Below are 120,875 nucleotides of genomic sequence, written 5' to 3'. Positions count from 1 at the left end.
TTACATACAAAATAATTTGCCTCCGAACAGAAAGTCCTGGTCTTCATGAGTGAATGTGGTCACTTTCAGAGGGGGCTGGTGGTCACAAACACCAGCCTGATAATTCTGGGGGACTGATAACCACTGCTTTAAATAATTTAATTTTCTCAGATACAGATACACTGGAATGATCTCATGTAACTATCTCTAATTTACACGGGTGTTATTTCAGTCATGTTTTATTAATTGCTGATACTTTCACAAATACCCATGCCCACAGAAACTAAGTTATACCAGGATGTGTTTCTCCCGTTCTCCCTTTCTTAAATTGTTTTTGTGACAGCAAAATGTATAATTATGTCTGACCAAAACGGCTTAAACACCAAACAGTCTCTCGGTGTGGTGGTATTTTTCCTTTTCGAGACATGGGATTAGAAGTTTACAGAGAGGCCTGAATGCAGCGTGTGACGTTGGTAGTTTCTGTGCGTTCACCGCCCTCATTTGAAACTGGAGGCGTGTACATGTAAAACAATGTGTTGAACTGATTTTGTTGCTCCTGAAAAAAAAAATCTATGCAAGAATAGATTATATTACGGTATAATTTATTCTCGCATTGATTCTTTTCAGCATAATCAAATAGTTAAATTTTAGTGCATATTTTTTGCATTGTGTATTAAACATCTTATTTGTCCATACTCATGAGTCATAATCACACACTGACAATGCTTTACTGACACGACATATATTAGTGTGATATAAGCTGAATTTGTACAAACATATTTGCACCTACCAAGATATAATATCATGCAAGAAAAGGTAACAAGGACTTCATCTTTCTGTTAAACTAAATATGACTCACTGCTGCTCTCTGTTGGTAACTTGATTTTTTGCAAGTCATAGCAGATTGTCTTACGTGCCTCACATTGTATAGCCTACAATCTCAGTAACAAATTTAGAAAACACCCCCAATCTAAATAATATAATGAAATATGATTGCAGTCTGTCCCAGGTACAGAGTAGAATTAGCCTAAAGCGCTGCCACCTGAGGGACGTAGTTTAAGAAACTATTGTTCTGAACTTCTGTGTCATGACTGAGATGACCCTGCTGTAATGTTAAAGACAAAAAAAAAGATTTTTGTGTGTTTGAAGAAATCCAATAAAAACTTCATGGGTTGTGATTTTCTCCTGACAGTGACAATATAATATACATAAAGAAATCATTGATTAGAACAAACATCACTTTATTCCATTGCTTGTGGCTGATTCGGTGATATAAACCATATGTAACATGACATAGGCTTGATGTAAAGCCACTGTGATCATTTATTGTGGGGAAGCAGCTACTGTAGTGCTAAATAGAGAAGATTAGAAAGCAGAAACAGCATATCAAGTAGAACATTAGGGAATATCAAAAGGACCTTCTTTAGTTGAAAAAGTTAAGGAAGGTAGGTAAGCAAGCTTTTTCATGTATCCTGTGTTTCAACCCCAGCATGAATTGGCTATATACTTTTTCAGGTCTTTTTAGTATTATGGATTCTGACATTCAGTGAACATTCCAGGCTTTTTGTTTTCTAACAATCTACAACACACCTTGCACGGGAGAGTCCCGGACCTTCCCATCACGCTGATACAGCTGGAAGCTGTTGTTCCCTCTACACTGTAATCAGGTGCAGATTAAAACTTGACTGTTATTAAACCTGGGCATGCATCAATTTGCTGTCAGGCAAAAAAAAAACAAAAAACCTCTAAGTCCCCACTACAGTGCTGTACAACAATTTGTTCTGCTTCTCCTCTTTTTCCTTGTTCCAACATGCTGGTTTTCCTCCTGGTTGGACTGAACCAATACATGTTATTAACAAGAGTCCTTTCTTTAGATTAAAGTTAAGTATATTTTCTTCACTTTGTCTCAGACAAGTAATTCTGGTGATGACTGACAGGTAAAATGCCTGAGGTATATTTTTTTTTATAGCGAATGTGCCACTAAGTTGTCAGAAACAAGAACTAAAGAATGAAAGAAATAAGTATAACTGTAATAAGCACAGTATAGGACAAGAAGACTGCAGATCAAATAAGTTTTACTGTTTATAAGTCAAAGGAAACATTCGAACACAGTTTTCTCACGTTTGGAGTTTGGGAGGAAACTATACAGTGCATTGCAGTCTTATGTGACTAATGGCTCTTGAAGCACTTTTAATCTCCTTCAACTCAAGATATACAGTACAGTGCTGTATGTTAGCACACACTGTTGCCAGGCATCACAAACATTTCTGACTGCAGCAAACAGGAGGGTGAGAGCCACGTTCAGTTCTCATGGGAGTGGGCTGGACTGTAGGGGATTTGGCCAGGGTGGAATTCAGGGGAGGTCCTCCCTGATAGGATTTAGAGAATCATAGGATTGTTGTCGAGGTGAGGGATGCCAAACTCAGTGTGCTTGAGTTGGGTTCACTTAAACAAACCAAGTATTTAGATGTTATGCTTTTTTCAGTGGTGAAATGTAACTAAGTACATTACTCTTGTACTTAAGTATCCCACAAATTAGAGGCACTTTACATAAGTGAGAATGAAAAATGCCTCTAAAACAAATTGTTTCAAACCGTCCAGTTATTGAAAGTAAAAAACAGACTCAGTTAGTCATTATTTAGATCTGGGCTGCCCAAATTAGGGCACCCGGATCAAAGTTGGCTCACCATAAGGTTTGATTCGGCAGATGTTTCTAGCTTTAATTAAGAATGAATATATAAATTTATGCTGTTTTATTTTTGTCTGTTGTCTCTTTCACCTTTCCAGTCTACCTTCACCTGTCCTATTCAATAGAGGCAAAAGCCCCTAAAATAATATAAAAGACTCTTTAAATAGGATCCTTTATTATTAATTAATTTTCATAAACTGAGCTGACAGAGCAACTTTTTGCACAGGAAGTTAATGGAACTTGGGATCTTAGTATCATTTTGTATCTATACAACACATCAGGTGTGTGCTTTTAGCCCATGGGACTTTTGATGTTTACTTGTTTCTTTGGTAAATAAAGTTATTATTAATGCTTGTTTATTAACTGGTCCCTAAAATATGAAAATAAAAGATTTACAAGTGAAAAAGAATTATAAAGAATAAAATAATAAAACAGAATGATAAAGAAATAAAATAAAGAAATAAAAAGGAATAAAATATTACTAAAATTTTAAAAATCTATAAAGAAACAAAGATTCCTCAAAACTTTGTTGTTTGATTTTCTGTTTCAGCATGGACCAAACAACTGACACCTGTCCAGAGATCTGTAATTAACTTTGTTGGCGAGTAGATTTACTCTTTCAATCTTGACTAAACTGAACCACTAAAACTTTCCCACAGATCCTGATTAGATTTGTTTCGGTGAAGAGGGTTTACTCGGGCCAAATTCTGAGATACTGAACTAAACAAACTGAGTTCGTTTTGCTGTTTATTGCTGAAGACTTGAAAAGTGTTTTTATGTTGAACTCTGAAGAGTTTCAGGGAATATTTATTTTGATTGAAAATGAATTTCTCTCTCTTTTCTACTGTCTCTCTGGTTAAATGTGTTTTTTCATCGTCCTGTCAATACACTGATTTATATTGAACTGACTTGTGCTGCATTGTCACCCTGATTATTTGTGTGCTGTTGTTCTGCTGGTTCATTTTTATGAACAGTGGGTTTATGATGGAGTGTATTCATGCATCCATGTGGAGGAATGACCTTTTAAATTTTAAAACAGGAAATTGTGAGATGAACTCTGGCTGGCACCATAAAAACAATGATGAAATATTTTGCTGACAATCAGTGCATCATAGTGATTTTGCAAAATGTTGAGCAACGGGAAGTAATGAATGACAACTACTCAGACTACCATGATCTAAACCTCTTTTCATAGATCAGACCTCATTCAAATATGCCTCCATTACTTGTCACAAATTTTAACCACTTTTGACAGATTATTGCAAAAATGTGTGTGTACATACAGATCATGACTGCTGGAAAAATAATTCCGCTAAAAATTATTGTATTGAGATTTACAGTAATAATATATTTACTGTAAAATTCTCATGTCAATTATAAATATACAGCAACTTACTGTATACACATTTTACAGTAAGGATTTCTTCATTTTACAGTAATAATGCTGTGAATATTACTGAAATTTGTTAAAGTGTAGCAACTTTTATGTCAGTTATCTAGGTAACAGATGTAAATGGTAGTCAAGTATGTTGAATTGAGCGTTTCCGATTTTCTAACCTGAGATATGATTCTTAAAGTTAATTTGGATTTGCTTCTGTAGTAACAGATGTTAGCCTTAATTTGATAGGGCAGCTGTAAATAGACAGGAAATGCAGGTAAAGAGTGGGAAGGGAGACAAGGAGCAAAGGGCTGCAAGCTGGAAATGGACCCACTACTGAGGATGGATAGTCTCTGTATATGGGGAGCACGCTTCAATCTTAGCCTCTTCCCATATTAACTTAGTAGAAAGTGGAAACTGGAACAATGGTATTGGCTATTCTTATTGTCTGAGGTTAGAACTTACAGAGAAAGTTAACACTTCCTCCTACAAAGGTCACTTTAGACAATCAAACTGACCACACATCAGATCACACCAACCTCTTTAACCACAGTAAAACAAAGACTTTGAAAAATAAACAAACTCTGCACGATCTACTTCGTGTTCGGAATCAACATTTATTTCAGCGTCAAAACACAGGAAGTCCAGGTTTGGCACTGTATATTATTCTGGGATGTACATTAAAAATTCAGTATGTTTTATAAACAAAGGCAGGCACATGAAACATTAGCACGGGAAGTTACCCACTTCACTATCTAAGATGACAGGATATGAAGGGTTAAAGATTTTGTTAATATGAATAAACCCACTTCCTGCCACTGACAGGTTTGCTCTATAAACACTAACTATAGGAGAGGAAATGTCACGTACCAAACACTCTGTGACACCGTCTCACGTCAAGTTTGTCACCATATACAGTATTCTGTGCCATATGTGTCAGTAGCATTGTGATTGTGTGGATGGCCTTATTGTATGTATCACACGTCTAACAGATCTGGATGCGATCACATGAGTATCAGCAAAGGTCCTTCAGGCAGCAGCTGTCCCTAAAGCAGCAACTTTGGACTCAGTGTTTCCAGGGAGAACTGTAAAATAAACAGTATAATTGAATTTGAATTATTATTACTTTTTTCTTTTACCATTGGAATCCCATTTCCACCTGTAAAGGAAAAAAATACCCCCCTGATAAGTCATAATTGTGAGACAAAAAGTTTAAATTATTATCTAACAAATATGACTTTTTATTGCAACTCATAATTTCAATTCAATGTAAAATGTTTTCTGCAGTGCAGAGTCAACTCTCAACCTCACTTCTCAATTCGAAGGTCAAGGAATACATATTGTTGGTGATGGAGCAGCATTAAAGACAGTGTATTCTTATGGTATTTAAAAACAACAGTTTTACAGCATCTTTACAGTGAAACATCAAAATAAAGACAGTTGTTTGTTGGGATTTTTACGGGGCGTTCTGTGGAGTTGCAGTGACGTTGGGCCTGGCGTTGAGGTACTCCAGAACGAAAACCTGCAGGATCTTGTTGAGGTTCTGAATGGTGGAGCGATCCAGGTTCTGCTCGTTGTCATCAAACGTGTGCCACACGGACGGGAAAGGGGAGGGGATGAGGTGGACGACGCGTACACCTGACAGACAGAGAAGCACGGGGCAACAATCACCAAACAGAGCTACACAATATACCGTAAATACTGTAATCATATTTGTGGTGTGTATACCTCGGTTTAGAAATGGTATATGATCATCTTCTATGCGTCCAACAGGATGGTTGGGCCAGAAATACTGAACGCTGGCATGATGGTCCACAAGCTGATTCATTGAGTGTAAACGCTTTTCTGAGGATATGGGAGGCAGGACAGAGAAAAAAAGTGTATCTGTTAGTTGAGTTCAGCCTCACTAGATGTCTCCTAGCAGGACACAAAATGGCAGCTGCCTGGTTACAATAAAGGGGACACCAAACTGTGTTTCTGAAAACATCTTGGGCAAGAAAAAAGCAATGCCATAACAAAATACTGATCCATATTTGATCAGCACTGCCTAGTGTGACAGTTTGATCTGGGTTTTGTGAGCAGTGTGAGCTCGGATTTCTTTTTTTCTAACTTTATTGCGTAAATGAAGCATGCATTTGTTTTGGTCTGAGTCCACTGTGACCTCTAGTGGCAATGTCTGAAATGAAAACCCACTTATGAATATTAAATTCCGTTCCTGCCACATTCTGAAACTGATCCACCCAAATGTTACACACTGGATCTTTTAAGTTTACAGATGTTATCTCCACAGTGCAGTCATAACAGTACAAGAGTTGCAAAGATATAAAAGATACGGCATGACAAACAAATTACGCGATTCTTTGACTGTCAGTATAGTTGGTCCATTAGCCTTCATATGATGATAACTGTCTGGAATATGACTAATCCACTAACGACTACTGATTAAAGTCACACATGTTATTTGTGGCACTCCTATACCAAAGTAAACCAAGCAACGTAGAGTTTACAATAATGTTAAAAGATGTGATTATTCACCAATGTTCTGCAGTCTGGAGAGCCAGTGCATCGTGTTGGTAAACTGGTTGCCAAAGCGTGGAGTAGGAGCCCCAATCAGGTCCATTAACACAAACAGATCCTGGAGGAGAAGAAACAGGGACGGGATGGGGGGTCTTATGATAAGCTCTCTAAGACAGAAGACCTTCAAGAAGCACATTCCTGTAACAATCACACCTCAGAAACCCTACTTTAAATGTGCTGTGGTGGTCCAACACACTGACATCAGTGCTCCCACTCTATCTCTGCAAGATGCACAAACCACACACACATGCGCGCGCACGCACACACACACACACACACACACACACACACACACACACACACACACACACACGCACACACACACACACTAAGTTCTTTAAGATATCATGCTCTATCTCTGTCAGTCCACACAGGAATGTCTACATTAGTTGATAAGCAGTTGTGTTACACTCTTAGAAATGAAGATGCTAACCAGAACCATAAAGGGTTCTTTTGTTTGTCCCCACAGGAGGACACTTTTTGGTTGGTAAAACCTTTTAGAAAGGTTGTGCCTTTAAAAGGGTTCTATAATTAACCATCAAGTTATAAAGTGTTATATCTAGAACCATCTGAGAGGTTCTACAGAGAACCCTTCTATGTAATGGTTCTACCCTGAACCTTCTCTGAGGTTGTATTCAGAAGCTTTCCACTATCTGGGCGCTAACAAGAACCCACCCCATAGGTTCTATCAAGACCCTCTTCTATCTAGAGCCCACCCAGGGGATTCTACCAAGAACCCTTTTATATTACTGTACAGAGGATCCTTGACAAAAGAGTTTGTCAATTTGAAAACAAAATCTTTCTGCTAAACAGAGTTCTTTTGATGGTAAGGGTTCTTAATGGAACCCTTAGTCTCACAACGAACCCTTGATAAACTCTTACTTCAATGAAGGGCTTCTTAGAAGCAAATGGTTCTGGTTAGAACCTCGGCCCTTCTGGAAGAAGCCTTTTTCTAAGAGAGCGTCTCTCCACAGCTAGGATACAGAAACATAAACCAATTAATGTGATTTCTCCTTATCACAGACTGTATAATAAATGATGTTTGATATCAAGACACCCACACTGCCCTCATGATAGAATGGGTGTCTTTGAGATTTCATTGCAGTACAAAACTATTTAAGACATGCACCTCCCTTGCTGAGGTGTGTGTGGGCTGTGTGTAAGATGAGATCAGGGTTCAGCAGATTGTACTGATGTGGGCAAACAAAGGGATGATCCGAGTGTGATTAAGTGATTATCCTGATCTCAGGTGATATGGTCAGAGAAGTGAGTAGAACTATGACGTACTATGCCGTGTAGCTGGTTGGTGTTTGTGGCTCCGGCTGGGTGTGGGGTGGTCGCCATCTTCTGGGCCAGGTGGCGAGAGCCATACAGAGAGTCTGAGGGGCTCCAGTGGAAAAGAGCCTCCTCCCCATCAAAGAAGAGCAACTGTAGGGTCAGGTCAGGACTGAAAACCTACATGGGAGGCCAAAAGAAGACAGTCATGAGCCACAGCACTTTGCATTCCAGGTGTGTTGCTGCCCCCTAGTGGTTTTAAAATGACAGTGACACAGAAACTACCTCAGATTTTCTTTCTCTTCTTTTAATTTTGCATTTTTCTTTTAATCCTCACCAACATATGCTCCTGCAATAGTAAGTTTACAATCTCTTCTGTGTCTTTTATCAACAGTAATAATGATTATGTGTCCATCTCCATGGCAGCTAATGTATTTGTATTCAATGTGATTGCTATTCCCACAGTGACCTTTGTGACAGACAGCTGAGTCTGATAAACATGTCCCTTGGCTGATCTCTCTCTGTCACAGGCCGTGTCACTGTCCGCCCAATAGACAGGGCTCTGAGCTCAACTGTGAAACAGGAAAAGGGCAGAGGAGCAAGCTGCATGAATACGAAGTGTTCTCCTCATGAATCACTTGTTTGTGGAGCAATTAAATATTGTTAGTGGGAAATGTGTTGATTCCTATAGAATGTTGTGTTGAGAGGAGGCTTGTTCATACATTCAAGTTAATGTGTGTCTATAAATTAGACCCAATAGGAAAGAAAAAAATTGAAATTTAGAGAATTGCTGTAGGTCTTTGCCTACAAATATTTTTCTAAATGTCAACAAATCACATGAAAACACCATGACACTCACACATTGAATATTATTAGTGCCATAGAGCTCCACTGCTGTCCAAGAAATGTCAGTAAGCTAAACTGGGTGACATGTTCCTCATATACGTGGCCACTGTAGTTTATTTTAAAGTCAGTCACACAGGTACTTTCAATGTCGTGTCATACATTGATAAGATGTCCTCTGAAATGAACGTTTTTATTACATCTTCTGAACGTCCAATGTTGATGCCCACAGTAGGATTAGTCTTAATTTTGCACATGAAGCTCTCTGAAATATGCTGTTAAAAATACATATACATATTATTTATTTGTTTAATCACAAATAAAAAATATTTTCTTAAAGTCACATCAATTTCCTGCACATGTCTAGCACACGTGTGCCAAAAATCTCCTGGCCAGACGTTCAAATACTGAACTGCAGGAAGGGTCAGAGTCAGATGTCCATATATTGATCTGATTTGCACGTCATGCAGACAGATATGATCCTGGACCAGCCAATGCAAATATAGACATGTTCTGCACATGTGACAGATTTCTCACATTTGCTTGGTAGTATTTATCCACAGCTGTAAAGATTCCTGAACAAATGCACTATTTAACATTTGTTAAAAAAAACTATATAGTGCCCAGCTGTGGAAAATGCTTCCCTTTCCTTACTTACTAAAAAAAAAAAATTTAAACTTAAATATTTTAAAAGAAGTACATCCTTAGAGTGTCACCAACAGGTAAGAAAGCTGGAAAGTACAGATACATGGAATGCATAATTTTGTTCTTTTTGTGGTATTTGGTCACAACTGGAAAAATTGAGATAACACCAACTTTATCCTTCAACTGGAAAACCACCACTTTTTATGTGGCTGTCCAATCAGTGTTGATGGTAATTGTAGTCAACTGAAGCAATAAATGCCTCAGTGTGTGCTGCATTGACCAAGAAAGCTGCTTGCGGAGCTGCGCACTGCCTACATGTACCAAGATGCATTGCGTATTAACTTCCGACACCAACACCTAAACCAAAAACATAGTAGTGTGGATGAAGCCTCCATCTATAACTCAGAGATCTCAAACTCAAATTGACTTGGGATCAGCAATGATCATCTCATAGGGGGCCACTTCAACGTTCAAGTTTCTATGCATCCTGTAATTGCCTGTAGTTCTTCCTTAACACCCACTAAATCACTGTGTTGTGACTGCATGCGGAACAACTTACTGCCACTGATGTCACTGTTGTATGACATACCTGTGATTCATGGCCACAACTCAACAACTCACTGCTGACAGCAACCACAAAAACTAATACACACCTGAGTGTCACTGAAAAGCCTGTTTAATCAGGCACAAGCAGAAAGATCTGTAGTGTATAATATAGTCTTTAACTTCTCGTCTGTTCTAGCAATAAATCTAAAAGTCACCACCTTTTGAGCATTCAGTTCGTCATTCAGAGCTCGTGCCAGCTCCAGCATCATGGCGCAAGGAACAGCAGAGTCAGTAGCTCCTTGGAACTCCCTCCCGTGCCATTGTGGTGGGTAGTACTTGGAGTCGTAGTGACAGGCCAGGACCAGGCGGCGCTTGGCTGATGGGTTGAGGGTGGCGATTAGATTAGTGAAGGGTAGGGGGCCATAGGGTGTTTGTGACACAAACTTATCCTCCGTCACCTCCCAGCCTGCTCCGAGGGAACTGAGGGTTGTTTTGATGTGCTGTGAACACACAAAAAGATGGCTTGTTAGTAATGAGCATTCACATACCTCACTTTGTCACCACATCACTAAACAGTGTTTTCCATTAAGTAATGAGAAAAGGATTTCACATTTTTCTACGTATTTATTACAAAACAGGTGTGTATCATGATGCAGTGCATGTTTCATGGGTGGTACACTGTAAAAAAGTTTTAAATCAAACTCAAACTCTTAAGTTTTGAAATAAACTACAAAACAACCTACAGTGTCTTGCTGGAATTATTTACTTTTATTCTTCAGATAAACTTGAATGTTTGAGTTTTAGAAACCCCCAAAATTGCATTAAAAAAAATCTAAAAAAAGTTCAAAAAGTCAAGTTTAAGTGTTTGAGTTCAAAACTCTTAAACGTTAACGTTTTCTCAACTTCATTTTATTTTTTTCATTTTTACAGTGTAGTGGTGAAGTTACAGTGGTGGAAGAAGTATTCAGATTGTTTACTAGAACTACAAAAAATCCTGCTTGTGTAAAAGTACACAAGTAATAAGCAAAATGTTGTTTCAGCGTTCAGGTAAAAGTATTAGTTCGTCTGCTCTGACTAATATATTACTATATATGACATCATTAGATAATTAATACGGAAGCATCAGTGTGTAAGCAGTTTTTGTACCTTTTCTCTTGTCTTTGATTTTTGGATAATTTGAACACTTTGAATTGAATTGTCACCATGTTTATGTGACCTTAATGATACTGCTTTTTGTAAGATGTCAGAAGCAAAAAAGGTTCCACTGGTTTTGTTCTTTAACAATGTGTTGTATTTTAAAACCATGCCAGAGTATTCATTGTGCAAATTCTCAATCTTAAACGTAACCAGTGACTAAAGCTGTCAAATAAACATAGTGGAAGAATAAAGTCGAATAAAATGGAAATACTCAAGCAAAGTACAAGTACCTCAGAATTGTACTTAAGTACAATACTTGGTAAATGCACTTAGTTACTTTCCACCACTGGCAAGTTATATGCTTGTCTGTACAAAAGTCGTCCAGCTGTGACATGGTATCCTGCAAATAAACTCACCTCCTGCACGGCCTGGCTGCCTGCAGAGCCTGGATACCTGGTAACCAGCAGCGGCCGCAGGTCCCTCAGCCACATCTGCTCCACGTCGGTGTGAGACAGCGCGCTGCGGACCTCATCTTGTGATAGAGTGAGAGCTCGGTGATGAAGCTGAACACAACCACAGGAAACAAACAAGGTAATACAAAATGAGAAATAGCACTGGATTCAATTAATATTGAGGGAGGGAAATAAGTGTGTTAAGAAAGCCTACTGAAAGGTGATCATACGGCTAGTAAACATCAGTACTCTTTACTGTCAAACACTGCTCTATTTTCAGTTAGTGTCTGTCATTGCACAGTCTCAGATCAGCAGCTTTTTGGGTTAAGAGTAAGGGAAGTCTTCCTATGATGCATTTAACTTGAGCAACAATGTGAATGACACAGCATTCAAAACCACAGATTTTAGTGTCACAACACTCACATATTACCGGAAACCATACAGCAGAATTTTTTTGCTTCATTTTTTAAGTTCCTAGGGACATCTGAAGAGGAACTCCATTATAACTATATATCTGTTTCATAGCAATGTCTAAAACGCTGTATGTTCACATAAACAAGCGACAATTAAATCTTGTGTTTAGATTGCATCAAACATTGTGTTTTAGATGAGCTGTGGACACCTCCTCAGAGAGAGATGCAAGAGCTACTTAGACCAGCGTGAATAGACTTTGATTGAATGCCTTCAAATACACACAAGAGCTACTTTGGACAAGCAGGAATCTATTGAGTAAAGCGGCAGAGAAGGGAAGAGTGCTTGTCAACATGCAGTTATTCTCTCTTGTCCCAGGAAATAGACGTGATTGTTAAAGAGCAGATCAAGCTTGTGCAACTTGAGCAACAACAATATGGATTAGGATTCTGGTTTCAAGCTATAAGGGTCGATTCATGGGTTAAAAAAAACATATTGATCCTCCGATCCCATGGCTCTTTTTCATTTGGTCTCAAAGTTCACCTGCTGAGAACCATGGTTGTCGTGGTAACAAACTAAACCCGAAGAGAAGGACAGAGAGCAGGAGGGATAGAGCTGATTGTGAATGTCAGAGCATAGTCAAAGCCTGTTTTACACTACTCCAGCCTCTCCAATAACAGACCTCGTGAAAAGTCCCTGATTGGCAATTTAATGGAAATTAGAAGAAGCACATTGGGGATATGAACCCTGCCCCTTTTGCTCTGTGTTCTCTCTCTCTCTCTCTCTCTCTCTCTCTCTTTACATAGGGTAACATTAGCTATCATATGTAAACAGCTAGCTAAGAATAAACTGTATGTCGCTACAGATTCCCCAGCAACATCCTTAACAATTTTCAAAATTTGGTTGGTCTTTTCTACATAGACAAGTCGAACACATAGTTTATCTCAGTAGCCTACGATAAAGGAGTAAAGTGACTAAGGCTCCAAAAGGAGCTGGACCTAGTGAGGGTATCAATTATTTTTATGATTTTCTCAATCAGTTAAACAAACTTGGTTCCTCGGTCAGCTTTCTCCTTTTCCTTTTCTTGTTATTGGAGCACAGAACAAAAAGGGGCAGGACTTAGGGAGGTTTAAATTCGTGGGTTGGTCTTTAAAATAGAATATCATCATCACATACTGCAGAAACTTCAGAGGAAATCACAGTAAACATTTCTTCCTCTGTCAATTTGGTTTCACTTCACTGTCTGAGACAATAGGGGAGGGTACGTTCCTTAACTCTGTTCTGTACAGCTGAGGCTTAAGCATTCACTTACAAAACCTGTTCACAGCGTGTGTTGGGCCAATACTGATGAATTCATACTTCAGCCCTGTAATTACAGAGTAGCAAAGGCTGCAATGCAAGAAGTATAATCATGTGGTCACATAAACTGAACATAGTCATCCAAAGAGCTGGGGCACACTGGCCTCACAGAGGGTTAAAAGGGGGTCCACTTAAGGTCTATAAATACCAAGACCTGCAATTGGAGGATCAATGATGATGACTGTGCTACCATAGCAACTAGGCAAAGAGGAGAGAAGAAGAACATAAATGAGGAGCATGAATGGCCAGGCATACCCAGGTGCATCTCAGGAGAATTACACAACAGTGCCAAGAAACACTGCAGACAGTGTTGGAATATCATGAATAATATATCATGTATATCAAAACTTAATTCAGAAACTGTCCTTTTCTCATAATCAATAGCCTAAGTGGCAATCTCCATGTTAAAAAGAAATGCATGCACGCACAGACACAATATAAACAGAACTGATATGTTTTTTCATAAAATTTCAGTTACTTTTCAAACAAAATAATTCAAGATATTGGTTCAGATGTTTTAACATTATTTTAAACACGTAAGTATAAATAAATAACATATTTGGAGTCCACCAGTAATTGCAAGCACTCATTTAGTCTTGTCAAAAGTAGGCTACATAACAGTAAAATTGTAAAAACACTATGTGGCGAGTTTGTAAAATGGTTTAACTTCTGGAGACGGTTTTCTGAGTATTTAAACAATTGCAACTGAATTTGAGCAGATCATCTTTATTAATTATAGTCTGACTTATTTACCTTTTCTTGTGTCCAGGGAATTCCTTTGGTGCTGCGGATGAATGACACCCAGAAGACTACAGTGTAAAATAAACGCATCATGGAGGGACTGTGACTGTGACTCCGCTCAGCCATCGCTGTTGACGCTCCTCTCCACATTCCTGTCTCTCCTCTGTGAGAGCTTACAGATCATGTGAAAAGCAGGAGGCAGGACCCGAGGCTCTACACCACTGCGCGTCACTACACTGCTGTGTGTGTGTGTGTGTGTGTGTGTGTGTGTATGCGCGCGCTCTATTGAACCACACGGGTGTTTGTGACTTCAATTATCCAATATCCTCCTTTGATATATGCTAATTTTCAGCAACAGACCAACACATTTACAGCAGACAGCCTGGAGGACATAGTCTAAAAGGACCGGTTATGTCTTCTAACTTAGTATTAAACGTTTAAACACGATATTTAACAAAAACAACAACAAAACAAACAAACAAAAAAGCAGGAATACATAGTTTAAAAAAATTATACAATTGTACACGACAGATTTTTTAAAATAACATTTTACCTTTTCTTTTACTTTTAGAGTAAATCCCAACATTAAATATCTATTTACGTATTTATTAATTCTTTCCTCCAAATTTGCATTTAATCAAAAGAAGGATACAAAAAACGAGGAACACAGTTTGTAATAACAAACAAACAAGGGGGAACAAAATCCAAAACAAAATAAAAAAAAACCAAATATTTATATAAAAAAAAGGTTTGTAAGGCATTATAAATGCTCCCTAGGGGCTCCCTTATTTGCCAGTCCTTTCAGTGGATTAGAATATAAGTTCATTCATTCATTCATTCATTCATTCATTCATTCTTGAATTAGTGAATATTCAGACCATTTGGATTTCTGGATATAAAACTTCACATATAAGTTAAAAATAAATAAATAAATATAAAAAACACGACTTCTATAATAAACATCTTTTTTTGTAAATTAAACCTAGTCCCACATAACATATGAAAAACATGTTCGACTTCAATCTCAAAAAATAACATAAATGCATCCGTACAATAAAGGTACAATTATTTAGTAATTTTTTCAATGAAGAGACCAGCGCTTTGTGCGTCACCAACCACGTGGTCGCATTGTCACATGGTCAGCCCGGAAGTTTGTGCCGTGTGCTTGATACGTTAACATGTTCCTGTCACAAAGTTACACTGAAGCTAACGGTGGATTGTAGCATCCTTTAGAGAAATATATATATATATGTTCTGTAATTGTACGTGTTTCCTGCTTTGTACCAGCCGCCATGACTGAAGAGTTGTGCCGCTTGAAGGCAGAGCTCCAGCAGAAAGAGAAAGAGCTTTCTGCTCTGAAGAATAAACTGGCACAACTGGAAAAGGTACGAAAGTTTTAATGGATGCTGAGCTTCATTGCTTGTTCAGATATGCAGGCTGTGTCTTTTATTTTCTTCATTTTTATGTAGCACTTTTGCATGTATGTTGCAGCTAACTTTAATATAATTATGGCATCCTTGTTGTCTAGTATAGTTTACAACGTTAGCAAACATTGTTCATAGTCTGCCATGGAACATAAGAGCACAGTTGACACCAATAGCGTTACTCCTGAAGATAATGTGTAGTTTAGGGAGGGAAATATTAAATATTATAACAGAGTAAGAAATGGTCCCAGTAATATTTAATTCAGTTTAGTTAATTACTCTTCTTAGAGGACAGTTTGTGCTGCAGCAAGTGTAAAAACACACAACAAACCAAACAAAAGCTCATAGACACAAAAACATATAGCAGTTAACATAAACCTGTGTGCAGGATGGCTTGCACCTTTGCACAGATGCAGCTAGAGGCATGCAGATTAACGAGTGTCCACCATAACCCTGCCTGTAATAATGTAGTGAGCATTAACATATTTAAATAAAAATGCAAAATACAAATGTGAACATTTCTTAAGAACTTTATCCTTATCAATGTAGTACACATCACCACTGAAAGGACATCACAGTCTCAATAATACTGGGCATTGGCACAGGTACCATGAAGGTTGATGCCGCAGTGTAGCATATACTGTCATCATCATCATTATCATCATCAACACAACAAGTATAATATATACTGTTACTGTCACCGTATCATCATCATCAGCATCGGCATCATCACCAATATGAAACAGAGAAGAGACACATGACACCTAAAATAACACAGAGCATATAGTCCATATCGATGGAGGTATTTATGCCAGTCATCAGGGGGCAAACACATATCCTCAGTTGCCGGTGCTGTAAAGATAAGCATCACATACTCATGTATACAAGAAAATATGTAAATAAGAAATGAGATAAGATAAAACTTAATTAATCCAATTTGCTGAAAAATTACAGTAACATAACAATAAAAACAATAGAGTTTTAAATATAAAGTATGTGAGGAGTGAATGTAAAACCCATGTACTAAATGAATGAAAGTAAGGTAAGTTAGGTTAAAAAAGTAAACTCAATAAAGTACAGTAGAAAAGTAGTATTGGCAATATATTGAAAGTAAAATTGCGCATGATATTAAATGTAATGTTGCACATGACTGAATGAATAAATGAATCAAATTTAATTGTAAGTATGTTTCAGGCAAATGCAGTGTGCTTTCCAGTAAAACATAACACATATAAACACATATACATACTTCACATAGATGCACATGATGTTAAGACAATATTGCACATTAAAGCAATCTAAGAATGCAGTGCTATATTCATAGATTCACATGCTTCTCAGTTAACAAATAAGTTAATAACAGTCAGTAACAAACAAGTAAAAACACATTCATGTCTTCTTATCACATAAGGGAAAAGAAAAGTATTAGAAAAATCGGCATTTGAAAACGTCCAAAATGAATGTGTATGTTTCAACAAAAATAGAGCCCACTTAGCCCATTATAGCGTAAATGCTACTTAAGCCACTTAAAACCCTCCTTATGAAGAGCTTTTCACATATAGCGCCTTATGTCAGACATATGGGCTGTAGACATGTAAAGAGAGATATAAATGCTCATTATATTATTGAGGCAGACTGTTGAAGGCTGTGATGCCACATGGCTCACAGCTCCTGTTTGAACTTGTTTCTTATATCTTGTGTAATAATTCCTCCCTCAGAGTCATACCTCAGCACTGGAGTTGCATGACGAAGTGACACCCTTAACCCCTCTGAAAGCCAAAGCAGCCCTCAGCAACGAGGAGATCATGCGGTACAGCAGACAGCTCCTCCTACCTGAGCTAGGTGTCCAAGGTGCGGATGGTTAAGACAGTGTTATTCTGATATATGGTACAGAAAGCAATCTGTCAAGTGAGATTTATGGCCTGAATGAACTGAACAGAGTGAATCTTAATTATCCACAGGTCAGCTAAACTTATCCAAGACTTCAGTGCTGGTTGTGGGCTGTGGAGGACTGGGCTGCCCCCTGGCACAGTATCTTGCAGCAGCAGGCATTGGTAGGTAATCTAACTGATTATCTTCACCACTTTGTGAAAACCTGTATTAGCAAATAATTTAAAAGTTTAAGAACAATGTTTCTCAACACACAATTGCACAGAATTGCATGTATTGCGTGCTTTGTTAACTTTGTACCCTGATTATACTTTAATCTTCCTGGCTGACCACCATTATCAGGTTTTCACATGTACTCTAAAGCCTCAGCAACCTGTTTGTCATTGTGTCTCTGCAGGACGCCTGGGCCTGCTGGACTATGATGAGGTAGAGCTCAGTAACCTGCACAGACAGGTGCTTCACGCGGAGGACGGCCAGGGCCAGGCCAAAGCTCTGTCTGCCGCCACTGCAGTTAGAAGGTACTGATTGACTGGCATAAAGTACTTTACACAGAGGTCGCAAGTATCTTAATATCATTTGATTATAGTGTCATCTAGTAGAAACAAAGTGTTTGATGGCATTTGAGAAATGAGTTCCTGCACAAACAGACCTGAAACAGAGCAGTCGGTGTTTTGATATTATTAGTAAATGTTCTCTAACTATGGTAATTGGAGTATTTCTATGCTTTTTTGTGACCCTCTGGTTGCTGTATAATGCATACTGGCGCTTTCCAGTCTCACCACAGGTTATATTTGGTTGTGTATTTCTACTCAGTCTGCAAATATTGTGTAAACATGTTATTTTAGCGATGGCTGTTTTTGGTGCCTTTATCCCTCACAGTGGGCCTACTGTGGTTAGCAAACACTGTGTAGCCATGACCACATGAGGGCGCCATTTGTATAGTGTTACAATTCTGAGCTACACATACAGTACACTGCCACCCTCTTATTTTAATCCCTAATTGTTCATTGATGATAATTTACTACAGATATAATACAATTTACAATACAGGAATCTTGAGTAATAATGTGTGTTTTTAAGATAATGTATTTATTTTTGATAGCTGAGACAGACGGCAACGATTAGGAAGGAGGGCAGTGACTGGGGGCATGTGACTAAGGTCCCATGTCAGATTCAAAACTCACATGTTGCTGTTTTTGCAGTTTGTTCTTGGTTCAACTGAACCACCAATAATGACCCTGATATTTGTTTTAAGACCCTAGCCCTCAATAATTTCTATTTAAGCTGCTAATTTGTGCCATTGGTACAAAATATCTTATAATTAATAGAGATGTGTAGAGAGAAGAGATGTTAAGCAAAATGTAAGACTGGTTCTACAGAATAAGCCTGAAGTAAAAAAAAACTGAACTGAATCACATATCAACACTGTTAGAAAGGTTCCTTCTTATCATTTAGGAAATATCTCAAGAGTTAGACCCGACTTCTCTTTGGAAGATACCAACAAGCTGACCTATGCCTTTCTTTTTCTTGCAGAGATTACTGTAATGCACTCTATACTGGATTACTTAAACAAACCACTGATAGGTTGCAACTTCAAAATGCATCTGGTCATTTAATGCTGGCTTACTCGATATACAAAACATGACTTGCAAAAATATGGTGAAGCAGGTTTCTGTTCTTACACGCCCATCATAAGACAAACAACTTCTGTTGATAGTTTTAGTAAACAGCTCAAAACGTACTTTTATATTCTTGCTTTTAATTTATTCCACCCTTTCTTTAAACATGATCTTAAAATGATTTTTTTATTAAACTATAATTGATTTCTCTTTTTACTAGTATTAATCTTTTTTTTTTTTTAAATCTCTTTAGGACTTTATTTCAACTTCTTGTTTTTAATACATTTGCTATTGACTTGTTTCTTTTGGGAAGCACATTTAGCTGCATTCTATGTTATGAAAAGTGCTATATAAATGAAGTTTATTATTATTATTATTATTATTGTTGTTGTTGTTGTTGTTATTATTATTATTATTATTATTATTATTATTATTATTATTATTATTATTATCATGGTGGGCCAACCCAGGCTTTTTTGAAAATGACTTGATGCATTTGAATGTGACTTTATGTCTGCAGGCTGAACTCAGCAGTTGAGTGTATTCCCTACCACCTGCAGCTCTCGCCGGAAAACGCCTTGCAACTCATTCAACAGTATCCTGCTGCGAAGCACTCAACCTACATGTGTTACACAGACCCGCTGCCACTGGCCAATTCTTTGTCATGAATCCATCTTACAGCTGCCAAGTCTCATTCAGGCCCATGACTGCTTATGTTGCATGAAGAGAGTTTTAGCTGTTCAGTTGGGAAATGTGCACATGTGACTAACCAATGGCATGAACTCATGTTGTGATGACACCTTGACTTCACTGACCTCATATATGACATTGTGGCTGATTGTTCAGACAATGTTCCCACTCGTTATCTGGTGAATGATGCCTGTGTGCTCAGCGGCAAGCCTCTGGTGTCAGCAAGTGCCCTTAGAATGGAGGGCCAGGTAAGGTAGAAATCTTGCATCAGTGTGGAAAAAGTCCATCAGCTCCTCTCGAATAGTAACATTACTTTATCTTTCTGTGTTTCTGTAGCTGACAGTATATAACTACCATGGAGGCCCCTGCTACAGATGTCTGTACCCAGTACCCCCACCGCCAGAGACAGTGACCAACTGTTCTGATGGAGGGGTGTTGGGAGTGGGTGAGTCTTTTCCCCTCAAAACCATTTCATTATCCACTAGCATGCTGGTAATTTTTCACAATTAATTGCTTAGTCTATAAAATGTCCAAAAATTGTAAAAAAAAAAAAAAAAAAGGGAAAAGGCCCAAAGTGATATCTTCAAATTGCTTCTTCTGTCCAATTGATAGTCCAAAACCTGAAGACTCTTCATTTTCTATCATGAATGATGAAGAAAAGCAGCAAATGTTTGACATTTTTGCTTGAAAAATTACTGAAAAGATTAATCGATTATCAAAATAATTGGCAGACAATAATAATAATGATAATAAAACAATAGATTATATTATTAGACATATGCAGCAAGGTATTAATTTAAGTAAAAGTAGATGAAAGTGGAAAAAAGCTAAGTAAAAATGTGTGTTTTCAAAGGAGGACAAAGATGTGGCTTGTCAGATCTCTAAATGATAGCTGTTGCTGGTAAAATAACCCACTTCTCTTTAAGTTCCGGGAATAATGGGCTGCTTCCAGGCTTTGGAAGTCCTCAAGGTTGCCTCTGGACAAGGCTGTATCCTTTGAACTCCCACACAACATACAGTACCTTCTTTGGCCATTTTGTTACCCTACATCAGAAACATCTTGCACAGTCATCTGGATGAATACACAAAGAACTGCTGCAGGGGTTTTTATTGTAATAAAATTAGAGATGAGAAGGTTGTTTTGTGCCTTTCTGATAAAGCAAAACTGGCATAAATTTTTTTGTCTGGACTCTGCTGACTTATCATTTGCTGTTCCTATGAGAGCTCTTATGAATCTGTTGTGGTTACAGTGTTCCCACTCTAATATTGAGACACATCAGAGACTAGACTTGTCCTGTCCTGCCTTCTGTGTTGTATTGTAACACTCATGCTGACACCTGGGCCTTCTGCGTCAGCCAGGGAAGTGTTGCACTGTTTTCCAACCAAAAACGGCTACATGTTGCTATGGTGTTCATACACAAATGAGGCATGCGCCAGCTGATTCTCTGAATCAAGCAGCACGGTGATGCTTTTCACAAAGTGGCCTTTTCCTTGACTGGGCGAGGCAGCATCCTGCGGGCAGCAGCTGGTGATGTTTGACGCTCAAGACGCCAGATTCAGGTCCATCAAGTTGCGGCCCAAGCAGGCTGGCTGTGCAGTGTGTGGAGAGAACCCCACTGTGACCCAGCTGGTGGACTACGAGGCTTTCTGTGGAGCCGCTGCCACAGATAAGGTTGGTCTTCCTGATTCAGAAAATCTGGGATGCTGTGTAAACCATCAATTAAAACAGAACACAATGATTTGCAAACCCATTTTGACTTATATTCAGTGGAATATAGTACAAAGACTACTCTTCAAACTGTTGTAAACTTATTCCGACTTTGATCCCTGTAAAATGTTCCAAAAACAGTGTGGACAAGGGCAACAAAAGACTAGGTTAACAGGTAAAAAGAAAGTTGAAAATCATTATTACATTTTACAGTCACATTTTACACAGTGTCCCAACTTTTTTGGAATTGGGGCTCTAAGAGACAAAGTTGACGCGGCTTCTCATATCACGGGTCATTTACATTTTTACAAGAAAGTTGCTTTTGGAAGTAGTAAGTGTTTGCTCATGAGCTGGGCTTTATTGCCATTTGATAAGACACAGTTATTCTCTAATCATGAGAAAAATCTCTCATTGCCTGACTTCCTGTGTGTTTCAGTGCCGCAAACTCAACCTGCTCTCCAGAGAACAGAGGATCACTGTACAGGTAGGGAACATACAGTATACTACAGAACAGCTGACCATTGCGTGACTCCCTGTATTTAGTGCTGTTTATTGTATGATTACTCACAATTTTCCCAGTTTTCATTTGCATTCATAAACTGATTACATCTCGGCGCTGACCCAGCCCCAAATGGGAAATGACTTAAAATGTGCCTGTAGTTTTTCTATGGGAAAGAATAATATGTTCTATTTGGCACTGAGAGCAGTGGTAGTGGACTGCATCTGTTTATGTTTCTTGCAGAATTGGCGCTTTTTAAACCCGCTGAGTCATTAAGCGCAGAGATGGGGATCATGATTGATTGGGCTGTAATGGAGATTGTGCAAGGGCCTCCGGTTAGAAACAGTTTTGTTTCCTGTGATTTGAGGAGAAGCAGTTAAAATGTTCATATTACTCCACTTATACAAATCCACGCAACATTTCAACATTTGCTGTGAGTAATTTTGGTTTCGGTGATTAACTGTGGATATAAATCAATGCGATTTTTCCAAAAGATAAAGCCACACCTCTATCTAATTATGTAGTTATCAGTATTTGTGCATTAATGAGTGTTTTACTGTAATTCCAGGATTATAAATCGATATTGGACAATGCAGAGCCCCATCTCTTGTTGGATGTGCGCCCTCTTGTGGAGGTGGATATATGCCACTTACCTTTCTCTCTCAGTATCCTTTAAGTGATGGAGCCACACTCACATTGTCGTAATTCTGTATTGTCTGCTTACGTTCATCCTGTTTGCCACTCCTGTGGAATTACTCTCCTTATATTGCTGCCAGACATTCCCCTCTCAAGTTTAGAGGAGAGGAAGAGCGAACATATCCGATTACTTCGGGAGAGAATCAGCCAATTGACACGGCAGATGGCAGGTGACTGCCGGCCTCCAGGTAACATGTCTAAACACTGTTTAGAGCTCTGTACTTGTTGTTTGAAATGAACAGGCACGCAGAGCCACTTGTGCATATTCACAGTCCACTTTGTAGTCTCATACTGCTGGGCCGGTTGGAGGCTTATTTTGGACGGCTAGTAGCAGGTTGTAATGGGGTTGCTAGGTGACCCCTTTTCCAAAACAAGCACGGTGGACCTGAGCAGCTGGCCTGCTTTAGAGAAATTAATATTCAAAATGTTATTTTGGTGATGTTCTGGATAGTCACTGTGTTGAGCTTTCCTTGTCAATGAGCTAAATTTAGCCTTGAGGACTGTTAGCTTAGCATTTAATAGTCTTATTGTTTATTATATTGTCAGTTTCTGCATAATCGAGTGTGATGTGTAATCTTAAACACTCTTGTTTGCAGGTTTCCCCAAAGAAATTCGTATGGCAGAAATTGCTACAAAATTACTGTAACATTGAATAAAAAACAACAGAGTATTGAATATGAAGTGAAATATGGAGTTTAGAAGAAATTAAATAAAAAAGTACAAATAAAATAAAATAAAAATTAATATTGGCAATGACATAGAAAGTAATATTGGCAGTGATATGGAAAAGTAATGAAATATAAAATTACACATGATGTCAAATATTGTACATGATAATAAACATACATTTACATCATCTATAACTCTTAATCCTCCTTATCGAGTACCCCCACCTTTTGTCCTTCACGGACTTCAACAGCAACACGAGTCTCCTCTCAGTGTTTTCTCTCTGCTGCTTCCTCCAGTGTATGTGATCTGTAAGCTGGGTAACGACTCTCAGAGGGCGGTGCAGGTTATGGAGGAGATGAGTGGATCAGAAGTGGACAGCGTCACAGTGAAAGACATCTGTGGAGGGCTGATGGCCTGGGCAAAAAGAATAGACCCCACATTCCCACAGTATTAGTGCATTTAAAATGGTTTTCTTTGTCAATAAATTCTGCATTCTGTTTGTCACCGTTGTTGATTTTTTCTTATTTCTATCAGAGCTGGGCAATATATTGATGCTTCATCAATATTGTGATATGAAACTGTTGTCTTAGATTTTAGTTTGCAATATATTGTGATACATTTGGTCTTTTCCAGGTTTTAAAGGCTGCATTACAGTAAAGACTGTTGTAGTTGTTGTATGATTCACCTTTATGCACTTAGTCTTTATGTCCACATTATTGATGATTATTTATCAAGAATCGCATTGTGTTTGTGAAAGCACCAATCGTCATCACTACATCTATCTGTACTCAGCATGTTGTTGAATGTCATTACTGAATTGCCAAAGCTCACATACCAAGTGTAACAATGGAGCAGTTCCTTAAATTGTGTTGTGTAATCTGGTGTGTATCAGTTCATCAAATACATGAGCTGGCAGTTAGATAACACGTAAGCATCCTTGCAAAATCAGGTTCCTCTTCCTGTTTTTCTTATGTCAGTGCTTGGAAGTTCAGCTGATTTATTCACACAGTCCAAAGTTACAGGGACTGTGTACATTAATAAGCATTTCAGTAAATGTACCACTTTAGCATATCTAAGAAATGAACATACACTTTCCATGTCAGGGTTCTCAAGCAGACACAATGGTCCACATACCCTTATTTTAAGCAGTTTCTAAACTTTATGATAATAATAATAAACTTTATAAATTTATTTTTCAACCAAAAGATACATGGTGCTTTACATGGTAGACCCAGAAGTAGGCTAAAACATTTCAAGTGCAGGGCAAGTAAAATAGACATAGACTAGCTATGGATGCCAAATCTAAAAAAAAAAAATAGAAAAAAGAAAATAACTCTAAGAGGTGTTGTGACTCCAGACAGATTTTTTTTTTTTACTTTTTTGGCCAAAAAAGGCCTTTTGATAGCAAAGCTTACAGACCCCTGGTCTATGATAATCATACAAAACACAATATTATGTTAATGGGCTGGCTAACAATACTACTGATTCAAAAAACAAAAACAAATTCCTGGTGCATCCATCAGAGCAACCGTTATGTTCATGCACACAGTGAAGGTTTGAAGTTTGAATATTAAAGTGAAAATTAACTCCAATAAAATCTTGTGAGTTTGCTGCCTTTTGAAGATTAAAAACCATAGAAGGATAAATATACCAGGCAGACATGTAGTATGATGTAAACAACAAAAGCTACGATAAATACAATTGATAATGTATGTGTTTACAGTACATGTGTGAATGATCAAGCATTAACAATAGAGGGGCCCCCATGTGAAATCCTGCTTAGGGCCCCATAAAGGCTTGGGCCGGCCCTGGCAGTTAAGACTGAAAGCTGGACAGAGAACTCAAACTTCTTCTCTCTTTGTTCATATTTATTGAATTAAAGTGACATCGATCCATTCCTCATTTTGCCGGTGACCCCTTCAAGGCCCCCTGGGAACCACAGGACCGCACTTTGGAAACTAGTGTCTTGTCTCGTGTAGAATAAAGTTTTTTCTTGGCATGACCAAGTTGAAATAACGGAAAAGAAAGGCACATGCGCATTGGTTGAGGTTCCATCGGAGGCGCCATTGCTTCACAGGGACTGTAGTTCACGTTTTCCTCCCCACACATGGAAAGTCAGTTATGCGGAGATAATAAAAAGACTCCAAGCCCCAGCGACGGTCGCTGCTCTTTTTCTCGTCTAGCGGGGGGAGTAGTCACAGCTGGAAGGATAATAAGATGCGCATGAATTTACAATCTGGAATAAAAGATAAGAGAAAATAAATGGACGGCTCGGTGAGTGTCAGCGCGGCTGTGCGTAAAACTTGTGTTTGTTTTATGTAGGCGACGACGCTTTGTTTTGCCGTGAGACTTCAGAAAGTGCAGAATTATAAAGTTGAGACAGCGCTTTCCTCAGTTGATGGAGTTACAAAGTTTCTTCAGACCGCTCACAATGGAAAGAAAAGCGCCCTTCGCTGACTGTGAAGGTAAAGTATCATTTCAGAAATATTTAAAGCGACGCTTGGTTTTGAACAGGCTTTACACGGAGGTTTAGTTTAACGGTAACAAAGTAACTCCTGAATGTGTAAATTCAGCTCTTGTATAACTTGTTTTGCTGGCATTCTCGACTCGGGTCGTGTTCTGCCAGCAAGCCAATCGAAAGTGGGAGGGGTGCAGATGTTCAGAAGCCTTGGTTCCAGATGTTTGTGGAGGTTAAGTCCTTGTAAACACAAAAATGATACGCTTTATCAACTTAAACGTGTCTTTTAGGCTGTTGTTTTAACGTCTGCGCACGACCTGATACGGCCGGTTGTAGTGATACGTTCAAGTTTGATCAAAACTCGCAAAAGGTCGATAGTGAAGTTAAAACTAATGGTATTAAGGACAGTTGTGGCTCCTTTAGCACAGTCCATTTACAGCAAGGCAGTATGAGCTAGCTTAAAGCTACTCTGGGAAGTACATACAACCAAAACAATACAAGGCAACAACAACAACAACAACAACACAAGTAACTATCTAAATCAGGGGTTCCTAAACTTTTTCAAGGACCCTGACAATAGATGCGCATTGGGCCACGGACCCCCAGTCTGAGAGGGTTTTGACTTAAAGGGATAGTTCACCCAAAAACGATCTATTCACCTTCATGCTGATTGAAAGGCAGGTTTAGTTTTTCAATCCACAACACACTGCTGGAGTTTCACAGGAAAACAGTTGAAGCCAGCCAAGTTGACTCCAAAAATGTTATTCACACCATGTTTTTAGCCTGCATCTTCAATGTAGATCCATAAGCCATGTTCATGTGCACATGTACACTGTCTGAACTGTGTGTTTGTGGTGTGACATTGTGCAAACAGCATGTTGGTTCTTTAGGAGACTTGGATTATGTCAGATGAGCAGTATAGAGGCATTTTATGTTTGTTTCAGTTGTTTTTGCATTTGAAAACTGGTCACCATTCACTTCCAATTGTTTGGGAGACTCTGCAACTCTGTTTTTCTGTGAAACTCCAGCATTGTTTTGTGGACTATCAAAATAAACCAGACCCTCAATTGCATCAGGGTGAGTAGATAATGACTGAAATTTCATTTTTGGGTGAACTATTCCTTTAAAGAATCCCCTCTGAGTATTTGTTTTAGGTTTGAAGTTAGTTAAGTCTTCACAGTCAATCAATCATCAAACTGGGATCACTATAAATTATCAGTCAAAATGGCCAACCCTGAATCTTACCATGTTAGTTTTCAGTCTGAATGCCGCCAATCTAAAGGATGAGGTCAGATTTCATTTTTCATTAAACAGAAGATTGCAGAATTGCAGAAGAAATTATTTTTTCTAAGTAGTGTTTTGTATGAGCAAGAATCTGCTGATTTGGTACATTTCAGAATACAGGGGTTACGTTTCCATTGACTGATCAGTACTGTAGGCAAGGTGATATATTGCTATTTTTTAAATCTAATTTTAGGAAAACTGTCATAGTATAAATAAAACACCACCATATGCATAAAATCTGAGTTTAAAAAGTTTACTTTTTATGCAATCAGAACAGCAAAGATAGATAAAAACATTGCCTAACTGAGCACAAAATGAATCACTGCCACAATCGACAGTATTCTCCCAAAACATAATGTCGTAGTACTCAAGTTTATCGACATTTTCTTGCACCCCTGTTTCTGAGTGTGTTAATTGAGAAAACAGATTGGCTGAGACATGTTTTTGTTAATGAATGGGACTTAAAAGTGTTCACAATGGGAATAAAAGTAGCTGTTTAATTCATACAGCTGGGCTGCACAACAGCACCGTTCCATTACTCTCTACTGTATTCAGGTGAATACTTTTTTCATTATAAAAATAGCACTATGTGTGTTTCTCTGTGTGTGTGTTTGTGGGGACAGGCTTCCTGTGGTCAGAGTGGATTACTGACCTCAGTGAGGAGAAGGAGCACCACTCCAGGATATGAAGTTTGTTGCAGTGATTTTACTGCAGAAGTCTGCGAGTCACTCAGAGACTACCTGCCCATCCAGTGAATGAGTGTGTGCTGCGTGAGCTCAGGTGGGCGGATCAGCTATTACCCTCTTAATTTATGAAAAACAATGTCACTTTGATAAAACATACAGTGCTGACTCACTACGGCTGATGAGGACCAAAGACTCCATCCACAGAGATCAAACTGTGCTTCTTTCTGCCAGCTGTCAGTAAAACCTCCACTATTCAGCGTCTCACGTTGCCATTGGAAGAAACCCAATGTCTGCCTCCTCTCCCCCATCCTTACCTCGAGCCTTCCTCCACTCTCTTCATCCGCACCACCCGTCCTCGCCGTCCACCCCGTCCCCGTCGCCGAGCCCGCCCGGACCGCTCTACACGCGGCTGTCCAACGGCAGCCACAGCGTCCCCAGCCCCACCAACTCCCGCGGCTCCTTCCATGGGGTATCCTTCCTGCTGCAGATAGGGCTGACCAGAGAGACGGTGAACCTGGAGGCCAATGACCTGTCGCTCTCCTCTGTCAAGGACCTGGTGTGCTCGATAGTGGACCAGAAGGTAAGGGTCTCATCTCATATCATTCACTCTCTGTTTTCAGTGAAACAGTTTTCAATTTTTCAAATGTCTTCTGACGTGAAAGCTTTTCCACAAACACATGCAAACCTATTACAATTAGCTTGTTTTCATACATATAGGGTTTAGCATTGAGAACCAATTTCCAAAGGAATTATTACTTCCAATTCTGCTTATTAATTCCTATACAAATTTGACTGGCATTAGTTTCTAATTAAACTGTGTATTGCAAACGTACTGTATATCGACTTGGCTATCTGTCTGTGCCTGTAGCAATGTGAACTGAATGCATGTGTGTCTTCTTGTCTCTTAATGCCTTTGTCTTATTAAATTGTGAGTCTAGCATTACTCTCAGTTAACCTCCTCAGCTGTTGCTAAGTTGCATGATTGGCAGGTGAATAGGACAAATTGTGTGTCTTGTAATAATCACCTCAATTTAGCAAACACTATTCTACAAAATTCTTGACCAGAATGTGTTGTGTGCCTCTATTGTTACAGTAAAGTAGCTTAAAGCCCCTTTTACATTAGACAGAAAGCCCACTAACATTTGCCTTTTGTCTGCAATGATAAAGGATATAAATGGCATTCACTTCTGGCTCCAGCTCTGATTGGCAGTGATGGAAACGTGACACCTAATTTACTCCACTTTTTCAGTGCAGGCAATGAAGGCTTGTTGCTTCCATTGGTGACATTTTGCACCTCTTTTGCTCTTTTTCCATACACTTGTGCAGCTTAGCTTGACTTGGTTTGGCTCAGTGCGTCAGCCCAACACAGTGGAGAATGCAGATGCTTTGAAGGGGTGTCTTTAACTGATGCATGCTCATTTTCAATCAAGCATCTGTAAAACAGTGAGTAAACATTTTAAGCAACATTTAAAAAAAATTGGTATAAAAGGGGTAAAAGTAAACCCCAAATTCAAGAAACCAGAAAAAAGACCACTTTCTTTACAGTTATCTAGCTTACATTAGCTTAGCTCAGTGTTTCAGCTGGTAACATTTCACACAACCCTGCTGTGAAGAATGCAGGAGGACACTCAAGGAATGGAAATTGAGAATCGTTAAGAACTGAAGTCAATCAGCAGAATCAGAATCATTAAAATTCAATGATACCAACCCTATTCAGTAGTAATACTGAAGGCACTAGAGGGCCAACATGATGCACCGGCATGTGTTTTGCCATCTTCTACCATATTCATCTGTTTAGGTTTTTATTTTCCAAAGCAGACATCTGGGCCTCGTGCCCCAAAATGAGTCAAACACCGCAGAAGCATGCACACAACAGCCCTGATGCTCCTCCAGTTACAGGACGCAGTCTAGTAGCACCACTTATTTACATTGTGGTATACTGTAGCTGGACTTACACGCATACAAGCTCATGTGCGCACACATACACAGAACTGCTTGTGGTTTTGCTCTCCCTGTGTGATGTTGGACCCACTTTATTTTCCATGACATTGGCAATGTGTTGTAATGACACTGGAGTGTAGCCTCAGCATACGAAGTGGCTTTGAACACAAGTACAGGCTGCATCATTCACCATCATTTGCCATTTCACATTTGGTCGTGTGAGAACATCCTAAGTGCAAATCAGCGGCGCCAGCTTTAATTTGCCTGTTCTTGTTCATTTGTGCTGAGAGTGGTTAGGCAGCCCTGATCATGGTTTGTGTCTACTAGTGTCTCTGTGTGTGTCTGCTTATAACATGCAAAGTAAGAATGAGGGTTAAACACTTTAATTTTTGTTTCTAATTTCAAGTGGCCCCATATAATAATAAGCATTGTAAAACAACAACACCGCAGATGTTATGCCTTTTATATGAAGTGGTTTTCTCTGCCGGGAAAATATGTGCATTGTACGACTACAGAAACCAAATAAGAATCAAAAAAGTATTTCACATGAACTGAAGCATTAAAGGAGCAATATATAAGCCATAGACAGTATATCAAACAGTTTGAATCCCCTTTTAAATATACAGTCAATACTCGAGGCTCAGGCAGGTTGCCTGCAGGCTGAAGGGACATTTAACTACATAAGTGCAAAACGACCACAACATTATATTTTGACAGTGACAGGCGATGACAAATCCTACACTGTTTCTGTTAGAACAGAAAGTTACGCCTGTTAATCTGACAACAAAAGCAGTTATTAACATCAGCTTATGCTAAAAGATAACTAATGATTTTGTATGACGCATAAACAGACACTTACTCATTCAGTGAACATTTGGCATTAATTTTAAATCTAATAAATGTGAAATGGGCAAACAAAAACAGACATCCTGCACTGGAATGGAAATTTCAAAGGAGAACATGGTGACTGTAGCCTTGTTAGAGAAACCAGTATTTCAACTAAACATGTTAACTTAATCTCTGATGACAAGTCATGGTCATTTTTGGATTTAATGCAGTAAATATATTAAAGATTTCTCCTTTAAACAAACAGTAAATTTTCACAGTAAGTTGTACAATAAATAGAGTTGCAACAATTAGTTGACTGATCAATTAGTTAAACGAAATAAAATTAGTTGCCAACTATTTTGATAGTTGATTGATGGTTTTAGTCATTTTTCAAGTAAAAACGCTTAACATTTTCTTCTTGAATTCAAGATTTGCTGCTTTTCTTTGTTGGTCTTGATAGTAAGTCTTTGGGTTTTGGACTGTTAGTAGGACAAAAACAATTTGAAGATGTCACTTTGGCACATTTTTTGGATATTTGAGAGACTAAATAAGTAATTGATTAATTGTAAAAATATTAATCTATAATGAAAATAATCATTAGTTGCAGCCCTAACCAAGTATTGCAAATTAAAATGTAGAGTTGATAACATCTATTATTATTCATTTACTAAATATACAGCATTTGTAAACATATTAAGGTTATCTAAACCTCTTACCCAGTAATTGTCTTCTTTGAGCCCATGGATGTGTACTTCATTGTTGCGTGGGGATTAATGATGTGCAAAGCCTGTTGAAATAATGAAATGGCTCCTGGGTGCATTCACACGTTGCTGTTTTTTTAACCTCTTGTGTATAATGATGATTACTCCGTTTGTGTCTGTAATTATCATTGGCTGAATAAAACAAGGGTGATTAAATGAAGCACTTTCATCAGCCATCGGGATCTGAACATTTAGGTCAGTCAGAGCTATATTTGTGCCCGAGGTGGTGATAATGGAAATAAGGGGGAAAAAATGAATGAGGAACAAACTCGTGTTGAACAACGAGTGGGAGACAGTGAAGGAGCTATCTCTATTGAGCCTGTGTCCTTGGTTTCATGTTGTCCAAGTTGACATTCCAGAGGAGCAGGGTAATGTTGTTGTTCTTTATGAGGTCTGCTGATTCTCACTAGCTAGTTATGAACAGTTCTGGTCCGCAGAGCAGAAAATCTCATCACTGCGCATATTTACATGGATCCTGTAACATATTGGCATAGTTGCAAGAATCTGTAACAGGAAAAGGGTGGGAAATATGATGCTTTGAAGACGATCCATAATGAAAATCAGTGCAGTGCATTCTCGGTGAGTGGGGGATGATAATCTGCCAAGATGAGATCTGGATCACCTATTTCTTATGTGCAATTTTATCACTGTGTATCACTTCATATCATATGCATTCATCTAAAGATGTCATGCACTGTAATAAGATATGGCAGGAAACGATCTAATTTATGGCCACCAGTCATGGGAACTTTGAAAAGGCTGTATATACAATAAACATCTGAACATACTGTACATGCTTTTCATAATAATATACTGTACATCATCACCACAGAACATATCCAGCCTGTTCATCCACGTTATTGTGCATTTCTTCTATTAAACGCTGCCAAATGCAGTGTACTGCCTCAACTATTTCATGAAATCCAGCCATATGGCTTTGATATCAATGGAAAATGTGACTGTAGGCCTTCTGCGCTCTCCAGTCCATCCCTGCCTCCTCGCTTCTTGTTCTAAAATATGCATGACAATGGTGAGCCTTTTACAAAATCCGCTCATCCTGGCCAACTTTTCCAGCTGAGGATCTCTGACCCCTCGCTTAGCTGTTGACAGTCGTCCCAGGATGTCTCCAGTCAGCAGAACCTCAGGTGTCTGTCAGCAGAGGTGAGACAGGAAAGAGCTCCAGACTTCATGTGGTAATATCTGCATGGCGATGGAATCTGGATGGATGTGTATTCCCCCCTTCGTGCTGATGTTTCCTCTGCTGAGAGCTGGCCTGCTTCACAACGTGACTCACCATTCAGCCATGCAACAAACAGGGATGCTTATCCCGACTTAAATCTGTCCATTCAGTGTGAACTTTTCTGCTGTGTCAGCTGTTGTGAACTTTCAGAGTGGGATTTAGTTGTTTATGTAAATCATGATATAAACCATGTTGACATCATGGTAGCCTTTAGCTGTGTGGCTGAGCAATTTGTCCATCTGCTTGTTGATTATCTGGGTCTAGGTCACTGTGCCAGCAGGGCAAGAACCCAGATGCACTTGTCTCAGTTGCAGTGGCATCCCAGTCTGATTTCAGGCATATTGGAAGACATACAGTAGTTTCCACCACCATCTTTGCTCTGTTTATTTCCCAGCACGCAGCTAAACTCCCACATTGACCTATTGGAACAGTACAGATGGATTTATAGTTGACTCAAGGGGTTGACAGATTAATCCTGTTATGGATATATAAGATATATCCAAACTACAATATAGCCAAGTGCAATATCCAAATTGCAGGAGCATCAAGTTTTGACTAAACTTAAAAGTGTGAAAATAAATGCAAGAAATGACAATGTCCTCTAAAATCGTGACTTGTATTGCAATCACAATATCTGTCAAAATAATCACAAAATGATTTTTTTCTGCAGTCCTGGTTTGCATTTAGCATTGAGCATCGGATTTCAATCATTGTAGACTGATTGTTCATCAGCCATATTAAAAAAAAAAGAATCTTAGGTATTTAGAGAAGGTAAGACTCCTGCTGTCCCTGCAAGAAAGCAGCCACGTTTTTACTGCAGTCAAACAGTATCTCCACCTCAGACAAGCTTGCTGGGGGTTTAGTCCAATCAAAAACTTAGGAGAAAACACAAGCAGCCCATGCAAATCAATCATAGTTCAAGTAGTTCTCATATGGCTGCCTTAGCCAAATGTGTAGTTTTTCAGGAGGTGAATATCAGGTATAGTGTAACGTCAAATCCTGTGCATGCATCCACTGTAAGTATGGCATAACCCCTTAATGCAAAAGTATAAAGGTAGAAACATTCATACTTTTCATTACAGGCAGGCGGCTCAGCTATTCTACTCAGAAACTTCATTCAGGCTGCTTGTATCTGCAATCTCATTCTTTCAGTATGTTCTCAAAGCTTGTGACCATAGCTCAAGGATAGAATGTTGTTTTTCTGGAGAAATGAGTGCTTTGCTTTGTAGCACTTTTGCTGTTTTGTACATTTTCACAGTTTTCCCCTGTGGAGCTTGTTCCAAACTATAAGATAGGTATGCGATATCTATAGATCTCTCTGACAAACTAGGTCATGACCAGCTTTCACTGAACCTTAATATTAAAGATGTAACTTGCAGAGAAATCATTTTACATGCCATAGATAAAAGCCTGTATGCTATGGCGGATGCACTCTGGACAGCTGTAAAATGACCAGATGTTTGCATGTGCTCTCTTTCACTGTGTATAATGTGTCACGGCCTCAAGGTTGACATTTCATATCTTTCCTGAACCCTTTAGTTTTGAATCAGTCTCATTGTTTGACAGGGAGCAGCCATGTAGCCTGTTATAATAGCTGTGTATTGTATAGATTTTGTATGGTTCATTTCTCTTCCTGCTAAAGACTCAACAGCATGACTTGGCCAGCATCCACAGTATAGATTTACTTTCTGTCTGTTCGCTGGGCTGATCTGATGTTGGTTTTGATAGTAGTGGTTTGGACCACATTCAACAGCTTTAGTGGTTAAGGTCAACCTTAGTCTGGGGCAACCTGATCTTGATAGGTTCAGTCTATTGCGGTTACTGCTCCTGCAATCTACTTTAAAATACGTCTGTTTTAGTGTCACCACTTGGCACAAGGGTATCAACTCTGAGCCAGGCTCCTTGAGGATTGTGAGAACGGATGAAGGGAGCCAGTCAGCGGGTGGTGGAGACCCTCCCAGTCGGGTACCATCGAGCCCAGATCTGACCCATGACTGCGCATTGATGGCCCCCCAGTAGCTACACACAACTCCAAGTCAAGACAGCCTTGTTTCACTGGTCGGGTTACGACTTCTCTGTCTGATTTTTGGGCTTGATGAATGGCGCGAGATAAACATCCATAGCTTCCACTTGTTGAGCCCTTCCTGTTTGGTGTCGCCCAAGTCCTCTTGTGCAGCCAGCAAGGGAGCAGTGGCAGGACAAAAGTTCACGACTCCCTGAGAATGACTCCCAGTTAGCCAGCTGGTCAGCCTGGACATGCAGCCAGCTACAGAACATTCCTCTTCACCCAGGCATTTTTGGAGGATGATGTGATGTTGCTGGAGATGGGTGGGATTAGACTGCTAGGAAACTGAAATATTTGAAGCTAAACACTTGCTTTGGTAGTGCTGAATATCTGACACAGCTTGATGGATGCTGTAATGGCAATCGCACAATCAACACTGTTTAGTTTTCAGTCTTTTACAGGAATTTATTTAATATCCTGCAAAGTTACAATTGAATTTTCTGGTGAATGTTGGCAGCATACATGTTTTATATAAATGGAGAATTTACAGTGCAGTTTGGCATCAGTTAAAGGCTTTTCTCGCTATCAAAGGACATGATAAAGCTTAGCAGGAGGAAAGAAATTTGAAGTTCTTTTGGCGTAGGTAATGGAAAAAAAACATTAAACCTTTGCCTCAAATGTTAGTTTTATGAATACTTTAATTTTAGCGCTTGTCCTTAGGATGTTGCTGCGTTTTCACTCCAGCTGGAAATGCTGTGAGAGGCAGCTGCCTCAGCCACAGGTTTCCCTACTGGTTTTGTCAGTGCTGTAACTCCCAGTCTCTGGTTGAGGGCTGTACAGCTGCCTCTGTAATTAGCGAGACAAAGGCCTTTTTGAGTCAGAAACAGGCTATGTTGGACAACGTACAGTAAAATAGCAGAGTATTATAAAAACAGAAGGATTTGGATTGTTCTAAACCTTTGAGTGATATCACTTGCATGATGCAAGGTAAGACTTGGCAAGGAAAACCAGATCGGCTCAACATTCCTTTTTCAAGATTAATTAGACTGAGTTGCAACATTTGAGACGGCTTTCTTTGGTCAGCATTTGTATGCTTTCATGATGGTTTTATATTTGCCTTGGTGCTATACATCAGATGTTATTGTGTCTAAGTGTTATCACAAGATTTAGCTTTATAAGACAGAATCAATGACAGTCATCTTCATGTGGCATTGAAATTTGTCATAAAGACGGTCCCAGCTTGGAAAAAGTACCTATAGAAAACAGCAAAAGATAAAAAAAAACAGTTCTATTGAGAAGAAAATGAGAAGAGAAAACAGCGAGAAAGAAGGGTGCAGATGGAAAATGGAGAGACTGCAGTTCACATCGACCAAAACTAACTGAAACACACGGGAAATAAATCACCGCCATCTCCCTCCCTCCGTCCTTCCCTCCCTCCCTTCGACAGTATAAGCCCACATCTGCATGTTCCTATGGAGCTGGCAGCCATATTTCACCCCAGAGGACGTCCCAACAGCACAGGGCTTTATGTGTGATATACATGAGGCCAGACGTTTCCTGGAAAGCACATTCAGCTCCTACTCAAGAAAAAACAGGTCACCCATGAGTCAAAATACTCACTGTTGCTATTGGTTGTGAATACACACTGTTATAGCCATAGCATTTTTCCAACTTTTAGATGGTTTTCAGAGTTCATTTGCAGGCAGACTGATATATTCCAAAGCCATGGAGGTGACTAAATTGATATCACAATTGGGATTGATGAAAAAAAAAAATCAAAAGTCTTCCGTGTACAACTCAAAAAGCCTACTTGCACAAGGAATCTATCAATTTCCCCGGTCTTGGAGTAATTTGTGGAAAAGGGAGAGAGAGAAGAAAAAGAGAAAAAAAAATCTCTGAAGTTAAGTGAGCTAAGTAATTTCTACCATCTGCAGTGCACATTTCTGCCGCCTCGCTCGCCTCTAAATGTAAAGTGGCAAGGCAGAACACAGGGCCCGGCCACAAGACTCAGAGAATGACAGAGTGGAGAAGAGTGGTCCTCTTGAGGCAAAGGGGGTAGGGGAGGATGGGACAGCCCCGCTGGCAGACCTTCCACGGGGCATAGAGGGGGGTTGCGGCCACCGTACGACTGATGTCCTGCCGTTCAGTTGGTGCCAGAACCACCAGTAGACCATAGGCCGCTCCTGCCACCAAGTGTGGCTTTGCTTTGGATTTTCTGCACTACTAGATTGCCCAAATGCCCTTCACCATACTTGACTTATGCCAGTGGTGAGAGATAATCTTGCATCACTCCAATCATGCTTAATGCTGGCTGAATGAGCTTTCGATTATGATTATATTGAAGAGGCAGGCAACAGTAATGTTTAATTTAATGCTCGGGAATCCTGGTGACTTCGTCCTTGTGTAGCCAGCCATGTGTAGTGATTTAGGAGCTCTTTCCTGGGAGACAGTTCACTGAAAGAGGATATCTCATTTCCCTCATTAATTTACTCATTAACAACTTGAATTTCTCTCCTCCTTAGCCTGGAGTTCCTCCTTCACTGCACTTGCTGACAACCTCAGCACACTTAGAGGACTTCAGCCATGACAAATGCTGAAGAGGAGGGGTCCAGTGACATGGAAAGTGCCCTCTTCAAGATATTAACCCTTGCTTACTAGACCTGGTTAATCCCTAATATCACTTTTCTGAACTGAAGAACCTCTCAACTCAGAAGGTTAGTACAGGACAGAAATTATATCATGGCCAAATGGCCGGTGCCATGGATGCCCTGGAGTAATACACCTTGTAGGGTGACTCACAAGATGCACACTTTGGGTATAAGCCAGTCACTTGTCTCAGGCAGCATCATGGCCTCCGCTGTCGGCATTTTCCAAATTCCTGGGAAACAATAACCTCAGAGTTAGCAGTCTACATGCTGAAAATGGCATACTGGCACTTGGTTTGCTAAATGTACGAATGTAAACAAGCTAGCATTTGCTTTTCCTTTTGTGGTTATTCAGACATTTTAATGCCAAGGCTTGCCTCCCCACATGCAAATGTTCAACCTAAACGAGTTCCCCCAGACGCTAATTTGCAGGGACACTGTTTTTGCATCTTAGTGTTCACTAAACCCAATATGAGATGTCAGAGCCAGAGTGGTTTTCAGCATAATCATGTGTGTAGCCAGACCTTTCTTCAGCGCAGAGCTTTGTGGAGGTGAATCTTAGGTCTATCAATGTGAAACTATACCCCTTCTAAAATTACCCAGCCACATGGCAAGTGGCATATCCTGTTTTGAAGCAGCTGTTGTGCCGTCAAAAGAAGGTTTCACATTTCCTTATTTTAAACTACATGCAACACAACAAATAACCAAACTGAAGTTTCACAGTGCCTCCATCATCACACTGGACAACAACAGTAGTGTGATACACCGGTTAGCAAACATTAGCTAACTATGAACGTTGTGTGACATGCACAAGTTAGCACAGTAAGTTAAGGCAACAAAATCCAAAATGTAGAGTTTTTGTGGAAATATAGTTTGTCTTTATGGATTATATTGATGTTGAATCGACAAGAAGACTGTTGACATAATATGCCTTTTATCTAAGTTGTGTTTTTGAATTATTAGTATATAACATTTCTTAAAATTTGGCGTAATATTTTACTAACTTTTGTTTGATTCAGATTGCTAATGCTATATGCAGGCTTGCATTGTTTTTTTTTTTACATTTTGTCACCAGTACAGAAATGCTAGGTAACTGTTAAAGTATGATACATTTGTTTGACCTTGACAGCCATTAGTTTTTGGTTGTATTGATTGCTGATAGTTACTGATCAGTCTAACTATCAGCTAATTGTACTAAAATAAATACATTTGTATCTATCAAAGGCCAAAGTGCCCTTCCCCAAAAATCACTTAATTCCAGGCCTGCTAGTACAAACAGATGTTATGATCATGATCTTAGCAGATGTGTTAACATGCCAAAAATGTCTCCAATGTCCTGCAATGAAGACCATATTGTCTCTGCTGTAGCTGCATAGTCATATCAGCATTGCATTATTGATCCAGACAATAAGAGCAGGTTGCAGAATGTCTTATTCTGTGTTGTTATCTCAGAACTGTTTGCCTTTCCTGTCTTTCAGCACTGTGAGTGATCTGTCAGACTTATAGGAAGGTAGCAGGGCAAGTGCAATTACATGTTGATACAACAAGAAAGCAACAAGAGGCCTACTGTGTCATGAGGGGAAAAAGGTCTTAAGAATTTAATACACAGCATTTGCCCTCATGAAAAGCACCACAGGCCAAGTGGAAAGTAAAGTCGTGGTATTACAATTCCACTTTTGTGTGATTGGTTTGTTTGAGGATTTTTAAACCCAAGGGAAACAGTCAGCCACTCAGCATGACTCCTTTTTGTGACTGTCTCTTTCTCCAGTCGTACTCGCTGTTCGGTTAGTTCCCCTCAGAGCCGCTCCCTGTTTCCATATTCTCCCTATTCCCGCTCTCCAATCTGCTGTGGTCGGCGGAGCAGCACAGCCTGTTCAGTCTGTGTGCCTGTGCTCAAGTGGCTTTTCTCTACACTGCACTTGCTATTATTCTTGTCTGTGTGTTTAAATGTTCAGAGAAATTGCCTTCGGTGTCTTATGTTTTGAAGAAGGTGACGGACTGAGTGTTGGAATTTGGCTCGACTGAATGTTTAGTCTTGTTAAGTTCTTTTGCATAGGTACAATTGTATTTCTGTTTAACTGCTAATTCAACAAAAGAATGTCTGTAAAAGTAAGGCCTCGCTATTAATCATAAAGAAAGAGAAAACCTCAAGCAGCCAGTGCCTGCCCACTTTCTGTAACACAGAACCCACAGCAATTATTGATGTTTCTGTTGAGCAACAGCAGCATGTTCCTACATCCTGCTATTACCGCACACCTTTTGACCTCCGGCTCCACCAGAACAAGAGAAAGTGCAGTCGCCATCAATCTCACGTAAATTCCCCTCAGCTTCACCTGTTTATTTGCCCCGTGTGGAGGTGAATCTGGCGGCTGTCCCCTGGTACTCTATGCCAGAGAGGGGAGATGGAGTGCGTACTGCAGTATATCTCTGAGGCGGAGGCGCTGGCGGAGGATCGCAGCGGGGCTATAACTCATCAGCAGTGTGCGGGGGCCTGGCCAAGCATGTCTTAGATCACACTGCTCTCTTCCTGAGAGGCCTTAGATCCTGTGACTCAGCCTTCCTCTTCTCTGCTCAGCCTCTGGACACTGTAATGCATGAAACACTCATGAACACACACAAATACTGTCATACTCACACACATGCATGCAAGCAAACACTCTCATATGTGCAGGAGATTGTCATTGAAGAGAGATGAGACAGTTTCTGTCACATTTGAAAAAAAAATGGTGTTATTAGGCCAAAAGCCACCTGGCTCTCATCTGGGACACAGTGGCTAGCAACCAAAAAGTGACCTCATCCCCATTATCTTCACTGCACTTCAGTCATTTTGCACTTAAGGCCAAATTGCCACAGAAGAGTATTGTTTCTCTGGCTTCACATAATCAAAAGCCTGGTGGAATAATTGTGGGATTTTCTTTGGAGACCACTAGGAAGAGATTTGGCTGGAAACCATGAGCTATTGTGGTTTATGTAAATTGGGCAAGCGGTATACCTTTGTTAGAGTCTCCTGATGATTGAAATAGGTCTAGGATGACAGGTGTAGAGTCTCCTACTACGCTGTGGTCTGGACACGGCCATGGACCTTAGCTCAGTGGTTAGACTTGCAATTCAACCTTGTCTGCACCAGAAATGTAGATACACACATACGGTCACATAGGCTTAAATCACACACGTACACAGCTCTCAGTTTACAGGGGGAAGGAAACCAGCAGTGAATTAATTGCATATGAACACTTGGCACTTTTTCAGAACCGTTGCACTCTCATCTTACAAGTCAGCTATGCCTCAGCCAGGCTGCAGTGTTCACACTTCTGTTAAAAGACAAGAAGTGAGAAGTGGCCTTTGGCCCTCAGATGTTGGTCAACCAACCCAGTTCCAAAAAGTGGGGACGCTGTATGAAACAGAGTGCAACGACTTCTTTTGAATTTCTCTTTGACCTATATTTAATTGAATGCAGCACAGAGAGAAGAAATTTCATTGTTTTTTGTAAATATACGCTCTCTCTGAATTTGATGCTTGCAACATGTTCCCGAAAAGTTTGGACAGTGACATTTATCACTGTGTTACATCACCTTTTATTTTAACAACACTCAGTAAGTGTTTGGGAACTGAGGACACTAATCTTGATGTTTTGAAAATGAATTCTTTTCTTATTCTTGCTTGATATATGACCTCAGTTGCTCCCTAGACCAGTGTCTCTGTTGTCATATTTTTTGCTTGTTAGTGCACCATACATTCAATGGGAGACAGGTCTGGACTGTGGACAGGCCAGTATAGTACCCAAATTCTTTTACTACAAACCCACACTGTTGTAACATGTGCAGAATGTGTCTTAGCGTCGTCCAAGCATGGATGTCCCTGAAAAAGATGTTGTCTGGATGGCAGCATATGTTGCTCCAAAGCCCATATGTGTCTTTCAGCATTAATGGCATTGTAGTGTATGTTGTGTGTCACAGTTTCGACAGAGTGCTGCTTCAGTGTAATGCACATTGAAATTGACTATAGCGCCAGATGTATTCTGCTTGGCTGAAACTTCAGACGTCATTCAGACTGGATCTGTTGTTCTTAAGAACGCACCGCTGTGTTTCGCGATGATACAGCCTCATAGAGTAAAAGCTGAATGAACCATGAACCATATTCTGTCACATGGAAGGAAACAAGTTAGTCAGCCCATAGAGTGAGAAAGTCATTGCTCCTCTTGTCACACTCCCACCAAATGAGTTTCCTTTCCGCTACATGTGGCAGCTTCAGTTGGTTCCCCTGAGTGGAGTCTTCCTTTTGCAGTGGAAAAGAAGCTGACTTGACTTGAGGAGGAGCTCATATTATAAATGTGTGTATGTTGTGGAGAGTGATGGGATGAGTTTGTGTGATCCTGCAAGTGTACAAAGATGCCTGCTTGAATATAAACCAGATGAGGGTAGTGCTTTGTCAGTCAGCTACACGGAACCCCCACCCCCTTTTTTTTTTTTGCTCTTTCTGCCTCCAGCTGTAGCGTGTTTTTCTTGGCCTGTGCCTGCAAACGGAGGAGCAAATAGTTTTATGTAATGTACCATTGAAATGAACCATGCATCTTGGCCTCTCTTTTCATGCACTGTCTGCAGAGCAGAAGGGAAGCATGCAGCAGTTACTGTACTTAACTGGACTGTGATCACTCAGTAGATCTGCAGTATATTGTAACACCCTGCAATATCATTTAAAATGACTTGCAGACTCAAACGAACAGGTGGTGGCATGGTTCATGCTCTCTAATATGAAGTGATTTTTATAAACTTTTCACCTGTTGCATTTGAATAAAGCTCTCAAGTTGTTAAATGCATTGAAAATCTACATCAATTCAAGCTGGCTGATAAGCAACAAAAAGTTGAGGTAAATGGCAAAAATTGGCTCCTCTAGACTTTCCAAATGCTTTTGTATTGAATCAAATCATTTTGCTGGAGTTGTGACACTCAAAAAAGTGTGGCAGATGCTTCTTTCACAATGTAAACTAATGTGAAAATGTATTTTTGGGCTTCAATACATCATGTGTTATTACACAGTTAGGCCACTTTGTGAAACTGGCTTCAAAGTGACTCTTCCTGGAGGTTTTTGTGCTGCAGTCGATTGTACTCCGAGCTCAGAAAAAAAATGGTCAGGATGGATTTTGGATATTTGTTAACATAAATATACCTGATGTCACAGTGATATGGCAGCACACATAGTAAGCAAAATTACTTAACATGCAGTAACAACTTTGTAGTTCCATTCAGTTGATTTGTGCTTGATAAAAGTCTATGCAGGCATGTGGTACAAGCCTACTTCTCACATCCCTTTCAAAGTGTGCAGATCCTCTAAATCAGCTGCTGTAGATGCTTGTCAAATCCAGAGGCTTGCCATACCAACACGTCCAATTAACGAGTCCATGCTTTGCCAGGAAGATGCACTGGATGCTGTTAGATTGTAAGTCGGCAACAGAGATTTGGAAGTCGACTTTTGACTTGCAGTGGATTGCAGCATTATGCTTGTAGCAGCTGATCCAGCCTCAACTATGCATTCTGTCAACATGCTACATGCATTCCAGTAAGTTTCTCTCTCTCTCTTTAATTCAAACAGCACAGTTATTTTGTGCCTCAGATGTGGAATTGAAGCTTTGATTTGCTTATTAGCAGGTCACAACAGGTCAAGTAGTAATGTGTTAGAATGTTGTGTAAGATTTTCTGCTCATTGCTGATTCCAGTCAACTCATTAGTCTCGGAACATTCCCTCTATTAAAAAGTAAGATAATTAATAATAAGACTAAGTAGAATGTATGTTTATATTGAGTTTGCTTCATGCCTGCGGTACAGTGAGGACATCTGCACCATCAAAGTAAATTATTTAGAAAATATTGCTGCCACATTATATGGAAACTGTTAATGGAGCACCAAAAACACTTCATGTTGAACAAGACAGTGGAAAACCAGAGTGTTTCCAGTGTGCCTTCTTTTGATGCCTCACTCCAAGTGACAAATGAATTATGTTGATGGCCACATCTTGTAATTGTACAATTCGCTGCGCATGTGTTTCTCGTCCCATGCTGTGTGGAAAACTTTTGGTTGGTCTTACATTAATAATATGTAATGAAAACAAATACAATCCCACTGTTGACTTTAATAGATTAACACAGTTTTCCACACTGTGTTTGATGTGACTTGAACAAAGTAATTACACAGTTTTCCCCCCAAGATTCGCGTGAGCACATAATTGGATTTTCCAGTGCATTCGTTTGACGGGTTATTGAAGTATATTTTCCTCTGTTGTGGTCATTAACGTACACCTCAAAGTCATACACTGGTTTACCCATTGTTTTTACTTTAAAAACTGTTTTCCTATTTGTGAAACTCTCACTACGGCTCAGTGGAACTTATGGTTTCATGACAGCACATGTTGCCTATTATGTCTGCTGTACATCAAAATTCATCAAGCTGCGCTTGGAGTTATTTACCAAGTTCAAGTACCATATATATATATATATATATATATATATATATATATATATATATATATATATATATATATATATATATATATATGTATATATATATATATATATATCCATTTGATCCAGCTCTCTTGTTATTTTTCTCCTTTTAAGGTGTTCTGAGGGACTCTCTTCAGATATAAAACAGAAACAAATCAACGTCTTGTGTGTTCTGGTGCTGGGCCTTTGGAGCTGTGTGGTCTGTGTCATGGAAATATTAAATAATTGCAGGGTTATCAGTCAATGGATTTATTTATCTGGTGAGAAAAAGCACTTTTCATCACACTGATCTTGTGACAATCTTTATCTTGCCACCTCAAGCTAAATTAATAACAGCCATCCACCTCCTGACTCGGGTTTAATGTTTCACAAGAACTCAGAACATATTTGATGAATATATTTAGGTTATGTCTTCTGTTGGGACATCAGATAATCCTTTACCCTCCACTGTCATAGGGATAAAGCCTATCCGTAACACAGTTACTGTCTTTTGCACATTGTGACCAGTACAAAAAATCTAAGTGTAAGGCTAAGTGTCTGCTCAAGGGCACCACAGAAGTAGTTGTGGAGTGATAGACTTACTCATTCACCTTCAACACAGTTTCTCAGCTGGGCTTAAGATTCAAATTGATGTCAGGATGGAAAACACATGTAATGCTTTCCATGCACTCCAGCATTATCAGGTTTATTTCTCCAGGTGCACTGTCCGATTGTGATGTCAAAACAATAGTAAAACATAAAAATTTTGTATAATGGGCATTTAAGTGTTGTATGTTTTTCAGTAATCTCACATAGCAAGACACCTGTCACACGTAGATCACAAAGGTCTGGAGAAAATTTAACTTGTGGAAGGTTGGAGGTCCTGGCCTGCCATTTAATTGGTTGACCATTTGGAGAAACGGGTCCCAAAAGTAAATTACTTGCATATGAAGAAAGTAAATTTATTACTTTGCTTCATGTCAGCTTACTGTCCTTGAGCTCTTCTCTAAACTAATGTTTGTGCTTGAATTTCGTCAGACCATTGTCAGGTTTTTACAATGTGAGTCTGGCAGTGTCAGATTAGTTATTTACAGAGTTATACTGAAGAATGGTCAAGGCCAGCAAGTCAAGATTTGTCAGCCACAAATCACATGACGATGTGATGCCAGAGATCACATGACAATCATACAGAATGATAAAACTGGCATTTTCAAATGCACCCACTCTGAAGAGTGTTTGTGAAAAGATCCATTGTTGGTGGTCTAAAACACTGTTAGTGTGGATGAAAGGCTGACTTTGAAAAACTACGAAGAAAAAAGTGCATTAGCGTAGAGACAAAATGATGAGTCAATGAATCAGTTAAATCAGTAAGCAACTATTCTGATAATCTATTAATTTTTAAAGTCATTTTTAAAGGAATACTGTAGTCCAGATAGCGACTTGGAGACACAGACTGTATACTAAATAAGTTTTAATTAGGTTTCCTGACATTTTGCTGGCATATACAATATTTTGGCGGTATTTTTGTAAAAGCTCAACTCTACTGTACCATATTACTCTCTTAACGTAGGCAGAGCTGATTGTCATAGCAATCTACACGCCATCACTTTACACATGCTGCCATACCAACAGTTTCACTGCTCATTTTGCTTTTTTTCTCAGCATTAACATTCACTGTCACTCTCTGCAACAATAATAGAGTAATTACTCTGCAGCTCCCTGTCTTGCGCTCGCTAAAGTCACAAACTCACTATGACAAGCTACTGTGACCCGTCAGTAGCCTGCAGTCTTACTCTTATCATCAGGACTTTTTTTTTTTTGTGCTAGTTAGTTGAGTAACTTTATCCCTCGCATGCCATGTTTCTCAGCTCAGTTGCGCTGCCTTTGAGAGAGACTGACCCCTCACAGGCATGTGCTGTACTCTAAATTACATCATCTCGATATTAGTTTAATATAAAGGGGAGTGACTGTATTATGATGGTGTTGAAAATCATACTGTCTAGAACACCTTGGCATACCGTAATACTTGTAATCCTGTTTAATATATAATCTATGGTTGCAGCAAGTTTGTTTCCTCCTGCCCCCCCATGGCAGAGACAGGCAGGCTGCAGGAGCTCCGCAGGAGTGCAAGATGTGCGCAACCTTGTAAATTGATTATTCTGATCCATAATGGAAAGTGGAACACTGCACCAGCAGTCATGTAAGTTTTCCCTCCACCCTCTCCTCCCCAGACTCGAAGGTCAGGTCAGTGGCCTTCATGCTGCTGGGGCACTGAACAGGAACACAAGACAAACAAAACATTGTACTTTGACAATGACAAGCGGCAACGCGTCCTGCACTCTAAATTGATCAGCTGTATATGTCTCTGTCAATCGTCTATTGTTGTAAAGCTAAGCCTGTTACCCTGGAAACAAAAAACACTGAAATACCTGAAAGAATTCACTCTGGAGTTGGAGTTCAGTGACTGCCAGCCTTACTGCTCGCCAGACTCCATTAACATATTGCTCACTTTAACTGTCACAGCTTGTCAACACTACACGCTACACACAGACATGAAAAAAATCAGGTGCAGGACAGTGTTTCTTTTTCTCTCTCTTTTCTCTTCCCCCTCCATCCATCCTCCCTCTATGAACGAGGGAGAAATCACTGATTGTGTTCAGAAAAAAAGAAAAGAAAACCTCTTTTTTTTTCTCTTCAAACTCCTCTGCAAACTCTACGTAGAAAGATAAGGCGTTCAGCAGTCGCCTCACAGCAGAAATTTAGCCTATGTGCCGTGTGAACAAGCTGTTATAAACATCTACTCCTTATAAAAGATTATCAGTGATTTCTTATTACTCATATATGGACACTTAGTCATTTGGCGAACATTCAGCATTAATTTTACCTCTAATAAAAATGAAACTGGCAAACAAAAACAATTGCTCCAGGCTGGCATGGTAATTCAAAGGATGATGGCTGTAGCACTGTTACTGGAGAAGCCAGTATTTTAACTCATCGTGTTTCCTTAATGTCTTATGACTTATCATGGTCATTTTATGATTTACTATAGCATTAAAAATATTAAAAAAGGTCTCTGCACACCTGAATGTATGACAGGTGCATCAGAGGAAGATTCAACTTGAAGAAAACCAGAAAGACTCCTGCACACTGTCTCGCTTTCTGCTGACTTATTAAATATCCAACGTTTCGGTCTGGACGACCTTCATCAGGTATATCATGCATACCTGATCAGATATACCTGATGAAGGTTGTCCAGACCGAAACGCCGGATGGTTTACTACAGTAAATATATTATACAATTCTCTTTTAAAGCAATCAAACTGGCTCCCAGATGATGCTGAAATGTGTTAGTTTGTTTTAAGGTCTAGCATGACTGTGGTGACAATAAAGGCATTTTAATTTTTTTAGTTGTTAAAGTGTATTTGTGATTTTTGTGTACATGTATCCGAAGAGCACCTCCCTCAAATAAACTTAATTTGAGTCCAGGATATTGATATTAATATTAAAATATAATACAATTCTTTATGAATAGGATTGTTTACTTGGCTACACATGTATGGAAAACCTTTAGCTCATGCAGACTGATCTTGAGCTGGAGGTTTTTCTGTAACTGTCCTCCACATCTGTCTGGCCTGCTGCCAGACTAATAAAGGTGTGAGGCAGCCTGAGGTCAAGCAGCATACTTTTCCTTACTGTAATCACATGGCCATCTGTCAGAGCCTGTGCACCGCTCTCAACACTACTTCCCCTTAGCCACCCACCTCTGCCACACATCATACACACACAGACACACTAACCACACAGTCATGTGAGCGCTATTCTACTGTATTTCTATGAAAACCTTTTTTGTCCTGTGTGACCGAGTGCCTTTGCACATTGGTTTTGTGTTATTTTACGGTGATGGAAAAGAAATTCAGCATTCAACACGAGCCACCATTTTTTTTTTCCAGCTTTCATGTCACATTCATCATTGATGTACACAGATAAGTTATGACTTATGAGCCATTTATTATTTTGAGCTTTACAATGCAACTGATAGCAATAGCCAGGCAAGAGAACGCATCAATATTCCTCAGTGCCAAATGGCACACTAGGTTATTCAAACCAGATCAGTTTTTCATGGCTGTCTTGAGATAATTTGTTTTTGGCTGCTAATGAAATAGGACCATATTTCAGATCTGTCCCGCTCCCTGGCCCTCTCCCACCATCATCTCCCTTCTCCTGCCTCTAACTCTCTTTCCTTATAACAGGATTTAGCATATCAATGGCGGATTAGTTCGTTTAACAAAAGCTTACTACTGCAAAGCCCCTTTCCACTCGTCTTTCCAGCCTGACTTGTGGACCTCACACACAGCTCCTCCACGCCGGGGTCTTTGGTGTGTGTGTGTGGTCGCGGCTGCTCGGCTGAATGGATTTGCGTTTGAAGATGACAAAAGACATGCTTAGTCACTATGGGCTTCGGAGATGTATGCACTAGCATGTGTGGGTGATGGTGTGTGAGGGTGCATATGTGTACAGCAGGTTTATTTTTACATGCATGTATGCTGGGACCTGAAAACGTGCGCAGATAGAGTGATTTCTGCTTTATGCATGTGTGCACCCACATGTTAGCTATTCATCATCGCTTTATCTGTTTGATCTGAACAACACACTGGTAAAATGTGTCCTAAACCTGCCAATCTATTGTTCTTGTACCTCTGGCTTCCTCTTGCTTTAATGGGGCATGGAAAAATGTTGTGTCCTCTGCCCTTGCAGCCGTTGCGTGCCGACCTGCAGATTCTCCTGCTCTGGAATGGGACCTGTTCCATGCAGTGGAAAGTGTTGCACAGGGTGCCAAGAGGGGTTGACTCCAGCTGGCTAGATTTGGGCATCAACTGCAATTTTTGTGTGTGTGCGTGCGGGTTCGAGAGTAGGTGAGAGGAGGAAAACCCCACTGTGACACTGTAGCCGGCTCAGGAAGGATGCCCCCACTGCCTGTGGTGGTGTTGGTTTGAGCTGCGTAGCATTAATCACCTCAGAGGGTGACAGGGTTTAGGATGTAGGTATGTCAGAGGGAGGGGGCGAGCTGGAAAAGTTCCATCATCCAGGCACGTGCCCTGGGTTACACTGAACTTTCTCCACGCAAACTGTTTCCGTATTAGCTATTGGCTTCTCATGTTTGTGTTTGAATAGATTTGGCGCAGTAGAAATCATCTTCACACATTGATTGTTTGATGGTGGACTCCTATGTAACATATGGAAGGATGATTTGGTCTTTATATATGATGAATTGTTGTCACAATATCCGACGCTCAAACAGACCACAGGCCGACAGTGTTTGTGAAGGCTTACCTCTAGTCACCACAGGATTATCAACTCATATCAAATCAGTATCATAGTGGTGACATATCTGTGTGTTATCATTGTTATCAGACCTTCGTATCTCAATTTATAACTTCATACATTTTACATTGAACATATCCCTTCTTTTTTTATGGTATAGAATTTGCCTTTGTAATGGGAAATAAATGAATGCAAAATACTGATATAGTGACTTAAAAATACTGTTTGGGAACCATTGCTCTTGAATGAATTTGGATCTTTTTGCTTTGAGGTGTTTGTATTAATCTATTTTAAGAAAAGCTTTAACCTCACACATCCTCAGTACCTCTGTTTGGGAATGACTATCCCAGCAATTATTGGGGTAATTTTGAATGATGCAGTAATTCAAGCCTCTCATTCACTGAAAATAGAATTTGCATTTTTATTTAAAATGTAACTTCACCCAAATCACATTAAATAAACATTTTTTTTTCAAATTACCCCCAGTAATATGTAGCAATGCTGCTAGTTTTAGTTTTGAGATATCTGCCAGTAAGTTATTTACCTCCAACCCAAAACACACATGAAAAGGTGAATTTAACATATTTGTTCAGTGTGTCTTTCCAGAAACAGTATCTTGATCCTACTATGCCTTACATTTCATCCTTTGCAATGCAACTGTTGCATAATATCTACACCGAGGAATATTGACACTTGAACAACATGTTGTTTATTCCTAGAGTGAAGCCATGGATAGTTAATGCGTTAAGAGAATGGTATTCTAAGCACCCAGTACTTTGTGGATTTTTTAATGGGAAAACCCCTTTGCTGCACAAGAAGAGATGTTTTGTGTTGTGATGCTGTTATTTATCCCTGAAGGGAAATTGTTCTACTGGGAGATCACAGTGCAGGCTTGGAGCAGGGGGACCAGGTTCTGTGTTGGAGTGTCTCACTATCCAACCACTAGTCCACTCTGCTGCCTGAAAGACAAGAGCCTCAGTAGTAGGCAATATGTTCAAATTTTCCCATTGACCATTGTAAGCCCAACAATTGACGATTGCAGATGTATTCATGCAGACATGTAGTTTCATCTGCAAGATGGGTGAGAGTGGTGAGTTTACAACGTTGGAAGCTTTTTTAATTGCCTTGTGAACTCATCGTAAAACACACGTCCTTCAAACTGAACCAAACACAAAATAAATCTCTCCCAAACCATCTTTGTTTGTCTCTCCACTGTCCCAACAATCACCAATTCTGGTTAAGTCAAAATAAACCCTTAATTCACTGAGTTAGATATGAAAATATTCTGGCTCTGCTTACTGTTTTTTTTCCTCTGCAGCCTGCTATTGCTGGCCTCTTTGTGCTACTGGGTTTACTCATTGAATGAGAGTCTGTCACTGAGCAGCAGCTCTTATTTTTATTCATTGGAGTCAGACCATTAAATACTGCCTAAAATGTGGCATTGGCAAGTTTGTGAGTCTGTGCACCAATCTGATCCCATGCAATGCATTAGCCCTGAAACACCAAATTTTGTGGTCAGTGGAGGAGTGAAATTTCAGCTTTACCTCTGCATCAGATGGCACTGATAAGTCTGCATTATTGTAGCCAGCTCGAGGTGAGCAGAACATCTTTGGAGGAGCAATAATTTGGTGGATTGGGTGTTTTCCAGTTGGAATTTCTGCAGGAGTTGCCAGTGTTTTAGTGGAGCTAAGACCAACGCTGCAAACCTGATTAAGTTAGCACCTGGCTGACTGACTGACTAATTATTGTGTACCCGGTGTATATATTGCTCATGATATCTGTTATTGAATTGTGAATAGAGATGCTGTTATTTTACTCCTTATGCTGATATGGTTTGTTTTTGTGAGGATCCATAGTAAAACCTGGAGCAGACTTTTTGAGTTGTCTTTGTTTTGTGACTGTGAACTGTATTGGACTGAACTGTCATGGGTTGTGGGGCAAGAAAAACAGAATCTTTAATGGATTGAACTTAAAACAAATAAAATCATATTAAAAAAATGCACTGGCATCAGATAGGTACTTGGTATCGGCTGATACGCAAAGTTCAGGTAGCAGAATCGGAAAGGGAAAAAATAGTTTTGGAGCATCTCTAAATTAGCAAAATAACCTTACAAAAATCATCCCAACAAACAACCAGTGACTTGTCAAATATTCGTCCAATCACTCAACCCTAGTGTCTAACCATTAGTCTGCTCTGCTTCATTAAAGACCAGAGCAGGCCTCGGTAGTCATTGGCGTCTGTGCCACATTACATTTTTGCCTCTTGATGGTTCATTCTTCTGGCTCTGTTGACACGAGTCATCTGATACACCCATGTTTTCCTGAGCACATCAATCTGTCTTGCTGTCTCTGGATCTGTGTTTCTTGGCAGTTGAGAGGCTCCAGGTGTCTTGTGTGTCCCCGTGCCCAGACGCTTTGCCAACCCTAGTGCTCCTGGGCTGTAGTGGCATTGTTCTATGTGGCCCATTGTGTGTGACCCGGGTTCAGGGGGAAACAGCTGGTGGATCCTCCAGTACCAGACGTACTTGGCACCAAGACTGGGCTCAAGTGTTGGTGCAAAATGTCTCAGTCCCTGTTTCCACTTTGATACAAACCATACAGGACAGCTCTGAACGTCCATCTACTGTTGATCGGCCCTGTCAGGTTTACAAAGTGATGTGACGCTGCCCAGACCATGAGAGCAGCCTTCCCCCTGATAAAAAACAGGAGTGCAAGCTTCAATTTTACATGTATGTGTATGTATATATACTTTTTATGCATGTGCTCATATAATTTGGTTATTGGTTTTTCCTCGTGTCAAGAACATCGCTCTCTACAAGGCGATGGGCTGCCCTCAGAGCAGGAAGTGACTCAGTATTGACTGGCGCTGCACTTCCTGTGAGCTGATTCTCCTCTACTCCTCTCAGGATGTTTACCTCCTCCTCCTCCTCCTGTCTCCCTCCCCAGCCCTCCTCCCCACCCTGTTCCTTCACGTGACTTTACGTCTGTGCATTCAGATGCAGGTCAGACCTGGCTTGTCTAGGTTTAGTTTGGCCCAGACGTAGTCTGTGACGGTGACTGCTGAGTCAGGGGTCTTGGCCATGTTTGCATCAAGATATTGCTGTATTCATAAAACAAAGAAATGAAACTAATGAAAGAAATAAAAAACTTTTGCTCATAAAACAGGCACAAAGGGCTTCATGACTTGGTGAAAATAAATATGGGACACTAATTTTGATTGCTGTAGGAATAAATGGGTGTCAGTCTTCACTGAGGGTTCCTTTTAATGGTATTTCCTCCAACTTTATAGTGCCTCCTGAAGCGAGGAAAGGTCTGAGCAGGAGCCTTCTTCCTGAGCCACTGGCTTCAGAGAACTGATGGTGATGTAAGCCACTGAAAATGATGTGTATTTACAGGAGGTATACTTTTGAAAAGCTTGGTAATACAAGTCAGAGTAATGGGGTCCATCTGTATTTCTTTCCCATTCTTAGTCTCCGAGTGAGATGTGGACCCACCGCAGTGCAGAAACCATAATGTCCAAACATTCCGCTTACATATGACCTCTATCATTATTTATCAGGCTTACAGCTTCACTAACAGCTTTACTTTGCCTCACTCATATCTTTACTTGTATCTCCACCTCTCTTCAGTTCCCAGAGTGCGGCTTCTTTGGCATGTATGACAAGATCCTGCTGTTCCGCCACGACTTGAACGATGAGAACATCCTGCAGAGGTTGACCTCGGCGGAAGACATCCATGAAGGAGACCTCATTGAGGTGGTACTCTCTGGTATGTAAGATGCTGTGAAACTATACATTGATGATTTTCACCTTGAACGAGTTGAATGATTTTTGGCACACTGTTTTTCTCTAGTGTCTTAGCTGTGTTTCCATCTAAAGTACCTGTAATTTTTAGTCCCAGTACTTTGAAGAAATTAAATGGTTTCTTCAGCTGATTGTTGTCTTTGTTTACACCACAGTCGTAAGAGACACAATGATTAGACAAATTACTTCACTGACTTATGAAAACGTGATGGCTGGTTTTACACAATATTTTTGGATGCACCTATACAACGACAATGATGTGTACTCCTTATCAACTCCATGTTGATGCACCAAAGCACTATGATCAAAAAACAAACTGGTTTGTGGCTGCAGATTTTTAAAAGTGGTGCCTAAAAATGCAGCTAGTAACTAACTACTACTTGATTGATGGTCTACTTGATTACTAGTAATCTTTATTGGTATCGGCACTGAAAAAAACGTATCGGTTGACCCCTAGTTCCTAATCCTGGGGGAAAATTCTTGTGGTTTATTGACTCAGCAGACCTTTGTGAACTGTTGCTCTTGGCAAATATAAAAGAACAGAATGAACCAGAAGTTTAATCATTCAGTCAGAGTTTATATCTGTGACTGTCTCAGAGTTTTTAAATTCAAATGAGATATTCAAATAACGTTTTGACTCTCATCGTGGAAGCTTATAGTCAGAGTCAGGAGAGGATATTGGCTGGAAAGCATCTGTTAACATGACAAATGCTATCGACAGGAGACTATTTGACCTGTATATAAAAACTGAGATGATATAAACTGATCGCTCTGAAACTTTTTTCATTCATCTTCTTTTGCTCATGACATTTTGAAATACCAGCAAAGATTGTATGAAAATGATTCAGAGAAACAGACATGAGCACTTGCTTCTTTAGACTTCCAAAGCAGGACAAGTCCACTGAGCAGTATAAACCAAGTGTTTTAAAGTCCAAACAATTCGAGTAAAACTAATAAACTGGAGGAAGCTTCATGTGATCCATTTTTTGTGCCTAGTCATACTTGACACCCCTTCCAGTAAACACAGTCTGTTGTGTCTATTTAAGAGCACTTAGATGCTTGCTATGAGCACCAACACATCGCTGCCCAAATGAATTATCATCCTTGTGTGCGCTTGTCATCATTTGAATCACTCGACACTCCGCTCGCTTGTGCACCTGCTTTTTATTTTGCGATAAATTTTGGCGTCTTTCTTCCTCATTGAAGTTCCCATCAGATTGTCCACCTCTCTAGCGGCCACACAGGTGTTTGGTTTTTCTTTGTCGTTTCCTGCAATGACTGAATCAGCTTCCTGTGCGGCGCTGAGACCAACAAACAGCTTAGAGTATCTGTTTGGCTCTAATCTGTTCTCCTGCTCCATCTGTCTCCACTGGGAAGCACCTGACACCACCTGCGCTGAATATCTCCCCGTCTCTCCTGGGCTGGGAGTATTGTTTGCGGAGATTTAGACGGGGGATGATTGTATAGGTTCAGGATCTGAGGATACTTCAGGCATCGGGGCTGAGGAATGTAGACTAAAGACTGGAGAACTTCCTTCTTTTTGTTTCTGACTGTCTGTGTTTGTCTTGCGCTCTCTTTTGTGTCAGTCTTTGTTGCTCTCTTTCCCTCCTCGCTTTCTCTCATTCTAATCCCTCCTACCTCAACAAATCCATCCGCAGGTGTAAGCTCCTGACAATTTATAGCCTGAGATATACCTGATGAAAACCGTCATAGAAGAGTCGGAACTCAGATTTGCTACACATGCGACACGCTGGTTTTTTTTTTTTTTTTTTAGTTCATCCAACACTCAATAAACCTGGCCTTCATCATGAGAGGGGCTTTGCATGTCAGACACTTGATCTTTGTTTGAGAAAAGCAAGCTGAGAGAGCCGCGTTCCCGAAGCCTTTCATTTGGTTCAGAGAAAATATGAACCTTTTTTCCGCCCCACAATTTGTCTCCTGTCATCTTCCGTTCAGTTTTCCGTAACCAACCTGTTGTTGGATTCTGTGGCTGTGGGAGATAGACGGTCTGAATCTGTCTCTCACTGCAAGAGGGAGGCAGAAGTGGCTTTTTCTTGGCTGCAGGCTCAAAGAAGAGGGCTTGTTTTTCCTGCAGTAAGTGATTGTAGTAGACCCGCGGAGTGTAAACACGCTCTGATGTGCGGGGCGGCCCTGGATGCAAGCGGACACTGCACAGGCCATCTTGGCCCTTGAGGCTTGAGGTTTTGGCCTGACCGATTGTCCCTTTGTTCTGTGTTTCACTCCCTTCAGTTCCCACCCACTTTCACAAGCTGCTTATTCACTACTCCTGCCAGTGCGAAATTGATATTTTACAATATCTTCTGTTTGTCATAAAGATGATGAGCTTGTTTTTGTCAGATGGAAACTTGTGGCCCCCAAAATGGAAACTCAAAGCAAACAGATAGTGCATTCAGATGAGATTCTTCGCTCGTGAGAAGTGTTGTGAAAAACAACGCGTCGAGCTTATGTTTGCTGTTGTTTGATGCTAATTAGCATGACGAGCATTATATAACAGTGCAACGGCTAAGAAGCGGCCGGTTGTTTTGCAGACGTGTGTGAAAAAGCTCATGAATGCTGGCTTTCATGTGACTGTGCCAGGGAGCTGTGTTCGCCCCATGACATGTGACCTGCTTGAGTTCTTTCTTCTCTTTCAAATCAAACCCAAACTGTGAAAATCAACTCACCAGCCATCGTCTTTCTCTGAAATGAAAAAAAAAAAATAATAATGCGGCCTGCATGTACCAATGGTGTGTGTAAATATGAATAACTCAGAGAATTCCAATGCAGTGGCATCAGGACGTGACTTAAAATCAAGAAAAACAGAATTAAGGGGATAGTTCAGATTATTAGATGGGGTTTTATGAGGTTCTTATCCATAGTCTTTGTATTACCTACAGTAGATGGCGGTCAGCACGGCTCCAATTAGAAGAAGCAGAGAGCAGCACCATCACGGAAGCTAAGCAATGAACAACTGTGGACAGGGTCAGCAACAAAAGATATTTTAGCCACTTAAAAAAAAGGTCAACCGAAAAAACATTCAGTATCAATTTAAGTATATGCTATATTTAGGATAGTTACAATGCCTTACTTGTCCTTCAGACAGCCTTTTCTGATGAGAAACCACCATTTTCAGTGCAAATCTCGCTCTCTCCAAATGAACTTAACTCCAGAGTTGCTGGTCTACCGCTGCCTTGATTTGTCAATTTGTTTGCAATATTCTGTGACTTTGATGAATCCACACTACCGTTTTAAAACACTGAAGTTACACAATAACAAAAGCAAAGTGATTGAGACAGCGGTAGACCAGCAACTCCTGTGTTATGTGAGGTAATAAAAAAATTACTGATTTTATCTATGGAGTTCGGTTAGTTTGGAGAGAGCAATATTTGTCTTATATAACAGTGGTTTCCTGTTTGCAACTGTCTGAAGGCAAAGTAAAGCGATTGAAATATTCCAAATATAGTGTAAACTAAAACTAAAGAGTTATTTTTTTCAGTCTTACCTTTTTTTAAGTGGTTTAAATGACCCTGTCAGGAGCAGCACTTTGCTAAGGTTCTGCACTGGTACTCCTCGTATAAACTGAGGGTGTGATGTATCTACTGTAGGTAATACCCTGAGTCTGGATAAGTATACAACCCTAGATTAAATAATCCAAACTATTCCTTTAAGTTTGGTTCTTTATTTGGGCTGACATTAAAATCTTTCCTTGACCTGTCCTGCCTGTGGAAATGTTGAATTCTTTTGTCAAATGAAAAGATAAGATTGATTGAGTGTGACTTGCTTTTTATTGCCTGTGAGGATTTATCTGTCATCTAATGTTTTTTTTTTTCTTGCTTTGAGGGATGTTTTCTCTGTTCTTTATCTGAAGCATGTGCACGTTTCTTACAAAGGAAATGTTTTTTTTTTTTTGTTGTTCAAGTCTGCATCTCATCACAGTTACAACAGCTGAGAATGTCCTCAGATGTCCAAGAGAAAATGTGTTTGATTGAATCACCTCACAGGAAACTAACTAGCACACACAGCATGACATCACCATCGTCACCACACAGGTTTTGCTGCTTAATCCATGTGTAAAGATTAACTATTCCCTCGTTTCGGCGCAGACATAAATGATTGCACAGGAACAACGAAAAACATTTCACTAACGCAGGCTCTGAGAGGCGAGAGCCTTCAGGTTTGGCAGCAGTCACCTCCATATCTTACTCATCTTTGGATCTTTTATGATTCACAGTCTGATTAACCAGGTCCTGCTTCCAACAATGAGCTCAGTGTGTCTGTTTGGTTCAAAACAACAGAGACATGAAGGAGAAATAAGAGAGAAACAGGAAGAGAGTATCACACAGCCCTGTTGGTTTTGATATAATGTTCACAAAAACAAAGATGGACTGATATAACAGGATCATTCTGCATTTCTCTGGTGTCTCATGGGTGTGCCCTATCACTTTGATACATGGAATGATGAAATTGTGTCTTTGCAGATGTGGCGCCCTCTACTGCAGCAGTGTAGATATAGCACCTGCGTGATTATTTGTTCTGGTTCTATCAGATTACTTTTTCTCATTTACATATACACATATAGTGAGACTGTGTATTGTAACCTATATTGGTTTTATATTTAAAAAACTGACTGAAGCAGTTTCCAGATACATGTGATAAATGGCTGCTCTCTTCTTGTCTTTTTTTATTCATTTGTCATTTTTTTCTCATCATTTTTTTTCTTCAAATTCTTACTTTTTTAAAATACAAACTATTTTCCAGATTTGTTTTACTTTCACCATTTTTAGTTATACCACCACCTGTGTATCGTTTCTAGCTCAGGCCACAGTTGAAGACTTCCAGATTCGACCCCATGCCCTCTATGTCCATTCCTACAAGGCCCCCACCTTTTGCGACTACTGTGGGGAGATGCTGTGGGGTCTCGTTCGGCAGGGGCTCAAATGTGAAGGTGAGACACACACGAAAACACATTGTTGAACACTATGGAATTCTGCCAAGTGTTTGCTTGAGATTTGCCTCGGTGATTTGGTACAAAACAATGAACATAAACGGGAGGTATAAAAATATAAAGAAGGATGAAAGCATTACCGCAAGTTAAAAAGCACAAATAGGAAATAGAAACTGACAATTAAATATAGAAAAATATCATGAAAATATGTACACCATACAAAATTAGGGAGCTGTACAGTTTTGCAGGAATGTGCCAAGACTGTGCTTTATATATATATTTGGTGGAAGCAAACAAGAAAGACTTGGTCTGGGCACTGCAGCCAGTGAAATGCTTGACATTCAGATCCCAATGGAATTATGGCACGTTGGCTCGCCTTTCATTTTCTGTCCTTGTTGGATCAGATTTGAATTGTACTCTTTCATTTTCATGTCATTAGGCTACATTTGAAGTCCTCTCTGACTATGAATTACGTTTAAGTAGTTGATTTATTTGCCAGTGAAACATTCATAGTCATAAATTCTCCTTTTTAAGCCTGTTCATCAGTGGGGCCTTCGGGTAGCTGGTTTGTGAAATAAAAATATGTTCACCCCGGGGGGAGTGGGAGGTAAACCCAAGTGAACTCAGTTTATCCACGCTGTGTAAAATGTAAATAAAGACTGAATTGAATGATTTGCCAATCCTTTTCAGTCTAACCTGTCTTTCTCAAAATAAGCAGGAACATCCCTGAAAAAGACTTTGTTTGGATGGCAGTATATGTTGCTCCATAACCTGTATGTGCCTTTCAGCATTAATGGTGCCTTTAAAGTTGTGCAAGTTAAATATGAAGCCATGGGTAACTACAAACAATCTGAAATATCAGCTTTGCGTCAATTCATCTCAGAAGAGAAGTCGGAGTCAAAGGTCACAGGCCTTCAGCGCTGGTTTTTGGCCTTGCCCCTTATGTGCAGAGGCTCTGAATCATCTAAAATTCCTAAATTCCTTGAAATTGTGTCCCATTTGCCCATGCAGTTTTTCACAAAGTGGTGAACCTCGTCCCCATTCTTGCTTGGGGACGACTGAACTTTTTGGGGATGCCCCTTTAATACTCGATCATGATACTATCAGCTGTTACCAGTTAACCTGTTTACCTGTTAAATGTTCCAAACAGGTGTTTTTTTGTTGCCCCTGTCCCACCTTTTTTGAAATGTGTGTACATTTACAAAAAAGTTTGAACATTAAATATTTTGTGCTTGTACTGTGTTCAATTGAATACAAGTGCAAAAGGATTTGCAAATTACTGCATTCTGATTTTATTTATGTTTACACAGCGTCCCATCTTTTTTAGAATTTGGGTTGTACCTTTGTTTTTGTGACTCATGTCATTTGTTTTTTTCTTGTTTTAAGGATGTGGGCTAAACTACCATAAGCGATGCGCCTTTAAGATCCCGAATAACTGTACTGGTGTCAGGAAAAGGAGATTATCCAATGTCTCACTGCCTGGACCCTCCCTCTCTGTCCCCAGACCAGCACCTGCTGAAAATGCTGTGGTTGTCCTGGATGAGGTGAGTCCTGATTGGAATGGTAGAAACGAAGAAACCCAAAACTATGCAATGAGCACTGTGGAAAGTTGGAGTATCTGCTGATGTCTGATCTAATGAGCTGGCTGGAGTTTAGACATCATCCTAAATCACACTGGAAGCCAGGTGAACTGGCCAAGAATGTGAGGCAGTCAATCGGCATGCCACTCACAAGCTTTGTCTCAACCGTTAAACGTGTCTAAACTTATCAAATTTGGCTCTTTTCCATGGGCGAACCTCCCGGGCCCTGTTGTAGAATACCACTGATGCAGAAAATTGAATTGAGCTGCACAGAGCTCTGTGGAGAGATCGTCAACGAGGTCTTATGAAACAGTTTTTGCATAAGCGCGTGCTGGAATATTCCCCTCTTGTCTGTGTCCCCACAAAAGGTCATCGGGAAATGTAATTATGCTAATGACATTAAAGTCCACTGAAGTCCGAGTTTATGTATCTCACTTGTTGGCGATAGAGAAAGCTTCCTTCCCATTTCTGTCAGTAGCTTCCACATGACTTGATGCATTCACATAAAGTCAGAGCTAAATGCTCATATGTGGTAAAACATGACAAATCTAATCACCACGTTTTGACCACTGGGATTGTGTTAACTATGCAAAGTCATGCTAACTCAGTATGACAGATTTCTTTTTCCTTTCTCCTCTGATTTCTTTCTCTTCTTCTGCTGCCATGTCATTACTCACTCTGTCTTTGCCTATCACTCAAAAACTCCCTTTGAGGCTCTATTATTCCCTTCACTTCCTTCCTGCATATGGTTTTTAATTCTTCCTAACGTCCCTCCATGTCTTTTTTTTCTCCATCATTCCGTCTTGGAGCAGCAGAGGTCCCATCAGGAGGCAGGGAAGCGGATCCTGTCCTGGAGCGGCAGGCCTATCTGGATGGAGAAGATGGTGCTGGGACGGGTTAAGGTGCCTCACACCTTTGCCATTCACACCTACACTCGTCCCACGATCTGCCAGTACTGCAAGCGTCTGCTGAAGGGTCTCTTTCGCCAGGGCATGCAGTGTAAAGGTAGGACTACATCTGAGGAGTCGGTTTGATGTTCATTTTAGAGCATTTTGGTGATTTTTTTTTAAATGTCATCCGCCAGATTGCAGATTCAACTGCCATAAACGATGTGCTTCAAAGGTACCTAGAGACTGTTTGGGGGAGGTGGACTTCAATGGAGGTAACTTCTACATTCAATTTTAAAGTGGCAGTAGTAGATCTCTGATATTTGCATATATATTCAGTGTTTTTATTTAGTTTTGGATATATTTTAAACATGCAAATATAGACAATAAAAATTAGAGCCAGACAGATAAATTGGCTGACCAATAGTATTGGTCATTATTATCGTTTTAGTTTTACAGATAGCATTTTAGATGTATTTAATCCTTTTTCAAATTCAGATTACTCTATTTGTGTTTTATGTTTTTGTAGTTATTTATAATTAGTAAAAATGCCAGTGAAAGTTTACTGTTCCAGTGCCCTGATGTAATTTTGGATTCTACATTTACAAATGAAGAATGAAACATGTAGTCATAATTTTCCCAATCTAAGGAACAGAAGCATAATATCTCAAGTACTTAACATATTCAACAAAAATAAAATAAACACATCAGATATAGAAAACAAGTAAACAGAAAACAACAACGAAATAGAAACACTGGACACACCTGTGTCTGGTTATGTAGGTTAATCTAAATATTTGCATAATAACTGTGCATTTGTAGAGCCAGCAAGCCCCGGCCCAGACTCCGACACTACCATAGATACTATGGAGGTGGACAGTAGTGATATGGATGGTGGCAGAGGACTGGATGACCCCGAGGAACCCTCCACTCCAGACGAGAGGATGTTCGACATGGATTCTCCCTTCTTGGACAGAGAGAAGGATGAAGAGCCAATCAAGACTATTAGGTATGAACATTTGTGCCGTGCCGTTGCATATTTTCTGTAAATGAAGTGTAGGTGGCACTGTTCACTTTGTTGCCTCAGCATTGATGGATGCTCACTCATGCCAGCTACCCAATTCTGCACTTATATACAGTGTATTTTTTGCATTACGCCTTTATTAAACAGCTCAATAAAGAGTGAAAGGAAACAAGAGTGAGAAGGGGAAGACATGAAACAAAGGTCACCACGCTGATTCAAACCGGGGACTTTGCGGTTATGTTTTAAACCACCAGGTCTAACTGCCCAATTCCTCTGTTTATTCTACACCAGCAGCATGAGTTTTATGTTTCTAGTAGTGCTGCCACTGCTGCAAACATTAAATGCATCACGTCCTGTGCAGGATTTGTGTCAGGAAAGACCTACCAGACACTGGGTGGTTAAAAAAGCAAATATAAAGACTTCCTGAGCTGGCTATAGGTCAATTTAAATGTAACCTGTTACTTTTTCTTTATGTTTAGCTCTAAAAGTGTAAGAAATTTTCATATTAATCTAGTAAATCTTTTTGTGTGTGTGTCTAGCCCTTCCACTAGCACCAACATCCCTCTGATGCGGGTGGTCCAGTCCATTAAACACACCAAGAGGCGGAGCTCTACTGTGGTGAAGGAAGGCTGGATGGTTCATTATACGAGCAGGGACAACCTGGTAAGACTGATAACCCCAAAAAGCCCAACAAAGGAGCCCAGTCTGAAATAGACTGAGCTTAGCCTGTATGCTGGGGAAAACTCCTTCTCCAAAGCTGTTCACATGTGTTGATTTCAGCACAGAAGGTATTTTCCTCATGAAACAAAATCATTTAAAGTACTGTAATATCAAGAGGCCATGTGTGTTTCATCCTTTTTACTAACTGTTCGTTTTTTCCCCTTTTAACAGCGGAAGAGACATTACTGGAGGCTGGACAGCAAGAGCTTGAGTCTCTTCCAGAATGACACAGGAGCCAAGTTCTACAAAGTAAGCATGAAACTATCATCTGTCCCTCCTTGTTCTTGGAAAATCATGTCTTGTCCTCCACATCAAACACACAGTAGCCTTTATTAAACTGTCAGAAAATGGAGCAGCCTAATTCAAGTTGATTCAGTGTTGAGTCCGCAGTGGATACTGTCTATAATGTACTTTCTTATGATTCAAATGTGGTAATGCTGGAGTCATTTTCATATCAATGTTGTCTGTCACACTTGTGAGAGATATGTAAATAAAATCTAACCAGTGGTAGCTGTGTGACTCAGCTCGAGGGCTGCCGTGTTGCAGCTGTAAACTACGCTGAGGTCAGCTCGGTCCACTGAAATTTCCCCTGTGGTTTTTCACCCTGCAGCCTGGTCTCTTCCCTGCATGAAGTGAAAGGATCACTAGCAGTTGCTGTCTTTACCTAGTGTGCCTCAGATCAAATGGGACATTTCGAAGGGATTTTTAATAGAGAGTCAATTTTTTGGCCACAGGTTTGAAAAACGTGGATTTTCAGTTGCATTTTGGGGCATAATTATTCTTGAAAACTGTTGAATTCTAGAAGACAGATATTAATATGTTAAAGGGATATTTCAGATTTGAAGTGGGATTTTATGAGCTACTTAACAATAGTGAGTGTATTACCTACTATAGATGCTCGTTGACATGCCCCCAGATTAGACATATTTTTTCTTATATAATGGTGGCTTCCTATCAGAAAAGGCTGAATGACAGCAGGGTAAAACGGTAAACATATTTTAATTAAAGCACGCGCTTAAACTAATTTTTTCCCCCCCCACATACAACCCCACTTCATAAAATCTGATCTCTCCCTTTGAATTCTGAGTTTTCAATTTAAGTTTTAATCTTTTTTGATTCAAAATTCAATTCAAGGCAAGCAGTGACTCTGAGTGAAACGCAGCAATTTCAACATGTAGAATCAGTTGTGGAGAGTGTGTGACACTTCCTGCTCAGTGCCAGCGCCGTACTCAGTCATTACAATGCCGCAGGGGCTTAATAGCACAGTAATTACACAGTGAGGACTGAGGGAGGGAACTACAGCCTGCAAGGTAAAGACTTCCACATGTGTGTTGGTGTGTGTGTGTGTGTCTGTGTCTAGGGTGGGGGATGTAATCATTTTATTGTTCATGTTATTTTGTGTGTTTTGAGACTTTGACACCTCCTTCTGCTGTGGTCAGAGTTGTGCTGCACCGGGGTGGTGTGTAGGATAGTGTGTACTAGCACGTTCACTAGTATTGTGTGTGTGTGTGTGTGTGTGTGTATGTGTGTGTGTGTGTGTGTGTGTTTGTGCCAAACAGGTGGTTTATACACAGCTGTATCTATAGTCCTTGGGTCGCATTACAGAAACTTCCTATCTTAAGTCTTCAGTCAAAATAGGAAGAGTTGCCGAACTCTTTTAGGAATAAATTAAATTAGGAATTTTCCTAACTTTGTTTTACAGAAGTTAATCCTTGCTAACTTTTGGAATCTTATTTTACTTCATATGTCATCTCAAGTTAGAAAATCCTAAATACTCAATCAGTCATTGCTTATCAACTTCTTTGTCTATCACCTAGTGACTGACACTGCTTTTCTTATTTTGCTGAACCATTGTTTTTTTTTTTTTTTAATCATTGAAACATACTAAAAAATTACCAAAAACAAGGACAGGCACTCAACTTCAAGACAGATGAGTTAGAGGTACTGGTCACATCTGTATAGAAATCTAGAGATGTTCTTTTTGGGAACTTTACAGCAATGCTAACTCAGGAGATAAAAGAAAGAGAGTGGGCTAAGAGGTGCATTGCACTGCCCTTTTTGTTGAAGCTGTGAAGTAAACTCAGATATGTATCAGATCTTTTATTTTGGTTAGCTAGAAGTAGTTAACTTCCTAGTTAGATGATCATTAGTTATCTAAATATTTGCCTAAAAATGGAGAGGTGGAGGGCTCTGGCTCTGATTGAGGCTGACAGGTTGTTTCTAAATACTGAGCTGGACACGAGGTAACAGAGCTGCCTGAAACCCTCCAAAAGAGGAGAAATTACAGGCAGCTAGCCCAGATGTTGAAAGTCAGCTAACATTAGCTTAATACAAACAATGTATTCTATGTTACCAGTTATTAATACAGTGTAAGTGAGTGAAAACAATTTACCTAAAATTTAGTATGTCACTATGTTGCCTCCAGGCTGCTGTTTTCTGTTCAAACCCTGGTAACTACCAATGGTAAAATCATTTAGCTTTGACTATCCAGCAACAGCCACTAGTAATTTGCCATCCATGACTATTATTTCCAAGCATCTGTAAATGTTGTTGTCGCTGCTACAGAAAGCTTGTCTCTCAATGGAAAAAACTGTGAATGGAGTTTTGTCAACTCCACCAGGGTGGATTAGCAGCGTGCAAAAACGATTCCTGCATATAGAAAACGACTGGCAAAACAGCTAACTCTACCGTTAGCTAATGTTAGCAGACGCTACTGTTAGCGAACGCTCCTGCTACTGTTGGCAAACAATACCGTTAACTAATATTAGCAAATACTACTGTTAGCTAGCTTTAGCTAGTTAGCTACTAAGTTGGGAGAGTTAATTTAGGTTTTTTGGGAAGTTAGGATGCTTGTATAGGAACATTGACTAAGGAATTATTCATCAATAATCATTTTTTTTCCTCTAAATCAAGTCCTAACCCATATTACCATACAAATCAAGGATAGGCTCTGCAAGTTAGGAAGTTTTTTGTAATTTAGCTCCTACTTCTTTTTCTTAATCTCTGTTTCCCTCTCATGCTGATTGTGAAACAAGCCTGAAAAAGACTTAATTCCTTCACCCTTCTCTCCTAAATACTCTGTCACACCCTGTGTCCCCTGCCACTAAAGCCTCGGAGAGGAAACCTCAGTGGGGACCGACTCCTAAGGGTGTGTTTACTGGCAGCTTTATGTGGTTCTTTATTATCAACTTGGCACTCCAAGCTACGTTTAAGACCTTCAGGAGGCTAATTGAAGGCTAGCTGTAAATGCCTTCTTTTCATGCTTCAGAGTTTGGTCTTTGTCCTGTGCCTGTTGCTTCAGAGCTGCAGATTTTTATCCATGATAGATAACGTGAGATGATTTCCTTGCACATATAATAGAAAAAGGTTCTTTCGGGGGTTTCTCCTCCCAAACCACAGATTCTCCACATGCTCCCTCTGTATCCGGGAAACCGTCTGTCTTGGGCATTTTCCTTTCATTTCCCCCAAGTTTGTAGCCTGCTGCTCATCAGTGTGTGGCCACTGTCCTCCCCTCTCCTCTTTTCTTTATACCTCCAATCTGATTAGTGGCGGTCGCGCGGTGGCTTGCTTGCCAGGCATGGCAGCCATTTTCTCCATTTGGAAGCCATAACGGCTGCTCGTTTGAAGATGAGACCCCTGTACTTGTGGCTTTCTCTGAAGAACCTTTTATGGGGTGAGGGGGCTTCTCTCTGTCTCTGCCAGATTGAGTCCTGTCAAACACACACCCACCCACTCACATACACCACCACCCTGCAGAGGAACGGTAGTTGTCGTGTCTTTTTGTCTCAGTGGCTAGCGGTAGCGCCAGCGGCTCGTGCTCAGATGGGGCCTCTGGCTGGCCCTGCCTTGTAATCAGGGAAGCAGAGCACTTCAGCCGCCGCAGAGCCCCGCTCACGTGATCTGGCCCCGCTAACCACAAGCACTTCATCTGATACTCTGTGGTGAGCCACGCGGAGGGGACAGCGTGTGCCTCTGCGAGCCCCCATTGGCTGGAAGTTCTCTGTGTTTTTTAATTTTGGACCCTCCCTCCACTCTTTGAATTGACAGAGAGTTTCAAGGGGAAGGGGTTTTAAAGTGCGCTCCAACTGTCCTCTGTGCGTGTGCTCGTAAGACAGAGAAGAATAGAAGAGAAAGTTTGAGCTTGGACTGATCAACACTGTGATTGTATCAACGAGTGTAAAGACGTTTGGACTGTGTGAGTTTTATTACCTGTCTTAATATTGTTTCTATGATGTTTTATTTAGGAAGTATGTTACACCCATGTAGCAGCTTAAAGATTTTTTGTGTTCTATAATATTGTTTTCTGTTTTAATTTATTTAACTGAGAAAAGCATCAACTTTTACAAAATTAATAACTTGATATTTTTAACACGTGTTGTGATATGAGAGTAGATGTTGTCATAGATTTTGGACATTTTTATATCGTGGTGTGGCAGAAGTTTTGTCTTTTCCTGAATTTAAAGGCTGCATTACAGTAAAGTGATGTCAATATTGTCACTTTATCAATATTGATGTATTCGATAAAAAATATTGTGACGTTTGATTTGTCCATATCTCCCAGGCCTAACTGTATGTTATTTTAGAGGAAATGTGTGTATTGAGATATAGCCTAAAAACATGAGGATATTTATAAGCCACATTGCCCAGCTCAGAGAAGTTTTGTTGTTTTAAATTTATGTTTTTATTTATTTATTAGTATTTATACAGCATATTTTGTCTATGAAGATTTTTTTGGATATTTTTTTCATACAATTTAATATTTCATTTAATATTTTTTTTCATTTAAAGCTACTACGAGTTTTTTTTTTTCATATCTTGTTGATTTGTTGTTTCTTTTTAAATGGCAGAGATCAAAATCTTGCTGATGGTCTCCTTGCTTATGTAGGTCATATAGATGCATCAGTATTAAATTGAGACTGTTTCATAACCAGTCAAAAACTCCTTGTAGTAGCTTGATTCTAATTATCCAATGAGGCTTTTTTTTCTCTTGTTTCTTATATCTCCTCCCAAGGTAATAAGATGTATAAATGCTGTACATGTTGGTAGTTATTCAGAAATTCAGTTGGGCATGTGTGTATTTTTGGTCCCATCTGCTCTTGGACTCCTTTACAATGTTTTGTTTTGTTGATGAGTTTTTTTGTTTTGCCAAGAAATTGTTAATACCTGAGGTGTATTGGTGGACTCTGGAGACAACACTCAGTGGCATAAAGAACATTTGAGAGAGTAAAGAAAAGAGCTTAAGTTCTTTTTTCTTTAAGTTTCAGGATCATGATTATTGTTATAAACTTTCACTGCACTGAGAAATAAATAAACTAAAAAACTAAACTAAAACTCTTGATAAAAAGAACATCTGGATCTTATTTATTTAAGAAACGTAGAACATAATATTTAGTGTTCTGTTTGGTTTTGTTCTTTGTTGTAATCTCTGTCCCTAACCCCTTCCCACAGGAAATCCCTCTGTCCGAGATCCTCCAGGTGGAGCAGTGCAGAGACTACAGTAATCTGGCCCAGGGCAGCAACCCGCACTGTTTCGAGATCATCACAGCCACCATGGTCTACTATGTAGGGGAGAACAATTGCAGTCACTACCACAGCCCCGCTCTGGCCGCCTCAGGAGTTGGCATGGAGGTGGCTCAAGGCTGGGAGAAGGCCATCAGACAGGCCCTGATGCCTGTCACCCCTCAGCCCAGCGTGGCCAGTGCTGCCGGCCAAGGCAAAGATCATAGTAAGTAGAAGATCACAGCTCTCTTGTGCTAAAAAAATTAGGCCTCATGCAAGAATATTTTCAAATTCTTAATCTGAATCGCTGTTGCTTTTTTGTTTTTGTCAGGATTCATCATACAATTGTTCCAAGTCGGATTCAATAATTTTGTTGTCCACTTCTGTACTGAAGTCTGTGCAGAAATATGTCAGTAAAAGTAGTGAAATTTGAAAAACTCTCAGTAAACTGGCAACCCATGATGATGAACAGTCTGATGAATAGAATATTATTTTGCAGTTTGTCTCTCCCTTTGGAGAAATTCTCTTCTTCATCTGTTTGTACCAGTGGTTCTTGCATGACAGCCATTATTTTGTGGAAGAAATGGGAAAGTGAGACATATTTCAAAATGCATAAGTGATGATGACAGATTTTGTCTTTTTATTTTTACATCAGTGAGGAAAGTTGTCATTTTCTGACTTTGTACGTTGCATCAAACAGAGAGTTTGGGTTTCCCCTGTCAGTGATGACTTGAAATATTGGAGGGTTTTTCCTGAATCAACACAAAACTACCATGGTAACTACTAAGGCCGAAACAAGCTGAAAGTCTTGCTCTCATTGATTATGTGCGTGTCGAGACATTTGCAGTGTGCCCAAATTGAAAGAAGGGCCCTCTTTGAACCACTTTGACTAAGCCGGTCAAAGAAACACTTAAACAGACAACCTTAACTTTCAATAGACAAAGAAAACCCTGCGGTAGTGTCTAAAGGCTAAAGGAAGTGACAGTAGTGACTGTGCAGAAAAAGAACTCTAGTTTCGGTAGTCAGAACAGAACTGTTACTCTCTCAGGTCAAAGAAGGTTAACAACAAAGACAGGAACTATTTCTAAGTCCGTTGGCTAATTTCTGAATTACTATGGTTATAAATTCATTATATGGATCAGAGATCCACATGAGAGTCATGTTTATTAGCAGTAAGTGATTGTAAGTGTGGGCATGACATTATAAAACGAGAGACCGAGTCACAACAGCTGCAGACCTGAAACTGATACTCTTAATGTCTCCTTCAAAACCACTTTCACCCCGCAGAAATGACAGTAAGCTGTATGAAACTGTTCTCATCCATTATGCATGTATTAATTAAGTATGGGTAGATTAACTAATCTGCAACGATTGGTGCAATTTATGTGGTTATTTCCAAATAAGAGCTTGTTTGCCAAGATTAAAATTAAATTTTTGTGTGTTATTAGCTAAATGATCACAACATCATGTTTTCTACTTGCTTTTATCTCTGGCATTCGTATTTATTGGCTAGTATGCAGAATTAGCCCCTGCGGCGGTCTAAATTCCCAGTTATGAAATGCATTGCATACTTGCACCATTCAGTCACACATAGCTTCCCAGATCAATTTTATAGCCAATTTATTGTGTAATAAAATGCTTCATTATGTGGGGCTGTGACTTATTGCATGCAGCTGCAATAGGCTTGAAGGTTTGTGCCTCTGACTACAATTACTTAAGGATTCACTGGCTGTTTTGTGCATTGGTAAAGTGGCATTTTTCAGTTTTTGAATGTGGAAACGTCATGTGTTTTCCTCTCCAGAAGAGCTGTCCATCAGCATATCTGTGTCCAACTGCCAGATCCAGGAGAATGTGGTGAGTTGGGCTTCTTTTTTCTTTGAGATGCTGTTGCACAATTTCCCTGCACAGCCTGCACATGCTTGCATTCATGTGCTATTAAAGTAGCTGTTGTGGTAAAATCAAAAATCCGTTTCTTTACCAAAAACCTCCAGTGGAAGCTTTTAGGACGCACAAATGGGGAAGCTGCTAACCCCTTTTTTTTTGGTCAATGGATTTGTCTCAGTTTCACTTCTGTACTGAGCGAAGGTTTTACATATGTATTTATATTTATAGAAATATTTGGCAATATCAGAAAACATTCTGGAAGAAAAACATTTTCTCTGGGCTTTTCATGATGTAACTTACACCTCTTGCCAATGTCAGCATGGAAAATGAACTGAATGTTACAGCAGTAAAAGTAGAACACAACAGTAACAGTGCAAATTATCTCTTTGTAGGACATTGCCTCAGTGTACCAAATATTCTCTGATGAGGTGCTGGGATCAGGCCAGTTTGGCATTGTGTATGGAGGTATGTTTTGCTTTTCATATGGTACCACTTATATTTTATGTAATATATCTTTACTGTGATTCATATTACATTTACAGGCTATTTAAAGCTATTCATCCTATCCATGTCTTGTAATATTTCAGGCAAACACCGAAAGAGTGGCAGAGATGTGGCCATCAAGGTTATTGACAAGATGAGATTTCCTACCAAGCAGGAGAGCCAGCTAAGGAATGAGGTGGCCATATTACAGGTAACGACCAGAATCCATGTGATAAAAATGAAATTAAATCGTAACAGGTTTCAAAGGATACATGTACTGTAAGTACAAAAGGTCTTGGCTGGAACCTTTTGATGCACATTACCCGCTACAGACTGTTTCAGTGTCTTTTGTGCTCGTCTTCAGAATCTGCATCACCCAGGCATCGTGAACTTGGAGTGTATGTTTGAGACGCCGGAGCGGGTGTTCGTCGTCATGGAGAAGCTGCATGGCGATATGCTGGAGATGATCCTGTCGAGCGAGAAGAGCAAATTGCCCGAACGAATCACCAAGTTCCTCGTCACACAGGTTCGTTTGGCAGAAACAAAAGTCTTAATTCCTTTAATCTGTCTCTTTCTTCAAGATTAAGATTCTAGTACTCACGCTGAATTTAAAGGGTAAACTGTATTTTTCAGCCAGGACCCTAATTTTCCTTTTTTTTTGTCCGCATAAATTTGTGAAATTGGTCCAGTATTCAAGGAGAAAGCTCCAGCTGTCAAGAGCAAACTAAGCTACAACATTATGTCTTACAACATTATTGAAAAGATCCTGTCAAAAGAACCAAAAGTGCCCGCCTTTCTACTACTCTAATAATCACCATCTCTGTTTGTTTAGTTGAAATAAACCTCTTATTCACCAAGGTAGATGTGAAAACTTTCTGGGTCTACACGTCTCCCTCTCGCTCCTCTCTCATTATTTTCACATCTAACACCTTGAATAAAGGGCTTTTTTTTTTTTAACCAAACCAGAGTTGTTCTTGGTGAGTTTTGTTTTGTTTCTGTGAGCTTTGAATGAACATGACGATAATCGTGTTAAAAACAGTTTTGCAAAGGGAGTCTGGTTAATTTGGTGAGGTTAAAAAACAGGCAGTTGCCCTTAAGAATCACATTTTAACTTAGTTTCGCTTCTCTTCCTCGATGCTGGACCAGTTTTAAACATTGTTGTCCCCATTAGTCATTTAGACACAAAAACATGGGAAAATACGGTCAAGTTAAAGTTACCCTTTAACTGGAATGACTATTCTCTCTGAAAGCAGCTGGTCATGGTCAAATAAACTGATGAGAAATTATATCTACAGCATGTGTCACTGCCTTTCGAAATACGTTTTTCTGTTTTATGCATTTTATTTTCTATCATCGCTTTCTTCCCCTCCCTTCCTGTTCCCTCCCCTCTGGTTTTGGGATGTTTTAGCCCGCTGTGCATAAACCTCTGCTTGGGCTCCAGGAGCCTGTTTATTCTTGTGGTGAGCTGATTGGGGGGAATTGTTTACGGGATCAGCCTGTATGGCATCACGGCCTCCTCCCTGGCCGTGGATTACAGCCTGCAGTGTGCCGGTGGCTTTGTGGCCTGATTAGAAGAGCAGCAGGCCCCTGAGCCGTGTCCCAAACAGGAGCAGGGCCATTAACAACAGCTCCATTAGCTGTGGCAGGCCCGTTTCTGATGTGGTCAGGAGGACTTCTGTCAAAGTCAGGGTCAGGATAGGGGAGCCAGGCGCACTGTGGTTTTGGTACGGGGCCATAGGCAGACATGCGTGCAGCGCTGGCTTATGCCGGGCCTCGTGAATATAGATGGGATGATGAGATGAGATCATATGTCTTTATGTGAAGGTACTGGTCAGGATGGAAGTATTTAAAGGCATTTGTATGCTTATACTGCTGTTATTTTTCCATATGGCAGCACCATAGTGTCTACTGCTTAGATTATACAAACATTACCCTGTTTATACCATATGCTATATACATTCAAACATTTAGACACTGGAGTTTATTATCTCATCTGGAGTTTTGGAGCTAAAACTGCGTTTTTGACATTTGTTTGCATCAGATCCTGGTGGCCTTGAGACATCTGCACTTCAAAAACATTGTTCACTGTGACTTGAAGCCTGAGAATGTACTACTGGCCTCCGCAGAGCCCTTCCCTCAGGTAAAAGATAAAAAGACATGAGTGTATGTGTCGTTGCAGGTGTATGTATTTTGATGGAGCTGAACAACATTTCTGTTTTCTTACAGGTAAAGCTATGTGACTTTGGCTTTGCCCGTATCATTGGCGAGAAGTCGTTCCGGCGATCTGTAGTGGGCACTCCGGCTTACCTGGCTCCGGAGGTGCTCCGCAGTAAAGGCTACAACCGCTCCTTAGACATGTGGTCAGTGGGAGTCATCGTGTACGTCAGCTTGAGTGGGACGTTCCCTTTTAATGAGGACGAGGACATTAACGACCAGATCCAGAATGCTGCTTTCATGTACCCTCCTACGCCCTGGAAGGACATCTCTGCAGAAGGTAAGAAAAACAAGTAACCATCTAAATATTCTACGTCCTTCTGTCCTGTTACTACTGGTTTCATCTGTGGTTCATTGTCAAACTGATACTCAGACATGTAGCCTCAGGGCTGTCCTCCCCACCTACACGTCTGGGTCATCTGAACATTGCTCTCTTTGTCTGCGGTAGAAATGAATCACTTTCACATCTCCTCAGCTGCCCAATCTGCAGCTCTTCCCACATTCAGTGTGAAAAGCAGGTCAAGGTGTAACAAAGGTGAAGGTGTTGGTGATAATGTCATGGTTAGACAAGACAGTCTCATCCTCATCTTTTGCTGTGAACAGCTAAGAGAGTCTTGCCCCTCCAGAATGCTGTTAGTATGAGATGATTCATCCTTAAAATCCATTTATTGAAACAGGTTATCGATTTCTTTCACAGCCACAGATCTGATCAACAATCTTCTCCAAGTCAAGATGAGGAAGAGGTACAGCGTGGACAAGTGTCTCAGCCATCCCTGGTTACAGGTGACATGCCTGTTTTCTCTATTTCTCTTTTAAACCAGTTAATTCAATTTGCATCAAAATTTGCACACTTTCTTCTCTGAGTCATAACCCAGTCAAATCTGAACACACAGGCGTGATACACGTTGTTAGATTCACCATGACTCACACTTTCAGAGGATGTTGACTCAAAATCATCACATTTGAAAGTTTTCTGCATCAGCACTAATCCACTCATAGTTGTTTGTACATTAATGTTTAACATGTAAACAAATACAAGCATTTAAAAACAACCTGTCACAGAGTGTGTTGGCTTTGAGACAGCATTATGCTTAATAATTATACACTTAAACCCCCTTAGAATTATGGGAACTGTAGTTCAGAAATTTTGATCATGATTATCCCAAAGAGAAGTCATTAAAATAACAGGGGTTAGACACTCCACAGATATTAGCTTTATGTGATTTGAACTATTGACTGCTGAACCAGTTGACCTAATCAAGGCTCTTATATCCCTGAAAAACTGACAAACACCACTATCCATTTTTATACAGATGTTGTTGAAAGCCTGTAGGTACTTTTTACATTCAAACCATAAATTTTTAAAAAGAAAACCTGTCCTAGAACATGTGTTCTACAACTTACATGCAAACTGATGCAATTTCTGAGTAGCCAAACTTCAGAATAACAATATGGCATATTTGACTCTGACATGCCAGATCAATCTGACCCCTGAACAACCTCAGCTCCGCCCTTTCATCATTTATAGATGTGAAAGTATATCATTGTGAATTTACTTAAATAACCTGATTTACATTGTTTATTAGAAGACTATCATATCATTCAATGGTTACGTCTGTTGTTGCACAAAAACACTTGTTTTAACTCAGGTAGGTTAACCCTTCAATGGACAAACACATAAATACATAAATATTTAGTCAAATCAACATTGACTAAATATTGTGTTATTGTGTTTTAAAAAGGTGCATTGTTTTTCCTGTTCTTTTTTGCATGTTTCTTTTACAATTGTGAAAACTAATAAAATGAAAAAGAAAATTTAAAAGGTTCATTTCTTACACATTAAAATTCATAACTTTACAGGTCAGACATAGCAAACATAAATATACTTTACTTCTTTCAAATATGGCCCCTCTAAAAAAATAACTGAGTAGGCCAGGGTTAAGAAATGTAGTGAGACCGCTAAAAGCAGAGTGAGAGCTGAACATAAAAGTCTTGCTTTATGTCAGGAACACCTCCTAACTAATGACGACAGTGTCCTGACTTAAATTTAAAAGTTGGTGTCTCTCTTCCTCAGGATTATCAGACATGGCTGGACCTCAGGGAGTTCGAGACACGGCGAGGCGAACGCTACATCACCCACGAGAGCGACGACGCACGCTGGGAGGAGTATGCAGATGAGCACTGCCTGGTTTATCCCAAACACTTCATCATGGCTCCCAACCTGGATGACATGGAGGAGGACCCCTAGTGGCAAAGGGGACTGACTACACCACGTTATAAGGACAAGGATTGTCACAGGGAGTTTTTTCATGATGCTTTGGGGGCAGCAAATTCTCCCTTCAGAACTGTTTGTTGTGGAAACAGAGAGAAGCTGATCAGGTGGAGAGTTACTCTCCAGAAGCTTTCAAAGTGGGGGAAAACCTGGCAGAATTTGTAGCAGGTTGCTACAAGCAGCATGCAGGTGGAGATGCGTGCCGAAGAAACGCATTAAGAAACTGTCAGGAGAGAAGAGTGTTCATCCTCTTTTTGCACGATATCAAAACATTCCATGGATTTGTGCAAGTTTGGTTCATTTTTAAGAACAATCATAAACCAAAACACACAAGGTGAACTAATTTCGATTTTGTAAACACAATTTTGGATAACTTTGAGTAATAATATGACTCTGATCTTTATGTGAGAGAAGAGCTCAGAGACAGAGAGCTTATCCCAGGAGTAAAGGGCACTTTTCACAAGGGATTTACAGTCTGAGAATTTACAACATACGAGTTTTGTTCTCATTTCCGAACTGTTTGTGAGACTGTCCTTTGGCATGAAACTGGAACTATCACATATATTTGTATGTTTTTTTTTTAATGTATTTCGTAATTGTGGTAGATTTTTGCACTATATTACCATTGAATATAGCAATTGAATAGAAACACTATTCGCTGCTACAGAGAGCAAACAGATTTTGAGTCTTCAGTCTAGATGCAAAGATTTTAACCAGTGATTGTCAAAACAAAGTTGATGCAACTCACACAGTATTGGCTGCTTTGTTACCATTTATTTTAAAGGTGCAATATGTAAGAGCTGTAGTTTAAAAAAATCAAAAATTAACTAAAATTTTTAAGAATGTGAAGAAATAACAGTTTTTATGTTATGTCAGAGACATCAGTGTATTGTGTTGCAGATATATATACTGACGTAGCATGCTAAGCAGCTAGCCCCAGCCCTTCCTATCATGTAATACCACTTTTTACCTCAGGCAGCAGTGCAGTAGCACAACTCATAGTTTCAGCTGGGAGAAGAGTGCAATCTGTGAGTTCACTCTGTTCTTCAAGCTGTTTGCTTGGCTTCACTTTTGTAAATAAACAAAATAAAATCATAAAATGTCTAGAAAGGAAATATTTTTACAATTATTTTCCTTAAGTTTCTCTCTTTTCTCAGACTAACAGGAGCTTAACTACCATGTTAACTCATCATAAACACACTTAATCCAAACTCAGCAGAAACCAAACTTTCCCAAACCATCTTGGTTAGTCTCTCCACTTTTCCAACAATTGCCAAAATTTGACTTGGTCAAAATAAACCCTTAATTCACAGTTAGCTGTGAAAATATTCTCTGAGGTTCAGTTGCCCTCTCATCCAGTGCTGGTTCTGGTGCCTATTGTGGCACCGCTCCCCACCAGAATTCCACACTGCGACCCCCCGCCCTGAGCCCGAAAACCTCCAAAAGGAGCTCCAAGCTCCAAGAGGAGTAAACACCAACAAAAGCAGTTGATGGTTATTTAGTTGATATTCTGGCCCTTATTTGTTTGGATTATGAAATCTTACGTATTGCATCTTTAAACTAACCTCAACACCTATTTTTAATCAACATGTGTATGATCTGTGGGTGGCAGCTCATAGTGTGCAGGTGTTCTCAACTTTCCACTGGAGAAAGTGACCAGCAGATCCTGACCAACATATATTATTAAAAAAAATATTCATTTCAGTGTTTCCAAACCCTTAAATTGATATTGTGAATTAGTTCAGTGCTACAAGACCATAACCCTGAACTGTCAGTAAATGCAATAATGGAGCCATTTTTGTCTGTTCAACATGAGGCTTAACAGCATGGACTCTATGTTAGAGCGTCATGTTTCTGTGTATCTTTGTCTGTACTTTAGCAGTATTCTTGAATGTGACTTTTTAAGCGCTCAGATTCTGGAATATGTGTTTTTGATGTGTTGCATCAAACTAGGTTTTACATAGAACAAAATACTGGTTTCGGTTTCATTGTTTGTGTTGTCTGGACCATTTCAACAGCCATTTTTGTCTGGACGGTGGACATAGTAGAAACTAAGTATAATTACAATGGGAGTTTATGGCACTACAGTTTTGTAGTTTGCTCTGTCGGTGTGTTTTGGGAGTACCTTCCTGTTCCCTGTGTTACTCTTCCTGTCTTTGTTGCCGCTGGATTGGCAGGTGTCAGTGTTTTGTATATTTCAGTACATACCAATGGAATAAAAACCCAACGTCTTAACTGAGAATGAAAAAATTGTCTTCAAGCTCTGTCTGTTCATTCTCCTGACTTTGACAATAGATTTTGGATGCATGCATGCATAAGCAGCAAAGTACACACAGTAGAAGTACAGATAAAGACTGATAAAAGTAGAAGAACTGATTCAACTTCTTTACATAAGTAAAACCGAAAAGTACAGGCTCTAAAATGTAATCAAAGTATAAAAGTTAAGTTTTCCTCTGAAGGACATTTCTACCATCTGCTTCTGTGCTAACTGAACCTCACCTTTTCTCTGCAGTCCAGTCTCCTTCAGTGTTTTCGTCTTGTTATGCGTTTTACATTTTGTCTCGTTATGTCTTTACTTGCATTTTTGTCTCGTTATGTTTTTTATATTTCATCTCGTTATGTCATTTTTGTTTTGTCACATCTTTTACGGCGTTTTTATCTCGTTAGGGCTTTTGCAGCATTCTGTCTTGTTATGTTTTTTTTTACCTTTCGTCTTATGTCTCACTTTTTTGTCTTGTTACGTCGTTTTACGTCATTTTCATCTTGTTATATCTTATGTTGTTTTCATCTTATCATGTTTTGTATGCTGTTTTTGTCTTCTTTAGTTGTTTTTGTCTTGTTATGTATGTCGTGTGTGATATACAATGATAGCTACACTAAAGAATGATCTTATCTGTGTGTTATTGTCCCATCCATTAAGGTTGAAATCGATCTTGATGTTGGGAAGGCAACACACGATAATACAAAATAAAAAAAAGAATAATTTCCCTCAAGTGCATTAAAATGTAAGTATAAGTAAGTAATAAGTAAGTAAGTAAGTTATAAGATATTTGTGTTGAAATGTAGAGAGTAAAAACAAAAAGGTGTCGAGTAAAGTACAGATTCCTGAAAACTGTACTTAAAAGACCAGTGTGTAATAATTACAGGAATTTATGAACATAAATGAGATATATTATATATAAGTATGTTATTTATTATTATCAATCAACATAAACTCATAATCTATATGTTCCCATTACTTTAGAAATAGCCATTTAAAGTTACATACTGTAGGGTCGACTTACGGAGATCATCATCCTGCGCCGTCTACGGCAGCGCAGAGCGGACAAACTGCACTAACAGTGAGTCTTAGGAAGCCCATGGCGACCTTACGTAGACGTCGCAGCGTAAACACGGAAGTAGACGGGGAGGATAGACGCGGGTGATTGCTGGCAGACCATTTAGCGTTCTGAACCTTGACTGGCACAGTTTTGACAAATGGAGGATCATACCTACACTGTACCAGAACAAAAAGCAGCGGACAGTGAATCCCCGTCATCCAGGAAGCAGAGACGCGAAGAAAGTAAACGCAAGCATGACAGGAAACGGCAAAAACACGAATCAACATCGGCTTAGCGTTTACACGATGGAAACCGCTGATGGAGGACAAACGTTTTCACAGTGACGCCGAGGTTGCCTCTTTTCTGCTGGACAGGTAATTCATCCTACACACATTATTGTAGTTAGTTTGTTGTGAGATAGTTTTCGCTCGCCATTTTGTCCGCTGAGGGCCACCGTACTCTTGGTGAGAGGGGGGCGGTGTCGGGGTAAATCCTCTTAGTTGCAATCTAAGGTTTGAACGCTAGATGCGACTGGAAATCACACGATTCTCTTTTAAGCACAGTAATGAAGTATTTGTACTTGCAGCCTATACTTTTATGTATGTTGCATCATGATGTGTGTGTGTGTGTGTGTGTGTGTGTGTGTGTGTGTGTGTGTGTGTGTGCAGTGGTTTCACATGTCAGATCCCATTCTCAGCAGCTGGATGTGATTGTTGCACCACACCGTGCAGTTTGCAGAGCCAGTCGCTCACCACAAAGGGAGTAATGACATAGTTAAAGAGGGTGGTGGTGATGGTGGGGGTTTGTGGAAGACTTTGAAATCACTCATGATAAATGCTATCATAGAAGTATCAAACGTGTTCAGCTGTAGCCGTATGAATAAAATTTCTTGGAATGGGACTATTGTTTGAAGGTACAGTCCACCATAAACCACCGAGGATAGACAGCTGTCATTAATTTACCAGAATCTTTGAAGTGAGCTTCACTGCACAAACTGCAGATACTGGCTGCCCACTTTTACCAATCATGGCTGTTGCAATGCTAGCATCTAACAGCCACTGATGAGAAGTTGAGGAGACTTTTTTTTTTCTCTAAATGATACTCAATACTGTGCTCCTGTATCTGTCGGTCTGAATGGTTTCAAGATGTTCATCCTCTGTGCAGGCCAGATGACCCCATTAACCTCTGTGGGGGAGACTTTTATAGACTGAACAGGCACGAACACAACAGCGCTGCTGTTAGAGGTCGCTGAGTTGGTCCTCACACGTTCAGCAGTGAGCAAAGAAAACACAAACTACACTCCCAAGACATGTATTTTAGTGTAGCTTGTGTTTGCCAGATTTAAGGATTCATTGTGGGAAAAGGTGTTACGACAGTCATTTAACAGGAAGGAGATTTAGAGCAAAACACCCGGAAAAATAAAGAGCAATGTCTCCCTCCTCTGGCTGGATGGAGGTGTAAAAGTTTCTTAAAACATAGACTTAAAAGGGGGTGTCTTTCTTTCTTTCTTTCTTTCTTTCTTTCTTTCTTTCTTTCTTTGGTACAAAAGTCAGTAATATTTTTCTTAATCAAAATATATACTTATGCTGCATAAATTATGAAAACTACAATTAAACTTGAGATTGTACAGGTGTACACAATAAAGGGGCCACTGAGTGCTGTTCCATTTAAAATTTAAAACAATAACCATTTTTAAAGCCCCCCTTAACTAAAAAAAACATCTTTTGCTTTTGGTGAATTCAGTCAGACTTTTTACATATGATTTTTTGATCACTAGTTTGGAAGCCAGTTATGGTGTGATTATATAGAAAATTGAAGCATCCAGTGCATATCTGCTTAGAATGGACCTTTTAGTGAAGTAGGAAACATTTTGTGTCTTACAGTTAAACTTTTGAAATGAACCATGGGCCTATTGTGTATTTTTCAGTGGAGAGGAGTAGATTTATTTTTGGCAAGATAATACAGGTGAAATAGGATAAAAATAGAACTACTCTAGTAAATGTCACTCTGATACTCTCCCAGTTTACTAGTTACAATGAAACAATTATTTTATTTTTATTTATTTTTTTTTATTTCTTTTGGCTCCTTTGATAGCAGACAAGTTCATCTCAAAATTATCCAGCTCATGAAACTATTTTCCCCTGAAGTGTCTTGCGTTTAGTAGTAGATTCATTTAAGAACATTTAACAAGAATATTCTGCATTTTTGTAGAATATTAGACACAAATTCCTATCCCATTTTGTTCACATCTAAAAACATGCCTGGAGGGGACATTTGAAATATTGTGAATATAATGAGTAGGACAAATATTCAGGATCTCCAATAAGTGAGATGTATGTTTTATGATATTATTAGTCTACATTATCAAAAAGGAAGCATGAGAGAGATGTGCGGGCCCATGTGCTCTGTAAGTATCACTGTCTTTGGTCTGTACCCATTAAAAAAGCAGTTCTCTTTGCTGCCAGAAGGTGTCACTCTCTGTAGGTTAATCCACTGAAACTGTGATGAAATGGTCACAGGCTTTGTGGGAAATTTGTGTAACAGAATGTGTGACGAAGCCTTTGATTATCCTGCGATTGAATTAAAAATGATTTTGACACATAGAGCATCAGACCTGCACTGTTGTCTACAACATTTAGAAATAACTTGTGCAAATACCTTTACACTGGAATATTTCACATATTACAAGTGGATACAGCCACAGAAATCTCCTGTAGAATGAACTTTGAAGCATATTTGAAAAGTCTTTAGAGAATTTACATGAATCAGGACAGTGCTGTCAGATGTGTGTCAGAAATAACATCTGTTGAAGGATCAGAGACAGCGATCTGTCTTTGTTGCCCTGATCCTGGGGTCTGTGTATATTTGTTGAGCAGCTTTGCCTGGTAGCTTCTCGGCAGGTCTCTCGTCACCTCAAGGGGAGGTCTGTGTGACACACATCCTCGTCCCCCCCACCCCCACCCCACCTCGACCCCACCTCTTCTCTCCTCTACGTCCTCCATGCCTCCGCTTCTCCTCTGTTCTACTCCATGCTGGGTATCCATGGGCTCCAGACCAAACAAGCAAACAAACAGAACAACAGAAATACCCATCACACAGACAAGGTTGGTCTGGGCTTGAGGGAGAGATGGGGAGAGATCTTGTTTGCTTTCTGGGCCAGTTCCATTTCACTGTGATGGCAGAGAAGGCCTCCCAGGACACGGCGACCCACACTTCTGTTTGACTTCCAGGGGGGATCAAGGTGGTCCACGGCACTGACACATCATCTTCTGACCCAATACACAGCTGGCTGCAGCCACGGGCCTGTGGCCTTTACCTAAGCTGGCCCTGTACTCTTTAGCTGTGGATCTTTGCCTTTATCCGAAGAAGTTGCTGGTGTGGCATTCAGCCAGCGGCCTTTAATCCTCACAATGCTGTCTTTCAGTCATGACCAGTAAATATAGTGATTCATTTGATCACTGCAATCCAATGTCCACAACATGCTATTTCATTACATTGTCAGTAAATAGTGGCTGGAACATGTTTAATTTAGCGTCAAGCTAAAACTTTTTTTTTTCATTTATTCATTGGTTAATTTATTTGTCAGAGATAATGCAAGAGACGTTGCAGCAGGTGGTGCATGTGGGGTTTCTAGCCAAGGCTAATTTGCAACTCCTGTCCCTGATTAGGTTTTTCTACATAAAAGGTCAGGATATTAAAAACTAGAATTCATTAGTAAAATTAAGCACAAAATAAAAAGTGAATTGTTTGTGTTTTGACTGTCCACAGATTCACAAGCAATGCAGACATGTAATTGCACATCATGCACATATCTTGAAATCGAAGTTGTGCAAAAGAAAGATAATTACTTGGTCAAAATTCTACTCACAGCTGGCAGGCTGCCCATTACAAGGACTTATCTTGAAATAGACTGACCCACAGTTAGGAAGAGTTCAGGAATGATTTGTGATAGAAAAAAATGATTTGATCTCTTGGAGTGAGAGAAGATGGCTTCAACTGAAAATCAGATTGCATTGCATAATTTTAGTAACAATAATGTAAAAAATTGCATAAAAGTTTTAATAAACACACAGCACCATCAACTGCATTACTAGTTCTAATGTGTGACCTCATCTTTGCAATAATATGTTTTGATGTTGTGTTTTTTTCTTTACTTGTGTGAGATACTGGGGATGGTATTAACACGTTTTGTTTGAAACTTTGATAGACACTATCCATGTTTGTCTACTACAAATAAAACTCATTTGGACATCTACAACACAATCACAGATTATGTGAGTTAAATGCAAAGAGTTCTGTTGTTACGGGTGTGTGTAGACGTATTTCTGAATGTGCATGTTTCACAGAAGGACTGAATAGCTGTCACAGTTGTGGCAGATGTGGATGGATGCCCCTGGGGTGCAGGCTTTGTGGGCACGGGTTGACAACAAACACACTTGACCCAACTTCTTTTGGCTTGAATTTGCAAAGTCTTCCATGCACACAATGCAAAAATTCTCATAATTTTAATGAACTGTTACAACTATCTCCACATCAAGCAGCCATCACATAGCTAACTGTTTTGGCTGGTGGGCTTGAAGGCAGCATGGATGCAAAGCATCAAATTAAATCAAAGAAATTGCTACTTTAGGTTATGTGATTTAAATAATTATTTGTGCAAATAAAAAAAAAAAACACTGACAGATTGTATATTACAGACCTTGCAGACTGTATTATCAGTTTGTTGCCCTCTTTACTTTTGCCTCCATGTCCTTGATGAAGGGCACAAGTCTCAAGAAACACGCCAATCTCCAATCTCTAATACAATATCACTTGATGTGACGTATTTTCCCTCATATCTACTCTTTCCACATTAAGACAAATGAATGCAACTGCTGAAGGTATTTATACCTTAAGCATGTGTGTATTGGAAGCAAAAGGTATCCAAAACATGGCAAATGAATGACAAGAAAAGCTTTCAGTCCCCTGGCGCATTTTCTTATTATCTAATGGTTGGAATCATGCCATGGACTCAATTCCTAGGTTTACTTTGTGTGGACTCAACAGTATGTTTCTGATGTCCATGCTACAAAACAAAAAGTCTGTATTGCAACTGTCCCCCCATACTTTTGTCTCTTGTCTCCCCCTACCAGATAAGAGATGGCCCGTCCACGCCAGGAACGACTTTATAGTTTTAGTGAGGACTCAGCAGTCCAATGCAGTTAGAACAAATTTTAAAATGATGTATTGATAGTTATTGCTATAATTATTGCTCTAGGTGTGGGTGGCCCTCAAATCAGAGTTTTAGACTGTGTATTGCAGAAGCAGAAAGGTCAAATCTATGTGTGTGGTGGCTGGTTCAGGACATGAAGATGTTCTTTTGTTGTGAAATCAGTCGAGAGAGGAAATGAAAGCTGGAAATGGTTTCCTAGTCTGGGAAAATGCAGATGAGCTATATAGGTATGTTTGATTTGCTGACTCCAGCTGTGCCTGGAGAATTCCCCTGACCCATCCTGTGGACCGGTTGCTGTGTGAGGCCACATGTACCCCTGTTGCAAAGCAGGCAGGCGCAATACGCAACCCCCTCTGAAAGGGCTGGCCATTGAACTCTCAGGCAAGTGGCAATATTTGCTCACCTGAAATACACACATCTTGCCAATTGGGGTCGGGGTGGGCTCGGGGACTGGTGGGGAAGGACCCCTTGATGCAGCTGTGGCCCCGGAGAAAGACCAGACCAGGAAGTTTTGTGGCTGGAGAAGGGTGGGGGCTCTCTTGGCGGGGGGCTGTTTAGCGGCGGCGGCTCTATTGTGTTCTAAAGGAGGCAGGGACCGTATTTGTTCGAAGCTGCAGGAGGCTGATGAGGTGCTAATCTGTTGAGTGGCTGTGTCATTGGACCCCTGTTCCCAATAGCTTGTTAGCTGTCAGGGCCTGTAAAAAAAAGCACAATTTACAGGCCCCCGGGCCAGGACTGAGCCATCGGTGTCCACGGGTAAGCAAACACAGATTGGACACTTATGTTGTTCCTCTGGTAGGGCAGGCTTTACCACCAGGCTCCTGGGGTGACACGTAGGCAGCCTCTTTTCAGCCCTCTTCATGAGTTGTCGGCCCCCTCTTTGCTCCTCTGTAAACACTACAAATTAGCCATCTGCATATGGATGGGCCCTCAGTCCATACAGGAAGGAGACGACTGCCTGGTAGAAGGGAGAAGATATAGGCTCTGCCCTAATGTTGACCAGATATACATTCACCACTATCAGCTTTTAATTTCTATCCTCATGCATACGAAACAGGGATAGCACACTCCGGCACGGGGATTTTTAGATATGCCAAAGACGTGTGCCTGCTCAAGAGAGTGTGAGATTTTGTTGTATGGTGCTCTGAAGCATGAGGATAATGGAAGCACACGCAGGGCCGGCCAGTTGTCTTAGATGGGTTTGGGTCAGCAGTCAGAGGTAATCCCAAACTTGAATTTCCCCATCAGCCTGGAATACAGATAAGACAGCAGCAGATATGAACCTGACTCACTGACTGACTGAGTGACTGATGGAAAAAGGAAATGGACCAAAAGCCTCTCTCAGATGTAGAGCTGAGATGTGTCAGTGCGTGTGTGAATGTGTGTGTGTGTTTTCTCAAGAGGTCTGTCAGATGGTTGCTGCCCAGCAGATGTGTGGAAATTGAGGACTGCTGTTATCAAAGGAACATATTCTTAAAGATCTCTACAATATCTGAATTACACCCCTATTTCATAAGATTCTATCATCAACACTTTATAATAACCATCATTAATAAGTGGTAAATTGAAATACTTATTTAATAATTACTAAATGATTTGTAAACCTTAAAGAAATTATTACATACATATATGTAACAATTTGTTAACGTTAATAATTATTTTACAAACAGCTATGAACAAGTTGCAGCTGATAATTATAGATAATTAAGAACTTAAAGACACAACTTATGCACATTATGTTGTGTTATGTTGCAGTGCTTTGTCACATTATCTTACGCAAGTAACGTACTTACAAAGCAGAATCTAAGGAAGTAATTTGTTGTCTAAATGTCACAACCAGTTTTTGTGCCTGTATTGTGAAAGTCTTCCTGGACATTGCATATTTACTAATGCTAACTTGATGGTTGGTTATTGGTTGGCCATAATAAAGTTTAAACTGATTTTAATAATACTCTGTAAATGGTTAATATATACTGTATAGTGCACATAAACACCATTTGGATTGGACATTATAAAGGGGCAACTGATGTTAATAATACTTTGCAAATGGTTAATAAATACTGTGTAGCGCATATAAACATCAGCTAAAATAGCTGATCAGTTAACTGACCTATCATAGAAAGGGTGCTAGTAAGTTGTGCCCATGTCCCCTGAGTCAGTTAGGATTAGAAAGACTATTACTGGTTCACAACTTTTTAATCATCAGGCCAGGTTTGCCCTCTCGTCCAGCCTGACGTGGATCTGACAGCACGATGGCCTGCGAGTGTGAACGGCAATAGCTCATCATGGATTATGGCATGGGCTTGATTGTAGTGATATTTAGACACAGCAGAGCTTCCCATGGGAGCCTGGCACTTTAATTAACATAGCACTAGTGGCCCCCCTCCTGTTTTAATTGCCTTCAGTCTGTGATTAAATGTGTATTGACTCTGCAGTTGGTCCACTAATGAATAACAATGTGCTGATTTGGTGATATTAAATCTTTTGGCTCTAATACACATCCCGTCCACGTTGCTTTGAAAGTTCACACGTTGTGAGGAACCATGTCATCTGAGCACATGTATGTCAGAATACCACAGTGTTTTCATTTTGTGTTAATTTATTTAATCAATCACCGTTTTCAGTATTTTTTGTCTGTAGCTGTAAACTATTCACTACTAGCAGCTTAAGGTGTCTTCAGTCATTATGGTCCTACTATCTAGATTTCTCTAGTCTGCTACAAACATGTCTTTTTTTAAAAAAACAAAAAAACCCCCACCTATTTTATTTTAGAATTAGTATTATTATTGCTCTTATTCCCCTTTTAATAATAGTAATATTACCTTCTTACTTGTTATCATTTTATGTGATCTTAGATATTTAGTCTGTGCCTGTCATATTACATGTGCCATATAAATAATGTTGACTTTCTTCACCATTTCATGTTGAAATCTTTTTAATAATTTTGCAGCACTTTGTAATAAGGTGCCCTTTATGAAATCCGTTTAAGCTGCACCTGAAATATTTATTAATCCTGAAAATATAATTTTAGATCATTATAAGACATTTAAAATAACACTTTTGGGTTGCCAGGTTGTGAAAAAGTCATTTTGCAGTTGCTTTTGCTATTTGGTAGTAATTAGGGGTGTAATCGATTCACTTGATTATCGCAATATCATGTTTTGTGATACTGTATTGATACTCAAAACATGTGATGTTCTGATACATGCAAAGATGTCTGGCAGTGGTTCAGTTTGTATTGCGTTTTAACTCCTGACTGCTAGATAGCAGTGTCGTTATCTGTCTTCACAGTTCTGAAAGTAAACTTTTAAACTCAGATTTTATACATATGGTGGTGTGTTCTTTAAACATAGCAATATATAGTACCTTGCTTACAGTATTATATTATATTGCAATATATTGTATCTTAACGCTTGTGTTGTGATACGTATCATATTCCCAGATTCTTGCTGATACACAGCCTCAGTAATAATCTAGTTATGAATGGTGGTACTGGTATGTCCACTTTCATTATGTTTACACTTATTAATCTTGATATGTTGTTAAGACAACACACTACAGGCAAAAAAATGTTCTCATTTCATGCACTGGTTAGATTTTGGTCTATTTTTCTTCCATGACCTGTCTTCTTTCAGTCTAGTGAAAAGAAAATACACAGATAGGTGTTTATTTTAGGAAACATTGTCTATTTGCATTTGTAGATTACTCCTAAAGTCACCAAAAGCATTAGATAAGGCTGACTTGAATTTACAAAAGAATAATTGTCTTAATGTAAGTAATCAAATCATCTATTTGTCAAAATTAGATATGTAACAATATATTGAATATCACAATAAATCTAAAATATATCACAGGGTTAGTTGTTTTATTTTATTATTTTTATTTTATTTCATAAAAGGAAAGCTCCAGGCTACTGCATTGTTTTTATCTTGCAATTGTACATAAATAATTCAGTTTTTTCAGCATTGCAAAAAAATATCATAGACTTTTTAAAAATAATGGTATTCTCATACCTCCGTCTGTCTGTATCACATATCCTTAGTTTTTTGCCCTATCTGCATGTCATGTCTCACCTTAATGAAGAGCTCTTGGTTCAAATTGTCTATTTTCTATGGTCAGAACCCAAAAGCCAGTCTTATTAATGCTCATGACTGATGTCTAAAACAATTGATTAATAAGCAGCGCCTAAATTTGTTTTAAACTCTACATTGCAACAATCTGAGCTCCTAAAGGGTCTAATTTGGTGCTCATCCATTCTTTATTGTCATCTGCTCTGTGCATCTCTTGGGATCCCACCGTCCTCAGTCTTCTTCTGTGGTCCACTAGATAAACTGTCACCTTGTTTGATAAATGAAGGGCAGCGGTCAACACAGGCTCCTTTAACATGACAAGAGACAAGTATTGAATCGGCAATGCCCTGGATACAGTCAACATAAAACATATCGAATGGCATTCCTCACCACATTCCTATCAATATCAAAAGGTGCGTATTTGAGGATATCCTTAGTGCGTTTACGCCTGTGTTTGCGCCCTGACCCACTGGGGCCAGTGCAATAACTTTGGACTCCCTCCCACACAGCATCTCGTTGCAATGACCACTCTCAGTTTTTATTTAGCTGGCTTGTGTGCCTTCCCAGTCCAGCCGCTTTTCAGATTCATTTCCAGGTAAACACAGTGTGGCCAGCCACAAACCTGCAGCCAACAGGCGTTGTCACAGCTGTGGCAGATAATGGCAAGTCCAAACTCCAGCCCGGCTCTGGAATGTTTACTGTCACCACAGGCAAGTTGGCAGCAAACATTTTTTTTTCCAGCACTTTCTAAGAGGAAGACTCTCTTGTTATTAATTTTATTTTGATGAATTACATGCTTAACCCTTTGCCCTGTGCTGTTTTGTGTGACTTTGTGCACTCAGAGGGATACAAAGGCACAAAAAGGGACAAACTTTAAATTTCAGTTGAGAAAAAAAAATCCCTTACTTTGAAAGTTGAAACTTAAAGTTAACACATTCCTGCCAACAACTCCTGGGTGTTTGAAGGAATGTTCGAAGAGTTCCGCCTTCCTCTCACAGGGCAGGGAGCACCCAGTGTCCATCCCCCTGCCCTGCACCCAAGAAAATCCTCCAGACAGACACCAAGCAGCATCTGTACCAGATATCTGGTGTCACCTGATCACATAGGTGTTGTGCTTTCACTTCTCTAACTGACTCATTAAACTTTTATCATTTAGCGTTTGCCCTTGTCACAACCAATAAAAGAATGACACCTGAATGTGTGAAATGTAACGCTGATCATCATGGAGGCTAATTGATCAACAAAGTACCAAAACTAGCCTTGAAAGAGGAGAGATGCAGGGCACAGCACTGGTCTGGGTGCTGGATATGTATATTCACTGGGAAAACGTCAACATTACAAGAACACGGCCTACTATTTTGAGTTTGTTTTTTTTTGTTTTTTTGACTCATCGTTGTGAGAGACAGCAAATGCAGTTCTTTTCTCATTTCCAGTGTATGCACAGGGTTGTGAAACATGAGCCAGGAACAGAACAATCAACAATAAAAGAAGCAGCACTTTGTGTTGTTCATGCTGCTTTAATGATTGTGAAGCATTTAGAATCACATTGCTCCAATTAACATGTTGAACTAATGAAACACATGGGTTTTTAAACTTAAGCAAATGTCATTTTAATAAAATAAAACAGATGATGAATAGAAATTAACATTTTTTTTAAATATTTGACCTGATATTATGAGCTAGAGGCAAACTTTCCACAGACATAATGTTACGAGTTACACGTATCTAGACTGTAATATAATAATAACATGATTTTACTGTGTGATGCACCAAAAGGGCTCCAGAATTTTTGACAAAAATATCTCATGTACATTAAAAGTAAAAGAGAAAAGAAAGATAATTAAGTGTTTTTAAAGGCATAATATGCAGAATTTTCCTAAAAAACAATGTAAGGGCTCATATGAAAATAATCCATCTCTGTCATCACTTATGACCCATTAAAAGTGTGTTGTGGTGTCTGTATCTGCAAAGAGCCTGCTGTATTTTTGTATTTCTCTTTCCTTTTGTGTTCGGGATGCTTTACAAACCCAGAGGTTCTATATTTGACAACTTGGGAATGAGACTCAACAATCTACTATCTTTCTGGTGCATTGATGAACAGAACGTGAAAATTTCTGCTCATTCCACCTTTAAATTAAATCCATTATTTCTTTGTTTCCTAACATAGCATTGTTGTCCACCTGATGTTTATTTGCATTTAATTACAGCTTTGCAAAAGTGCAACCTGAATATTTCATCATTCAACAACAGGTCTACAAACAGTATTTGTAAGGGTTTGTCTCTGTTAAATTCAGGTGTAATGCAATGAAATTGGATGTTTTGATATTTTAGTCATTATTCAACATCCAACTGTAAAGGATGAACTGAAGCTACTGTGCCTTTGACTCCAACAGTTGGTAACTAAATTGTGTAATTTATTGACATGTTGTAATTACAACCAGAGATGAAAGAAAATTTAAACATCATCTGAATTAAACCATAAGACTTTTAAAAAATGTTGAGACAAAGCTGTTCTTCAATAGCTGTCAGTGATTTATTGCACTGACAACACAAACAGGATGGGCCAGGTTACAGTTCTTTAGAGTCTAAGCGATGTCTCATACTCTAAATATTGCCAAATGTGGCCCAACTTTCCATGTACCACATTTGACAAAGTAATCAGGGCAGTCATCTCTTATTTGTGGCTTCTCTTTGCACCTGTGATGAGACACTGGATGTATTAGCACACACATCACGCCAGCGCATTAATAAAGAAATGCATACAGAATAAGGTGGCAGAGCAGCCGCATGAGGCCCAGCTGAAGTTTTTGTTTTTCACTAAATCCAAATTGTGACCTTCACCCATGTGAGAGGACTGTGGCAGGTTGATGATTAACTGTGGAATTAGCAACATGTCGCATTCAGGAACATAATGTCAGGCAGGTCAGGGACCATTTTAGAATACTGAGGATTTTCTGTCATTTTGGAATAACTGCATGTGCTTTCAAGCCATGCACCCTGTTGATTTTGTTAGGAAAAGATGAGGTTGATTAAGGTAAATACCAACCAGGCTGTTTTATGCTGGCGTACAAAAACATGTCCTAATCTGACATTGAAAAACAGCATAGCTTCTGGTGCATTACAAAAACCACAAAGTAGGATTTTTTTTTTTTATAGATGCACATGAAAGAACACAGTTTTTACCCGTAAATATATGTAAACTGATTTGATTTAAATGTATGATATTTTTAAATATGGACTTACATGCATTATTTATGAATGCATGTTTATAGCTATTTTACATGAAGACCTGCTCAGTCCGGTTATATCAGATATAATTTAGCCTTACAAAGTCTTGCTATTTCCAACACCTCGAAATATCTGCTTATAATAACATACGAATAATGAATCAATAAATATTTATTTTAACAGGTGTTTCATTAGGAATATACAGTCGTTTTTAATTATTACAAAATAAACCCCTAAAAACCTCTTGTATTGACTGAGTCGAGCCGAGAAAGGCGCACATTTGACCATCTCCAGCTCTCTGCGGTGAAATCCCCAATCCTCAAACACACACACAGCTTTTTTCTCATGATCTCATTTCCAAGTTAAGCAGACTCTGTTAGTCCCTCGTCAACACGACAGGTTTACTCGCCTTTACTAATGGCTCTCTATACTGATAGTTATGCTCTTGCGTAAATATGGAGTCAAATAGATGTACCACTACTGACACGTGGCTGGCACCGGACAGCAGCCTCACCTTGATGTTTGTGTCATACAAATACTGTACAGAGCAGCAGGCTGCTGCTGCTGCTGCTGCGAGAGAGAGGGAGAGAGAGTTAAAGGGCCTCTGCAGCCCCGGGCCACGGCCGTCCTCTAGACTGGAGAGAAAACCACACATGTAAATAAAAAGACGTAAATAAAAACAACAAACAAAAATAATTACATGATGCATGGTCTGAATTGGCGTAATTAACATTTATATATTAATTTAGCAAACAAAAACGTATATAAAAATGTGTTTTGGGTTTGGTAGCCTCCACTGCAACCATGTTTATTCTGAATTAAATTATTTAGCATCTATGTCGTGTCAAAAAGTCGACGAAAATTAATGCACAAATTCCATCGTTTCTAAAAACAAATGTGTCACAGTCGTTTGATTTGAAAGAATTATTCTGCTTTGTGTGCCATAACAGCAGAGCCAGTTGGAGACAATCACCGAGAGAGGGCGCTCTGAAGCTATGCGTGGCATATTCAACACTAATTAAAACATTTAGGAGAAGTAATTCAACAATCCAGGTTAGTATAAGAGCCTAAAATCTCGACTTTAAATATAAATATTAGTAATATTATTTAAGATAAAATGTTCACACTTTTATGGTGGAAACTGATTTCTACTGAAGCATGATTGATCAAAACAGCTGGGGCAAAGTGATGAAATGCACTTACAGTTTAACTAACATCAACCTGTTTTATTAAAGGAGCTTCAATCTGAATTAACCACAGTAATGTTAAACATACATTTATACAGACCACTATTTTCCATAAGACTAATATTATCAGCACGTTTTAACAACACAATAAACAGTTTAATGTACCTGGATTTATACAGCAACACAACCCTCGCAATATACAGCAATAGTTATTTAGTAATAGTGGTATTTGCGTAAAAACACTCCTTTCAGAGTAGTTTTACTGTTATATCAACGTTTCTCAGATTCATAAAAGCCTTTATGTCCTTTAGTGTTATTGGTGTATGATAATAAGCAGTTGGCTAAAATATATAATATGGGTGAAAAAAAAAATCTTGAATCCAGCACAATAAAAATATATTATGATTTCATCTTAGTTGGAATGGAATAAGCAAGCTGGAGGAGGATGTGCGTAATGAAAAGCGCACCAAAGGAAGAGCGCCAAACATTCCTTTTATGGCTCCTTTTTTCCCCAGCCAAAATACAATAAGATTAGTTTATAATGAAGCTTTTCATCAGAAACTGTTCTTTTCACTCAGCGCAGGTGTACAATGAGGGTGGTTGGTGGTGGTGGGTGGGGGGGAGCTTGAGGAGTCTCACGCCTAGGTGCGAGGAGATTATTCAAATAGGGCCCAAGGCGTAGAAGTAGGGATTGGAGGCTTGCCTACAGCACAGAGCTATATCACAGCGTTAACAGGCAGCACGGAGCGTCATTTGAACTCCAGTCACTCTGACAGACGCATTTCACGGCTGGCTCCATAAGACACACATGCGCCAATCCTCGACGAAGGGACACGCCGACGACCCAAACACACGCAGTGGTCCCCAGTCACCTGCTATTAGAGAGACTTTTGGCTTTTCCACTGCTGGGAGACGCTTTGTAAAAGTCCTCCATGATGCTCGGAGCAGTTAAAATGGAAGGACACGAACACACCGACTGGAGCACCTACTACGGAGAGCCCGAGGTGGGTACCTTAAATATATATTTTTTTCCCCGTCTAAAGCCGATCCCATTTTATACAACTCAATATTAGCCCTGAGATAATATTAACTTTGTGATCAAATATTGACTTGAGGCGCCTCCAAATCCTCCCCCATCTCCACGCAGCGCGCTATCCTAACAAAGTTGCTTGACATGTAGAAGGGGGAAACTTTTCACTCGGATTATAATTTCATACCTCTATATGTATCTTTACTAAATCAGATTATTTTTTTTTCTCAGGTTTTCACTCGACAAACAGCTGAGCTGTTTGATTTTGGGGAGATTGATTCAAATATTTGTGCTGCTGCAGACGCTATTTTGTACGCGAGCAGAGCACGGTCATGTTAGTGTTCTCTGCGACATTAAACATTTGTAGCGGATTGTTTAATGTGATTTAATTAACATAATGGTGGCATCAAATGCATATACGCAGGTGTGTTTTTAATTTTAAAACTGTTTCTCGCAAGAGCAAAAGCCTATATGCGAATTTCTGCCTTGACAATGCGCATTTAAAATAACAGTTATTTTAAAGTTACTACAAAGAGTTTCAACTGGTTATGAAACAGTCTCAGTTTAATGCTGATGCCTCTTTATGTCCTACATGAGCAAACAAGGCAGTCAGCGAGAATTTCGGCTTTTTCTTTCTAGTTTTTAATACGTGTCAGCGGGTCGGATTCTCCCGTAAAATTAGATGAAATGCAGTGTTTACTTTTTCACAAGCACAAGCAGAATATTTTACTTAGATAATTTTATTTTTTCATGTTGTGGTTATTATGGTGAAAGCACTTCGTCTTATGACCATAGGCCTTCAAATTTAACAAAATATGAAAGTTCATAGTGACTTTAATAATATTTTGAATCATTCTGATTTTAAAAGAGTTCAATAAAACGGTGTTTAGTAATGACTGTGATGTTTGTGCCAGATGAAACTGATGATTTCCTCTTCCCCTCCCTGACAGTGTTACACCTCGGTTGGCAACATGAACACGGGCCTGGGAATGAACTCTATGAACACCTACATGAGCATGTCCGGCATGAACACCACCGCCAACATGACGGCCAACTCCATGAACATGTCGTACGTCAACACGGGCATGAGTCCCTCCATGACGGGCATGTCACCGGGCACCGGAGCCATGAACGGAATGGGCGCGGGCATGACGGCCATGAGCGCAGCCCTGAGCCCCAGTATGAGCCCCATGACAGCGCAGCCCGCGTCCATGAACGCCCTGACATCCTACACCAACATGAACGCCATGAGCCCCATCTACGGACAGTCAAACATCAACAGGTCCAGGGACCCAAAGACGTACCGCAGGAGCTACACGCACGCCAAACCTCCGTACTCTTACATCTCCCTCATCACCATGGCCATCCAGCAGTCTCCCAGTAAGATGCTGACACTGGCCGAGATCTACCAGTGGATAATGGACCTGTTCCCTTTTTACCGACAGAACCAGCAGCGCTGGCAGAACTCCATCCGCCACTCTTTGTCCTTCAATGACTGTTTCCTCAAAGTGCCCCGGTCCCCGGATAAACCCGGAAAAGGCTCCTTTTGGACTCTGCACCCGGACTCCGGGAACATGTTTGAGAACGGCTGCTACCTGAGGAGGCAGAAACGCTTCAAGTGCGATAAGAAGATGTCGATGAAGGACAGCAGCCGCAAAGCTGGGGACGGCGGCTCCTCCAACAGCAGCTCCGAGAGCTGCAACGGCAACGAGTCCCCGCACTCTAACTCGTCCTCCAGCGAGCACAAAAGGTCCCTGTCGGACATGAAGACGAGCCAGGCCCTGAGCCCGGAGCACGCCGCCGCATCCCCAGTGTCTCAGGGCCAGCACCTCATGTCCCAGCATCACTCGGTGCTGGCGCACGAAGCGCACCTGAAACCGGAGCACCACTACTCCTTCAACCACCCGTTCTCCATAAACAACCTCATGTCCTCGGAGCAGCAGCATCACAAAATGGACCTAAAGACTTATGAGCAGGTGATGCACTACTCCGGCTACGGCTCTCCCATGGCCGGAGCACTTTCCATGGGCTCCATGGCGGGGAAACCCGGTCTAGATTCTTCATCCATACCTGATACGACTTACTACCAAGGCGTGTATTCCAGGCCGATCATGAACTCCTCATAAACTCTTCCCCCCTCCATCCAATGTGGACTTTCTTCTTCCCCTTCAATTTGTACATTTGTAAAAAAAAAATATAGAGTTTGTGTACAATATGTATTTCAGATATTTTTGACGTTTACCACCGTTTTAGTTGTCGAGTTTGTTAGTAGCCTAATTATTTTGAGAGAGGATGTTCATAATAATAATAATTAAAAGTAAAATGATAATGTGACGAGATCTGTTCAGAAGTCGGCTTCAGGAATGGACCCCAAAGACAAACAACAACTCGCTGTAAAATAGAGCCTCCATCTGCATAATAACTGGATTCCTACATGAATTTAAATGCCTCGCAGGATTTCTTCAATCATTTGTGTAATTCCTATTTATGGCTTGTATATGTGTATTCTTGTAGTGACAAGAACAGAATCTATATTAAAGTGTTATTGGTTTTGTTTTCTGAAGATGATGGTGTTTGGCCCTTATTATTATTGTTATTTTTATTATTATTATTATTATTATTATTATTATTATTATTATTATTATTATTATACAACGACAGTCTTAGACGGCGTCACTATTAAATGTTCAGCAGCTATTGTATTCCTACCAAGAGTGGACTTTAAATTAATAGATAGATACATAATTTACGGATCCCGAGAGGAATTTAGGATTATTCATTAAAATGAATACAACAGAATATAACATAATTGTTGAAAAAAAAAAAAAAAAAAAAAAAAAAAAAATCACATGACAGGAAAAGCAGAATTTTCACTTAAATGTTAAAAAGTAACATTTGTAATAATACTAATAATAATAATACTGAGGACAATATTATTTTTTCACTTATAACAAATTTGGCTTATTTATGGCATTCATAATAACATTAGTAAATTCCATTTGTGCAAAAAAAAAAAAAGTATTTCACAATAATTATTGACGTTTTAAATTCTAAGAATTATTTTCATCCATGTTCTTATATAATAAGCGCCTGTTTTCAGCAGGGATTAATAGCTTTGCTGGACAATATTGCGCACAATGCTCTCAATTTGTCAGTCAGAAAATGCAAACAAAACAAACACACGCGTGTTAATCCCTACCACAAATTGGGATATTTATGTGGGAAAAAAGTTTATCCAACACATTATCAGCCACTTTGTAATATTTTGGGAGTGAAGTGGTAAAGAAGACAATTCAGTTTAATTCAATTTTTTTTCTGTAGCACATTTAAAGCAACATGAATTGGCCACAGTGCTTTACACAGGCAGAGTTAAAACAGGTCAACAAAGCAGACAACAGAATCATGCAAAAAAGCAACAGAGAGGCGCAGAAACACTTTAAACTGAAAACAGATAATAAGATATAAATTCTACTCTAGATACTGTACGCTGCAAATCAAAATATGTTTTCTTCAGAAATTTACGCAATGCAGTCAATTACCTCAAGCAGATTTGCTAATATTCCCTCAATGTACTATTTAATCTCCCTAAAATTGCACCTGCTGCAATACTGCGTGTAGAAACAGTGGACAAAATAAGAATATAAAATCATCCATTAAATGCTACTGCACGGAGTTTTAACTGGCTATGAAACAGCATCATTTAATACTGATGCTTATTATATATCACTATATGACTTACATAAATTACAAAGAGAAGATTGTCTCTTTCTGTATAGTTATTCTTAATGCCTGCCACCGAGTCTTATTTTCCCAGAAATCAGATGAAACAAGCCTGTTCACATTTTCCCAGGCAAACTTACAGCGACTACGTTAGCAAGTTAAAATTAATTTTTATATTTTAGACAATATTATTTTGACATGATATTTTGTGGTTATTACAATGGAAACACTGTAGCTTTTGTCAAAAAGGGCCTCCAAAATCAACAAAATATGAAAGTTCCTTGTAGTAGCTTTAAATTCCCACACATACAGCATGATTCAGACCTATCTAACACCGTCACTCACATACTGTGCCTGCCTGCCTGCCTGCCAGTCACCCAGGTTGATCCCCCCCATACACACACACACACACACACACACACACACACACACACACACACACACACACACACACAGAGCAAAGTTTAGATCAGTGAATAAGATTAAGTGTCATTGTCACATAAAACAGCCTCCCATGGCGCAGGAGAATAGTTGCTGGAAAAGAGGGCTGATTTGGGCACAGAGCCGCCTGAATGTGATGCTCTAACTTCTCTCCCCTCAATCTGGGGGTCCCATTGTCTACCCCCTATTTTTAAAGTAGTTGGACCCTCCCCTCTTGTTAGATAAGATAGGCTAGTTGTCGTCCAAATGAATCGACCTCCTCCTCCACCTCCTCCTCTTGCCTTCTCCTCCCTGCTGAGCTCAAATCCAAGGCCAGGCAGGGGAGTTTGGGGACATTTCTGCTCCCCTTTCTAACCACATGACACCCCTTCGCCTTCTGAACACGTAGGGGCCTAAAGTGTGCGTTTATTCTCCAGACCCTCTTTACAGATCGCACTTTAAACAGCGTGATCTGCGAATAAACAAAGCCAGTAAACAATAGAGTGGAGGCTATGCCCACATATAGGAAGAGTACACACACACAAACCAAATTGCACAAGTGTAAACTTTGAATAGGACGCCGCAGCTCTGTAAATTTACACAGACATTAAATTTCGTTCTATTCATTTTAGACATATAATGCTAAGCTGATTTTTTATAGCACACTGATCGATATCTCGGTAAAATAATCATTTTTTTAACTAGCGGGGCAGTGAAATCTTTGCTTTGTGCTAAAGTCAACAGTGACAGAGTTTGAGCTCAAATAAATGCCGTGATGTCTGGAGCCCTTTGCAGAAGGCAGAAGGCGAGCTTCTACAATGGGCTCCTGTGTGGCGTGCCAACAACAAGCAGCGGCTATTTTGCTGCACAGGTATGAAGCTTTTATTTCCTATAATGCTCTCTTTTTTAAAAACAGTTTTATTCTTTACCAGGAGGGAGAGGCGGTTTGATCCTCGGACATGCATGAGAGTGGAGGGGGGGTGGGGGGGTCGGTCTGTGCTGACAGAGGCTGATGATATCCTAAATTCATGAGAAAGGAAGGAGACGTATTGGATTTCACGACAGGGTGGTGCAAAGCTGAGGGGATCTGCAGGTTGTGTGATAGAGGCTGCTTCAAGTTTCTTTGAGTTGAGATGGAGAGAGATCCCGCTGCAAAAAAAAACACAAAAAAACAAAAAAACAAAAACTGCATGGGATTTTGGTGCATTTTTAAACACTGAATTTAAAAAGGTAATTCATCTTGTTTTCAATGCTGGGAATATATTAAAATAGAATCATATCACAAGGCACTAACTGTCTGTAAAAATGAAAGGACTTAACTCTAGAAAATCCATGTTGATTCCACACAAGAAGCAGGTGAAAGTAAAGCGGACACCCTCACGGGTTCAGAGAAATATGAGACTCAAAATGGATTTAATGACATCTTGAGTTAGATATTTTTTGCAGTGTGCGGCTGACTGATATCATTGTTGCAGCACTGATGTCATGAGAGCGATCTTATTGCTGCAGTCCTGTCCCTGTTGTTCTGCTTTTATATCATATTATATAAAAATCGATTTAAATTTCCAGGATATAATTTCAATCGGCATTTTTCAAATATAAATAAAACGATTCGTGAATGTGACGGCATGATTGTAACAAATATTAACAGTAACAGCAATATGCATGTTTTTGCTTGTTAAGAAATCAAAGCTTATTATATTATATTTGAATAGATTTAATAGAGTCTATAATAATAGCAATGCTAATTTCTAACCTTTAAAACGTAAGTGTAATTTATCATTAATCTATTAAACAAAACAGTATATAATAATAACAATAATAATAACAATAACAATAATAATAATAATAATAATAATAATAATAATAATGTTTATCATCATCATCATTATCATCATCATCATCATCATCATCATCATCTTAGGACCCCCTAATGTTTTTGCAATGATGTCTCACAGTAATATCCAAGAGGCCGTATTTCTTCTAAATCATAATTGATGGAGAGCTCTCCAAAATGTCCATTAGCCAACATTAAACACTTGTATTCGTACGCGGCTCTCCTCCGCTCCTTTGAAGGCTGGATAACCCCAGTCAAGCCCTCTCTGGCGCACACTGAGATGGAAATGGCCTTTTGGAGCTTTGCCGGTTCAAAGGTAACCAACCTCAATCTGTACTAGCGGACAAAAGTGCGCCGAGGCCACATCGCTGCACCTTCCCTTCCCCGTCTCCTCTAACTCTGTACAGGCTTTTCCATCAGGGAGGACATCTGCCTACCTCTGCAGCTCCTATAGCCGCTCCATCATAGACGAGCACATCTGTTGTTATAGCCACTGAATAAAGAACTGGTCCAGCAGCAGCCTGTTGATCCTTTTTACTCCGCTAACCTGATTTCTTTGCATTTCTTGTGGTCAAATTTGCATTTTTCTTGATTAAGGCCTGAATATCAGACTCTTTTCTCACAAAAACACAAAGCCGTCAGACGCGTCAGTCTGACTGTGACTGCTGGTCACTGACATTTATCAACAGTCGTAATAAAGCTACTGATTATATTCTGATGCACTATACCAACTATGTATGTATGTATACATACATACATACATATATATATGCATTTTATGTCTTCAGTCAGTTCAATCAACAAATCAAATAGGGCACTAAGTTGAAATCTCGCTACACAACATTGACTTAATTGAAATCTCCTTGTATCAATGTGTACAATTTTGTGAGAATAAAACAATATAAAATATAACTAATAATTAAGTATAGATAAAAAATGATCTGCTATTGATATCAGCTTTTTAAAAATGTAGGGTAAGTGTGGGTTTGTAATCCAAAAATAAGCAATTTATTTCTCCTTTTCTGTCATGTCTTTAAATAGCAAATAATTGTAGCAGACTTCCACAGTGAGACATTTTCCCTACAGCGATGCATTTTAATGCCTAGGCGAGTTTGGGCCTCTATTTTCACTGAATGACTCAATATCCTATAAGCCATGTGCGCATCCACCCATGGGCGTCAGCTGAATATAGCAGCAGTGTAAGGGCACTCATTCCTCACAGCGGTTTTATGCAATAAAGAGTGAAAACTATAGCAAAGAGTAAATAAGAAATATTATGAGAAGATTCCCATCATGCACGGGGGCAGCGGCTGGAGCAGTTAGGTCTGCGTCTGCGCAGGATCTATTTGCTAATCAAATCCTCCAGTCGGCCTGATTTTAAAAACTCTGCTCAGGCTGCATACCTCTGTATTAACCGGGTGTCGAGTTATTTCATGCAGTCGGATGGTGTTATAGGCTCTACAGCAGGGCGTCTGCTGCACCTATAGGCTCTGCGCTGCAGCAGCCCGCGGACTGGAACACCCAAGTAGATCTGTCTCCATGGCGACGACGGGACACCGGTCCAACAAGCTGTAATTCTGTCTCAGCCTTTTGCAGGGGAGGGACCGTCCACACTAGCCCGACTTAACTCCTCTTTCAGCAGAAATACTCCTAATCCCATATCTTAGCAAGGCAAACTGCCGTCCCTCAGTATATTAAAGGGACCACAAAGTCAAAACTCAAAGCCACCCATGGCTTCTTCTCAGCGGGCGGCCCGGCTCGGCTCGGCCCGGTGTGACGCGCTCCGTCATCCTCATCCGTCCTCCATCCGTCCATCTCCACCTCCACCGTACGTGACTCCAATTTCTCCGCACTTGACTGCTGCCAGTGAATACATTTGTTCAGTATTACACGATTATATTTTTTCATCCCGAGAAGTGTATGAAAAACAACATGACAGACGATTATATGAGGTTGTTGACAATGCACATAAACAAGACATAAACAATTTAAAGAATGGAAGGAAGAATTTGCATTTAAAATTTATGTTGACCTGATTTTATAAATGAATAATTAGGCTAGTTTGTCCTGTGATATTGTTCTTTTATCTCCTGCTGTCATTATAGTTGAATATTTTCTATTATTGGTAACTTAATTGTTTTATTATGAATTTATGATTAGTATATGCATAATCAAATATGAAAATAAAGCTATAGAAAATCCTGAAAGCAGCTTATATAGCATATTAAACTGGGATATCAAAATTTAGTAAAGTGCTAATTTTTGACTGTATCAGCAAAATGCATTCTTAAACCTCCTGTCATATTATAGATTACATTTGCTTATGAATGTTCAAAGATAAATATATTTCCATACATGTTTGCAGCATGATTTTTTTTTTTTTTACTATTTATAGGGAAGACGTTAATTAAAAATACAATATAAAGTAAAGTAAAATTGCACATTGAACAAATATATCAGTATATCCAGAACTGAATCTGATTGTAACTTTGTCCACATTTTTATAATTGCATATTTGGGCTTCAGACAGGCCTAAAATGCACAACCTGGGCTTAGTCAATTAGTTTAAATCTCCCTGAGTGTATGTGAGTCTATTTTAACAAATAGATTGAAACAGTTGAAATAAAGCCTTATGACAGAATAAATTAAATTGTACTCCAGCCAGAAATTAAAGCTTGAAATGACGTTTACCTGTAACGGCCTTTACATCCGTCTGGATGAAATTGTCAAAATTTGCAAATGATGCATATATAACACTTACATAGTTGATATGTAAATGTTTGTTATACAGTGAGGATATTTTACACAAACATTAAATAAGCATAGAAACAACTTTAACTTTAGATTTTACAGAGATGTATATTCTTCAGAAATATTAGTATAATCATCAGTTGGTACAGATGTGTACCAAAGCCATACAAACTCTTAATTTTATTTTTCTATCTTCCCAAGATTTGTTGTTTGTACAAAAAAGTCACACTCTCTCATTTTGTCTTTGGCCCTTTTTTCTTGAACACATATCAGATCTTTACTGATTGCTTCTCATATTTACTGAGGACACTTAAATATCAAAATATAATTAAATATAACCGATCTGGCTGTTATTTTGTCAGTCCCGCTGTGTGAAGGTCAGTTTGGAGTTGTGTTATGATGGAAACAAGCGGTGTGTGTGTCTGTGTGTGTGTTTAAGATGGAAATAGAGGAAGAAAGATGGCAGGATGGACAGGGTGAGAATGCGGCCGCTGACTGTGATGTGTCTGCACTGTTCTGACACGAATATGTGACATTCCAGTGTAGGACTCCTTCATGTCCTGAGACAGAGAGAGACAGGGAGAGAGAGAGATCCACCAACAATGCCCATTGAGTGCTGTGAGGCAGCAGCTGGTGGGACGTTCACTGACCTAAAGGCAGTCTATTCAGGCCAGGACGGGGTGCCTCTCACCCTGCTTTTATATGCCTGGAAGTGAATGGATGGTGAGTCTTTACCTTTATAAAGTATTGCAACACAGGTCTGTCATCGTGTCCCCAACTTACCAAACTAATCTACTACTGTAAAAATTAAGTATTTGTTTTAAGTTGACTCAATTTGACAAAAAACACAAGTGAGGTGATTTTTTATAATGTTTAAAAAAAAAAAAATCCAAATAAACCTGATATTAATTCAGTTGTACTTGAGAACACATACTCAATAATCTTAAGATATTAAGATGAACCAACAACTCTTCAGTCACACTGATGAAAATTCCAAACAAATTTGATTTCCTCTTACATTTTTCTCAACTTGAAGAGTCAGCTCTTCATTTCATGCAACAGATGTACAGCTGCAAATTTTCATCATATACATTTTCTTCAAACTATAAAACAATGCATGCTGTGAAATCTGCTGATTATGTTTATTATGTTTCTTTAGAAACTTGTTGATTGAAAGTTGACTGAACTTCATTGATTTATTAAACTCATGATTTTGAGTCAGAAGACTTCAAGTTAGAAGAACTCATTTTTTATGAGTTCTGAAGTCATCTGAAAATAAATACAAGAAACCATTTGTTTCAACTTAAAAAAGGTAAGTGTCCTGACTGTCTTTAAAATTTTACCTTGTCCAGATTCGAAAAGACAAGTTGAGGTAATTTGTAATAATTCAAAACAAATAAACCCTTCTAGTCAAATAAACTTCATATTAATTCAGTTGTTCTTGAGAAAACAAATTCAGTAAGCTTAAGATATTTAGTTGAACAAACATCTGTTCAGTCAGACTGACGAAAATTAGAAATGTGATTTCGTTTTACATTTCCTCAACTTGAAGAGTCAGTTCTTCATTTCACACAAAGAATTTCCAGCTGAAAGTTTTCCTTCAATTTATAAAAACAATGCATGCTGGGAAGCCTGCTTATATGCTGGTTGTGTTTAGAATCTTAATTTAATGAATTGATTGAACTCTGTACAGTACATTTATTCAACGCATGATTTCAAGTCAGAAGACTTAAAGTTATTAGAACTTATGTTTATAAGTGTTCTGAAAATAAATACTAGAAGCCTGATTGATTTGAACAAATAAAAGTATTTATATTAAGTTATTGAGAAAAGATTAGTTTATGCCACCAAATTCCTATATCGTATTTTACAGTGAAGGTTTCTAAAGGGAACAACTGCAAATTAAGTGTGATGGACGTAATATAAAATACATTTCTAATGGAAGACCTTTCCATCTTATGTCAAAGTGATGGGGATGAAATGGAGATGATGGGCAAAAACCTTTGTTTCTGGGGAGTGTTGAAGTGAGGCTCAGCTGCACACTGGAGGAGGGGATTAGCTTCTCAAGGAGAAACGTAAAGCATACAGAAAAAAACCTCTATGCAAGATAATAGATGTGTGATCAACCAGGCAGAAAGATACTATATTGGATGGAGATTATAGATGCTCAAAATATGAAGTTAGGTATTGCTCGAGTTGACTGCTAGAAACATTGGTGTGCATGCACGCACTCATGCTTCCAACTCCTCTTTGGTAATTCCACAGGCATTTCCCAGCGGGTCTCATGCCTGTCTTTGAGATCAAACCTTGTTCGCAAAGCGACCATAAAACGATATGTCAGTCAGCTGTGGTAAAGGGATGCCTGCTTGGCTGTGATTGATCTGCCAAGGTTTTTCTTTATTCCCCTCGAGACTCGATACCTCCAGGTTTTAGATTCAGTGGTTGCCAGTGCTGATGGATATCTGGGGCTTCTGCTTTGGAATAGTACCACATTATAGTGCCCGTTTCTGACCCATTTCCACCCAGCGTGGCACATTGAGTAGCACATGGCCATAACATGGAAGCCAACATGCTGCAATATCTCTTCACTTCCCCCTCAGCTCCAGTTCCAGGAAGTGAAGGCAGAGCATTGCCAGCCAATCACAGCGAAGGACACCCAACTCATTAAAAGTTAATGAAACCTATAAACGTGGTGCGCCAGCGATTCATTTAAACCCCCAATCCAATCTCCTCTCCCAGCAAAGGCAAACAAGCCCGTGTGCCCCCAGTGCCGTCCTCGGAATAACAAACTACGGAATATTTTGTCCTGCATATGTTCTCCTATGCAGACATGTGCGCTGTGATAGGCTCTTACAATGGGACTTGTCCAATTTAGAGAATGCCAAGATGGTGTTCTGCAGGGGTGAATTCTGTAATCTGACGTCTGAGTTGAATTTAATGCCTTTATTTTACAACACACAGCTTGTCGGGGAATGGTGGTGATAGATATGCCATTTCAACATTCATGAGAATCACTGACATTCAAATAATGTGCTCATTTTAATACCGTATGAGTGGGAGCCAAATCGGTGTGAAAAACCTGTATTTACTTCTTCACGCTCATGTGAGTGTCAAGAACTATTCTCGATCCGTGCTGATAGACGAGGCCAAATCTGAGGGCGAGCCCTCGCTTTCCCTTCAGATAAACTTGTGTCTCGCCTTCCAGTCTGTTTCAGGACACTCTCACCTAATAGCATTGCTGCTCTCAATTTGATAACAACCCATCAACAGCAATAAAGTGCCAATTTACAAGTGTCCAAATCTAAAGAGTGGAACAATATCCCCCCTTGTCTTTAAGACCTCCATTTCAACACGGCCCCTGTGCCCCATAGTGCTTCCCTTGGGGGGATTCAAATTAAATTCCCTCCATGTATAGCGCCACTGTCAGCCCGCTAATGAATTCCCATACCCTGACTTGAATCAAATTAATCCCCAATTTAATCCCATATAAATGGCCGCGTTATTTATAATGGAAAGGCGGATGCTCGGCTGAAGGATTGAGGAAAGCTGGGAGGTGTCTGCAGGGCTGTTGAGCAGATTATGGTGAAGGATGAGGCCTGTATGTTTTCCCCACTGCAGAGTAGTCCCCTGATACACACTATTTAACCCTCGCCTGCTTGACGCTGACAGAAACATCACAGCGTTTGTCACTTAATATCCTTTCAGATTAAGGAGTCAACTGGCAGATTTATTGGTCAGAGTGGGGATACCCTTATCTTGAAGTGCCCTACAGGAAGATAATGTTGGGTGAGCTGGAAGGGGCATCTCCCATACATCATGATGCATTTGTGAGGGTTACAGTTAAATGAGCTGTGGGTTCAGACTTGTTACAGCCAAACACTGGTTGAGGTCATGGTGTCAGTTGCATTCATGTATTAATGCAAATTTCCTGTGGATTCATTTGCAAAGCTTTCATATGAAAAGTAGTTGTATATTTTTGGGAACAACTCCCTATCCTTATTTAGACTGGAGGAGCACCACCTTGATCTGAGTGACAGGTAGTTTGCTAAAGGGCTTATCTATACAAACAGCACAGTATCATGCGGCACAGTGAAATATTGCTAATGCTTTTTTGATGCAAATATGATGGTCCACTACGTTATCAGATGCATTTGTGTGAAGAAAAGCAAAGTCCAGATGGCGGCTCCAGGTTCAGTTATTGATGTGTGGCTCTGAAGACTGGAACTGCTGGGCCGCCCGCTCATGTGTTGTTTTTGGCGCAATCATGTAGGAGCCAACAGAGAATGAAAACACAACATCCAGATATGCCAACATGATGATGTTGCAGCAAACTTCTTCTTCATAGATGTACTGAAAAAAGTCATACAGGAATTTAGAAAAATCTTTTTTCTTTAACTCAATGTAAATATACAACTTTATATACACCTTTATTTATTCAAGTTAATTTAACTTAAAATTTCTATATCTTCACAAACGAGTTCTTCTAACTTTAAGTCTTTTGACTTGAAAAGAGCAGGGGATTGAATCTAAGTTTAGTGAAGTTCCATCAACTCATTAAATTAAGTTTCTAAAGAAACATGATCAGCATTTTAGCAGACTTCCCAGCATGCATTGTTGGAGAGTTTGAAGAACATACATGATGAAAACTTGCTACGTGTCAATTTAAGATAAGTCATGGTTGCTTGTTTTCACAATTATGAAAAAGCCGCAAACCATGATGGTTAGTATTGAATTAGTTAATTAAATGTTGGAAAATCATATTAAATGTTAAACTTTGTAGATGTTTGTCGGTGTGACAGAGGAGTTGTTGGTTCAACTTAATGTCTTGGACAAAAAAACTTGGGGTTCGCCCATCCAAAAAACTTTAACAGGTGCTGGATCAAAAAAGCAAACTCAAAGCAAAAATCAAACAAAGGATCGGCACACTATATTGACAGCTCCCAGCAACTTTAATGTAGCAATGTTTTGATGTACCAGAGGAATCCAAAGATTTTGACAATGTCTGATGAAGATTTTTGATAGACTGAAAAGCTGCTACATTAAGACTGGAACAATGAATACGGTCTGCAGATTCTTTGTTTGATTTTCAACTTAATATCTTAAGCTTACTGAACATTTTTTCTCATATACAAAAAAATTTAAAGGAAAGGTTTATTTGTTTTAAATCATTCCAAACTACCTCAAATTGTCCTTTCAAATTTAGTCTGTTCAAAATTTAAGGTAGCCTGGACTAAGTTAAAATAAAAGTTTTTCAGTTTAGAGTGTAAGATAAATGGGATATTTGGGATTGATACACTGGATCAGAAAAAAAGTGTTAGGAGCCAAAAAAGTTATCAAATGTATCAATTAACACCACAAATATCAATGCATTCACTGCTGTGCAAAGTTTTTCTTAAAACTGATGAAGTAGTTGCTATATTGAGTCAGGTTGGATATATGATTTGCAGGCACATATAGGACCTTTTCATATCCAAATGTATGATATACTGTGTATCGTTATTAAGTAAGCAGTAGGATGGGATGGATATGAGGATGACAGACGGTTCTGAAGTCAGTTTGGCAGTTCAGAGGACAGTTTGGAGCCTTTAAAGCTCGGGCCACCAAATGTCTGAACAGCTATGGTTTATTGAGGCATCTGTAAGCTTACTCATTTTATTGCCAAGCTTGGCTCGTGTACCCACCGTCATGGAGAGAGGGAGAAAAAAACACACACACAAAAGTTTGCTGTTTGCCTTCATTCCACCAAATCCTTGACAGCCGTGCTATAGCCCATCACTATTCACACCATTGTGCTGTCACAACAACTAAACACATCATTTGTGTTGCAGAAACTCATCCTGTATGTATCAAATACCAAATGTTTGGCGACTCACAGAGGCGATGGCGGGGTGGGGGGGGACTGCATAATTTGCTAGGAAACATTTTACCGAACATTTGGTGATAAAAACGCCGGCGTCGGCCCCGAGGCTTAAAGCAATTAATTCAGGATCCTGACATAAACTCTCCAATCCTTTGACAGCTTGGAGCTGAAATAAAAATGCTAGTTCTCCTGGGAACGGCAGGAGATAGCTGGCTCTTTTCTGGACTGTTTGCTCACTGGCCCTGAGAGCAATCTTCCCCAGTCAGAATGAAATGCAAGGACACAAACAATGTACCGGCGAGAGAATAGGAGATGGGGAATGAACAGTTTGGACTATTTGCTCAGCAGAAGGGCAGCCACAATGGCCGGCCCATGGCTTTCCCATGCATCAAGCCTCTTAGTCTTAGGCCTCCCTTTGTTGCCTGGTTTCTTCTTCCCCGGCCAGATAAGAGCCCAGCTGCCCTATACTTTTAATTCCCATTGTACGCCATACTGTATGGTCATTTATCTGTCCACATTCTGCCTGCCACGATGGTGTTGTCTAATTGAACGGGTTATCGCGCGTGTATCTCCGTTCACCTTAGCATGTGTACTCGTTTAGGGGTTGAATCGCTCTCACTTTGCCATAAAAGGCAGGCCGGGGAGGGGGGATAACGGCTGACCCCTCTTCTCTTCTTAGAGGAGGCAGCACAAGTCAAGCACAGGGTGTGATAACGATACCCAAGTGTTTTTTGCATAACAGTGAATATTCACTTTAGAGCTGCTTGGTTCATTTTTATTTTTTAAAAAAGTAAAAATGCTAAAGAGCTAGATTTCAGATGCAAGAAAAATCAAAGCGAGAAGTCCTCTTTCTACAACCCGACAAAGATGTACTTTTCCAGCCAAAGGCAGAAAGCTTCCGAGGGCCCTTGAGGGAGAAATGAGATGCGGTCATTATATGACCTAATGGCAACTCCAGCCAGAAGAGAGGGCAAACAGAGCAAGTGTAGTGGCTCTGGCTGAGAGAAGGATCCATATTGTGCTCTTTTGTTTTGGTTTGTTGGTTTGTGTTTGCATTTACATTGACCAGTTCTCTGCTGAATGTGTATTCACACTCAATACATGTAATGTTGTCTGCGTGGCAGGAAACGAAAGTAGCGTGCTTCCCTGCTGAAGTCTGCCGGCCGGGAATAAAATGACAATAGTAATGCATCTGAAACAAACAAACAAACAAACAAACAAACGCACAAATACAAAAAAAGAGGAAAGAGGGAAAGAGAACAGGGGTGTCACAGGGCGATCAATACACATAAGATGAAGCAGCATATTCATGCATGTGAGCAGACACTTGCCTAAACACAAACACACACGCACGCACACACATGCCCATCCCCCTCTGTAAAGGTTGTGGTGTCAGGGACCCCCTGGGTGGTCAGACTGAGGATGATTTCTACACAATATGATGCTGTGAAGGAAAACCTTTGAGAGAAGAGATTCACTGGCTGTGTCACATTTATCTGACCACTTAGAAATACATGTATTATATACATATATACATATATATAGCTTTATGTTAAGGTAGTAATGTATTTGAAGAGAGTGACATCTTCACTGTGAGTCATTTTAAGCATGTTAAATGTAAAAACACAAGTTCCCCTGCTGCCTTAAAAGTGTGAGTTAACAGAAAGTGTTTTAAATAATTTGTTCAAAGTTTTCTAATGATTGTGTTTCTACAGTGAAACTGAATTTGACACATTGAGTGAACTCAAAATTTCAGGGTAACTCAAGAAAGACAAGTTGGTGTAATTTTGTAATGATTAAAAACTTTTTTTTTTCTCATTAATAAAAAAAACATGCTCAATAAGCTTCCGATATTAAGTTGAACCAACATCTGTTCAGTTACACTGACAAAAATCCCAAACATACTTGATTTCCTTTTACATTTTCTTAATTTAAGGAGTCAGTTCTTCTTTTCACTCAAAGAATATCCACCTGCAAGTTTTCATCATGTATGTTGTCTACAAATCATAAAAATGCCAATATTAAGATTATGCTTTTTTAGAAACTTCATTTAAAAAGTTGATTGACCTTTGTACAGTACATTCATTCAACACATCTTTTCAAGTCAAGTTGTAAAGTGGTCTGAAAATAAAAACTATACAATTTGAGTTGAATAACTTCAAAATGATAGAAAAAAAAAACACCTATTCACGTCAAATTAATGACAAAAGATTAGTTGATTCCACTAAATTCTTGTATGTTATATCGTGTTGTGTTACAAGAGCTCTTTCAAACCTGCTCTCAGATACACTGCAGGAAAACTGTTCTTTTGCAACCAGAGTGAAAACACAGCCTATGATGATTCCACAATGGTTTATTCTAATGGCTAAGCTCTTAATCTATCAGATCACATTTCAAAGTGCGAGTCGCTGTGCCAAGACAGGCCCCAGGAAGGAAAACCCTTTTGTTTGGGGCAGAAATTTTTAAATTTAAGACCCGACTTTATTCACAAGGGCCCTAATCACAAAAAAAGGTATGACCTGTTACGGAAGCAATACCTCAAAGAGCAACATCGTTTAAGAAACAGTAAGTGCTTGTTTTTGCATCCACCTTTGGTGCACCACCAGCGCTCTGCCAGCATGTCAGACCTCAGGTATGGCAAGATAAATAGCTGTCTTATTTGTGCCTGTGAGAGCCAAGCTCCTTGTGGGGTGGTGCTCTCAGCTTCACGCTCCACCAACGCTGAAATAAAGCTCTGTTCGAGGCATTTCAACACTGCTTAAGGTTGTCCGTGGCCGTGTAATTTATGAGTTGAGAGGACTTCGTTTTTAAGTTCACTATGACCTACAATCTTCCAGCATTCATGGGTGGAGAAAAGAGCAGCGTGAGTCATAGGAAACTTACAACACCCCACCAATTACCTTAAACAATGGCGGTCTGAGTGATACCTGCAACGCTCTGGTGTGTGGTTCAGTTGCTAAATGTGACGTGATGTGACCTGAAGTGATTGGACGTGTAGGCACTTTAACAGGTTAGGTGTTTTGTCACCTGTAGGTCGGTTTAAAGCTTACAGGAGGTGATTAGATATGTTCACCTCGTGCCCCGTAGCACTCAGTGGGTGGTCATATGGACAGACAGAGACAGACAGACAGAGAGACAGAGAGGATGACACGCTGACTTATGCCTGCTGGCACTGGTAGCCTCTTTGGCAACCTACGGCAGAAGAAAGGATAGCCTCCTCAAAGGGAGACTGTTTTTGGCTTTGGCATTCATATTTGAAATATAGAGTAAAAGATAGAGTCAAAATTTGGCATGTTGCTTTTCTTTAAGGTTGAGATAATTAAAGCAAATACGCTTTAATTTTTCAAAAAAAATCTCTATATTTTTTTCTGTCTGTGGAAAATAAAAATGTTAAAATACTGCTTTCACAATATCATTTGTATAATGGCCTTTTTCTAATTTTTTGATGAAATTTGTTAAAAAACAAACAAAATACTTAATGAGTATTAATGACCATATATCATATTTTCTCAAAACTCAAACGGTATTTTTAAAGCAAATGTGATTTATAGTCACACTGTTTTACACTGTTAAACATTTATATATGTACATATCGCGTGTTTACCCTTTGCTGCAACGAGTGGATATATGACTGGATAATTATGTTTTATTGCTAAACCACCACACAAAGGGAAATTAAACCACACATTATCAGGGTAGTTTTATCAGTGGTTCCACATGTTACAGCTGCATGAAATTTACAATCAAAGCAATTAGACTTAGTTTATATTATAACCACAAAAATCTGACTGGCTTTGAACAAAGGAAAACTATTATTAAAAAAAATCATGTTTATAGGGAAAAAAATGTAGAAATACATATTTCTAATTATATGTTTAAATTGGTATTTAACTGTGTATGTCTGTAAAAAAAAAGTTTATGAAAAATGCATTTTGCTTTGTTGACATTAATTCAATCAGTTCTATAAATTTAAATTAAACCAACAATACAAATTATCTTAGGCTGCATTAAATTTCACAGGGAAAACATGTAAACAAACATGTAAAAGAAATAATGAATTATCATATAAAATTGCTAAATTTGTGTATGTATATATATATTTATATATATGTATTTTCATTATAATTATATACTTGAAATTCTAATTTCATAATTTATTGGTAAACTATTATACACAAACATAACAAACAGCATTAACAAAATTACTGAAACATTATAATGTGTTTTTTATAGTCAATATATTATTATTTACAATTACACGAATTTTACTGGCAGTCGAAAAAGCATATATTAATTTTAGTGCTTTTTAGCTGAACATCAGAATATATTTTTTTGCATGAATTTTGCATTCATTCATTCATTCATTCATTGTCTTAAATAAAAATGAATTACAGAAGTGATTTGCTTTAGTGTTTTCAACTTCTTCATTTAAACGCCATTTAAATTCATGCTGGAACATTTTTGACATTTTGAGTCCACGTTTCATATTAGTTCTGTTGAACACTTTCAGGGCCCGGTGCGGCCAGACATGGCTGTGACCATTCACATTACCTCTCTGCCAATGTGTGAATGTCAACACCCTGTAAACACCTTTGACACACATGCTTGAATGCGACGGGCGAGTTAACTAAACATTCCTGGGTGTTCCCCATAAAGGTCTACCACTCATCCAGCAGACTGCACTGACCCGTCTCCCACGCTCCAAACTGCACTCATGGAGAATCCTGGAAGCATTTTTTCCCCTTCACGATTACATTTTTTATTTACCTTTTTTTTTTAATCTATTTTTTAAACACATAGACACAATTAAATATTAAAGGATATAAAATAGTGTTTGCAATAATTCACCAGTGCATGTCTGGCCTTTTTTCCTGTGCATGTGTCTTAAAATGCTATGGAACAATGCTCTATAAGGATTTGGGAATTTGGGAGTATAATTCCAGCCCCGTGCTTATCGCCACACCCAGACTATTTGAGTGTTTTGAGATGCGGGCTCCCTGAGGACGGATCGAAGGCGTCCTAGTAGAACTGCACATCAAATAAATAGGAGGATGGGATTTATATGGAGGCTGTGTCTCTGTCAAATAGGGCTCTGCTGACTGAAGTGATCCCCACGGCCCGAGTGGAGGAGAGGAGGGAGAGGAGGAAGCCTCAGAGGGAAGAGGGATAGCTGCAGAAGAGCTATACACACACACACACACACACACACACACACTCACACAATGTCCCTCTCAGTCCTGGGTTGTGACCGGCCCATGGCATTGGCCAGGTATGTCAACTATGTTTGCCAAGCCATCCATCACCCATGCACCTTCCCCTCCTGAAACAGGAACTTTTGTTTGAAGCATACACTTGTTAAGGCCATCCTTTGACTCTGCTCGACCTAATTTATTTCCTTATAGCTGAGACAGAGGATTTATTAGCACCTATGTTTTGTTCTTTATATTCCTCTTATTGTAGGCTGCACAGTGCAAACGTGTTGGTGGAAACATGGGCGTGTTGTCACCAAAGAGGGATTGCAAGCTACAGTTTGGGGACACTAAGGGCCCTTATCGTGGGTGACCAGGGTTAGCAAATAAACATGCTGCAGTGACGCCAAACTGAATGTAAAGAAAGGAAAAATTTACAGCTGCATGATACTCACATAGGATGAAGAATAAAGGTGTCATGATTCCCTAAATCCATGGTTTAGGGACTTTGGATTTTAAGGTCACAATTTGATTTTTTCCTTTTAAACATTTTATTTATTTATTTATTTTGTTTTAGCAGCAACAGTTAAACTATTGAGGCTTGATTTGTGAAGATCAACATCACATTGGTTTTATGCCTTGATAACTGTCATAAAAAAAGGAGGGTTTCTGTCTGTTAAAAACAAGTTTTACCTTGCCTCATTTGCTCCAGTGCTTACTCTTGATGGGAAAAATCGGGTTTATAAAGATTAAGGTCAACAGAATAGTCAAGCTGTATTAAGCAGGTAGTCTATATGGTATCAGGTGTGATATAATGGCTGCTAAGGTACGATGTGTCGTCTTTGAAGTGCTGTTTTTTTCTTCGGACACACGCCAGATGCTGCAAGTAGGCAGGGATGGAGAAAAAAAAATACTGTGAAAATTGTAGACTCTGCCTTTGATTTTGATTATTCAAAATAAAAGCTTGTTTTGATTGATTTTCGACTGAATATTGAAATTGTGAACTCCCTTGTACAGGTCAACTGACTCTGAAAAGGGGGCTTTCTGCTTGTAATTTCTGCTATAGGAGAATGAGTAGATAATGAGATTTCTTTTCATATATGATGCTTGAAATGTTGAAAATTTTTGAAGACTGCTCTGCTAATTAAATTGGGGTTTAAGTTATATATAAGAGAGAGTTTATAAGAGACAATTTCATTATATTTCTTACACTGATTACTCATAAAAGAATAAGAAAGTATAAAAACGAACATGGGAAACTAGTATACTGCACGGTAGAAAGGTAAGGTAGAGAGGCAAAGAGGTTCCAGGAAGTGCTGCACTGACGTTAACACACACAAACCTGAGTCATTTCACCATTGTTGGCTTGCTTGAGAACATATTGTCTGAGTGAGACTCTGACATGAGAACCAGCCAGAAACATCTCAAAAGAAACCTACGTGTGGGCTGGTATGTTTGCCAAAGCACCTAAGTTGGAGCCTTACTTCATTCTCTGAAACACAACCTTCATTTATCTTTTGACTTCTCCTCTGAGCCAGAGAGCAGATATCACTAAAAGTGCCACGTTAATGATTGACTCTTGGGCGCACCAAGCATCCTGCGTTGAGTGGCCACTTTGCCTGCTCTTGTGCTGCATTTTCAGCCGTAAATGTTTGTGATCCCACTATCCTCTCCAAGTCCCATACAGTATTATTAGCACTGGGGGGGTTAGGGGGGGGTCACAACTAAACTTTCAATAAAGAACCATTGGCATGCTGAGGTAAATGGAAGATAAGAGTTTGTCTCTGACCCTTTTAGTGCTTTATAAGAATGTGGCTGTGTAAACCTAATCTCCCCTCAAGATAAATTTGGGCCCTGCTTTGTGAAGGCAAGTTCATGCATTGCTTTTTTTTCATTCCCAAAGCCCCACTTTGACAAGCGTGAAATGAGCCCTGGACTTTTCATTGACAGTTCAAGATGGAGAGCAAACTGAGATTAGGGCATGTTAATTAATTGTGGGGTCGGTAAAGTGGCCTCCCATCCCGTGAAAGACTTGTTCCGTTTATTGCCATCCTGCCAATCAGTGACAAGAGTGTAATCATGAATTTGTTGTCCTTATTCTCACTTTTTATTTGGTACTATAAAAGTTCCAGTGTTATTAAGCAGACATATTGAGCTTTATGTACCCACTGCACATGCTGATGCTACTTAGCAACTCAATTTTAATATATAACAGCACTATTACATTTATGGGTGCAGTTTATTTTACAGTACACCAAGGCCTAGCAAGTTTCACATAAACTAGAAATAATATATTTATTTAATTTAGGGTAATTATGGGCACATTATGACAGACCTGTGCTGCAATATGATTTTCTACAGTTAGACCTTTATTAGGCTTTGTTAGAGGCTAATTTGGGATACATTACAACAGGACTGTGCTGTAAAATTAAGTGAAATCACATATCTGCTACTTCTAGACAATGTACGTCTATTATTTAATTACATTATCCTCTTACAATATTACATTAGGTGTGTGCAGTCATCCATAGACAAAATATCCCACTATAATTTTGGCCTTTATTTGGTATATCTGGTTCAAACTAGCCAAAGAGAGTGTGTCTCAAGGAGCTGATATGTGATTTCTCTTTAGTTTACAGTACAGTTCTGTTCTAATGTGTCCCAGGTTAATCTCAAATAAAGTCTAACAAGGGTCTAATAAAGGGTTTAATACTCTCTAATGAAGAATATTTTTCTAGTTTTTGTTTAATTTGACACAAAGTGGCCTTGTTACGTCTTACTAAAAAAATAATATACAATATAATGTTTTGCAAGACTGACCTGTGTGTTCTCCCTATCCTCTACAGATGCACATGGCTTTCATTTGAAGGACACTTTTCCATTGCTGCTTACGTCTACTTTCATCACCCTGCATCCACCGACCTGAAAGCACTTCCCTGTCGATGTACTTGGCTATATCTGCGTCTGACCTGTCTGCCATATGTAATATCAAAGCCTCTGTCAGCGTGGAGCTGAATGGGAACAAAAGAGAGGCCTCCATTAATGATTAACTGTTCTAAAAGCCCCGGCTTTTGTATTCCCATGGTGCCCAGGCTATCTGGCCACCATGTGACATGCTCGCAGCATTTTTCGAGCAGATTGGGGGAAAGCTAGTGAGCAAACACAGGTGCTTTGGAGCAGCGTTGCCGACGCTGTCAGGGACAACCACAAACAAGAGCAGCTATGCCTGGCTAAATGAATCCCCACCCCTCCCAACACCATCGCCACCTCCACCACCACCACCCCCCTCTCCGTCGCTAGCTAACTTGTTTGCTAGCTCCCCTCTAGCTTTCCACCCCGCCAAGCCTTCCTTCTGGAGAGTACCCATGTTTCCCCCCCTCTACAAGTCCAATGTCCGTTGCAGCCGCGCTCCACAACTTCTCACACCCTCCAAAGAAACAAACAAATAAAAGTGAGGACGGCCGGCCACTTCTTTGAGGTGATGGCATTTGCTGTGGTCATGACTAGTGGGAGAGCAAACAAATTAATGGTGTTCCAGTTTTCACTTTCCAAACCAAACTAAATGTCTTTTAGTTCAAGTGGGGCAATTCCACTGACCCTGGTGTCAAACGCTGTATAAGGGTTGCACACTCTTGCACTTGAAATGCCGAGAAGAGGCTGTAAGAAATTAAATAGTGCTTGAGTATCGGTCTACAGGAACCTGGTGGTGTGCTGAAACACCTCAAAGCGGCATGTGAAAAAACAAATCTTGAATAAGTTCTTCGTCTATCAGGGCTGGGCATTGTATCGATATTACATTGATGTCGTGATATAAGACTAGATATTATCTGAGATTTTGTAAATTGTTACCAGTATGGGATTTTTGAGAGTAATACCAATACCGATTTTAGTGCGGGAAAAAAATCACCCCAATAAAGTGTTTTTTTTTTTTCACATTTTCTATGTGGATTGCACACCAATATGACTAAGCAAAAGTACTCAGAAAAAAAACTTTTTTGAAGGATATATGAGTTAAATATCCTTTAGCATGTTAAACCATTTAACACAAACATTGCCAGCCAATTCTAGGATAAATCAAATAAAATAAATAGTTAAATAAACACCAGCATCATTTAACTGACTATTTTAACACTGCAGGTCAATTAGGCGCAGATTGTAAAACAAGAAACATAACTTTTTGTCATTTACAGGTCCAAGGGCGCTCCTCTTGCCTTCACAAATATTCCGTGATAAATCTAAATCAGCTCAAGAAATTGATCTCTGCCTTTTATATTCTGTAAGAAATGTTTCCATATTGGTGCATATTGAGAAACATATAGGTTGAAACAGATATACGTGTGATAGGTTCATATCAGGCTCATATCAGCCAGTAACATCAGTCAAATTCTATTATCACTGTTCTATTATTTGCCCTCACTAGAGGTGGCAAAAGTAGACACGTTCTGTACTCGAGTACTTGTGTAAAAAATGACCAGTAAAAGTAGAAGCACTGATTCAACTTCTTTACTCAAGTAAAAGTGAAAAAGAATAGTCTCTGAAATGTACTCAAATAAGAGAAGTAAAAACTAGCCCTTTGAAGGACATTTCAACTGACTGTTTTTTTTTTTTTTTTTTGCAAAGCCAACTGAACTTCACCTTTTCAACGTGGAATCATTCTCTGTGGCCATATAATCTAAATACCTAATCAGATTACAAGAAATTAACTATAATCAGCCCAAACTACATTTAAAAACTTGTAATTCAGTTACATTGTCAACTGTAGTTTGTGCCAGTACTAATTTTGTAAATGCATTTTAGTTGCATTTAAAATGTTTAAAGAGAAAAAAATAATCTTTGCCGAACTCAAATTTTTGTGGATATGTAGACTTCTTTTATCACAAGGTGTAAAATTTTAAATGTTGAATTTTGAAGTAATCCAAAAGTGACAATAGCCATATAATTTGTATTCATTAAATGCTTTTAAACTAAAGTAATGAGCCTGTTTTGAAAATGTAAGCAGCAGATGTTTGTGTTAAAATGTAGGGAGTAAAAGTAAAAGGTAGAGTATAAGTATTTGTACTTCCACACACACTTATCCACATCACTAATTATTTATCAAAAATCCCACTGTGTTAATATTTTGTGAATGCAGTATTGTAGTCATCCCTACAATATTGTCACAATATTGTTAAAATGTATCAAGGTATTTAGTCAAAAATGTGGTGATTTTGTTCATATCATTCAGGTTTAATGTATTTTAGAGAAAATGTGTCCACCGAGATATATATTTATTATACATCGTTGATAAGCCTAAAACTACTGAGATATTATTTAGAGGTGTAATGAACATTCCTGCTTTATTTTTGCTGTCTGTGTTTTTTGACCACAAACTTTTAACCAGAGGTGTCTGGAGCACTTAACCTTTTCATCCAGGCTGACTGATTGTTCAGAGTGACTGTGGCTGCTGTGTCGCTCAACTTTGATAAGACAATCAGATGATAGGATGGCGTTATCTTAACATGGCTTTCCGGCTGGGGGGACAAATGAACAGTGTGTGATAACAGGAACAAAAGCTTGGCTCTTATTGGCTGCCTCCTCTGAAGAAAGGAAAAATTATCAGGATGGAAAATTCACAATAGGCACAGTTTTCATTTTCAATTTTCTACTCAGCCCAGGTCACAGAAACAGTTTTTTTTTTCTTCTAATCATTCAAATGTTTATATGGTCTCTTGTTCACATTTTGGTTTCACTGTCTGCAATTACCCAAGCCTATAAAGCAGTTATTATCACTGGAAAGATGATAAAAAATGCTTTAAAGCAAACATTTTAAATCAACAGTACAGGATATGAAGCTGTAAAACTCAACCTGACAGATGCAGAAAAAGAGAGTTAAAATATATACTGTAGACAGATTTATAGAGAAATTGAAGGATGGAAAAAGAGATGAAAAGATGGAGACAGAATAAGGTCAAAAGTTGCTTCTTCAGAGACCTACTACTGATCAGTAAAACACCACTTCTGTCTGGGTTTCCTGACTTTTGCAGCCCAATTCTCCGAGTCAGAGAGGGGTGTGTATACTCAAGGATTCACTCAGGGATTTGTTTGCTCTATTGCCAAAAAAATGATTGGAAAAATATTGGTGCCCTGGCTGGAAATGTTAGAACTTTCTTAGAACTAAAGAAACCTTTGCAACTGTGTAGAAATTGCATGAATAAAATATATTTTTTATAGCAAAAGTGTTGTGTGTTGATTGAAATATCATTCAGTTTCAACAGTCTTTTAAATAGAGCTGAAATGATTATTTGATTAGTTGTAGACTATCAGATTTATTGACAATTATTTTGATAATCGGTTATTTATATTTTTTTTAAGTAAAAATTGTTGTATTCTACCTTCTTAAATGTAAATATCACCTGGTTTCTTTACTCATCTATGACAGCAAACAGAATATCTTGGGGTTGTGGACAAAAAACATATTTGAGGACGTCACCTTGGACTTTGGGAAACAGTGATCAACACCTTCACCTTTTTCTGACATTTTATTGACCAAACAGCTGATTGATAAATCTTGAAAATAATTGACAGATTAATCGACAGTGACAATAGTCTTTTAATAATTAACCCTACATTTGAATGTACAGTCTTCAGTGTTGTTAAACTGGGTATATTCTAAAGCTGAATTTAACCTCCTTAAACCGTTCTCTCAGGGACTGTCAGACAGGGTTTAAACGGGCGCAGAGATGTATTCGGAGCAGCTCATCTCATCCCCTGCTCTGCTGCTGCTTCTCTGCAGGGATTTAGCCTCCGCTGGTCGTGAGCTGAGTCTGATCAGAGGAGTTACAAATCCTCACTTTTAGGGGTCTTACTGTAATTCACAGGCCTGTTTGGCCGCAGTAAAGCGTGGGGGCCCAACATCTCGAGAGGGATTTGAGACAACATCTTTGTTGCCTCCTCATTGTGTTACGGTGAAAGTCGTCCAGCCCCCATTGTCTGACCAAACTCCGCTCAGACCTCGGCTCAATCAAAGAAAAGTTTTCCAGTAATGAGGTAAGACATGAAAGCTCATTGAACACAGCGACATGTTGAAAGGGCCCTTTTGATCTTGCCAGGCACAATGGTAAAATTTGAAAAGAGCAAAGTGTGCTTTAAGCAGCAATGCACTGCATTAACCTCGTCTTTTGACAGGCCCACACCTAGAAAGAAGGAGTAATATTCTGCTCGATGGAAAATGTAGTTCATGAGTAATGACCTCCTTGAAGAGAGGAGACCTTTGTGCTAATTCTACCTGCTGCCTTTAGAAATTGGCTGATTCTTCTTTTGGTGTTCTTTTAAGTATTGTCTTATATTTTCACCTATTTCTTAACATATCAAGGTATTTCTACAAGGACATGGTGTATTAGTAGTAAGGACATAGGCACGGGGGCACTTATCTTAGGCATAGGTCAGCAATTTTCTTAGGCCACAAGCTACCAAAGGCCCAATAAAATGCCTCATAAACTCATGGTTAAGATTTTTTAAGACTTTTTGATAATTAAATACATCTTTCTAAAACCCTTACGCTAAAATGACAGTGTCTCAGGGCCTCCCTACTAACTTGGACTATTCCACAATCTTACTGCACATATGCAGAAGTGATTCAGGAAGAAAGAAGGTAACTTGTGCAAACAAATGGCTCAGCAAAGCCAGCCCAGCCGCGCTGAAAAAGGAAAGAGGTGGGAGAAAACTAAAAGACAATACCCACCTGATCCACAGCCTGTTCACCACACTGCTGTCTGGCAACAGATACAGAAGTATCTGCTGTCATCCTGCCAGACTTCAGAATAGCTTATTTCCTGAGGCTGAGAGAGTCTTCAATTCATCCTCCACCACAAATAAATGTTTTTTATGACCTGTTATTTATTCAAGGATTGAAAAAGAGGGAGAACATGGAATGTGGAGGGCCCCAAAATGACTAAATCTGCTCCTGACCACAGATTTTGTTTCAACATTGGGTGGCACGCATATTTAGCAGGTGAAATTTTGAATGCAAAACACTCCATTTCATGCATTCTGGTGATTTTTTTTATCCACCAATTTATGCATTTTCTGTTTATAGTGGAAATGTTTTTATTTGTGTAAAGGAAAACACAAAACTCAGGTGACAATTCAAAATATTAAAAAAAATATAATGCAGTAAGGTGCTCAGACAAGTGGTTTGTCAAAATAAAAGTCCTTTGCTACTATTTTTCATTAGGACTTGTCGCCTCCATCTCCATGAAATCTACACCAGTCATTGTAGTGGCTGAATTAAGTTGAAGGCCTACAAAGTAGCATCACAATGAGTCAAGTCTTTAAAATTCATCTCATGTGATTCAAGATGCACAGATTCAAGGGAAACGTTACTTCAAAGTTGTCTGTCTTGTTTTATGAAGAGTGATAAAAACTTAATGGCAGTTGCTGCAGCTGACAGATTACCCAGCAGCCAGCTCTGTCGGTCACGGGTCAGCGCAGGGACGACTCCGTCCCTAGACTCTGTTAACTAAGTGGGCCGGCACTATCTCTGCCCATCAGCCAGCCAGTCAGTTGACTCCATGGAGAACGCTAATAAAATATACCTGTCTCCTATTGTGAGAGGTTTATTGCAGGTAGCGAGCATCTGTTAACTTCTGTAGGTTTTTTTTGTTTCAAAAATCTCCAAGTTTAGAGGCCTTTAAAGGGACAGTTAACCCCCAAATAATAATGTTTTTCTGCTTATCAAGACAGTTTTGATGTGAGTTGCTAGGTTTGGGAGACATCAGCTGCAGAGATGTCAGGCACTATTTTCCTCCACTCTTTTCTCTCCGATGTAGAAAAAAGTAGTTCCTGCATGACACTGCTCACAATGAGGTCTGTGGATTATCTTGATTATCT

The 120,875-nt window shown here is 39.4% G+C and overlaps 4 protein-coding genes and 1 long non-coding RNA gene across 6 annotated transcripts; 4 read left to right on the top strand and 1 right to left on the bottom strand.

Moving 5' to 3' along the window:
* Positions 1–4,643: 4,643 nt before the first annotated feature.
* On the bottom strand, positions 4,644–14,224 carry qpct (glutaminyl-peptide cyclotransferase). The gene is made up of 7 exons (XM_084742864.1): positions 14,045–14,224; positions 11,486–11,632; positions 10,151–10,432; positions 7,911–8,078; positions 6,582–6,681; positions 5,775–5,891; positions 4,644–5,684 (listed from the first exon to the last, which is right to left on the bottom strand). Exons 1-7 carry the CDS (start codon positions 14,180–14,182, stop codon positions 5,503–5,505), a joined length of 1,134 nt encoding a protein of 377 aa, XP_084598990.1. The 5' UTR covers positions 14,183–14,224; the 3' UTR covers positions 4,644–5,502.
* Positions 14,225–15,156: 932 nt separating this feature from the next.
* Positions 15,157–23,728, top strand: mocs3 (molybdenum cofactor synthesis 3). The gene is made up of 13 exons (XM_084743034.1): positions 15,157–15,417; positions 17,175–17,307; positions 17,418–17,510; positions 17,744–17,864; positions 19,486–19,560; positions 19,786–19,903; positions 19,992–20,100; positions 20,582–20,644; positions 21,164–21,327; positions 21,800–21,847; positions 22,431–22,527; positions 22,639–22,746; positions 23,524–23,728. The coding sequence occupies exons 1-13, from the start codon at positions 15,325–15,327 to the stop codon at positions 23,679–23,681; spliced, it is 1,380 nt and encodes a 459-aa protein (XP_084599160.1). The 5' UTR covers positions 15,157–15,324; the 3' UTR covers positions 23,682–23,728.
* Positions 23,729–25,317: 1,589 nt separating this feature from the next.
* On the top strand, positions 25,318–75,572 carry prkd3 (protein kinase D3). Of its 2 annotated transcripts, none has more exons than XM_084742152.1 (19): positions 25,318–25,501; positions 27,593–28,235; positions 52,502–52,640; positions 57,489–57,620; positions 59,007–59,164; positions 60,013–60,205; positions 60,285–60,362; positions 60,910–61,096; positions 61,651–61,774; positions 62,003–62,080; positions 67,280–67,556; positions 69,132–69,184; positions 69,607–69,679; positions 69,802–69,908; positions 70,062–70,223; positions 71,739–71,837; positions 71,924–72,191; positions 72,609–72,694; positions 73,986–75,572. In XM_084742152.1, exons 2-19 carry the CDS (start codon positions 27,942–27,944, stop codon positions 74,157–74,159), a joined length of 2,682 nt encoding a protein of 893 aa, XP_084598278.1. In that variant the 5' UTR covers positions 25,318–25,501; positions 27,593–27,941; the 3' UTR covers positions 74,160–75,572. The 2 variants fall into 2 exon arrangements, with proteins under 2 accessions (XP_084598278.1, XP_084598277.1); XM_084742151.1 differs by having other exon boundaries at positions 25,318–25,692.
* Positions 75,573–91,888: 16,316 nt separating this feature from the next.
* foxa2 (forkhead box A2) lies at positions 91,889–94,793 on the top strand. The gene is made up of 2 exons (XM_084742970.1): positions 91,889–92,204; positions 93,181–94,793. The coding sequence occupies exons 1-2, from the start codon at positions 92,133–92,135 to the stop codon at positions 94,354–94,356; spliced, it is 1,248 nt and encodes a 415-aa protein (XP_084599096.1). The 5' UTR covers positions 91,889–92,132; the 3' UTR covers positions 94,357–94,793.
* Positions 94,794–96,968: 2,175 nt separating this feature from the next.
* LOC146310537 (uncharacterized) lies at positions 96,969–116,097 on the top strand. Its single transcript, XR_014772305.1, has 3 exons — positions 96,969–97,241; positions 101,500–101,681; positions 114,854–116,097. It is a non-coding gene; the product is annotated as an uncharacterized LOC146310537 (long non-coding RNA).
* Positions 116,098–120,875: the final 4,778 nt, after the last annotated feature.

Source organism: Lutjanus erythropterus, chromosome 18 (assembly GCF_056507025.1).
Source record: "Lutjanus erythropterus isolate fLutEry1 chromosome 18, fLutEry1.hap2, whole genome shotgun sequence".
NCBI classification, from domain to species: domain Eukaryota; kingdom Metazoa; phylum Chordata; class Actinopteri; order Lutjaniformes; family Lutjanidae; genus Lutjanus; species Lutjanus erythropterus.
This window is presented reverse-complemented; position numbering and strand designations above follow the sequence as displayed.

Coding starts and splice junctions, on each gene's coding strand:
- qpct (XM_084742864.1), bottom strand. CDS start 14,182: ATGTGGAGAGGAGCGTCAACAGCGATGGCTGAGCGGAGTCACAGTCAC. Junction 8,079..10,150: donor ACGAACTGAATGCTCAAAAG/GTGGTGACTTTT, acceptor CCTCCCATGTAG/GTTTTCAGTCCTGACCTGAC. Junction 5,685..5,774: donor TATACCATTTCTAAACCGAG/GTATACACACCA, acceptor TCTGTCTGTCAG/GTGTACGCGTCGTCCACCTC.
- mocs3 (XM_084743034.1), top strand. CDS start 15,325: ATGACTGAAGAGTTGTGCCGCTTGAAGGCAGAGCTCCAGCAGAAAGAG. Junction 19,904..19,991: donor CCCTTAGAATGGAGGGCCAG/GTAAGGTAGAAA, acceptor GTGTTTCTGTAG/CTGACAGTATATAACTACCA. Junction 21,328..21,799: donor GAGCCGCTGCCACAGATAAG/GTTGGTCTTCCT, acceptor TGTGTGTTTCAG/TGCCGCAAACTCAACCTGCT.
- prkd3 (XM_084742152.1), top strand. CDS start 27,942: ATGTCTGCCTCCTCTCCCCCATCCTTACCTCGAGCCTTCCTCCACTCT. Junction 60,206..60,284: donor CCAGGGCATGCAGTGTAAAG/GTAGGACTACAT, acceptor GTCATCCGCCAG/ATTGCAGATTCAACTGCCAT. Junction 70,224..71,738: donor CCAAGTTCCTCGTCACACAG/GTTCGTTTGGCA, acceptor TGTTTGCATCAG/ATCCTGGTGGCCTTGAGACA.
- foxa2 (XM_084742970.1), top strand. CDS start 92,133: ATGATGCTCGGAGCAGTTAAAATGGAAGGACACGAACACACCGACTGG. Junction 92,205..93,180: donor CCTACTACGGAGAGCCCGAG/GTGGGTACCTTA, acceptor CCTCCCTGACAG/TGTTACACCTCGGTTGGCAA.